We start from the raw sequence: 144,179 nt of genomic DNA, 5'->3' as shown, positions 1-144,179 counted from the left end.
GATCTAGGTATTGCAATACTTACTGCTGCAGTCAGTACCTAAGCCTCATTGGATTCATCCCCTTATTTCTGTTGTAATAACATAATGTTTGAAGGAGAACAATTTCTTTCTCCCACAAAAAAAAAAAAAAAAAAAAAAAAAAAAAAAAAAAAAATATATATATATATATATATATATATATATATATATATAAATTTTACTAGAATCAAGGTTACAATTAATTTTGTTCAAATCTGACAAAGACTCCCTTTGACTGCTTCACAGAAACAATACCCTGTATGTAGAAACAATTGGGAAATTTCTTGGTTGTCTGAAATTTCCCTGCACTGGATTGCTGCTCTTTTTAGAACTGCAGATGGTTATTGGAGTGGATTGCACTTTATAGCTCAAAATTAGGAAAACCAAAATAATTGTGTGCATTAGGCCATTACATCCCTCTCTTTTCAGTTCCCAGGCTGTGATGGCCCCTGTATAAGGAAATTAATCAAATTTTCAGTGCTGCAGAGAATGCCAATGCAAAGCATAAGCGGGGAAATGACCTGTGAGATTACCTAGTCTGCCTCCCTGCCTCTGCAACATCATTACTGTGAACATGTTTTATTCATACTGTCTCCAAACTCAGACAATATCCTATATCCTGATTTCCTAGTATTTTAAACAATGGGAGTTTTGCCCCTCTGGGGAATAATTGAGCTTAAGTGGCCTTCATTACAATTTTTTTAACTATTAAATTAAATTTTATTTTACCCACACTACTATTAAATTGAAAAAGGCCATTTTGTATGAGAAATAATACCTTAAATGAATAAAGTTACTTGGGTTTTATTTCTGAAAATTGGGGAAAATCTCTGAAGAGAAAAAACTGAATAATTCAACATGAATAAAAGCTCAGGCTGGATTTTATAATCAGTCTGGCTCAGCAGAAATTCAATATGTGACCACAGTGTACCATTTCTCAGATATGTTTTTTGAGAACTTTTAATAAACTTTTAATTCAATGTTCAGAAACTGCAGCATGTTTTGGTGCTCTGAGAAATCTGTACATTTCCAGAGGTATCTGTGAGATAAAGCTGAGTCTGGATAAACTTTACTCTTGAAATGCATTAGAAGAAAACAAAAATTGAGTTTAAATGTTTACATAGAGTTTGCTAACATGTCTATTAGAAAAAAATGTTTTTTACTTGTAAGCTTAGCAAATGTAACATGGTATCACTGAAATGCAATAAAAAACCACAATGCATTTTATAGTCACATTTCAGAGCAGAACCACATGTTAAGTATTTACGTGAGAGTCTGCGACAGTTCCTGGGCTGGAAGTGTTTATTAGGTACCACTGGCTTGATTCTGCTTTCCTTGCATCTTGTGCAGTCATTTACACCTGTGCAATGATGCATTCCACTTCACATTATGTGCTTTTTTATGAGGTTTTGTCAGCACCAAGGGGTCATAAAGTCAGTCAATATAATCACTGAAGAGTAGTTTCAGACTCTGCATGGTGTGCAATCAACTTAAAGGTCTTTTATCACTCCTCTTCATAAGCCTGTAAATACAAACCATAAACCTACAATTACAGAGAAGGATGGTTGACTACAATATCGAAATATATGAGGCAAGTGAAAACTAGACCCACTGAATGGAACCAAGTCTGGTACAGATCTTCTGATTGCACTTTCCTGCTGCTTCCATGTCCTGAAAGACATCAAGATTCTGTTTGGTTTGGAAAAGATAAAGTGGTAGGAGAGGCTGCAGATAGTCTTTACTCCTAAAGACTAGCTGAGCCAAATCATTCCCAAATGGAAGAATTTAAAACATAACCTCCATATTAATCCAGTAATGTCTTATCCCTTTAAATACTCTGGCTCAGTTTTACTTCAAACTCATTCCAGTGTTTTTGTCTGTTTGGCTTTCTTGCCATCTTTAGAAAGTCCATGTATTTTTTAAATGATGCCTTAAGGTAATTTGCAGTCCCAGAGCAATAAATTTATGCCTTACCTTCAAAACTTTTTATGCCATCAACACTCCTGGGAAAAAAAAAATTAATTTTCATGTTTATATAGAAGAGACCAACAAAGGTACCTGGAAGACAACGACAGGGACAACAGAGACAAGAAGGGTGAACTTGTCTGCAAGGAACAGATGATGGGTCTGGCTTTCATGACTGCACCTTGCTTCTGACCTGCTTAATGCTTCACAAATGACTGATGTAAATTCAAGAATTTCTATTATAGCTGGACTGAGCATCTCATTTGACTTTGCTAAATGAAACTTTAACATAAAAACATACCAAGGGAGTATGCTTGGACTCAAGTGAGTGAGACAGCCATTTTTAGGCCCCTATTCCTTCTATAAGCCAGCTGTTGCTGGAAAAGACTGCACACAGCTGCTCCTGAATTTTTTTCCTTTTGCATATAGACCAGAAGACTCATACTTTGTAACAGTGGAAAGAAGGAACAAACCCAAAATTTTTGCAGCAGTAAGTTCTGCAAGCAGGAGTTACTAATTTGAACTAGATGGTAAAACATTTTCTTTTCTGGTGAAAGCTTTGAGGAGCTAAAAATATCCTCATTGTTGACATTTCAATGAGCCCAAGGATCTGTGAGATTTTTCCTTGAAAACCCTTTGAAGTCCTTCTCAGAACAGCAAATAGCTCAGGGGAAGAGATAACCATCTGAAATGTAGGAGGTCCACTTGCTGATTTTTGCATTCAAAGCAGAGACAGAAGCATCAGTTGTGTGTATGTCACAGGGTATCTTGACTACCACATTTTAGTTATTTGGGTTCATTACCTCCTCACCAGAGACCAGAATATCATTCTACCAGTGGGAAGATTGAGCATTATAAGAAATATTGAAAAGCATGATAAGAAAGAGAAAGAATATGGCAATTATGTTAAATAAAAAAACATATGGGAGGTCCATACTGATCTAATTTCTGCTTTATAACCAAAGCAAATGGAAAAGGAATATCAATATGACAAATGAGTGAAAGCTGTTGGTATAATGTCAAATTTCTAAGAAATGTAAACAAAAGTTAGCCTGTGGTCACAGAAGAATGTGAAACATCATACATCATAGAAATCCATCATGATTGCTCTCAGCCCTGTCTGTGTAGCTTTCCCATCAATGCTGCAAAAAAAGTGAGACAAATCAGGCTCCTATTTAAGGGCTTAGAGACAAGGAAAAGGAGCTCCAGCTTTAGAAGAAAACAAAAGCAGTAGATCCTCCCCAGTGCTGATATCTAATATGCAATCTGCTCTGGAGACTCACATGGTGGCCAGTGATGGTTCTGGAAAGATTTTGGCAAAACTGCCTTCAGTATAGCAGCTCAAGGGTGGGCAATCTCCACTCCTCTCACAGGATCCACTCTGTTGACAAGCAGTAGATCAAGGAGAGGATCTTTCCAAGTCTGCTCCCTTAGATCTGTTCCATAAAGTTGTCATTGAGATTTTGAGGGATCTTCTGGCCTGGGCTGTGTTGTAGACCTTTACAAAGACTAAATTCTCTCAGCTGCTTTATTTCCAACCTTATTTTAACAGTTTTCTTGCGTTAATCACCTTCTTACTGCTTAAACACAATTTCATTAAATTTTTTGGCTTTTTGGAGTCTGTGAGATTTTTGTATCAAAGTAATTGCAACACTCTTCAGCTGCAGAATTGGTCCTGAAGATGTAGAATCCCAGGTGCTCCTAAAAACCAGTCAAATGTTTGCATCTTTTGCAATGTGATACAGGCCAATTAGGATTTAAAACAGTCCCTGATGATATCCAGGAGTTTGCTCTTTATACTGCAGCCACATGTGATATTTTCCCAGTCCACATGGGTTTCCATAGTGTTTTTGTTTTCCCAGTCCACATGGGTTTCCATAGTGTTTTCTGGTTTCAGTGCTTTTCCTTGCTCTCTATAGAAGTAATTTTTGTCATTTGTACATGTAGCTAATAAATAGAAACTTAAATTATACTTTTCCTGTCATGTTAACTACTGAGGTGATTAGGGTTTTTTTTCTTTTTTTTTTTTTAATTTGGTTTCATTCTAGGTGCTTTGTAACAGATAAGTAATCTAACATCAGTGTGGCCCATGTTTTTTCCTTTCTATTTTATCTAGATGATACAGCATGGTTTACCAATAATGAAATTTCCAAATTATGTGCTGTTCTGCATCTGCCATTTCATTTCTTCTTCTCACTTCAAAGCACACTGATGATCCCCTTGGTTTTAAGTGTTCATAGTGTGGCTCACATACAATCTCTTCTTTCTCTGCAGACAGAAGTTTAATCCAGAAATTTTCCTAACACCTTAAGTATTTATTTAAAGTAGCTGAATTGAACCAACTAATGGACTGACAAATTCAAAGAATAAACAATAATAAAGAAAAAAGGATTGTGCATTGACACATCCACATACTGATCATACAAGATTTACTGCCATACAGAAAATTACTCAAATAAAAAAAATTTAAATTCCGACTCTGATAGATGGTTCAGATAGTCAAGTGTGCCTGTTTTTGATGTCTTTTCAGAGGAAGAAAGCTTCATTATTTTTAAAATATGTTTTCAGGCTGGCTGGCCAAATACTAGGCTTTCTTAAAACAAAAGATGAAACAATGTATAAAATACTATAAAATAGCCTAGTTCGGTTTTATTTTCAATTTTCTTACAGCTTCCCAGAGTCATTTGGGGAGGATTTCTATCATGCTGTGGCACAGTATTCTGTATGAAATATTCCTGTTCCAAGTAGAAAACAAAACTTTGACTGATCACAGCCACCTACCTGTCTACTCATAGCACTTGTGCACACTGGGTTCCATAGTTTCTAAATGTCTTAATGTGTCTCTCTTACAGAATTTGATGCAAAATATTTGAATTTTTCTGAATAATGAAAATCAAAATAATACATTGTGAATAATGAGGAAGAGTAATTATTAGAAAAGAACATGTATATTTTATGTTAGGAAACAATTTGTCAAATGATTTGTGACTAGTCATTGAAAATCATCTCAGGTAAAAGGTGAGGCTTTCACATAACTATTGTTATCCTGTAAGATTTATCTGCCTGAAACTGGACCACATTTACAGAAACGAGTTTTGCTTCATAGAGAACTAGCAAGAAGCCTGGTTATTCAGCAAAGGATCACCACAGCAAATGGAACTGTTTCATGATGCATGAAACATCAAAATATCCTGTCTCTGTTAACTCAAAGAAAAATAAGAAACCTGCACTGTAAATTATTTTTCTGCTGCTTTCTGATGAAGCTGACATATCATTATCAGCTCTGCAAAGTGACACTATGCCTTGAGTATTTTCTGCTGGCTTGTGCTGTGGAAAATAAACACCAGAAATGAAAAGGGACTTTGAAGCTACTAATAGCATTTCAATTTGCAGTTGCAGAACACATGGTTTTTGTTCATGTTGTGCATGCTCAATGACTGCTGACAGGTTATTCACTTCTTGACATTCTTTTGCATTTTGATGACGTGAGAGGTCTTGCAGTCTTTGAAGCTTACATACATTGAAAAAATATTACCAGCCAAATCCTTAATACACTCAGAATAGATGGAAATCCCCTCTTTTTATTTTTACAGAAATGACACAGGATGTTGTAGGCATCCCAGCTAGCATGAAAAATCAAGATGCTTAAAAGGAAACAAAGGCTTACTAAATCTGCACGGATTCCAAGTTTTCTGAGTGGAATAATTTTCACTATTCAAATAGAGATCCCTAAAAATACTTTCTGAAACTAATGAAATTTTCTTGCAAAAAGGAAAAAGTGTTTAATTTGGCAATTGAGAATTCAGACATAAAGAGAAATATTTACCACACTTTAAATAAGTTCCATAAACTGACCATGAACTGTCATCTTAGAGACAAAAGACTTAATTCTTCTGCGTGTGCAGTCTCATAATAACAGACTTGCTTACAAAAATGTATTCAAAACTTAGTACAATAGAGATTTGAATAGAAAGAATGTGAATGGTTTAAACTATCTATCTAGAGTTGAATGAAAGACATCATGGGCAGCAGCATTTTCAAGTTTTGTCCCTGCAGATGTGATAGGGACCAGTTTGTGAGGATGTGCCAGCAGAAAACAGTGAAATGTAGAATGTCACTTCTTCTTGTGCATGTAGGCATGCATGCATCATATCCTTACTGTCCCTACTCCTCCCATAATATTGAGCTTTGAAGGAAAAGTTGAAGATGTCCAGAGATGGCAAAGAGAAAGCTCTTTATATGCTTTCAAATTGCTAAGACAGTCCTTCTGGTTTGTAGGACTTTTAAAATCTCTCCACACACTGACAGTCTTGTGAATCAAGGAAGAAAACTTCACTTGAATCTGATATGTCTTACAATGACAGCAAATACTCCTAAAGGAAGCAGGAAAAAGTGGGGCAATGTTTTTTTGCATGCAGAAGAAACCTTATGGGACATAGGTGCTTTTACTGGGATTTTTTTCCTTCTGTGCTATTGCAGCTTGCAATGAGCTTGCTATTGTTCTGGAAATGAGAACTCCGAGCTGTTTTTTATTGCTGTGTTTTATTACTGGGCTATCTATGCAGATCATAGATCACATGCAGATCACATGATCTGACTATAGATTTCTAATGATGCTGATAACAGTCTTGTACACTGTTAACCAGAGGTTAGGGACAGTAGTGAACTCTGGAATTCATCTACCAGGGCTTTGAATTCAATGTGCCCAAATAGGAGACCATATTTGTGTCTGTAATTCACTGAAATTGTAGCCTTTGCAATAAGTCAGAAGCTCAAGAATTGTTTTCATATATATGTGCAAATCAGCACTAAATAAAAGGAAAAAGAAAAATTAAAACATTTCTGAAAGAACACCTATGAGGCAAATATTGAAAGTGATGATGGAAAAAATGCAGAACATGCATTTTTTAAATATAAATTAGATAGAGGAATAAAATCACACTTTGGTGAAATCTAATCATTAAGACAAGACTTGTGGTAGAAGGCAATTTAGAACAAAAAGACATGCTGGGAAAGTCATGAACTTTTCCACAAATAGATAATAAGAACAATTGATTTATTTGATGTCTCTGCTGGTGAAAGGACACACATCAGTTTAATAATGAAATCGCAACTTGGTGCAATTCCATTTTGGAATGCCATAAAAAAGTTCAAAGAATTTGACATTTAGTTATTTCCTCTGAAAATTCACATTTAAAAAAAAAGCAAACGATCACAATGGTAGCAACAACAGCAACCAACAACTATCTCATGTAAAACTGAGCTTATTGACTTAATTAATTATTTTGGAAAATAATGGTGAATTATTATAAAGTAATACAAGCTGTGGTTTTAATGAAGATATTCTGTCCACAAGCCTCCCATGAATACAACCTAACCGCCCCATGATTTCCACAAAGGTAAATTTCAACTGGCACAGAGAAAATGGAGTCATCTCATGATGCTTTCAGTGCTTATGGTGGTGCACAGTTTAGTGCTAATCTCACCCAAATCACAGGTTGACTGCTGGAGTAGAAGCCCATGAAATCTGGAGTGCCAATGGTGCTCACATCAGCTACTGGGAAGACACCTTATGTGACAATAATTCTCTATTTGTGTGTTTAAGTCTGAGCCACAGACAAAATGCTCAAAAAATCTGAGTTTATATCACTTTTTCTCAGATCTGACTAATGCTCAGCAGAATAATCATTATTCAGAGAATTCTTTTAGAAAAACTTTAAAATCTTAAAAAGTTACACATGTGCAACACATCAGTGGTTGTCAGCTTTGGTGTGCTCATAAAGATTCATGTAACCATAACAAGGCTGATCTCAAAGTTGTGGCTACAACTGCAGAAATTAGAGCAATGTTTCAGCTGTGTTTTTATGACATGTGTGTACTGCCCCATTTTTTTTTTTTTAAACCTCATATCACAATCATGGAAACACATCCATATTTGCAGAAATTATGTGGATTATGCATACATATTATATGAAGGACGCTGCAAGTTTATAAGATCAGATGAGTGAAGTTTGCTACAAACTTTTCTATTTTATATCTCCCTAAACCAGATGTTCTCTATTTGAACATTTGGAGAAAAATTAATGTCTATATGTTCCAATATTTTGGATTCTTTCTTTCCAAAGTTCATGTATGCATGTATTTAGGAAAGAAGCCACCTTTTATATGATTTACCTAAATTTCTCTGCAGACAAAATAAAATTTTTTAAAAAGGTGCATTTTGAAATACACAAAACACATTTTAGAGGAAAATGCTTAGAATACACTCTTTGTAAATTCAACATAGTGTTTTCAATAATTCAGTCAAAACAGAATTCTGAACACCCTAGCTTTAAAACAAGCTTTAAGGGTGTTTCTGAAAGTGTCTTAAGGAGAAATACTGGCAACTACAAAGCATGTCATTGAGCTTTAAAACATGGTGTCCCAGACTGAGTTTGTTGTTGCTGTGTTGAAAAATTTTAGTTTTGTTGAAATAACATTCTCAAACAAAAACTTATTTAGAGAAAAATTGTCCCCAAAAATTGAGTAATGTATATATGTGCTTTAGGGCAGCAAATACTTTAAAATATATTTGAGTTTAGGGAGAAGTGAGAATTGCTATGTGAAGATTAACTGCTCTGCATTTTAAAGATTCATGTAAAAAAGGCATTCAAACAAAAATGCTCCTTCATAGATGAAAAACAAAATAAGACTGCCTCCTAAGTACACTATTTTTCTACCCTCTCAGGGGTAATATTGGTATCCTCTCAGGCCTAATATTTCTGGTGTAAAATACATACAGACATACTGTACTGTAATGCTGCAGCTGAGATCTATCAAGAAGCTCAGAGATGATTGTATCTAGAATATCCTGCCTTATTCTCCTATTACATGTCTAGTAAACTCTCACTGATTTCTTTTGAAATCCACACTCTTTTAAATGCATTCACCATAAAAATGGAGTTACCTTATATAATTCTTGGCCTAGCCTCTAATGTACTGAAAACAAAATACTTCATCTTTTCTTGGCAGAATTAGTGATTGTCTAGGCACAGACCCAATACTGCTCTTTGCTATGGTTGGTTTTTCCTGTTTCCATTTTTAAACAATGTAAATTCAGTAGCTGGAATTATTTGGATTATTTACAGATGAACACAGAAATATTTTTTCTTTTATTAGCAATCATAGTATTAGCAACAAAAATTAATCTTAGAAAACTTAAGAGTAGCATTGTTTTCTAACAAACTCGGTAGACTAAGAGGAGATTCTTTACAGTGAGGGGGGTGAAACACTGACATGGGTTGCCTAGAGAGATGGAGATCCCATTTTTGGAAGCATTCAAGGTCAGGCTGAATTGATGCTGCTCTGAGCAACCTGATCTAGTTGAAGATGTCCCTCCTCATTGTAGAGGGCTTGGATTACAAGACCTTCAATGTTCCCTACCAGCCTGAGCTATTCCATGATTCTAAGGCTAGAAAACTAGCTAATTGCTAAATCAACAGAAGTACATCAGCTCACTCAAAAACTGAATATTAAAGCTATCTATTTCAATATTTCATATTAAAATAAGAAAAATTTCTGATATTCAGAGCAATATGTAAAGAAGTATGTTTTTTAACAAAAAAAAATTATTATTGTTTATCACCCTTTTGTGCCAGCTTGCTTTTGACTACCTAATATATCCAATAAAATTGCAGAAGAAGGATTATCTTTGAATTGTATTTGGTGAATAATTACAAATAATTAATAATGAATATGAAAATGAAGGAAACTCTTTGCCCACATTTCATCAGCAGAAAGAACTAAGTACATTTAATATATTTTAATGTATCCTTTGCATTCTAGTTACCATTAAATACATGTGGAGAGGTGAGTAGAAATATCTACATATGGCATGCAAATGAAAATGTATAAGCTGTTAATTTCAATTCAGTCTGTCATAAAATCAAGCTATTGACAGCAGTCATATGTGCAATGTTTAATATCTTAAACCAGGCAGAAACAGAATTCATGAGGTAGAATTAAAAAATAAATAAATAATTCAAATATTAATTTAGAAAAAGAAAACACACTTAAAAATTACAGCAATGACGTAGGTCAGATCTAAAAAATCAAGTTTGACTCATGGTGCTGCGCACTGAAAATGCACCTGATGATAACATGGAAATCAGAAAATTCAGTAAGCTTAAAAATTGTGTAGGAATCTGAAAATGATAAACAAATCATTGCTGCAGTATGTAGCCCAAGGCTGTTAGTCTTTTCACACACATCAGAAAGATCCTGTTCATAAATGTGTTCAACACAAATAGATAAATTAATTTTCAAATTATGTATTTTTCCTGATAATTGAAGTTATATTATTTAGTATTGAAATTATATTTTTTTCTTCAAGGGACTACACAATGTCTATGTCACAAAGGGCTGGCAGGTTCACATATCAAAAGTGCCTCATTTCAGAAATATGTGGTTTTCATGGCTCATGTCTTTTTTGAGGAGACTACCATGATTCTATTCCACAGGCTCAGTTTTTGGTTTTGCTTAAAATAGCTGCCAAATGAAAAAGTATATCTCTCCTATCCACTTTTACCCTCTTTATTTTCTCCTCTCTCAATCAAAAGAGCCAGGAGCTGAAGAATGGAATCTGTAAATGTAACCCAATTTAATACAAACCCCTTGGTCATACCAGATTCAATATCTGCAGAACTTCCACATGGCCACAAAAAACTGAACTAATCTGGATGGATTCACAGGAAGCTGTATTTTCCACTGAGTAAAAGCCTTGGTGGCTTTTACTGACATTTTCCATCTCAGACTGAAACCATTAAGGAAACATATGGATACCTGAAAAACAAAGTGATTCTGAGACTTCCAGCTGTGAGTTGCATAAGGGCTTTTTACAATTATCCATTTTCTAGTTGCCAATTTCAAATGATCTGGTTATTACATTTTTTTCTCAAAATAAGGATCAAGTTCTTTTAAGATTTAGAAAATGCTGTGGTAATGGAGAGACCACCCCGTTGGGTCTGTTCCACTGTGCTTTCTACACTGAAATTTTCATCCATTTTCATTCACACTGGAAATTTCTGTGTTGAGTCTTCACTGAATTACTACTCAGCCTCCATGAGAAGTCCATGAGCCTTATGGGGGTACATGGGAAGAGGTAAGATGAGCTGGGGAGATGGGGACTGTTGGGGGAAAAAATTAGACCAGAAGGACAGAGGGTAAAAGAGTTCCAGGATAACTTTCCTTGAGGAGAATGAACCTGGAATTAGGAGTCAAAAATGGAAAGGTGTAGAGAATACACTAAACAGAAAGGGAATTAAGGTTTCAAAACAACAGATGTTTTTCTATTTGATCACCAGTTATGAACTAAGCATAAGTAATTTTAAATGTAAAACTAGTGGGACAGTTTCATTCTGCAATTTAATTTGGAATGCTTATAAGAGACAATTATTTTTTTTTAATCTTCCTTAAAGAAAGGAAGGTCAAAAACAGGGACTAAAATAATACTCCTCATGTTTTCCTACCTGACATGAACATAAAATATATGTTAAGAACAGGAGAAAGCATGTCCAGTGTCTGCAAGTTTTTTGCAGTATGATTTTATTCTGTTACTGATTCATTGAATGTAACCAATGTCAGAATACTGAAAACTGGTGTGAGATAAACGCTGAAGACAAACTTTGCCAGAAGCTGTATTTGCTGCAAGTCTTCCAGATGAATATAAACAAAGTATTTGTTGACACATCCCACAGGGAGGTCTGCTGCCTCCCTGGGGCCCAGGTATGGGATTTTACTGAGACTCCCTGGACTGATTCAGCCCTCTGATTATTGCCCACTGCTGATACTCCAGGCTGGCAGTGATGGGATTGAAAAGAGGAGCATCAGGGCAATTGAAAGGGACTTTAGGGCACTGGGTCAAGTGGTTGGTGAGGCAGGAGCACAGGTAGTGTTCTGCTCAGTCCCCTTGGAGGCTGAGAAAAATGGTGAAAGGAGTAGGAGAGCCCACATTTCAGCAAGTGGCTCAAGGGCCAGTGTCATGAGCAGAATTTTGGGTTCTTTGATCATGGTGCAACTTTTTCGGCACCTGGCCTGCTGGAACTGGATGTGCTGCATCTCTCTGTTAAGGGCAGAGAGAGGAACTGGTGAAACTCATTGAGAGTGCTTTAAACTAGGTTTGAAGGGGGAAGGGGGTGCAGCTGGGCTGCCTGGAAGCAGGCCCAAGGGTGGTTAGCCTGAGTTAGGGCTGAGATCACCAGCCCAGCTGAGGTGCACTTATACCAATGCACGCAGCATGGACAGCAAACAAGAAGAGCTGGAGGCCACAATACAGCAGCAAAGCTGTGATGTAATTGCCATCTCAGGAATGTGCTGGGATGGCTCACATGGCTGGAGTGCTGCACTGGATGGCTACAAGCTCTTCAGAAGAGACAAGAAAGGGAGAAGAGGTGGAGGGGTGGCCCTTTGTATTGGGGAGGTTTTTGATGCCATGGGTATTGAAACTAGTGACAATGAAGTTGAATGCCTGTGGGTGAGAATTAAGGGGAAGGCCAACAAGGCTGACATTCTGCTGGGAGTCTGTCATCATCCACCCAGCCAGGAAGAAGAGGTGGACAACTTACTCTGTGAGCAGCTGGAGAATGGTTCAGGTGACCAGCCCTTGTTCTTGTAGTGACTTCAACCTACCAGACATCTGCTGGGAACTTAATACAGCAGAAAAGAGGCAGTCAAGTTCTTAGAGTGAGTGGGGGACAACTTTTTGTCACAGCTGCTGGGTGAGCCCACCAGGAGAGGAACAATGTTAGATCTGTGGTTTGCAAATAGAGATGGGCTGGTGGGAGATGTGGTTGTTGGAGGCTGCTTGGAGCAGCCTCCAACAATGATCATGAAATCATAGATTCTCAATATCTGGTGAAATGGGGAGGAATATCAATGAGAATTTTACACTGGACTTCCAGAGGGCAAACTTCAGCCTATTTAGGAGACTTATTCAGAGAGTTCCTCAGGAACCAGCCTTTAAAAACAAGGTGCCCAGGAAAGCTGGGTGTGCTTCCAAACAAAGATCTTGAGGGTAAACGAGGCAAACACCCAGCCTGAATGGTTTTGAAGGAACTTAGGAATAAAAAGAGGATGCATCATCTTTGGAAGGAGGGTCAGGTCTCTCAGGAAGTATTAAAGGGGGCTTCTATGGCATGTAGGAAAAAATTAGGGAGGCCAAAGCTCAGACTTAATTTGGCAACTTTTGTAAAGGATAATAAAAATGTTTTTACAAATATATTAATGGTAAAAGGAAGGGTAAGACCAACCTTTGTTCTCTGCTGGGAGGAGGGAACTTAGTAACTGCAGATGAGGAAAAAATGAAAGTGCTTAACACCTTCTTTGCCTCAGTGTTTAGTGAGAAGACGGCTTGTCCTCAGGATGACTGCTCCTTGGTGGGTAGATGGTGTCAGGGGGCAGAATGGTCCCCCTGTTATCCAGGAGGAGGCAGTCAGAGAACTGCTGAGACACTTGGATGTTCATAAATCCATGGGACCAGATGGGATCCATCCCAGGGTGATGAGGGAGCTGGCAGATGAGCTTGTGAAGCCACTCTCCATCATTTCCCAACAGTCCTGGCTCACTGGTGAACTTCCAGATGACTGGAAGCTGGTGAATGTGACACCCATTCACAAAAAGGGTGGGAAGGATGATCCTGGAAATTATAGGCCAGTTAGCCTGACCTCAGTACTGGGTAAGGTAATGGAGCAGTTTATGCTGAGTGCCATCACAGAGCACTTACAGGATGGCCAGGGATCAGACCCAGCCAGCAGGGGTTGGGAGGGGCAGGTCCTGCCTGACCAACCTGATCTCCTTTCATGACCAGGTGACCTGCCTGGTGGATGCAGGAAAGGCTTTGGATGTGTCCATTGGACTTTGGCACTGTCTCCCTCAGCACACCTGGAAAAGCTGGCAGCCCATGGCTTGGACAGGGCACTCTGTGCTGGGCTCAGAACTGGCTGGATGGGGGCCCAGAGAGTGGTGGTGAATGGTGCTGCACCCAGCTGGGGCCAGGCACCAGTGGTGTCCCTCAGGGCTCTCTGCTGGGGCCAGCTCTGTTCAATATTTTTATTGATGACATAGGTGAGGGGATTGAGTCTTTCATCGTAAATTTGAGATGACACTAAGCTGGGAGTGGATGTCGACCTGTTGGAAGGTAGGAGGGCTCTGCAGAGAGACCTGGAATGGTTGGATGGATGGGCAGAGCCCAATAGGATGAAGTTTAGTAAGTCCAAGTGCCGAGTCCTGCATTTTGGCCACAATAACCCCCTGCAGCGTTGCAGGCTGGGGACGGTGTGGCTGGACAGTGCCCAGGCAGAAAGGGACCTGGGGGCACTGGTGACAGCCGGCTGAGCATGAGCCAGCAGTGTGCCCTGGTGGCCAAGAAATCCAAGGGCATCCTGGCCTGTGTCAGGAACAGTGTGGCCAGCAGGAGCAGGGAGGTCACCCTTCCCCTGCACTGTCACTGGTGAGGGCACACCTTGAGTGCTGTGTCCAGTTCTGGCCCCTCAGTTTGGGAAGGACCTTGAGACGCTCGAGCACATCCAGAGGAGGAAACAAGGCTGGAGAGGGGCTTGGAACACAAACCCTGTGAGGAATGACTGAGAGGGCTGGGGGTGTTTAGCCTGGGGAAAAGGAGACTCAGGAGTTACTTTATCCCTCTCTACAACTTCCTGAAAGGTGTTTATAGTCAGCATTTTTTACAACATCCGTAATTAACCAACCTTCCTTCCTTCCTTCCTTCCTTCCTTCCTTCCTTCCTGATAATGAAAGGATTTATTCATCTCACTATGATACAAGGGGAGCACAAGTCAAAGAAAGAAGGTAACAGCAAAATCAAGTTTGAAAAACAGACTGTAAATTAAATTGAAAAAGTAAAGGAGTTTCTTTGAGTTTATTAATTTGTAAGCGACTGATAAAGGCAAACCTAAGAAAATATATACTGGATCTGAACATGTTCTGTGGAGAAGGATGGGAATATATACTTCAAAAGTGTGATCTGGGAAAGTCATTGACCCTCACATCCGCTCAGTTTTCCTAAATGTATTCTGATGAAGCTGGTGGAAGACAGTTTTGCAAGTCCTCTCTTTCTCAGGCTTACAGAGGAGTGACAGTTGGTACCACGTGCTCATGCCAAAGGGATAAGGAACTTACACAGTTCCACAATCTACTGTGTGGGATCCTTCTTTGTCTGCAAGGTGATTCTTTATGTCGAAGAGTCTCTCTATCTCAACACACTGGATGTAGTAACCTCATTGCCACTGCAGCTCTCCAGAGGCTTGGATGGAATTGTTTATGCTAAAGAGGAGCATATGGAAGAGTCTGTGTCAGAGATGAAGTAATTTCAATGGGTAAATTAACTCTCTTGCTGCTTGCTGCTCTCTCAGCATGTTTTAAGGTGCTTGTATCAAAAAGATCAAAGATCATGGGAGAAAATGGGTCTAACATCTTGTGAAAGAAAATAAAATAGAAAGATGTGAGGAAGGATTTTTTTACCCCCCAAACACACATCCATATAAAGACAGGAGGAAACACTGAAGCATTCATAAAAGCATCTCTTCTGTCCTACAATCCAAACATCTGGAACAGCTGCCTTTGGCAATTCTCGATACTGACATAGTTTCTTTGTTAAAAGTTACTCAAGATTCTCAAGTTTGTCTTGCAATACTTGAAATCATTAGGCACTGTAGATTTTAGAAGTTTGTAAAGTATGACTATATGTCTAGGCAATAATTTTTTAGTTATTTGATTAATAGATTTTGATTGCTTCTTATTTTTTATGTTTAATTATTGTAACATTCATTTTATGTTTAGTCATCACTATTCCAAACTCTGCCAGAATGAAAGAAGTTTGACTCTTGCCTAAGTTCTCTTCCTAAAGGATTGGTTTTGCTAAGAATACTGGAGGCTAAAAGAGGGACTTCAGGTACTTAAGTTAGCATGTTTCTTCTGATCCATGTACAAATGGGTCTAAGCATTTTAGCCCCCATATTCAACTTAAAACTTGACAGAATCCAGAAAATTAGTGGCTGCAGTGTGATAGAATTTGAAGCGTGACTCTTTACCTATGTTTTGTCTAGGGGGATTTTTTTCTGGGACGTGGAAAATTGAGAATGGATGAAGCAAAAACAGGAAATGATGATAACAAAGTTTCTTGCAGACTTATTTAGTGCATCCCTTTTCTACTGCAACAGTTGCATGTGGTAAGTATATCAGCCTTATTTAACAATTCCAGCATAACAGATTAAAATGTCCACTTTCAGTAGATTTTCCCAGCCTGCACCACATCAGCAGAGCTGCCTGCAATAAGAAAAGTTCAGGATTATTCAGCATTCAACAGCCTTTTCCAACCAGCCCTAAGCAGGAATGAAGCTTTTCAGTTTGCTCTAAGCACATCTCAACTTTAATTCATGGAATATAAATACTTAAATAATTTTCAGGTACGATTCCAGGACCAAGCAGTTAAAACATTAGACATGAAATTTCATAACTCTTAGGACTTAAAGCTTTTTTTCTTTGGTGCTAGTCCTTCTCTGCTGCAAGACAGGAAGATTGTATTTTCTGCATTAGATTAAAATTTGAGAAGATGCCTACTGTGTAGAAAAGGCACAGTCAGAAGTGAGAGCATCTGCAATGATGTGATAGTGTACACATGGTGGATGCGAGATGTGGCTTCTGCTGATTATAAACATCAATTCCTCAGTGGGAAATCCCACTGACAATATTAGTCATTTTTACTGAGGAACAAGTATATCCTCCAAGTTCTGTCTAGTGTGAAAAGATTTATTTAAGAGAAGGTGAAGAGCTAGCTTTATTATTGCTTTTATATGGCTCTTGCCTATATCACAGAGCTGTATGCAAAATACAGCAGGAACTCTGGAGCACCAACATGAAATTTGTACTAAACAATAGATCAAGATCACACAGATGCTTGTGTCAGAAGTACTTTATGCCCCATTCAAATAACACTTTTATTTTTATACACCAAGGACTCTTATTTAGATTTGATTATGCTGAAAATGCTGTTCTTTTTAGTTGCATTAACAGAAAGACCATTCATAAATCAGCTTCAAAATAAAGGCAAAGAAAAAGCAGAAGTAGGCAAACAACAGCTAGATAAAATAAAAAGTAAGCCAGCATTGTAGCTGATGAACTAAGTAGTTTTAGCACATGACCAAGCTGGAAAACACTGATGAAATAACTATATCCTAATTCTGTCATATGGTAGATATAAACCCAAAGTAGATCATACATTGTAATTACATTCTGATAATGACTAGACTCCTTCAGTGTAAACACATGACTTCATTTTCACTTTAAATCAGTGTCTTTTTGTTCTCATTTCTATTTATTCCTTTGGAGTTCTGAAGCATCAAATCATCTATCTGAGCAGTTTCCAATGTGAATCCCAGAGCTGGGGAATGATTTATACCAGAACCTCATGTATCAGCATTGCTGTACTTTTTCTCCAGAATTTTGTCATATCCTGTTTTGCATATCTTGAGTATAAATGTATTTTCCACAGGGGCAGGATACAGTTTGTTTTGATCCCCATCTCAAAGACACTCAAAAGCCAAATGAAGAAAAACAGACTCAAACTTCTTTCTCCGCTGAGTTTGATAAATTATTCTAATATGCAGAAATCATAAGGAAAAGGTAGGATGGTTCTGAACTGGAGCACTACCACCTCCTTCTATGTGGAAAAAATAGATCTGAACTTATAGAGTGCTTCTATTTCTGCTTAAAAGAATGATTTTAAAATGCCTACATGTGTGTGATAGATGGAATTTCTCCTTACTGCTTTGGAAGGAATTACTCAGAACATATCTCTTCCTCATGGAAAAAAAAAGAAATTCAGTATCTCCCCTCACCTATAGGACAGACTATATCTGCAATTTTAAATTCAATTTCCTTATCTCAGTAGTTCAGACACATGTGGCAAATAGCAGATTGTGCAAAGCTGCCAGAGGGTTTTCCTGCACAGCCCTGTCTTCTGCATCCATGGGCACCTGGAGCAGAGCTCTCAGGAGCACAGAGTCTTTCTGCAGGATTGGGTTCTGTGTCAGTGAACCAGGAGAACACAGAGGCAGTGCACACCACGACCACCTCCTGACACGTGGGTGTCAGCACATGGTCAGATCCAGACAGGAGCTGGGAGCACAGCTCCTCACTGCACCAGCACAGGTGAGGTCTCTGCCTCCTGTTAACCCCTCTTTCAAAAATGAGGGGAAGGGGGACAGTCTAAGTCTAATTAATCCCACGGCTCTGGGTCCAAGCTTGGCCCACCAGAACTGAGCTCAGTTCTTTTTGTACCATGACCACACCCCAGTGCAGTCTGCTCCTACAGGGACTGACAGAGGCTCTGCTAAGCTCAGCAGATTTGTTTCAGTGCTGTTGTGCTTCTGGTATCTGGAGGCAATGAAGGCACATGAAAAAGACATTAGGCCTGATATGATCAGTCTAGATAGACTGTGGTTAGGCAGCATGGACAGAAGGCACAGATTAACAGAGCCAAAATATGTTGCCCACAGACAGTGGAGGTATTCAGGCTCCATGATCTTTCATTCACTTCAGACTACTGCATAACCCCAATTAGATTTCAAGTCACTTCTGTGAATAAAGCCACAAGTACTTCTCTCTCTTTCTCGTTCTATTCTGGACATTTACTTGTCATGAGTGCCAGTGTTCCAGGGTGCAGAACAGGAAAGGCTGTTCTGCATGCTGGGACCCTGCAAAATTCAGGTACAGACTTAGAAGATCAGGATTTAGTTAGGAGCATTTACCCAGTGTAAGGGTATATGAAGATCTCAAAACCCCCCTTTGATCATGATCTGTATAAAAATTAGGGCAAAAATTTGCACAAGTTTGTTTTTAAGATTTTACCTGCATATTGGTATTCAGCCTTTAAAGAAACCTGGAAAGGGAGAAAAATGAAATCTGAATAATTTATTAAATGGTAATTTATTTTTTCCCTTACTTGTGTCAGCTGTCTACAACTAAACTGTTACTGATACAACCTGCTGTGACTGTTTCTTCTGCAGGCTTTCATAACACACTATGCAAGTTGCATGTCAGTTCCCAGTGTCCTACTTTAAATTTGAGATCCTCCTCTTAGACAGTTCAGCTGCCAGGATTAAATAAATTCTGTCAGTCCTGGCCTGGAATTGAAGCTTTTTTCTCTCCTAATTACAGTTGGCTTACAGCATCTTCTGGATTATCACTGGAACAGCTTGTCCAGAAAAGCTGTGGCTGCTCCATCCCTGGAAGAGTTCAAGGCCAGGTTGGATGGGGCTCTGAGCAACCTGGTCTGGAGGAAGGTAACCCTGCCCATGGCAGGGGAGCTGGAATTCAATGGCCCATAAAGTCCCTTCCAACCCAAACTAGTTTATGATTATATGATGTGATCCAGTGCACTTTCAACAAAGATAATTTTGTTCTTTCTTTCATAGTTTGTCACCATTAGTAGAAGATGAGGGAATTGTGAGGGAAAATGAGGGGAAAATGAGGGAAGAATGAAGAAAGAAGGGGGTTTTATTTCATTACTCCATGTCCTCAACAAAATATGGCAAGACTTACTGTTTTATGGTTCACAGGCAGTATTATATGGCCATATAAGGTTTTGGGAATTGAGACATGAGTCAATCCACAGCAACCAAATCAACATTGAAACACAGTGCCTGTAAATTGCCAAACAGTGGTGGGATTGCTTTGACACAAATCTGTGTCACAATATACACATACCAAGCTGTGTCTCAGCTGGCTATGCAGATTTCAGGGTGATGAGTTTCAGGAAAAAGCCTTAAAGATGATTTCTAAGAAGATAGATACCTAGATTAACTAAAAACTTGTTTTACAGCCTGAAGAAATGAATTATTAAAATTAAAATTTAAAAATTATTTAACTGAATATCAGTTGCCTATGAATAAGTAAATAAATAAAATCAGAAAAATCATGAATATGTATAAACTAACAATTTTTTTCTGTTCTTGTTTTATTCTCCAAAAGCAATTTAAACAAAACTATATGTTTTAATTTCTGATTTTTCTGTGAAATACTTAATATTTTCATCATTAAACATAATTCTATCTGTTATATTCATTGATTGCAAAGGAAGGTATTAATTTTATTTTCACTAATGCAGGCATCATATTTAATGAACACAAACCATGCTTTTTAGCTCTGAACCAATAGGAATAATTAAACCCTGAATTCCTTCCTCAGAAGCTGCCGTGTGCTTTTGCTCTTTATGTACTGAACATTTCACAAGATAAAAAGTTTTGTAATAGGATCTAATCCAAAATATCTTCCCATTAATAGAAATAAATTTCTTGAAAGTATTTACCCCCTTTGTGACATTTCTTCTTACACTGTGAAGGTGAAAGAATAAAAATAGAACACAAGTCAAAATGGCTGTTTTAAGTCAAAAATATCTTTGACCATATTGCAATTTATGACTTTATCTTAGAATTTTTAAAGGTCAATTTCACGATTCTTAGCTGGAGTAATGATGCATTTGATGTAACAATGTAATAATTCAAATATGTGATGTAAGAAATTTAATTTTGCAGAATACTAAATATAGTTTTACTTGACTTGTGTAAAAAACAAGTAATATTTCAATATTCCTTATGAAAGGGATGAGGAAATTTCTTTATTACTTAGCAGTGATTTAAAAGTAAGTAGAAAATAGCAGGGGGAAAAAAAGAAACAGAACACAGGCCTTTGGCTATACTTCTCAGCAATGCTAATTAAGATAAGGGCCTGAGCAATGCCATGTGACAGCTGTGATGCCCCTTTTACTGTGCAAAGTAGAATATCTGAATGGCTACTTGGGGAAGGATTAAGAGGCCAGCTTGTTGTTGGGCAGAGAGCTGCTAGAAAAACATTAAATGGCAATGAAGAATAAATAGAAAACAAATTCATTGTAATAATTTAATAAAAATTCAGGTAAATTCAGTCTTTTGACAGCTGTTGGAAGCTTGTTTTTGTGCAGTGTGCTTAATAGTCCACCTTTTTCCTTCACTTTTATTTGAAAAAAATATGTATCAAAGCATCCTATTTTTTTTCTTTGTCCCTATTTACACATTCTTACTTGTTTTCTTGCACAGTTTATATATTTATTTTATAAATTACATATATATATGTATACATATATATTACACAGTTTATATATTTTTCTTAGGCAGCTTACATAGATACAGTTTATATGTACTTCATGTCTAGGACTGGTTTTATTTGATATATATGGTCAACTTCATAGGAAGAAAAACCCCAAGCACTCAGTGTGTACTGACTGAGCCCCAGCTGCAGGTAAGCTGGTTTTTAGCAAGATTTTTTGCAAGTTCAGCTCAAGGAATATTCAGGAAAAATCAGCACTAGTGATTTTCAGTCTGAAGCTGGAATGTTCCAGTATTGACATATGAATGTTCCAGTATTGACTTTGATCTGGTACATGGGAAGACAGGGTCTGGTCAAATCCAAATACAAATATATACCAGTCACCTGTCTTAAAAATATAAGGTAGTATTAGACACAAAAAAAATTTATTATCTCTTCAGAACACACATGATTGTTTATCTGTAGCCTTCTTGAGAAGCCTGGTCAATTCTGAGCCTCCAGAAATAGTTGAGTTTAGTGAAAACCAAGAAGCTCATACAGCCGGAGCACCAATGAACTTGTACACCTGTGAAAGATGCCTGGCCTGGGAATATGGCAGATATGCCAATTTTTTAGAAATCTGGAAAGAGAATGTCAGATTCTGACTGAGAGACTGTATTTCTTTTTTGCAGGACTCTGGTTAACAAGATTGTCTCAGAAAATAAATGGTGCAGCTGTTATTAAAAGCTGTGTGTAGAAAAGGTAAAAGTCTGAGTGCCAATCACTTGTCAACATCCTTTGGGCACATGACAAATCCACTTTATCAAGAGCAAAGCTTTTGGTTTCTGTGTAGCTTTCACTGATTTAATAAAACCCAAGTGTGCAAGCTTAGTCTGAGATGTGTGAGGCCTTCCCCATATGGTTTCTGATGCTTCTGAGATAGCTGGGAGCTGTGATGCCAGAACAGCTTGGGAGAACCCTGGAGAAATGTCTTCCACTTCATTTTAAGGCTGGTGTGCCTATCCCATTTCCAATGTATCATCTGGTAACCCTATAACTGATATTAGCAGTCAATTTCAAACCACAGATGACTTGATTAAACTCTTCAGACTCCTATTTCATTGGGTCAAGGCTGCCAAAAAGAAAAAAATACACTCATATATACAAACACAGGATGATGATGAGCCACAGTGAATTGGAATGATTTGCTACTTTTATGATAGGTTTGGACTACATTGCTGCTTTGAGGAAAAGCAATAATATACATAAAATAGCATCTAGAAAGGAGAGGTGAGTGGGAATTGCCTCTTAGCCTGCTTTGAAGAAACTGTGGATGGCAAAGTCATCTCTCATTTCTATGAAAGCAAGCAAGCAAAATGTGTGCAGTCTTTAGATGAGCTCATTCTCCCCCCCATTAAAACCTTCACACTGGTATTGTAGCCTGGAACAGCATGAAACTCAGCATTATTTCACAGACATTTTTCCTTGAGGAAGTGACTACTCCTCAGCAGATTGCAAGACACTCCTGTGCCACTCTGTGGCTGAGTGGCCTGAAAAGCTTCAATAATAAATGCTTTTAATGGTTCAGAAGGATGAATTCTGAGTCCCCAGACAGCACATGTGGCATAGCTGGAGTATATAGCTATACTAGAGTTAATTAAAATATCCCAATGGACTGATGATTTCTTTAATCATGAGGATGACAAACACAAAGTATTGAAGATAAATACTAGGAATAAAATCACTCGTAACTTGTATAGTCAGTATTGTTGCCACCAGCTTAAACAGTGATAATTTGAAGTACTTGAATTGGATTCAAATACCACTAATCACATTTAACAAGAAAGACCAGATGTTTTCTGGGAGAAATTACTGCAAACAGATCTCCATTTTATTGATGCAATCTTTTACCAGCAAGTTCTACAAAGTTTCAGCTGGTTTGTTCCAGTTCCTAAGGAAATAAGGTCTCTTGTCTTCAGTTGATTTTGTAGTCTTTTTTACTCTCATCAGTTTCCCCTATTCAACAAAAATAAAGGGGGTAATTTGAAAGATAGTGGTATTTTCTGACAGAAGAGCTATTGCCATTAATTGTAACAAACTTTCGTAATGCCACACCTCTTCAAAAAGAACTGGCATGTGCCTTGAAATCCTGTAGATCCAATATAGTATTTACTTTATTTTTTTTATTTCCAGGACATGTTTTGTGACCTGGTTACTCTCCTTGGTTATTTTCTGAAAAAGACTGTCTTTTCTCTCTGTGTATTGCCCTGGAAAAGAAACACAGCAGTTACAAAACAGTGTAATTACTTAATCAGTACTTTTCTATCCCAGTGCTATGATCATACAGTACAATAATTGCCCAAGTGGATGAATATTTTCCATTTCAGGATCTAGTGTAATACCACAAATGCACAACACATTTTGGAGGCCCTGTCCCAACAAGAAAAAAAACAACTTTTTTTTCCATCACAGCTGAATGGAAGTTATAATAATCTAGATGAGTAATTTGTATGACACTCATTAATATTTAACACATGGTTGCCACTTGAATTTGTTGGTAAACATTGGATATCCAGCAAAATTAGGTATTAATGCTATCATAGACAGAAAATTAATAACCGGTTTTGTTGACCACTGTTGTGATCCTGATCTGCAGTGGTAGCCAAGACTGATAAAATAGCAACATAGTGCCAAACTAAAGTCAATAAACAGTACATTTTTCTCCTTTATATGATTTTTTATTTGGCTTGGGATTGTTTTCCAGAATATTAAGCTAATCTGGATATATAATAACAATAGAAACCGAGAGTGCTCCATACATTCCCATTGGATAGTGGTTTTCAAAGTAAAAATTAAATGGGTTTTGTCTATGTGACCTGTGTCATTTCAGAAAACCTGATTGTGCCACTGATTCTCCCATACGCTTATACAAGGATTTGTATCAGAAAGCTGTGACACCCTTGAGCAAACAGCATTTTCTCATAATCACAGCACATTTTAGGGCATCAATAATTTTAATCCATTTTGCACTCTTCATTCACTGCTAAGTTTCATCCAGTTTAACTTTCCAACATCTTTCCTGTCACTCCCTCCAGCAGACTCCACAGGATCTCCTACTGAAAAAGTATTTTAAAAATACACAATGTTATCTGTCTTTCATTTTCCAATGCTAGAGTGTCTTGAGTGTGTTTCTGTTGTTCAACCTCCAAATACATAACAGGGACCTTTTTAGACAGAACAACATTAATAATTGAACTGATCACCCAGTGTGGGCTCAACACCTCTGTATTAAAAGTTTAATTCCAGACCATTTTTATACATACAACCTATATATGTGAACTGCAACTGCTTCAAAATCTTACATGTTTCCATGTATGATTCAAAAAGTATTGGTGCCTTCATCTCTGGGAGGACACTCTGAGAACTCTACTGGCTCTATCCACTGAGCAATGGAAAGATCTCTGAGTTTTCTGTGCTTCAGCCTGCCTACCCTTCCTCTAGTAAGACATGGCAAGTAACAGGCTGCCAACTCCTTCCAAGTGAACTGCATTTTATTAGCCTAGTAGAATATCCCACTGATTTTCTTGTATTTATTTTGACTCATTTGGTGTTTTAGAAAGGAAATCACCGGAATAATACCTTGGAACTGAGCAAATATTACTTTCTTTTAAAAATAAGCAGCCTAACTTCACCTACACAGAGGCAAATCCCACCATGAATAATAGAAAACTGATGTATGTTGGTATTAAGTGGAAAGGCAGCTCATGCAATGAAATTTCACCATTTCTGTAAAATCAGTAACAGTCTTGATGGACCTAGAGCTCTACTGGCCTTTTAGCTGGCACTCTAGACTGATTTCATACTAGAACAGACAATACCCTTAACTCAGACAGACATAAGAAGCTGACAGAGTAGCACCACTAGTTTGAGTAATTCAAGCTAGATTCAGGTGCCTGTCAATTGAACATTTATGGATGTGCCAAAATAGAGAGCATTGTTCATTCATGTGAAAGGCCAATATCTCACTTGAGATACTAAAAGGAGGCAAGTTTAAGCAAGGCTTCAAGTAGGAACAGCATTTTACAGCCTTCACCTCTTGGACTGATAGTAGCTCTGTATCCAGTCACCTCAATTTATCCACCCTCTGCCTGTGGGAGTGTTAAGGTTTACGTATATCCTATAACTTCCTTCATAAATGAAAAAAACTATAATTACAAATAGCAACTGGAATAAACTCCAGGGAACCTGCCCACTGCTACTGATATCCCAAAACACTTGTAATTTTTATTTACTATTCTTCTCCATAGTCTGCAGACTGCAGCACAACCTCAGTGGACTTGAACAAAGCTCCATCTTATATTGTAGGACATTTACAGCTTGGATAACTCATAAATACTTCAAGCATGAACAAGTTTGCTGTCATATTTACTGTGTGAATCTTGTCCTTCTGGCTTGCAGTTACCTTGTTCTTTGGGCTGTAGGCATGATTAGAAAGCTCTGACCATCATTTGCATCTTCCCTCTAGACAATATATAACATATTAATGAATTTTCTTCTACTTCTCCTGAGTAGAGAGTAGCCGCTCCTGAGTTTAAATGTTGAAAACAGTAATAGTTCTCATCTCTCTCTACACTGCTTTCCCAATTCTGACATTGATAACCACAAACAAGAATTGTTCTTTATTTACCTTCTTTACTTTGTGTATGATTTTACTGTGGTTCCACAGAGCCCCGTCCCATACTTATCCATACCCTAGTCTGCAGGGTTATATTACACTCGTTTTTATGTGGACATATTTCTTACCACTGATTGCAGAGAGATTCTAGACATCTAGATAATAAAATGCAATTAACTTTTTTGACCACTGAAGAAAGATGAGATTAAAGCCACTTAAGGTTTCTATGCAGTTTTAATTTGTTGTGTTCTGCACTCACACATTCCCCTCACCACTTTACTCTGTGTTCTGCTGCTTCTGCTCCTCTTGCTCTGTCTTGTGAATTTTTCTGAAGTAGTTGGATATCTCACTGTTCTTGCAGCATTTCTAAATCTCAGACATCATTTTGTTGCCTTTTATCCAACCTGGAAATGAAACTCGAAATAATTTTAGTAAGGAGGTAATACAAAAGGGGATCTTTATTTGAAGGTGTTCAGGAGCAGTTATGGAAACATGTCCATGAAAGCCCACCCCTACAGGGATGAGTACACATGCATAGGTTTTGGGAAATTAGCATAATTGATAAAAAGCACCAATTAGGAGGACAAGTGGTGATGCAATTCCCCCCCAGGCTGAGTTCTCTGGAGCCTCCCCTTCGGCACTGGCTGTGCTCTGTCCATGGGAATGTGTCTCAAAGAGCTGTTCTTGGCCTTGGCTCCCAGGTAGAGCCAAGAGACCACTGGGACCTGGTACCTCCTGGGCATGGAGCTCTGGAATTTGTTTTGTCTTTCTGCTGAGGGAAAGGCCATGGAAAAGTACTGGGAAAACTAGCTACTAATACAATAGATGACAGAGTTACAAATAGATGTGTGAACAACACAGAGAACTTATAAAAGAAAAAAGTACCCAAATGGCATCAATTTGATTATGCATGCTCCCATCTCTTGTGCACTTGGCTTTAGGTACTTTTTGCTGTTTGATTTGAACATTTTTACTTTACAGAATCTGTTTTCCAGTGCCTGTCCCCCTCGATCTGCTGAGTGCACACACTTCTCTCTTTCCTTGTACTTCCAGCCTCTCTTGGTTATTGCTGCATATTAATGCAGACTGACATAAGCTTTACATATACTTAAGTCTGCATCTTCCAGAAGTCCTATCTGTAGTTTTCAACCTTAAATTCCAATTGTTATCTGATCTGTGATAATTAAATCTGGCAAAATGCCACAGTTAACATGGTTTCCATTAAATTAAGGTTAGACAGGAATTCCTCACTGAATTCTACCTTGCTTCTGCAATTTTAAATGAAGCCTGATCTTCCAGATACTTCATTTTTTTCCTTGGGCATACAATATACCTTAAGGCACCTCACTTTTAGAGTTCAAGCTAACATTGTAGTTCATAGTTTTATTATAATAAACATCAGTAACTTCAAGTCCAGTAAAATAAGTAATATCAAATATACTGTTTTGCTTCTGGATCTAGTTCTTTCTAATATTTCTCCTGATGTCTAGTTGATAGAAGTGAAAGACTTTTAAAATTTACAGACTTATACTCAAAGACAGTGTAAAATGACAAAAAAATACAGAAGACAGGATTAGAAATTGATTTTGACAGACTGGAAAAAGAGTCTGAAAAATGGAGCACAATAAAAACAAAGACAAGACTTTACACTCATGAAGAAATAATCAAGAGACACATTATAAAACAAAGTTAGCCTTTTTTTTTAAAGACTAAATATGAGGCTAACATGAGTTGACTGTGACTGTTGTAGGAGAGGCATAGAGCACATTGAGATATATGAACAAAAAAAGAATTATGTAGTTCTTCAGCCAGTTCATCATTGTTACAGCCTTAGTAGAATAATGTGTCCAGTTTTAGAGAGAGCACATGAGGGAAAAAAAAATAGATTAATCTGAAAGTTAAAAAAATCTGGTTTAGGGCAAGTCTTGTTTTGACTAAAGAAAATTGAGGGAGGATGTCATACAAGTCCCCAAGAAAGTAAAAACTGTTTCACATTACTCTGTGAAGAAGCAAGAAAAAAAAAAATCTATGTTCTGGGTTTGTGGAGAAAAACAGGAGAACATGAATTTCAGCTACAAAGAAATTCAGGTTAGCTGCTAGGGAAAAATCCTAGAAAAAAGAACAGATAAAACAATAAAGTGTACAAGGAAGTTATATTGCTTCAATTAATTGATATCTTGATAAGCAGAGTAGCCAGATTATTTACAGATTCTTTTGAGGCATAAGGGGGAAATATCAGAATTATCATTAAGCCTCTGCATATGTTGTAAAACCCTATTTTTCTATAATGATGGGTAAAAGTCAAGATCCAACAGCTAATTTTTATGTCTCTCTTTCAATAAACTAAATCTAACTGTTTATGTGCATCTTTTATTCCTTTCCAGTATCTTTTTTCAAGGAGAGCTTCAGTTCTCTGTACTCTCTTTTACCTGAAAGTCATTCTGTCTCTCTTCCTAACCAGATTAGGCTGACCAACTTTTTCTTACATACTTCAGACTTAAGGGCAGACTGCCTAAGATTTTCCTAGGTACTTTGGACTTAAGATCTTCCCAATCACCACCAGCCTGACACTGCCTTTTGGTTGGTTTGCTACCATTCTGAACTGGCAACCCAGAATTAAACCCTGAGGATTTATAAGTGATGAGGTTCATAGAACCAACTCCACAAAACAGAAGTGGGAAGAGAACTCTTTACATCTCTTGCACATCATTATCTTCAGGACAGCATTGATAAATGCTGTGCTGAAAATGAGACTAAAATCATATCCTTTTTCAGTGTTTGTGTGTGTGACTTGGGTACTGGGAGACGTTATACTGCCTAATCAGGATGCAATTATTTCATAGGTGTAGACACTTATAAAACACTCTTTTAAAAAGTCAGTGATCTCTTTTCTAAGATACTGATGTTAAAGCAATAGGAAATTATGCCCTTTATTCTCAAAAGCCCTTGGTGAAAGTAGTTTAGGAAGTGGAAAGCCAGAACTCAATGCCCTTTTTATCTAAATTAGTCAAAAATTTTGTTCTTCCAGGAAAGAAGACCTAACTTCTGGGATCTAAGTCTGGACAACAGAAAATAGAAAAAAAAAAAATTTTTATTCCAATATCTATTCAATTAAAAAAAAAGTGTGAATGGTTCTGGGAACAGGGACAGAATACAGACATGAATTGGAAACAGAAGAAAAGCAAATGAAATAGTTCTGGAGTCAGGGATCAGGTCCCAAAGCTTCCCTTTCTTCTCTGAGTGCTTGAACTGGCAGGGACTGCACAGGCATTGATCCCAGGATGGAATGGAGGAAAAGTAGGAACCTGTGTGCTCAGACTGGGACAGTTCTGAGTAGCTACAGCAGCAGAAGTACAGCTATAAATGAATTTTTAGGCTATGAAGAAAGATGCTTAATGATTTCAGGTGATTTCTGTGCTAGGCCGCTTTGATCATGTTTTTTGCTTGCATTACTGTCTCAGCCTTTAGTGCCTAAAATTTAATTAGCTGGGACCAAAAAAAGTCGTGTTAAGAATTTGAATCCTGAGATAAAGGCACAATCACATCACATGTTGATTAGAATCTTCATTTCATCTCATCAAATCAATAGGGCTGCATAACTGCAATGAAAACAATATTTTGCTTAGTTATGCAAACTGATTTGGCATTCAGACTTCTTTCTGTTTGTTCATTCATATGTAAAACTGGAATGATTATTCTTTTTGTAAGTAAAATTGGAGGTTTGAAGACTTTGCATTATTGTTGTTATGAGAATAATTACAGAAGCCAAACAGTAAATTAGTAAGAAGTAAGTTGCATTGATATGGAGGAGTTCACCCATAAAGACATTTATGCATCCAATGAAGAGCAGTAGCTCATGCATCCAAAGTGTAGCCTGAGAACAGGAGCTCACACAGCATTCCTTTGTTTTTTACATCACCTTATATTCCCAATGCTCTTTTTGAGCAGTGACTTCTACTGTCCCAGAACTTTTGAAAGTCAGCCAAGTTATATCAGCAACTGAAAAAAGCAATAACCCTTGAAATTTTAAATGTGAACCAAGGCTCATGATATCGATTGAAGTGTTCCTTCTGTTGCAGTAAGCATTGCTATGCATACCAAGGGATCTTGTCCTGTATGTGCCACAAATCTGCTACATGTGGAAAAAAGGTCAGGTAATTCTGGATATTCAATATTCTCTGAAATGCTTTTTGCCACCCCAAGTGCATTTATTCCCAGCTTTCAATCTTAGTAGTAGAAATTTTAACAGTTATAGGGCTGGGATTTATTTCCTCTCCCTGTTTATCCCATAGCCACAATTAGATATTTTCCAGTTGTGAAAAGTCCTCAAATGTCCTGGAAACAGATCAGGTTCTGGCAAACAAAAAGTAATCCCTAGAGACTGAATTTTCATGCTCAGTGGGCATATCCAAAAAATTTGTTCATTGTCTGTGCAAAGAAGTTTGACAATGGCAGAATAGTTTCATGAATAGCATACCACATGTTAAGCTCATAACCATGGAGTTGTCAGAACCAGGGCAACAAGAAAAGATTACTGCACTCCTTGCAGTTATACACATGTAGGATATGTTTTATGCATGGGCTGACTGAAGTGTCTCACAGTCCAGTTCTTTCCCCAGGCAATACCTGCATTTTCTTGCTGCCCACTGTTTGAGAGGGACCATGGCTGTATTTGAGTATTTGCATTCATATATGCAGTGCTTAAATCATACAACTGCCCACCCCCTGCATAATGCTAATCACTGGTACTGTTCAATACACTAACAGAAAATGTACCATAACCCAGAGAAAATAAGCACCAATTAGGTGCATCATATAATATGTGAAATTCATTAGTGAAAATTATCTCCAGATCAAAATAACATTGGGAACACCTTTTTATTTAATCTCTAACCAGTTTATCTCAACAACCAAACTTCCTTAATTGAGGAGGAGAGTTTTATGCCATGGTGCACTATTAAAACTAACCTGTATAAACAGTCTGATATAAATATATGTAATCCTTCAGCACTGATTAATGTACATAGCTTGACATAATTAATCCTGTCTGCCAGCTTAAATGCATAGGAATTACAGTTCACTCCCCAGGTGATAACAAGATCATGCCATCTTAGCAGCTTGTTATGAGCATGGTGTTCAAGAGCAGAATTTCATTAATTCAGCACTCTTCAAAGCTGCAAACTTTGTCTTCAATTCCAGGTGCCAAGAGCTAAGATGGGGTGAGCAAATTTAGTGTGCCATCTTTTTCTTTCTGCCCTTTGTGTTTTTATTTATTCAGTACTATCTGAGAATAAATTTTAGTGGCTCTTTCTGACATGAGCTAACATATCAGCATAAAGCAGATGCTGCAAGCAGCCATCACAGCCAAAATGACCATAACCTCTGCTGAACACACACACTTTGCAGATGACTTTTTCTCAAAAACAGTCTGAAATCAAGGAAAAAACTGCAGATGAGCAGATAGGGGGAAGGGAAGGGAAGGGAAGGGAAGGGAAGGGAAGGGAAGGGAAGGGAAGGGAAGGGAAGGGAAGGGAAGGGAAGGGAAGGGAAGGGAAGGGAAGGGAAGGGAAGGGAAGGGAAGGGAAGGGAAGGGAAGGGAAGGGAAGGGAAGGGAAGGGAAGGGAAGGGAAGGGAAGGGAAGGGAAGGGAAGGGAAGGGAAGGGAAGGGAAGGGAAGGGAAGGGAAGGGAAGGGAAGGGAAGGGAAGGGAAGGGAAGGGAAGGGATGTACTTTGTTACTTTCCCTCACTGTCTTACCTTCATGCTTTTTGCATTAGGATCCTTCATCTTTTTTCTTTGTCTATCTGATAGCCTCTTTCTAAGAGTGATTTGAAAGAGTGCCACAATTTATTATTTTTTTAATGCAGAAAGAGCCAAAGCAATGTTGGCCTCCTGAATCAAGTAACACCACAGCCTTTTCCCCCTGGGAGAGGTCCTGTTACTGGCTGCTCAGACCTGGCAGTGGTACCTGATGGGTCCCAGCTGCCCCCAGCAGCAGGGGCTTGGATCAGTGTGTGGGAGGTGAAGCTAACACATGCTGCTCTGACAGCAGTTGAATAAACCTGGCCCGAAGGCTGGCTGCAGTGGTACGGAACTGATAAATCAGATTTTGATCTGTGCAGAGATGAATGGAAAAAAGGAGAAAAATGTTGAACTTTTTACCTCACCAGAGGGGGGGAAGGAGCTGATCTACATCTCAGATTCATCTACTCTACGAAATGTGAAGAAAACAGTTACTTTGCAGGCCTCATCCCTGTGTAAAACTGAGAAGTGATGCTAAGAGAATATCTGAACACAGCAGAGATAAAACTGCATCTAACAGTAGGATATTTTGTTAGACCCTGCCTGTATCACACACAGCTTTGCTTTACAGCTTTCTCCTGCTGTGTCCACTCACATGGGCCTAGAAACAACCTTAGCAGCTGATTTTTGGGCCCCTGGGTTCATCAATGGAAAAATACAGACACCCTGCAGACACGTTTGAGATGTGGCCACAAGTCAAGCAGGTGACTGAACTTCAGAAAGGTCAATGTGAGTTTTTTCCAGTCCAAAGTACAAACTTAAATCCCTGAAAAAAATGTGGATTTTGATAACCAGCTTCTGAGTCCAGAGGACTAATGAGACAGATTGTCTCCCATATCTATAAATACGGAAATAAAAAATTATATTGTTTACCCTTCTCCTGTTTTGACATCTCAGAATAGCACAGCATCCTTTCCTAATAATATAGTAACCACCCTCCTTCCAACCAAAATATCCAGAGGTGGAAACAACTGGCAGCTTCTCCCTTCCCTTCATTATTGTAACTCATTCACTTCCTCTGGGAAGCACAAAAGAGGAATGTTTTGCTATGATTGTGTATAAGGGAGTTCCAGCTTGCTGCATGTGGGTCAGAGGGTCATCTCACCCTTCAGGAAGAGCAGGGAGAGGATGGGGGAAGTTGGTGTGCAGTGAAACATGGAACAAAGGGGTTCTTTAATGGGGGAAAAGAGGCGAAATCATTCACTGACCCTAACATCAAACCTATGCAAGTTGTTGGAATCAGAAGGAGAAAATCTAGTAGAAACACATAATGGTGTACACAGACAGGTAAGGCAAAAGGTCAGTCTGGAAAAAAGGAATGTAAGGGAAGTAAATGAGGTGAGCAGCTTCTGGTAAACAGGGGGTAGAAAAAGAATTAAAAGTTCTGCTAAATTGCAGAGGTTATATATTCATGTGGAGAAATAATAAAAATTCCCTGAAAAATGATATCTGGAGGAAACACCTCAAAAACAAAGGCTGCAGGAAGTTGAGAAAAAACAAGAGATAGAAGGTGTCATTGGAAAAGTTAGTGAGTAAAATTTCTGTTATTTGCTTTTCCCACAACTATTCCCTCACATATATACCCTTTCCAATATGCAGGCAACATTTGGTTCTTAGGGGAGTGCAATGTTGAAATCCTGCTGAGCACTTTAAAGAACTTGATGCTTAATATCCAGAGGATCCTTTGAAAATCCAGGACATCATTTCTGATTGATGTACTATCCCACTGAAAACCAGCGTTTACTCTACAATAAATCACAAATGCTTTTGCTACCCCCCTTATGATTAATGTCTTGAACAGTATTTTATGCCAAAATTCACCAGTCTGTAATTGTCCTGGAGTAATACACTTGGCAACAGTTTAATACTTCTTACTCTTAGGCTGTGATTTAACACTGAGATTCTGACTTTTGAGACAATAAGGAACATGCAGAAGCATTATTTGATCTCTTTCCCTCTCATGAATCACCCACTCTTCATAGAGGCAGTCTGTTTTCATTATATTTGATCCTTGAATTTTACCTGTGAGAGCACAGATCGCGAATGGGAGGATGCTACATCGTAGAGATCATCAGTGACTTAACAAAGCCTTAGTGACTAAAAGCTTCAGTACAGGTATAGAATTGTCTTTAGTCTGATACATTAAATTTTTCTTACATCAGGAGAAACACAATAAATATTAAGGAAAATTCACTGCCCTCTTTGACCATCTCACACTGTCAAAGGAGTAGCAGTTGAAAACTGATATGCTATGCAAGTAAGAATCATAGCATAACAGCACATCTAGGCCAATAAATAAATTATTCTTTGTCTCCAGGATTCTCCAGTAAAGCAAAGGCACTGAAGGTTGTTCTGTTCTGCAAAGCAATTGGTCGAACATAGAGATCAAGAAATTAATAGAAGACAGGTAGCTTACAGTTAAAGTACTATTTTTAATAGACAAGAGAAAAAAAAGGTAGAAATTAAAAAATGCAAGGTTCATCCTCATTTTTAATAGGGGTCTCATTATGACTTCAGAAAATGCCACATGAATCTACTTGAGAAGTATTAATGGACATAAATTAGTATTTTTAAAACTTCCACTGTGGCTAAGATCTTGTTCTAATTGTAAGAATTCTGAGAATGGAAAATCTGTGCAGGATATCCCAAAAGGAAAAAGAAAAAATGTTTTATCTGGTGTCTGAATTCTAGTATCTCATATTAGAAATTTGCTATAATTTCTCACATGAAACTCATAAAGAAATGTGAAGGCAATCAGAAATCTTAATTGATACAGATAGTTTTTCTGGGTCCAATGGAATCATAGTGTCAATATATATAAGGTCTGAATATCTGCCCAAGTATGCAACTGTGCTTGTATGAGTACACATAATAATGCTAAGTAGTCTACTGGTTAAAACAAATTCTTTCCACTCAGGATTTCAGGGATCTGCTGTTTCTAACACTAACAGATGCCTCAATCTTACAGGATGCTCTGTGTTGTCAATTGCTATTCAACTGGGATTATTGTGTGGGTAAAGAGAAGGGGCGGAGATGGAAATTAAGTATATGCAGCCTCTGCCAAAGAAACAAGATAATTTTTTAAATGTTATTTTTGCTGTGATTCCTGCAGAAATTGTAACTACAAATAGTTAGCAGAGTGATGGAATAGGGAGTTAGCAGAGTGATGGAACCAGACATTTTACTTGAAAATAAGTATTTACTTGATAGCAATCTCAAGCGAAGACCCAGCTTTAATGAAAGTATTTGCAATGCCTTGTAACTCCAATTACACCTTCAGCAGAAATGATTCCTTGCTGAAATCATATGGCTTTCTCTCAAAATACACCTATTTGAAAACACAAATCAGACTACTTTGCTATTTTCATAACTTTAAAAACTAATGCTGAACACAGATCATCTTATCCAGAAGTAGCTCACAGAGAAAGCACCTAACTAACCTGGAGTTAGTTCATCACTTATTGCTTCCCAGCCTTCTGTCTTTTGTCATGCAGATGTATACAGCTCTGTCAATGGAAGTGAATGAGATAGAAAGGAAAACTTAATTACCTAATTGCCTATTTAAAAACCATTTCTTTGCAAATTTTGCAAATTTGAAAAATAAATTTCATGAGAAATGTAAAGTCAGTTATGTAGAAGTGGAAGTTAAGTGTAGAAGTGTATGTTAAGATTTTCCCCTGGGAAAGAAATCCAAAATTCTTCTGAGGTGTATGGTGGCCCCTAGTGGCCCCTGTCTTCAGACCAAAATGTGACAGCTGTCATGTTTTAAAACATACTTGTTGGGATGATTTATTTCAAATTTATTATGCAAGTGCAAATGACATATTTATTAGCTTTGTTTATTTGCAACTGCATGTAAGTGCCTGATGTTGTTTATCTTCTGGAAGGAAGCATGCCATAAATAAATTAAAAAATTATATATTTATATATATGTATATTAAGATACATTCAAATCAGAGATTAGCTTGAATCCAATTCCTTAATTTAAACACCCTTGTAAAAAGATAAGAATATTAAGTTAAGTTTCAAAATGTTTTAGCTCTAAACTTCTTCCCTGCAAATAGGTTTTTAATATTTCTTCATCTGAGCTTATTGCAATGTAGAGGATAGTTGCATAGAAAAAAAAAAAAGCTGATGCTTCCAAGTCCAAAGAATAAAACCTCAAACTTTTGTTTTTGTCTCATCTCATTCTAGAGGTTCATAAATTTGGGAGAGTCTTAAATCCTTTAATATTATGCATTTTAAGGATTTTTAGAATTCTGGTTTGAGGCAGCCCCAGAGTCACCTGTGTCCTGTGGTGCTGGGAAGCAGAAGAATATCACAGACCAACCATGAGGATTTCAGCTGTGCTTTGGTCTAGAGTTAGAGCTGCTCTGCAAAGAGCCACTTCCATTTCCTCTCCTTCTCTAATGCTGGATTCTTCGTGGATCAGAGATCCTTATAAGAGCAAATTACATATCTGTAAGAACAGATCTTGCAGAGTACTTTACAGGATCCCTTCTGCCTTTGTTGGTTGTTTGTTTTACGATGACTGACAAGCAGTTTTTAGTTTAAATTTTTTTTGTTTAAAAATTCTTCCCCAAAAGATAATAAACAACATAACTGTGTTATCATTATAATACTGGGCAGTAAAACAGTGAAACAAATTGAGTTGACTGAGCTGTGGGAACATTTGTGTTCAAAATGGATCCTTTTGTCAACAGTATTATTTTCATATAACAATGTGAAAATTCTTCCTAGGCTTTAAAAGACATTCTTTATTGCTTCCTGCTGCCTGATGAAGACCAATTAATGTTTTGAAAATAATGTGATATTGTGTAACAGTCCTGAACTGACTGTTACAGTTCTTTATAAGTAGGCATTTAATATATTCAGAAAATTCATAACTTTTCTAAAATACTGGTGGCTTTGTAATTGGTTGTATCTAAAGCTGGTTTGTATATGCTGTGATATCTCTCAAAAAGCTTTCTTACTGAATATCTAGCAGGTAAAATAATCTTTGGCAATCTTGCTTGTTTGAATAGACGTTACCTCAATTTCAGAGTTGCAGCATGGAAATAACCAAAAATTTAATTTCACAGTAGAATCGTTTCCATGGCATTTAACATATAACAATAATTGTGAAACAATAAACTGGGAAATGAGATGTGTCTATGGGGGGAAACATCTACAGAGAGAATGATAGAATGTCACTCTCAGTGCATGCCAAATGGCAAATCATTTATTGCCTTTTTACTGAGCTCTGATCTGCTGGGCATTGACTGTCCCATATATTTCTGAAAGCTGTTGTTATTAGGAGACAGCTGTTAATGACAGTGGCATATAAATCCTAGAACACAAACAGAATAATCCCAGAAAGCTGCATGCTACCCCTCAGGAATTTCCCCTTCCAGTTTCCATGGCATTGTGGTCTGCAGACATCCCAGATTTGCATTCATACTCTAAACCTTTTGGGTCCTTCATACTGAGACAAGCAGAGCTTCCTCTCTTCCTCTTCTTTACTTTCAATCTTAATAATTTAGCCTTCTATTTATGGACTCCTGTCCTATTCATTTTGTGCCAAACAAATGTTTGTTCTCCAAGTTTTTCTTTTTAAAAAGGGCCCTTCTGTTATGTACTGCTACCTTCCTGTCGCTGTGGAACACGAAAGAACACAGGCGCACACCGCTGCTCTCAAGGTGAAGAGAAAAAAGGGAAGTTTATTTTCTGACTCCAACATTTATAGATTTCCAAAAGTGACAGTGGATTGGAGGGTGACAGTGCCACCTCTCCAATGACACTGGACAAACCAACAGTCCATCAAAGTTCTCCTCCTCCATAAAGGAATGCAAAACAATGTGCTATTTACAGAAAGTGTGTGAGAAAGTTCTCTACAAGAATGTCAACATCAGAAGGTTTAGAAAATCTTAAAAAATAAGGGTGACACCTTCCTTTTCTACATATCTCTCCTAAAGATTTTTTGACCCTGCTATATCCCTATATACAGAAGAAGAGGAAATCTAAAAATCTAACAATGAAGGTCAACAATTCACATACTTTCCCACTATAAATAAACCAGATGATCTGACTTTTTAATATAAAAAAGCTGGTCTTTGTGACCTCTAAAGTAAGACTTTAACTCATCAAGGTCCTCATCCTTCCAATCCCCTCTTAAGGGATTGGAAAGCTTGATTAACTTGGATTGTTCAACTGGGATCTACAGTGCTGAGAAGCTTTACCTTTAGAAACCAATAAAGTGGCAACTTGTTTGTGGCACCTTGGAACTTTATCAGCCCTTGGCAAGGTGACAAAAAATAGAAGTTTGTGGGAGCTGCATCTTTCACAATGGATTCATGCCTGTTGGAGCTTTTTACTTTGGGGCATGAGTGCCTTGACTCTGTCTCTGGAAGCCCAGGGGTGGCCATGGCCATGTCCTGCCTGGCAGCTGCTGTGTTTGCTGCTGTTTGGAGGGTTGGTCACCTGCAGAGCCCCATACAGAGGATTCCATAAGCTGCCATATCTCTCCAGACATCCCCCATGCTCCTTCCCCACCTCCCACTTGCAGCAATGGGTGAAAATTCCTTGATTTTTTTTTAAAGAACTTGAGGAGTCTGTTTATATCTGCTCAGTTGCATCACTTGCAATGAACCTTCTTCCTCCCTGAGATTTGTTCTGTGTATATATGCAATCAATTATCTTTGTAGGTCAATATTCTCCTAGAATCAGCCCTAGCATATGTCCATACTGTCTCTCAATTTCTCCATAAATACATCTTCACAAGGAAATGCACTTTCAAACTCCTAAGCCCTGCAATGCTCATCAATTCTCTGTTTCAACAGAGAAACTCTCCAGTTATTCTGAAATATAACCCTTTTCTGGAGGCTTAAACATGTTTGAAATTAATTTATATACTCACTAACCTTTGTACTAAATGAACACATTAGGAGGAAAGTCAGTAAATCATGTAACAATTTCAAAAAAGTATTGCTGCTACAGCCCGTGGTGTCACTACCCTGAGTTATTTACAGAAACAGACCCAGGGAGGGTATCCAAACTTTTTTAAGGAACACAAGAAAGCAGATTTTGGACATACCTTGAATGAAATTGTAACTGCTTATTGCATTACAACTTTGCATTTTCCAAACAAAAAATTGAAATCTGCAGTCAGGAAAAGCTCAGATTAAGAAACTTACTGGTAAACTAGGTTTCTAGTGCATGCTGAACCATATAGCTCAAAAGTGGTCTCTTAACTATTTAGGAATTGTGGAAAATGTTTCTGGCATCCTTGAATGGAAATTCAATCACTTTTAGCAAGCTTGCTCAGAAAAAATATCTTGGTCTGAAGTGTCTGGGTGTGTCTGAACTTTGTATTTGTAAATGTCCAAATTTAAGTCTCCAGTGACACAGGCACAGAAATACTAAAACACTGAAGGCATCTATGCAAATCTAGCTTCCACTCTACTATGTTTAAAAATATAAAATTTAGAAGTACTGATCTTTGAGTCTTGCCAAATTTACCCAGTTTCGGAGGGCAAATGCATGACCAGGCTTTGTAACTTCCACAACCTGCCATTTGCTACTATTTCTTGTCCAATATCTTAAAAATACAAACTCAATTATTTAAAAGCAGGGTGGGGGTAAAGATAAATATAATTTAAACAAACACATACAATAAATTTTTGATGGCTCATATCTACTCCACAGGAGAAATTTTATGGTGCGAAAATGCTCTTAAGTTTTCTATAAATAAAAGCACAAACCCTGTTTTTTTCCCTGCTTTCCATCTTATGGCACTGTGACTTAAAACTAACAAGCAGAAAGTGTCAGACACCACTGAATCATGATAGGAGCACAGTGAACTTCCTGCTGAGTGAGGCAATGGCTATTCCAGGTGGGCATAACTATGGGATCAAATGACCATCAGTCCACCATGCTTATTTGAAATACCTCTGAAGGGATTCTCTATTAACTGTTGCTCTGTCACTCCCCGCAAGTTGGAATGCAAGGAGAATCCCATGGAGCTCGTTTTTTTTGCTGGGCATATCACCTTCATAATTGCTGAAGTTAAAACATGGAACACTGTCACACATCATCAGCTTCACCAGTTCTGAAAGCCATGTGCTGGCCAAGCTCACAGCAGCTGCTGCCACAGACAAGAAACTTCAATGGCAAACAATTCTTGGGCACTGCCATACTCCTCAGCTAAAGGTCTCACTTCATAAACAGCCAGCCCTCAAAGATGACATTTTATGGAAAATGCTTCTGCAAGGTTACCAGTGTTGGCCTGGGAGGGTTGTGGAAGAACACAACCCTCCCAGTTACCAGTGTTGGCCTGGGAGGGTTGGGTGGAAGAAAATTCAAATTCAGCATCCTTAGAATGAAACTGGAATTTCAGAATTTACCATACAGAGAAATTCTGAGTCATCATTGTTTGATTTAAGTTCAGTAAAATCTAATTTGGGAAGAGGGAACTTATAGTAGTAGTATATATAATTTTTATAGTAGTAGTTATATATAATTTTTATATGCATTAAAAATTGCAATAAATTAACATCTTCCTCTGCCATAACAAATGCACGCAGTTGGGGGTTCACATATGCTGAAAGAAAAAACACATCTGTTTTACTACAGAGCTTGACTGTTTAAAATATACCTATGTTTTAACCCTGTTAAAATGTCTCCATTATTATGCAATCAAAGCAACTGAACATTTCATTTACATATTATATTTTGAGTGCTAGTATTGAGAAAACAGAAAAAAATATGTTAATTTCTTCTCAAAAAAAGTTTCTGGCCTTTAGGGGTCATTTCTCATTCTCTCCTTCAGCTCTTAGAAGTGCACAGTTTCTTAAAAACCAAAAGTGAAAACAAAATCTCTCCTGAGATATTAGAGTCTGAAAGCTGCAAATGATTTTATGAGCCTCGTACATTGATATTCTACAACTGCTGCTATACAACACCTCCACAGAGTTATAATAATTTCTTTCTGTCAGTCTGTGGGAGGATGAAAAAGAGAACAATGAAGAATGCTTTTTTCTTCTCAAAAACATCACAAAATATTTATTAAATATTTACTATCCAAAATAAATCTATTTAGCATTTTATTCTTTCAAAGGTAATCTCATAATTTCTCTTAAGTATTTTTTTTACTTTTTTCGCGCAGTCTGCTAAGGTGTAATGTGCCAAATATGTCAGATGGTCCTACAACAACACAGAAGACGTTTGAAAACAAGCCAGTTCTGAAGAAGTGACACAACTTTCCAAGCTTTCTTCTAGGTTAAATCTCACCCAAGTGCTTCCTAGGCCCAATCTAACCTAAATCCTGAGCTTGTGCAATGTGTGAGTCTGGCTTCTCCTGACACATACCTTACCTGTAGGGAACTGAAGTTAGAGGGTCTGCTTACATGGTTTTTCTTAAATTTAACCCAGGTTCATCTAGATCACCACTGAACTGACAGACTACCACAAAAATGTGCTTTGTCCCTCTTGCAGAAGCCAGTCTCCAATAAATTTAGCGTGCAGTCACACAGCCAGATGTATCAGGAAAGAATAATGGGCAGTGCTGGAGAGAGCTCTGGGTGATACTAAGATCAGTCTGCTTCCTCCAGCTGCTCCCACTTTGCCATTATCTTATGCTCATATCTAAACTGCTCAGTGTCTCTCAGGACCTGCTCCAGTGCTCCAAAACCTCACTGTTATTCATGTGACATGCAGGGACATGGGAGTGATCTGCAACAGCCATTGGCAGACAAAAAGGGAGCTCAGCAGGTATGGCCAAGCACTCAGCAGTAGCACACACCAGGCTTGCAAACAGCCTGTTCTCAGAGCTGCTGCTTCCCCTGCCCATATGGACATAGACTAAAAAGCCAGCTGGAACAGCTTGAGATTTTATGCAAAAGATCATCTTACAAAATACTGAGCAGTCATACCTCTGCCAGCAGGGCAGACCTCTACTGGGTCCTCCTGTTCCAAAACATCATTGCAGAGCAGACTTTTGAGAAAATTGTGGTTTGTAAGAAGCAAATGTACTTCACTTTGTTCCCAAAAGAACACTGAATAGAAAAGAATAAAGCAATTAATTATAATTCACTCGTAGAGTCCGAGGCAAAATCAACTTAAAGCTCCTGAAATAGAAAGTAAAAAAAAAAAAACCAAGAAGTTAATGAATAAAGCAAGACGTGTGTGTGTGTGTGTGTGTGTGTGTGTGTGTGTGTGTGTATGTGTTTTAATTGGGTCAAGTAATCTCTTTGTGGCTTTGAAACAGTTAACCCTGCACTTAGGGCTTCATCAGGGAGAGGAAAGGATAAGGGCTGATCACAAAGAAAAGGGAGGAATGAGAAAGAAAACATAATGAACAATTGCTGCTGCTTCCTCAGTCCAGACACTGAATCCAAACCTGAAACTGGATTGGAAAATAAATCAGTAAGCCAACACATTAAACCGAAGGAAGAGACTGTAAATTCATGCTGCTCATTAAAAGCTTATTCTAATTGCTTCATTCATGGTGAATACAGTGAAGGGCACCCTGTTGGGTACAGGTGGGGTTCTGTGACAATCAGCACTTCTAAAGGTATTTATTGAACAATTCAGCAAACTTGGGTGTGGTCTTGAGACTGACAGAGTACAGGAAAACAGAGTGTGACTCCTGACTTCTCATGTTTTCTTTTCCTTTTTGTCTTTTTCTTTATTTTGCAAGATCTGCAAGAATTTCTGAATTTCTATATTTCTCCTGTTTATGCCTCTGCAGTTTCTACTCATAAACATAGTAAAGAGACAGCTTTTGCCTGCAAAAAGTTCTCTGCTCTGAGACTTTTTAATATTTTTCCTTTTTTTTTTTTTTTGAAATAAATAAAAAGGTTGCCTCTGCAGTTTATGGGAGAGAAAAAAAAAACCACTTCTATTTCTCTATTCTTACCTCCTTTCCCCCCACCCCAGTAAAACCTGAAACACATCTACAGTCCTAAAAGCAAATATCTTTTATTTCTTTCTTGACTTCAGTTCACACCATCACCTTGCCTTAGTAATGGGCCTGAGTTGTAAATGTAAGCACAGATCCCAGGTATCTGGGTGTGGGGAGCTTTTTCTGATTTTTTTGGTTTATCCTTTTTTTCCCTGTAGATGTCAAATCCATGTGGAAGTCTTGCCAGATGTTCCTCTTTAAATCAAAGCTGTCTAAGTCATTCAGCTCCTTGCTGTGTTTTAGATGTTAGTGTTAGAATCTTAACCTCAAATATAAGTCAAGTAAAAAGGCAACAATATCACTTTAATATCTTCATTTCAGATCACCTTTTCACATCTCTAGATTCAGCCATGTGAATATAGGCTTTAAAAACTTGTGCCATTTATATAATTTGTCTTTTAATAAAAATGAAAAGTCTCCTTATCACAATTTATTAGAAGAAGAAAGATTTTGTAGGAAAAAAATAAAGGAAAAAAGAGTGGGAAAACTGACCCATTCTAAAAAACCATGAAACCTAGTGATAGAGAATCACTGTCTCAGTAATTTAGAGTGTGTGGAGGGAAATTGCTAGAAATATGTGGTGCATCTAATAAGACTTTGGCCACAGCACTAGTGCTGCAATAGGGCAGTCAGTTTATGTCTTGGTATCCTTATCTTACTTCCCAGACAGTTCTCTGGAACTTCAGACTCACACAAAGAGCTGTTGAAATAGGCCAGGCTCACTAAGAAAAATGATATGTGAGAATTCTCCATACTTTCATAAGAAATTTTGATGTGAGCACATGATTTTCTTATATGACCTGTATATACAAATAGGGGTTCCCATAGTTTTAAGGCTTGACCCACTTGGCAAAACCTACAGCAACTGCCTAAATGGGTGTTGCCATTTCTCCATATTTATTGAACCATTTAATATCAAAATTATCCAAAAATGTAAAAAGCAAGACCAATGGTGATATCTTTTCCAGACAGATAATACATCAGTGAGCCTAGGTCTTCCAGGAAAAATTATAGTGTCCAGTTTAAGATAAAACCAGCTGCTTCCAGTTTTTCCAGAAGTTCCAGGGTGTTTTTAAACATCTCTTCAAGATATAGTACATCCTCTACGTTCACTGCACTGACTGCATTTGTCAAGAAAAAATCTACAGTAGTCAGGCATTGGCAGGATACAGGAGAAGAGACAAAAGACAGTACACATAACAGTCAGAAGAAGAAGATGCCATATTAAAGGAAGTAATGCCAAAATTTGGTAATAAAACATTTATTTGTTCAAACACTAATACGAGGAACAAAAAAAGTTGTTTGGAAACCAAACTTTATAAATTTACAGCTGTAGAGAGTTTTCTTCCTTTTCTTCTTATTGAGAATTATATTCTTAATAAAACTTTTGTGTCCAAATATCTTTTTTAATCTAATACTGCCTTGACATTTTTTATGTGCCTTAAAGATTTTAGCTGATGTGTATGTAACTTCACACAGCTCTACCCAAAACAGATGAAAACAGATAACTTTTAGGTTGCTAAAATGTACAATAAAAGGTTATAGGAAAAAGAACAGGCTTTTTGTTTTTATATACTCAATTTTTAGGAAAGGAAGACTAAGGAAATCCAATTATATGCAGCTCAGTTCCTGGGATGAATGCCAGCCAATCGCTCTGTCTCTTATCTTCTCCTTTGACTTACAGGGCTTTGAGATTATGTCTGTGAAGAATTAGTAAGAAACTTGTATGCTTTAATTTAGCTTTCTATTTATTTTCTCTACAAAGTGCTGCCTCCAAACCATACCTGTTTTCTCACACTGCTATGGTGGTCTTGAACTGGTAGAAAAAAATTGTAAGCTCTGTTCTCATTTTATTATGGTCTACTTCCTAAATCATAGCAATACGTTACATAAAAACTCCAACATCCATATAATTTATCTTTTCTCCCACATACTTTCTGAGATATTGATCCTTTTAAAAACAATGAGGGAGAAAAGAAAACCCTCCGTTACAAATTTTCAGCATCACACAACCACTTCTGTCTCCTGTAATAATAATCTGAATTCAAAACACTTCCTTCTACTGAAGAAAGTCAGCATATGAACATTCCAAGAAACATCCTGTAAAACAAGGGATTATTTGAGTGAAATAGACAGGGCAGGAGATCTTTCTCCTTTTTAAGGCCTTTATTAAAAGTGATCAGCTCAGGTGGGGAGAACCAATGGGTCTGCACAGACGCTGCTGCTGCTCCCAGAAGTGCAGCTTTGTCTACTAGCCTGCAGATAGAGCTGGCCTTTCCATCCCCCTAGGAGGATCAGGAGATTCCCCACTTTTTGGTTTTACATTCAAGGTCCTCTGTCCAGCTGACATCTTTTGAGGTTATGGTGATGAGTAAAAAGAGTCTTAGTGGACCCTGGACTCTGTTCCTCATGTCTAGACATCACTTCAATCTGTCAATTTTGTGTTGGCTCGTTGTTTTTAGGGGTTTTTTGCTAGGTTTGGTGAGGGGCTTCTCCCTTAGCATGCTGGCTCCGAGGTCATTTGCATGCCCTCCGATGTCCCCTCCTTTCACAGTCGGGGGGTGGGGGGTGCCATCCTCCTGGCAGCAGGCAGGGTGGCACTGGACAAAAAGGGGAATTGTCAACAATAGGGAGTTAACGACCGACTCTCAGCAGGTGATTACAACATGAAACTAACAAGGAACAGTTAGAACTCCCCCCTGGCAGCAACTGCCTCAACCTGTGAAATCTGCAGCCTTTAAAAAGAATGGGTAACTTTTTTTACTCATAACATTGAGCATCACTCTCATTAAAAACAATTTTAAACAAAGTCAGTACCAAATGGCAAAACCATCATAAACTCTGTCTAGCCGCACTTTCTTAACCTGAAATACAAACCTTTGGTTTCCTCCAAAAACATCAGAACAATTTTATTTAATCCAATATCAGTAGAGGTGCTGTTGGTCCCTAACCACACACATATTAAGGATATCTGGAACTACAATGCAGCTTTTCAGAGAAAAGCACTAGTGTTTCTATGTTTATATGAATATCTACCCTCAGCCCTACCAAACTTAGTTTGAACAAGTTCAACTGGAAGCATTTCAGTGTCTTCAGTGAAGTTCAGCATATTTGCAAGAGCAGAGGACTTGGTTATTGAATGCAGATCAACAACTTATGTGACGATATTTTTAACAACTCACGAAGAATAATTTTCATATGACAACTAAGATAATTAGAAAATTGAGAGTCCTTTTCCACAAAGAGAGAATTACTGCATAATGACAGTTCAGAGATCCTGGGTGGACGCCCTTATAGAAACTACTTAGGGAATACTCCCAGAAAATCAAAAAATGCACCGATCATCAGAGGTAATTTTGCGAAAATTGCTGGAGATTTTGAAGACTGCAAATGTTCTCATTCCTTTTGTTATTCTTTTGGAGGCCTTGTTTCCTCTCTTTCCAATTTCCCAAGTTTCAATGAAGGGACATCAGAAGGTGAGGCAGTACATTCTACTAAAATACCATTTTCTGGATGGCTTCATAGAAAACAGGCAAGAACTTATTGCTAGCAACAATATCCTACCAACAGACTCTTGTACTTTCATTCCCCTAGCTTTCCTCTTGATGTAGCCACATTCATCTGCCAACCGGTCATTCAAAAGGGAAAATTCATTAGAATATGATTTATAGTGCATCCACTGAGATCACATCCATTACTATTTTTGGGAGTTATTTCAGCAGTATAAAGCAGGCATCATGCTGACTTACCCTACACCAGTATGTTTTGGGTCTATTGTATTATTAAAGCAGTGGAATGTAGTAAAACCACACCTATTTTAATGTTCATATAAAATATTCATCTCTGTTGGATAAAGGTTTTCATTTTTAATGCATTACATAACATTCCTAACTTTAGTGGCAGAGGCTATAACTCAGGTTGTTTGAATTTATTTATATTTTTTCAAATGAAAAGAGATTTTCTCTTTGGTTTCTGTAAAAACAAGCAAAACTATTGAAATGTCTACAGCTTCTGTGCTCAATAAAGAGTCAGAATGTCTGTTTAATAAAAAGGCAGTTTTGATTTAATATCTGGTATATTAAAAGTACAGTTGTCAGTTCTCAGATATAGGCAGGTGCCTTAGTTCTACTCTGGAAAATACAGATATATATCAATCCCCAAGAGCCTGACTTCTGTGGGAAGGTAAATCACCATCTCCAAGAGATCTCCAGAATCAGGGGCTCAAGCCCATACTGACTGCTAAGAGATCACAGCCTCATCCCTTCAGGGACAGAGACCAGCTTCTCTGAGCACGGGACAAGTACCTGGGTAAGAAGCCCTCCCCTCTCTCTCCCCTCTCTGCTTGAAGCTGAGCACACCTGGGCTTCTCTCACATAGCTGAAGGAGGGAATGAGTTCAATAATCCCACTCGGCAACTGGACCACAGATGCAGAGAATCTAGAGAAGAGAATTAAACAAATCCTCATACTGTGAAGTATGCACCCCTTTCAACTCATTCTCAAAATCCTGATCAGGATTTTGTAGCCTTTATGCATTACAGGCTCCCATTCAGCCAACATCAGACAAACATCAGGAATCAAACTATAATGATGCTAAAATTAATTACTTTCTTTTACCCTGTAATTGAGTCTATCAATTACAGATAATGACAAGCAAGGATTTGAAGCTAATACTTATGGAGAATTGGCCTCCTCTGTGTATTCTGTTTATTTTCTCCACTGGTATTTCCATATTTACGTGCTCACTTTATGTGGCTTTCTTATCTGTGCATGAGTGTAGGCTGTGGACTTTCTAGGGTGAGACTATTTTTACATGAAACTCAGCAGAAGAGAGTCTAGTCAGGATTTGTAGTTCTACTGTAAGGAAAATAAACATTATTAATAAAATAATTTATTGTTATTGATTTTTCTAACTTAAGAACCAAGAAATTGATTTCATAGACTATTCCATTTACCAAATGTAGTATAACCACAGATAGATTTTTTTTTCGTCTCTGACATGTATACTCCTGCATGTGCTGAGATTCCAGAAATATTACAGTAAAAGACAGGTTGCTTTTGATTTCCTCAAGTTATTTAATGTATTCAACCCAACAGGATAAAAGGAATTTTTAAATCCTGAAATGTTTGTCTGGTTCTTTTCATAAAACTCAACATCATACAACTGCATCTAAGGAATTTACAAGGTAAGAGGGAGTTTCAGAAACTTGTTCTGAGATAAAGCTGTCATGTTAGAAGAGAAAGATAGCTCAATACACACACATGTGGTGGAAATGTGGCAGTATATCTGGAATATGTCCTCATAAATACCATTGTGTACTGACTGGGTGAAAAACTCTATAACATCAAAGGATGCTTTGGGAGAACACGGTTTCTAGGAAAGAATAGTTTAATGACCTCGGAGTTTAAGTCACAGAAAAAAATGTCAAGATGAGGAAAGAAATTCTTGATACCTTGCAATGTACTCAGATCACCTAAACATTCCCTCTATTTAAAAACAATTGCTTTTGAATGGCTTTGAGTTTCCAGTATTGCAGTATTGACTTTTATACCTTTTCACTATGTATTCATTTTATTGGTCATTCTATTTAAAAAACAAATAACATGGAAGAGTCTGGTAACAATATGTCTAATTTGTATTTCTTTTTTTTTTGCAGTGTCCTTCTTGCAGAACATGATTTTGGAAAGGAGGTTGGTGGAGAGCAGGTCAAAAGCTCTGAGATGGGCCTTAGGAACTGTAGCACAATGGGGTCTCCTCGGGGGCAATGGTAATATAAATAATAATAAAATTATAACAATTCTGCCTGCCAGGCTTCCTTCTTCAGGATATTACTGCAGTGCATCTGAATGTGCTTTGACCTGCCTAATGCTTTTTGATTCCCTATTCTGGGAACTATTTGCTCCTTCATGCATATTTCTGACTTTCTTTTAGGAGAGCCATTAAATGATTGAACAGATTTAACCCAATTTTTGGTCAGCAGCAGTCAATGAATTTGCTGAATATTTGTTTTTACATCTTGGTTTCACAGAAGCTTCAAATCTGTCAAGAAAAAATCCTATACAAAACTTTCCCTCTGAAATCTTGGGAAAGTCCTACTTTTAGTCACTTACCTAAGTACGATCCAGATGCAGTTTTTGTAATACTTATAACCAGCACCTACCTTTAATTAAAACCTTATTGCAACAACAGAGAAACAGTGGACTTTTCCACCCAGTCAAGTGGAATCCGCACATTTTGTTTCATAATTCAATTTTTACAGTGCCCTTTCCAGAAGAGACTCTTCTCTTTCCTGTCTGTCTTTGATTACTGCTGGGCTGGTGCCACTATCATGGTCTGTGCACTGCAAGACCAAATCTGAGTTTTTGCAGCACAAAAGAGTGGGTCCAGCTCCTCAGTCACTCCAGACTTGTATCTGACAGCACTCTGGAAGCACAGACCTTGCACAAACTGCCAATAAAAGCCAACCTTCCCTACTACATTCCTTTAAAAGCCACTATTGTTCTCATTCATGATTGAACAGCTCAGCTTTCATTTCCAATGAAAAAAAAATAAAAGCCCAGGCGGCATTGAACAACTTCCAGACATTTCCTATACCCTCAGAGCATGTCAGTACTATTGTAAGGCTTTTGAGTGCAGCACCCCTGAAATGGTGATGGGTTCTTTTTCCAATAGGACAAAATCTCTCTGATTAATGCCAGCACAATATTTCTATGATCTTTTAAAAGAAATTTTCCGTATGTATTAACTTGCAGAATTGGAAAGGCAGAGCAGTGAATTCATGCAAGGCACAATTTTACTGGCAGACAAATAGATGATGGATTAAATCTGGTGTTACTTCAGCTTCTTCAGTAATGAGACATTTTCATTGTGATCCCAAATTGTTTTTCTAAGTCACATTCTGGGCTTCAAGACAATGCAAGCAGTTATAAATTATTTTCATTTTGCTCAGTGTTATGCTAGAAAAACAATGAGCTCTGGGAAGATGTCATGAATGGAAGTGTTTTTAACACAGACATCTTGGTAGCCTTTTTCATCTATTTCTTGATTATGTTTCTTAATTTATCCCTTTACTAGAATTACTACCTAAAAATAAACTACAAACTTCCAGTGTGTTAAACACCAAAAGAGGGTATGGTCCTTACCCAGGAGACATTAGGATGTAAAACACTAGGCAACTGGCCAGTCAAATTAGTGAGCTATTAAACAAACATCTGTATATTTTCAATATCGATATATTTTTAGAAAAGGTATAACTTGCCTCAACTCCTTTCATATTCTGACACGTATATTTTAGGGAAGGAAAAATGGGGATAGAGATTATATTACACACAGAATGGGTCTGGTTAGAAGGGATCACAGTGGTCACCTGGTCCAACCTCCCTGCTCCAGCAGGCTCATCCCAGAGCACATTGCACAGGATTGCATCCAGATAGTTCTTGAATATTTCCAGTGAGGGAGACCCCACAGCCTCTCTGAGCCCCCTGCTCCAGTGCATGGTCACCCACACAGTAGGGAAATTCTGCCCCATGTTCAGGGGGAGCTTCCAGTGCCTCAGTTTCTGCTCACTGCCTCTTGTCCCATTGCTTGGCAGCACTGAGCAGAGCCTGGCTCCATGCTCTGACACCCTCCCTCAGATACTGACAGACATTGATGAGGTCCCCTCTCAGCTGTCTCTTCTCGAGGCTGAGCAGGTCCAGCTCCCTCAGCCTGTCCTCATACAACACACTCCAGTCCCTAAATCATTTGTGTTGCTCTCTGCTGGACCAGCTCCAGGAGCTGCGTGTCTCTCTTCCCTGAGGAGGGCACACAGCACTCCAGATGTGGCTTTGGCTGGCCTGAGCAGAGGGGCAGGATCACCTCCCTTGACCAAATGCTCTTCCTGAGGCACTCCAGGGTTCTATTTGCCTTCTTGGCCACAAGGGCTCACAAGTTCATGGACACCTTGTTGCCTGATATTAATTTAAATTTTATTCATATTAAGAAAGCCCCAACTCACTGCTTTCTCTATGATGAACTAGCAGAGGTGGAAATGACCAGTATCTGTGGGCAGGTTAGACAGACTTTGGTTCTTTGCTTTCTAGAGGAACAGGGAGCAAAATGCTAATGCTTCCCTCCATTGTGCAAGGGAAAAAATAGTTAGATAGAAATAAAATTATTTTTAAAATCCAACCCAGTGAGTAAGAAAGTATTTACATGAAAATATTAAGTAGGAAGGTATCTTCAGTCCTGCTTCCTGGTGTTTAAGTGCCTTTTTTAATTAAAAAACAAACAAACAAACAACAACAACAAAAAAAACAACAACTCACCAACCAAAAAAAAAAAAAAAAACCATTAAAAACCAAAAGTCTCTGCTAAATGTGAGCCCAGGCACAGTTTTTCATTAAGAATGGTCCATGGAAGGTATAAAGAGTGCTTCTCTTGGGCACACTCCTGTACATAATTTCCCTTGGTACTGGAGCAGTGAAAATCTCTGTCCACTTAGAGGGATTCAGATACTCCAGTGAAGCTGCATATGGAAGTCACTTGAAGCTCACTCTAAGAGGAAGCAGAGAGATACAGTGAAGGTGGGGCTCTATAGCACACTGATAGGACATTCACCTGGAAGGCAGGAGTCTAGCCAATGATTTATTTTTGTCCCAGATGGCAAAGCCCAGTCCATATCCCCAGCAAAGATCATTCCTAAAAGCACAGCCACTCAAGCAGGAGATCCAAACAGCCCTGCAGTGAGCTACTTTAGTTATCCAGAAATCAGCCCCATCACTAAGGAGCTCATTGGAAGCACCTGTCCCAGCTGTCACTGGGATTTCACCACCCACCCCCCTCCTTTTTTGATCTGCTTGAAATAACACCTTGTTACACAAAATGAAAAAAATTATCATGTCTGTTATCTAATGGTTTTGTTATTCAGCATTTACACTGAAAGTCATAAAGAAGGATGTCCATGTGGACCAGCTTTCTCCCATAAAAGCAAATAAACTGGACTACATGCCCCATTTTCATGAATATGAAAGAATTTTATACCAAGTGTAAATAGCATAAATTTGTGAGCAGGAAAGGACTTTTCTTAGTGGCACATTCACTGGGAGAGGAGATACTGTTTGTTCACATTTGACAAGAAGAGAAGAAACTGAATGGATCCTGCACAAACTGGATCAATAGTCTCTCTACAGAAATACTAGGAAAGCCAGGACCTACTGTTTTGGGCACAGTCTTATTTAATCTAGATACTCAGCATACATCTGTAAAATCAGTCCCTTGGACAGCATTAGCAAAAAACATACTGATGACTGTGTCTGCTGGGGCTGTGATGGACCAAATGTACCTGCCCTGTTCTGGGAGTGGAAGTTACATGTCTGAGATAAAGTGGCAGCTGCAGGAAAGTTTCGTATAGCTCTGGAGCACGTGAAGCTGATGTAAGTTCTGTCATGGCAAGGAGGAGCAAGTTGGCTGGGGAAATCTGTATGCAATGGGATGAATAAGATCTGCTATCCTAATCTCTCCAGACAAATAATAGAGTAAAGCATTGTCTAGATCCATCTAAATTTAACATGAGGGGTCCTTATTGTTTTTACTTTGTGGATTAGCAGTGACCATATCCAAACATCCTCTTCCCTCTCACTGTTTCCTTCTCTATTGCCCATTTCTCCTCTACAGCTGGGAGGAAACACCTCTTGGTCCCTCAGGGCTGTCCACTGGGTCACACTGCACTTGTCCAGGGCCCCTTGTCCCAGCTGAAGCTGAACACACACATCTTAGAGGTGTTAGAAGACTAAAATATATGGGCAATGGTAAATAAAGATTAGGCACCAGGAAGCAGGGACAGATGGAGGAAGTGTGTAATAAAATTCCTTTCCTGCCACCCACACCCAGCTCTCCTCTAGGTGCTGGAAGGGGATGAAGTCTCTCTTTCTTGTTCTCTCTCTTTCCCCCTGCCTCCCTTCCTACCTGGACAGACATCCCCCAGCCACTCTCCCACCAGAGCAACTTTCAGCAGATCCTAGGACTCGTGCTCCCAGGTCGCTGGCACATTTTCTCTTTCAGAAAATCCTGGTGATATGTGGCCAGCCATTCTGCACATAAAACTCTGGAAGCTCCTAATGTGTTCAGCATGTGCAAACTGATTAAGTTCTGACTACAGGGAAACATAATCGTCTGCATATAGTTGGAGGTAGTAAGAGGAGAAGTTATTAAACATGGTATGAGGGAGTTTATTAGGAGCAATAGGATGGAACCGAGAAGGCAAACACTTGAACATATGGAAAAGCTGCCAGACAATGAGATCAACTCAGTATGAAAGACTAGTTCAAGGAGGTGGAGGAAACCACATTTAAAATTAGACTTTACACTAGAAAATGTGCTGCAGGGAACACGCTTGCCTGGCAGAGATGTGCAGAACCCTTTTCTCTCCACAAATAGCGCCCTTGGATCTGAAAACAGCCCCGAGCACAACAGGTCCAGACTCCAAAATCTGAGGCTTCATGCCGTCTCTGTGATGATCAGAACAAAATCTTTTTAACATATGTTATGAGCTACTGGAAATTGTATCTGAGTTGATGGTGACAAAGATGGGAAAACCAAACAAGGGGTATGAGGCCATCTTTGCACTGATAAAGGCCAAAGAAGATGTTACAGGATTGTGATATTTATTTTCAGACTTGACATCACCCATGTCTTTGCCTCAAACTTTTCTTGTGCATCCAGTATTTATTTTCTGGGCAGAAAGGGGGTGAAAGGAAAATAAGATGTGTGAGACTAAAAATGAAAGTCCTTAAAATTATGTCCAGGGTGTGGGAAGTTCAAGCAATATATTTTGCCTTTCAGTGCAAGGGAAAGACAGCTGTTGGGAAAGTCTGGCATGGTTATTTTTGCATAGTTCCATGACTATTGCTAAAGACAGCTTTGTAGACACCCCTGACTGGAAGCACCCACCCACCAACTACGTATTTATTGTGAAACCAAGGCAACAGCAGAAGGCACCAGGGCTGCTGTTATCACGTCAGCTGGGAACAACAGCAACGTCCTCTCAGCAGCCAGGAAATCCTGGAGCTCCAACTCAGCAGCAAAATCTTGCTTCTCAGCTGATACAGCACTGCATCTATGGGACTAAGAAGGCTTGAATTTCTGTCAGACATTGCCTCAGGACACAAAGATGCATAGATTTTTCCATTCTCTTTTTATTTGCAATCTCTCTGCTTAATCCCACACAGCAGTTTCAGTGAAACCCAATAGGTCACTGGTGGGCTGCTTCCCACAGCTCCTGTTTTCTTCCTCTGCAGACAGTCTCAAACGGAGCAGCTAAAACAGGTTTAAGTGTCTGACACAAAAATACCAGAAAAGACCAGAGGTTTGTGTGGATATATTAATGGGCACATTGATTTGCATGACTGAATAGTGCTTTTTAGGGGGTAAACATGGAAATGGCTACAGCTATTGTTGCAGTTTGGTATTTTTGAAGGATATTCTGGTTTTAGAACTAAAGATTTTTATTTCTGGAAAGATATCTCTGTGGCTCTATTCTATATGATATTGCAGTTTTACACCCTCATGTATGGTCCCTCAGAGGTGTCTTTCTACTCTTGCACAGTTTTAATGCACAAATCAAGAATATTTCACTGTATAAATACACACCCTAATGAGGTAAATTGAACTATTTCTGTTTCCAAACAGCTGCTCTGTCTCAGAGTCCTTACAAACCAATTATACAGTTGAATATAATGTCTTTGATGCTTTTTCATTACAAAGTCTTGGCTAAAATATTCTGAGTTTGTATTTATCTTCATTATTGTTACAGACTTTGGCAGCAATACATGAGGAAATCAAATAAGGTCATTTTCATTATTTCATCCAAATGATAAACATTTTCATCATGTGGCTTGGATAAAATGCTGTAAGTACAAAGCTGTGGGGAGCTGATGAAATACTTATTAATCACAATATTGAAAAAAAATGCCAGCTGGATACTAAAAAAACATTCAGGATTATGAAGCTGTGTAACTTCACAGTTGAAAAAAACCCCAATATTTCCATTAAACTCAAACACTTTTTTTCTCAATTATACTTCATACTCAAATGCATAGTTAAAGAAAGTCAAGGAACACTACGAGTTGGTGGGGTTTTTTCTGTAAGTGAGAAAAAAAGCCAATGTGTGTTCACTCCAATCTTTTGAGTTATGTTTTCAGACAGCTTGTACATGCAATGGATTTGTCTTCACTTAAAAGAAGTCTGAAATACCGTTACCACTGCAGAGCACCTTCTTAGAAGGCTGTTTTAGGAGAATTATCTCAGCTGTCCTGAAGCCTTTTTTAACTCAAATCCATCATATTTCTTGATTTTCATTATAACTTAGGTAGACATGAGTACAAGATACACAGTGCCTTTTTTTTTTCTGCTCCTGCATCATTTGTATTACCAAAGGATCAGTTAGAGAAAAAACAGGCTTTGGAGGTCTGGAGTCTTGGATGGCAGGCTGAATTTGACCGTTTAAGTGACCCCTAGCAAGTCATTTAATTTTGCACATCAGTTTTCTGTTGTAACTGCCATTTGTAATATCCAGGACATTGAGATTTCTGGGTAAATGACACTTTTATTAATTGTTTGCATGACTCACATCTAAGAGGCCTGGTCACACAGTAAACTCATCTGCACTGACCACAGTACAAAACTGATAAACACACATATACAGACTGTAAAATTGTGTGTTAGGGGCAGAGTAACAATAATCCAAAATGGCAAATAACAGTAAGATTAGCTGTCTTTTATGACTCTTGCCCGTGTTTCATAGAAAATCCTGATGGAAGCAGAGCTTTGAAAATTACACAAATTGATGAAACATCCACTAAAAATTACTTAGTCACAACAAGTTCCCCGTTCACCAGCAGATTGTTTTGACAAGCTGCTATCTGGGATATCTGAGGCAAGGCAGCTGTTTCTAGTCATCCCCCTCCACAGTGAACTGCATGGAAAGTGTTCAGTAAGTATATGTGGAGGCAGTGAGTACCTACATGGTATCACCCTGAAGTGATCAAACCTCTGAATTTTTTTCTATTTCATAAGCCTTTTTTCATTAACAAAGCCAAATGTCATATTCTGTTATCCTAGTCCTTCCCATAAAAGGATTATAGCTGTCTAGCTTATCAGGATTCATTTTTTTGCTAACAATGGGCAGATTTCCTTCGCTTTGCAGGATAAGACATTAATCTTCATTTTTATACTAATCAGTCCAAGGATTTTAACACTTAATACTTTATGCATGGAAAGCAAAAGAACTGTCAGCATGATATAATTAAATTCTCTCTTATTGACCTTAACATATTTAACAGCACCTCTTCCAGTGACATAATTGCAGTAAATTGGAAGGAAAAGTTCCAAATTCAGTTGGATCTCCTGAATTGTAACTGCATTCTTTATTCCTGAATCCACAGCTGTCAACACTCCTGTTGAGATGTATTTAAAGAATCTTCAAAGAGTAATCACTACATACCCATAACAATATTAGGTAGAAAATCCTACTTACATCATTGGTGATTTGTTAGATATCAAAGACCTTTCTGCAAAATGTCTGATTTTCCATTTAGAACACAGTACCCAGGACTGAATCAAAATAATTTAGTGGATGCCTCTCTGCTCTACGTTCTCAAGGACCAAAAGTACACAAACAGATATCAATTACAAACATTTCTGATTAGAGATACTTAGGGGAGTATCCATGTCCCAGGCCATGGGCTTTAGAAAAATTAATACCATCTCAGGTCATTTAGAGGTAAGATTGAGGAACAGATATAGAAAAAAAAATACTGATGCAAGTTTTAAGCCTTTCTGCCATTCTCTCACACAGAGAAAACCAGGGTACAGATTGCCTTGGTCCTGGGAGAGTCCACCCTTCAAGTTTGAGAGAGCCACCTCTCAGATACCCTAAATGAAGACTTTTCTTGATGCTATTTTCTTAATGTAACTAACTCCCAGTTTTAATCCTTACATGTACAGGATTGCACAGACAATTTCAAACTGAAAAAACCCAAGCTTTTTTGTTTAGTCAAATGTTCTCTTTCACAAGGCAAATCTTCCATGCAATGACAGCTGGAATCATTGTATACATGAAAAAAAACCCTGCCAATATTGTCACTGAAAATAACTCAGAGAAGATGCTGGTTTGCCATCTGCATCCTCTGCAAGTCGACATCCTGACTATTGATTTACCACAATTTCCTTCCCTCCATGAGCAGCACTGACCATGCACAGCTTATTCACCAAGCAAGTGAAACAGAGGACCTGCTTTTCAAGGGACAGCACAGCTGAGCAAGAGCAGCCACCCTTCTGATTCACACCAGCAAACCTCTGTTCTCCGCAGAGGACTTCCCTAGACATTTTCTGCTGATCAAAGTATTGCCCAGTGATAATGTGGAGCAGAAATTGAGGTTTCTTGGCTGCTGGAGGCAAACATGATAGCACTCAAGGTTAACATATGTTTTTGCTCTATCAGAAAATTATCTCAGTTTCCACCCCCTAAATTTCTTATGCTAGAGGAAAATCAGACAAAATCAATGCAGCAGATATTTGAGGAGCGGGAGGAGAGTTATGTTTCCTTTAACTTAGGCACCATCAAGAGCTCCATCCAGCTCTGGCACATCCATCTCCCCTTACTGCTGTGAGCTTTTTGGATGGGCAGAAGGCATTTTCCTCTCTGTCTTGCTCCACAGTGTGCTCAGGGCAGATTTCAAGGCTGTTTTATGCTTCCCCAGCCAGACCTAGGAGCTGGGCCTGGGGCCAGGAGTCCAGCTCATTGTCCAGAAATGTGATTCTGATTTGGACTTTGTGATGGGTGAGGGAGCTCTGCTGAGTTTCCTTGGGGAAGAAAGGAGTTGGTCTTTGTAACACAATACAAGTGTAAACCCCTGAGCTGGAGAATGCCTTGTGATAGAAGGGGCTTTGACCAGCCTCACTTGCAGCACTCCAGGACCTGCAGCTGTAGCAGAATTGTGTTGCATGTAAGTGCTAATCATCACTGTGCTCACAGCCATGGAAGGCACAGCAACTCTTCCACATACAACCGAGAGCAAATGATCCACACTCGCCTCACAGCTGTTTGCCCCTGTTTTGGGAGAGAATTAAAAATACATGGAGAGCAAGGAAATGGGATTTGTGCTGGTATCTTGCTTTTCCTTCCCTCTTGGAAATTGTTATGTGTGGAAGAGCAGAGAGGCAAGCAAGCCCCCTTCCCACGAGCACTGTCTCGTGTCAAACTCAGCTGGATGGAGACAGTCAAACTCACTAAGACGGAATGCCAAGGCTTGGCAACACAGCTGTAATAATTTGAGCTGTTTGCATTTTGTTTATTTATTTGATTGCTATATAATTACAAAAATAATCTGGTTTTCATTATTTATTCCTTATCCTTTCAATTTCCTTAGGAAAGAAAGGAACAAAACAAAAATTTAATAAGCCAAGACAGGGACCCACAGTATTTCCAAGGTCTTCTATCCTACAGGCTCAGGAATAGAAAGAAAGCAAACTCCTAAGTGTTCAACCAGGAATTATGACCACTGCAAAAGTAGGTAGGATGTTGAGAAAGAAGAGATGTGTGCTTCCCAGATAGACTGGTTTACCTTGCACAGCAATAATCTCTGGTTTGGGGATGGAGTGCTAGACTCCTTATCAGGCTGCAAAACCCCATCCATACTTGATCCTTGCCCCTATAGCATCACCTAGCTTCAAGAAAAAGCATGGTGAGAGATGAGAAAGTAAACAGTTGTCTTTGAACTTCTGTTTTCTTTTCATATTCTGGTTAAATAACCACTATTTTCCAAAAAATAACTTAATTGGGAGACCATGTTTTCATAGTTGCCTTGTCAATCTGTAAGAGAGGATTTGAGGCTTTCACTCAATCAGACTGAGGCATCTTGTGAGCAGGTCTGTCTGCCTACCTAAGCTCAAGAAAGGAGAGTAAGTTACTCCCAACTATTCCAGTTTAAAATCTATGGTATTTCACACAAAACTACCATAATAGATAAGTTTTTTTTAAGTAGTTCACCATATAATAGAATAGTATTCACTAAAGACAACAACAAAAAAACCCCAACCAAACAAAAAAACCAACACAAAACCCCAAACACCCCCCCCCCAAAAAAAAAAAAAAAAAAAGAAAAATAAAAAAGAAAAGACTGCAAGGAGAGGACAAAAAAAGGTGTACTTATATTTGCAGCCTCCAAAGCAAAAGCCAGGGCTTCCCAGCAGGGCAATGAGCTTTGCTGGAACAGTGGCAGCAGCCCCCAGGAGTCCTGCCTGTGCAGTGAACAGGACTGCAGCTCTGCAAAGCTGCTTGAGGTGAGCCAGGTCTGTTTTCACTCCACAGTCCTCTCAGAAGAAGGGGATTTTCTACTGACTGACCCAGGCTGTAAGAACAAGCTTATTACTAGGAAGCAACTTGCTAAAAACCCTTCAATTTTTTTACTTTTTAAGGAGGCTGCTTTTTCATCTGAGTGAAGGTGAATGCAAGGCAAATGAAATTTCTCCATTCAAGTTCTTTCAGCCTCATTCCTTTTCAAATTAATTTTGGCTGTGTGACAGCTTCCCTTTCCTGTCCCGGTTCTCTTTCAGATCTCACTTTTCCCCCCACGAGCTGTCAGAGCTCTGTTTTCACTCTCTGGCTGTCACTTCTTAGTGCAAACCCCAGATCACAGACTCTACCCCACAAGCTCTTTTTCCTTTCTTCCCCTTGGACTGTGCTTACAGACTCTCACCTTACTAAAACACAGTGGAAAAAGACCACTCCTCATTTTGACTCCTGTGTTTATGCTGCTGTTACAGAAAATCTGTTACAGAGGAGGCGTGTGGCTGTTTGGATCTGCATGTTGCACGCCAGGATGCTTTGACTCCTCCACCACACTCACAGAGATAAAAGTATCAAAGAATTTGAAGTACTCATTGTACTAATTTAAGGACTGATTTGACCCCAGAAGGTCACTTACAGTGATTGTGCTGGATAATCATCTGGAAGGTACAAAGCCTTGGCTCAGGCTGAAATAGGCGACTCAGGGTGCCAGGCTCCCTGCACTCCTGTCTGACAACAATCAAAAATCCAGCGTACTGCAGGCCTTCAGAGTTTCTCCCACTATTTGGACGTGTCTGTAGGACACTATGGAAAGATCATATTGTGACAGGTCTGCAGAAGCTCTTTACTGGATCATGGCACACTTGTTGTACATGAAGATGACACATTTCCAGCCTCTTGAATCACACCTTTTAAAGACTCTATATGGGACCTGGATCTGAAAATATTATGGTGTATTAGTAAAAGATTTTCTTGTCATGTGTTGAGGCATTCTTATGAATCAAATCACTTGAATCACTTTGTCCTTAACTTCTCTCCCAGCTACTTCTCTGTGAGAGTATTTAAAGCAAAAAAAAAAAAAAAAGAAATTTTGATTCAACTTTGTTTTGGTTTTCTTTTTCCCTTCACATTTTCTGGTGCTAGCCCCCATACCATACTTTTTTCCCTTCACTTCAAAATACCTGACTTATATATTCAATTTAATAACGACAGTTGCGGTCAATTAAAACAGAAATATTATGATGTTAACCCCCTATGATTAGCTTAAGGGAGACAGACTTGCAGACATACAAAGAAACTGCTGTTCTTTAAGTGTTTGGAAACTCCTAAACTATTATAGGAGAAAGAATCTTTCCAATCTCATGACCATGTTCAAGTATTAGCCAAAATTCTAGACATTAATGTGATGACAAAACTATTTTTCAGAGAGTAAAGGCACCTGAAAAGGATAGCAGAGCATAGCAACATCACAGCCTTCTTAAATCACAACAGAACTACTTTTATCATCTTGGCCCACCTGAATAGGGAGTCTTTAATGGCTACTCAGTTAAACAGTTGCATAGTTTTCATCTGGATAAACCTAAAAGTGTCACTCTATGCTAGAATTTCTTGGAAAACACCAGGAAAAAAAAAAAAGAAAAAAAGAAATAAAACCCCCCAAGAAAAACAAAATTACCCTTGTTTTATAAAATACTCCCATGAGATGCCTCCCAGTTAAATTCACTATGCTTTGTATTATTACCCTCACTGAGCCAGTGATGCTGTATTTGCAGACATAAATATCATAAACTCTCTATTTCAATTATGTGAAGTTTTTTAGACTCACAAGAACATTATATAAACTCTTGAAACCCCTATAGTCCAAGTCCACATTTAGTGTCCTAAGTCTGTGATCCCCAACCAAGCAGACACAGCCCCTCCAGAACTGTAGAATCTACTTTAGTCTAAGGACATTTTGAAGCTCCCTGGCCATTTACTTAAATTCTTGGGGCAGAGTTTCCATCTCCTGATCCGGTTACATCCCTCCTTTTCGAATCAGGACCATTGGGAGGAACCAGAGCACTTGGTGTGTGTCAGTTGATGCTCCTGTTATCTTACTGTGATTTTGCTGCTGTGTATTACACTTCCAGCATTGCGATCAGCAGCATTAGAGGGCAATGTATAACATATTCAACACATTGCAAGCTGAAGTGCAATCAGTTCTGTGTCCAGTAGTACAAAACTACTGAAATGTTTTTAATAATTCAGTTAAATAGGCTTATTTTTAAAGACAAAAAAAAAAAAAAAATTTACATATTGGATTACGAATTCATGCCTTGCTTGTGAGAAGAGGACATTCTGTGATCCTTGACTAGAGGGGTTCAGGGGGGAGCAATGCATGCCAAATTAACTAAAGAGCCCAAATTCCCATCAATTCAAACAGAAAATGAGAGAGGAAGAGAGTTTTGTTCTCTGCACATCTTTTTAAGATCAATTCTTTTAACTCCAAATTTAGAACTGCTTGGAACTAAGCCTAGTTGAAACAATTGAATGATTTACTATTGTTTAAAAATAAATATGACTCCAGAGTATACTTTAAAAGTAGTTCTGTGGTTATTTATTCCTTTTAAATGCTTTTTTTTTATTTAGAGAGAGAACAATTCTCCCTCGATACTTCTGTCACCAAAAGGACAAAGAACAACTCAGGCTCTGTTAATTAACAGTAGAAAAATATTTCTTGACTTTGAAATGATTTATTAAACTATTACATGGTATTTCAAAAGAGGAGGATTAAAAAATATATGGTGTTACTAATGTATGTACATAAACTGATGCTTAAGTAAATGAGGAGTGTATCACAAGAAAGGCATGACTTGGAAATGGCATCAGTTTCTCTCTGTTTTCAATTACATGTATTCCAGGCCAATTCCCATGGCACAGTTTTCAGGGGAGGAGAAAAGAAGATGTACTCTCTGCATTAGCAAAAGCCAAAATATTAAAGGGAATTCTTTTGTTGATATGAGGGCCCCTGCATGAGCAGCATGGAAGTTATACATTTGGGGTGTTTGAATAAAACCAGGTGGGAGCAGGCAAGTCTGTGTCTTCAGACCTATGGCACAACTCTTGTCACCCAGCCCCAGGAACAGCTCCAGCCTTTGTCCTGAACACCTTTCCTGACCCAGGAAATCTCTTTCCCAAGAGGTCCTGCTGTGCTTCTTTCCCATCTGCCTGGGATAAATGCTGGCTGGCAAGGCAAATGGAATCATGCTTGGGCTCTTTTTTGTGGAGACACATTCCCTTCCCACACTCCACACTCCAGCCAGCCATGTAGGATCAGCATTTACTAATCAGACAGACTATGTCTGGTGAAAATGCAAGCACAATGCCACAAGACGGGATTATTTGTCAGCTTGTCACACCACAACAGAAAGTACTGACTGCAAGTTAGTTTCTTGTGAAATTTCTCTGTCTGATAGAGGCGTGTTTTGCACAACAACCAGCACTTTTTGGATTCAGTGCACACCCAGCAACTTGTGAGCACACCAGGTTTTGTCCCTCAGTTTGCAAAAAACAAGTCCTGCGTTAATTTCTACCTGTCTCTGCAATCCACAGGAAGGCCACGCTAGCTTTCAGACTTGAGAGAACAGAGGTTGAACGGCATGGCCATTTGGAACACCTCTGAGGTAAAAAGATTTACTGACTACTGGAAACTGTGGTTCTACACATGGAAGTCACTGAGATAACAATTTTTTACCATGAACTTGCTGACCAGCAAAATAATTTTTCTTCCAAATGAAAATTCAAAACTGTCTATAGACAGCAATTCCAGCACCACCTTTAATCTGGACTTGCCTGTCATAAACAACAGCAGCAGCTGGCACCAACACATGATCCCTTCACAACTTCAGAGGTCTATTAAGTCCAGAGAGATTAAATAATCCTTCTGTAGCATTTGAGAACACAAAGAACTGAACAAAATTCATACTTTGTAATTTCAACTCCATTGAAGTTTATGTTGTGAGAACAATAAATTTTATTAGCAATAAATAATGTTATTAGTGGCTGCTTAGAAAACTTTAAAATGGAAAAAAATATTAATCTAAAAATAAAAGCTTTATTTTTCAGTGAAATACAGAAAAAAAAGAGCAGAGTATATTTTATTTTCTCAGCTTTTGAGGACGGTTCTAAGAGTGTCATTTAAGAAGAGTTCAAAATACTGTTTTGTTGCTTTGGCTCCAGATGGCTCTGCCTGAGCAGGGGTGTTGGGCCAGCTGACCTCTGGAAAGACTTTCCAACCTCAACCACCCTGTGCTTCTGTGAGATGGTCAAGTGAAAGTCAAAACTTTTCCTAAGTATTTCTTCCCCTGCTTCAAATTAATCCACCTAATTTGATCCTTGAAGTCCTGAGCTCCTCTGGTGTAACATAAGGTACTTGCACGAGATTCTGACAGAAAACTTTCAAACCCAAGGATATAACACTTCCTCTCCCATTCCCAAGACATTGCTGTTCTTTAGTTTCAAGTACTCTCTCCACCCCTAGAAACTGCATCTGCCTTAAATCAACTACTGCATGGGTGGTGGAGTTTTTTTAGTTGGTTTTGGTTTTATTCTCATAGAAAGGGATACAGTATCAAAGGAAATAAGCACTGAAGATTTCTATTTCACACAGTCCTTTTTCCAACTTGAAAACATTTAACCCCTGAGCAAAGAAAGGTACACTGCCTAAATGTGCTGTGGTGATACCAGGCAATAAGTGCAATGCAGATATTTTTTTTTCCCCGCTTCTTGCCACAGGTAAATATTTGCTCTGCAGTGTTACATTTCAATTAGAGCATTTTGTAGAAGGTAAGGTTTTCACATTACCCAGACATCCTGCTTTCCCAGACACCTACATACAGCCAGCCCTACTATTCAAAATACAGCCAGCCCAATATTCAAAACATGCAAACTGAGATAAATTGGGTAAATGGAACTATTGACATTAATAGGAGAAATCTTATTTATTCTTTTATTTATTATTCCTTAAACTTTGCATCTGTAAGGCCTTGTTTGAAAGAATTTTAATTTAATCATGCTACTGGAAATCCTTTTAAATACTCTACCATGATAGGATGTGTTCTCTCTTTTGTCTCCTCATTCATTGTCTTTCATAATTCATTGTTTGAATCTGTAATTTATTGCTGCTATTGTTCACACCTTGAGAAAAAAAGCAGGATCAGGGATTTTTTCAAAAGAATAAGCAGAAGTGAACTCCACTGAATGTCACCCTCGGGGCAACAGGGAAACAAGCTTGAACATGAAGCAAGCACTTGCAAAACATTACAGGAAAATACAGCTATTGATGCCTTTAAAAGGAACTAGCTAAGAAAAGTAAATGCAAGAACTTTATTGACAATATATGAAACTATTTTGTAACTCAAAGCTGTGTCTCAAGGTGGCTTTTGTTTTAGCTTCCATTATATCATATGCATATGGCCCTATGCAGAGAAAAGAAACCAAAACCCAGCAAAACCCTCACACTTTTGGACAACATATGTTCTAAATGTCATTGCCTGTTTCTATATTCCTCTTGCAGATTTTCTTCTTTTAGTTGCTTGAAGTTTTGCCAATCTCAGATCAACTAAAGAGATTTAGAGAGAAAACTTATGGAATTAATTATTTCAAGTAGGATGACATCTCCACTCAATGTACAGAATACACTAGAAACTTAAAGACAATACAAGGTAAATGACCCTTCATTTGCATTTTTATTGTGTTAATTACTATTCTTTTTGACAGTTTTAAAACAGAAAATGCAGCACACAGACCCCAACAAATTAAGTAATTTTCAGTACTGCTCATGATTTTTGCACTGGCATGATAAGAAAGTCGATTTAGTTTTAATTTTTAATTACATTGACAAAAATAATCACTGTTTGATCATTCAATCTTCTTATTTTATACTTGGAAATATAAAAAATATTCACCAAATCTTGTCTGTCAGCACAAGCCCAACGCAAGTTTGTTTCCTAGACTAACAAGTTATCTTAGTGAAGGCTATTTCATTCCATGAATCAAAAAAGTTTTACTCCGCAGCAAACTCAGAAGCTGAGAACTGTCTTGTATCGGCAACTTCCGTGTGTCACATAAATAGATCAAAATCAGTAAAAAGCCCCATCTTTTAAAGCTGCAAGGCCTCCTTTGCTTAAGAAATGTGACATCACATGTCAAAATTCAAACAATTTAATATTTCATGAAGATAGTGTAACCAAAAAAAAAAAAAAGAGAAAAGATAGGATTAATACTATTAACTCAGCTGCTCTTTTTCCTAAGCAGGTGCTATTTTTTCTACAACATTTAGTGATAGAACTACAACACTTAGTGATAGAAGTACAACACTTAGTGATAGATTGCATTTGCAAGTATGTACTAGTCAGGCATATCAAGTTTATTCTTTAATTAGTCCAAATCAAGTGCCTTTTTTTTTCCCCAAATATTTCTCTCCCATTAATACACCTGCTTACAGTTCTGCTGGTATTTAAGGTTGCATATCAGTTTTGGGATGTGCCTCAGTGGCCAGAGAATTCAGTGGCCTGAACTACAGCTGTGGTAAGAGATGTTAGACTCTTAACAGACCCAGCAACTCATTGGCATTGAAACAAGTGCAGTCATTAAGTCTAAGTTGGTATAAGAGTCCCCCTGACCTGCATTTTTCACAGAATAATAGTTTGAAATATGATTGCACAAAACTGGAAAGGTATTTGGATACATGGAAAACTGTACAATTCAGCTTGCTAAAATTTTACAGTATTTCTGGTTTCAAGGATAAATACAAAGCTTGACATACATTTATGTGTGATTTTTTGAAGGGTAGATTGTAAAGGGGGCATGGAAGACCAAATGGAGTTGTCTTCTACTGAGAGCAGCAGAAGAGCCTTTTACTTTCCCTGTGAAAAGCCACCTGAATATTCTGCAGCTGAGATTGAAGCAGCTAGCCCAAGTTTGCATGTGGAAGGGCTTGATTTGTGAATTATGTAAGAATTCACAAAGTACTGGGCAGGATCCAGAGGTAACAATGCCAGCTGCTTTCTACCATTCCTTATAATATCATACCTTTAGTGGTTAACAGTGGGTCACAGAACCATGGGCTACTGTCAAATGCCCTAAAAAGGCCTAATGAAGCATGAAGTGAGAGATTTGGGGGTAATGAACCAAACCTATCTGCCCTGAATGAGTGAAAAAGTGTATTTTAAATGGCTTCCATTGGAAAAGATGAGAGTTACACATGCACTCAAAAAAGATGCAGCACTCAGGACGAATGAACAAAAAACTCAGCCACATGGCTGCGGTACAAACAAGATACCAAACAAAATTTTTTTTTGTTGCCATTCAAAAATTTCCTGTGTTTTAACTGAAAATTCTTTTGATTCATGACAAAGACATGACTAAAAGCTTGCCAGGGCTCATTGCAGTGTTGCTTCACTTTCCATTAGCAGTGTCTTGAAGCACATGACATAGTAGTTTACAAGAGAAAAACATTAATGCACAGAATTTAGAATGAAGCCAGGCAGAAAAAAAATTCAGTCTTTAAAAAGTGAACCCCTAACTAGCCCAAACTGTATCCAGTAGGTTCTATGACTATGTTATTATCACTATATTATGATACCTAGGTGGTAAGAAATCAAATACATTTGACCCAAGAGAAGGAATTTAAACAGCTAAAAATTTTTTGTTTAAAATAAACTTTTCAAGTTTTGATGGAAGATGAAATCAAGGGTGAGTCAGGTAGACACTGTAAGAATATTTTTCAATGCTTAAAGAAACTGATTGAACTGAGTGTTCTGGACAGTGTTCAGGTCACTGAGTTGTGAAAATGGCAAAGCAATGAAGTTCAAATTAACACTTTTGATTATTGGTGCACTACCTGAAATGGTTTTGAAAATGTGCTTTTTGGTGCTTCTTTGACACCACCTGAAATCTGTTCCTATACTTGCATCTTGTTCTAGAAAGGCTTCAAAGGTGAAAAGAAGGAACAGTTGTTTTTCTGCTTCTCTCATCTCCCCTTCAGCACTTTCTTGGATGAAGAACCCCAACCTCCTTCCAGCATAAATGGAAGCAAACTAGGCTTAAACATTTGAAAAGATATAAAGGTTTATTAAATGAATCCAGATTTGACAGATTTTACATTAAATTAAACAGCAATAAAGTTTTACTAGGGTTTATGTACAGATCACAGTGATTTTTCATTGTGCAATGAGGGCTGACTTTGTAAATTGAACAGTACTTACACATGAGCTACAACAAGCAACCAGCAACACACAGCATTACCCCAAGTGAACCTCGCAAGTTGAGCAGTCCTGATTATGCAGCACACAAATGCCTGCTACCACTATCACTACTTACTACACAACAGAGTATTTATAAAGCAGTCAAGGTTTGCCATAGAAAAGTGCAAAACATGGAAGTCTGTACACAGTACAGTACAAAAAAGGAATCATGCTACAGTCATTGAAAGCTGAAAAATAATTCTATAGCATAGGAAGCACTGCATCACAACTCTTCTGAATGGCAAGCAGATGGGCTGAGGAACAGCCCTATCTTCATTGCTTTCAAAACTGCAAAATCCCTGTTTATCCATTTAAACATAGTTTAGTACCTATATTTGATCCATAACAATGACTTTCTACAGTGGAAGATCACATTAGTTAAAGCTCAGTAGCACATATATTCATTGATCAAGCTCATTTACAGGAAAATCTACAGCATGTTCTTCATTGAAATCATAAAGCATTTATATCATTTGGTTACAAGGCAATTGAGTTTACAATTCATGTTTATCACTTAAAACCTCAGATTGGGCAATTAAAAATATATATATAAAACTCAAAAATAAAGGTTGTTTTTTTAATGTTTAACATTCTTGTTCACTGATGTAGACTATCAAAGGCCGATGGGCTCTCTTGCGAGACAACAGTCCTTATGCAACAGTCTGTATGCAAAAGTACACATTAACAGAAAGAATCAAAATAAAATGAACTTCAGAGAACACCCTACTTGAATAGGAACGAAAAAAAATCTTCTAGTCTTCTTTAAAAAAAATCCATAAATCTAGAATTCCTAGTGCAGTGTTTACCTGCATGAGCACTCAGACAGAATTATATTAGCGGGCCATGAAGTCCCAGTAAAGACTTAAAGCAGACTCACTTGTACAAATAAATAAAACAGCCAGGTAATAACACCTCATTAAGTCCAGGACTGTAGAGAAAATAACTGATCTCTTAAAATAATGCTTCAAAATGTTTTGGCTTTATTTTTTACTTCAGTATTTTAATTAAAAAAAAAAAGAAAGTTTTGTACTAGAAAGCATGCTGACGAGGTCAGTAGTTAGCTGTATGTACACATGGCTCGGAAACAATGTAAAGCCAATGGATTATCATTATTAATAACATTGTATTCACTTCCTTAGTCTCCATCATAATGAGTGTCAGTGCATCCACTGCCAGCAATGGATAAGAGTCATAAAAAGAAAATTCACTATCTTCTGTTCGAGCATTCAAAACTTCTAACCGCCACTGTGGCAAATGTCCTCAGATCTGAAGACTCAAACACAGGGCAGCTTTGAAGAAAAATCCTATATTTAGCACACTTTCTTGCAGTATGTAAATTTTCAAATAAGAAATTGATGTATGGAGTATTCAGAGTCCATAAAATACCATACACTTACACATTAAGAAAACTCCCCAACTGCTTGCTCCCCCTTACACAAAGTAAGCTGTGCTTTATGTGTTTCAGTTTTTCCAATTGATTTAGAATAACTAATTCCACAGATAGAAATATAGTTGGCCAGGTTCATTTTTCCAAGAGAATAAGGTACTTACACTAGGTTAAAACTGTAATTTCCTATGGATTGTTCTGTATTTCATTATACTTTCCTACACAATATTCAGTGAGTGGCAGCTGGGGCCATCAGCTTGCATAACATCCAGACAGCTTTGTGATATTCCAGAATGACCATTTTGAAATATCCTGATTTTGTTATAAATGGTGAATTTTTGACAAGAGTTATACAATCTCTTTTAGTAAGACTTGCTTCATGAAGAAATAGTCTAATATCCTAGAAGTTACAGGTTCTCAACAGCACTTCTATAGTTTATTACTCTAGAGTGCTTTTTGTTTAAATAGTACTATTTAAACCAAAAAAATTGAGATTGCTTTTCCACAAGGAGACTACAGTAACAGATCTGCCATAAAATCCTAAGTATGTTAATTTCAGTAGCAGTTACAGGATTTAGTTTAGAAAAACAGATCTTGGGCCTACATTTCTTATCACTTTCAGATCAAAAATGTGGAGAGTTATTTTTTGGGAAAAACTGTCTGTATGATGTAATTAAACAGTATTATGTAGAGCTATAAGTCATAGTAGCAGAATTCCAGCGAGCTGATATGTTCTGAGGAAAAAAAAAAGGGTCTAAATATGGTAACTTCACTAGAAGTTATCTAAACCAACAACATCCTAAAAAAATGTCATTGTGTTTTTTGTAATTGAAGCACTTCAAAATCAACTCCCTTATATTAAGACAAGTATCACAATATGTAACATGAAAAAAGCCCCTAACAAAAGAGATTCTGCCTAGTATTCAATCTACCTTCATGTTTCTGTGCATTCATATATAAAGATACATACTTATGCACATAGTGATATTTAGTGCTACTTACAATTAAGCAATATTGCAAATACTTCCAAAAAAGTGTGCTCAAGCTGCTAGAAAGATGTTAACACAGGATGAAAAAAAAGACTCTGTGCATCTAAGGTTTGAACTCTGTACACATGAAATTGCTGGCAGCAGGGACTAGGACATTTTCAAAAAAGGAGGAGCAGAAAAATAAGGCTGTACTATATATTCAGTCTTCCCTCTGATATTCTGAGGGATTCAGAATTCAGCATTCAACAACAGCTATTTCACTAATGAAAAAGATCTGTTATGGCTCATGCTTTACATTTGAAGAGGACAACAAGCTTGTGAGGGAACAACTCCTGTCAGAGCCAGTTAAAGCCCTTTTATCAGGATAGACTGACTTGCATGTTTACAGTGAGTTTTCATGTGAGGAATCTCATTTCAAACAGTATATAATCACTCAAAATTTGGTTTTCAAAAAGACATAATTTTAACAGAACTTCATAAATTAGCCATTAAGATACATCTTGAACAACAATAAAACATGCCCTGGTCTTTCTGCTTTCAAGTACTGTGGTTGTAAGTGTGAGGCATTGGAAATTTTAGGTACAAATCTTTTTTAAAACGTAATTATTTCTGTTTTTTACAAAGAATTATAAAATGTATATAAGATGATGAAAAACTCATTTATCCTTTTTTAAGACTTTTATTCCTAAAGAACTTCTTGAAAAACATTATTTGAAAAATAAAAATCATAGACTCTGCAAAGTACAAAAATTTACATCTTTGCACAATTCCTGTGCTTTAGTTGTACTGTATCCATTATATACATATATACTAATTTGTGCTTTTAATTACACAACTCTAGTATAAACTTATAAAATTAAGTCTATGAGTTAACTATGCAAAAAGGATCTGGGAATTGCAGGAAACTTAATTCAACCATAAGTTAAAAAAAATAATCCCAAAATATCATTTTAGTTAGTCTACTTCAGAGCAGACTATCATTATTACAATTTAATAAACTCAAGTCAAACGTTTACAGCAAAAAATTATTCCTGCCTGCCTCCATCTTTTTTGACATTTACTAATACACATATGTGAATGCAGTATCATTCTTAGCCACAAAGAAAATCTTCCTTTATATCTGAACTCCATCATTCTTCAGACTTGCTCTTAGCACTTCAATTTCCTTCCAGTTTCTAAGACAAAAAAAAAAGAACACAAAACTCAAGGTGGACTATTTGAACTCAGTAACAAGTATTAACCTACCACATTTAGACAGACTATCCAGGATACAGAATTAATCTGACAATCTTACTCCTCTAGAGTCTGCATTCTTAGTAGTAAAACCTTACAGTTAAGAACTATCACACTTCTGTATCTGCCAAATCAATCTAGGTATTTCTTTTCTATTTCAAAAAAATTTAAGGACAAAAGGACTTAAATATGCAAATAAACCTTCATGAATGTAGGAAACCAAATCCTGTGAGGTGATTTTCATTACTTCAACCCATTATAAATCAGAAAATAAAATTTCTGCATATGGTTCTCACTCACAGGTCTGCAATGTTTTCAAGGACACTCTTGACATTTGGACATACCTTGTTGAGTGTAGATGTTACACTCAGAAGTTCTTGAAAATTTCTAGATCTTTAGGAGGTACCGGAGGTGTCTTGTTCCAGTCATCTTCAGGATAAGCTTCAAAATTGGAAGTATCCCCATCATTGGATACTTTGGGCACTATGGGAGGCTAGTCAGAAGAAGCACAACAAAAATGTCAGTAGTTTCCTCAATGAACTCCTCTCCATCATACCATTCTATAAAAGATCTATTAAACAAATGGAGTACAGATTTACAGTTCACCTCTTACCTAATAAGGAACGGCATGAGAGAGAGAAGCTTGCAGCAACACATACACATTCCTACTTTTCATCAATTTTACACTTAAATAATGTGATTAAAGACACTTAGATAATTAATACACTTTATATAGATACCTATTTTATTGAGCACTAGCTTTTCAACTAAGAATCTTCACAGCAGCATGGGAAACTGCTACCATATTGAAGGAAAAAAAAAAGCCTCCTCTTCACTGCTTTCAAATAGATTGATTGCTTTTAAAAAGGTTGAAATTACTAACTTCTGTCTACCAACTGTGATTTTTCCTAACCTAGCAATAAATTCAAGCAGGTAAAGAAATTGCTTCACCATAACTCATTTCAAAAGGATGGTTATAAAACATCTTAATTCAAACAGACTGTTTTTATGAAACTTGAAGGTGCCAAGAAAAGTATCAGTTTTTGTTTGTTTTCACAGAGGATCCTTTCAATTTCTAGTATTGCTCATCAGCTTCACAGTACCTGTAGTTTTAACTTGTCTGAAATCTAACACTGAGAATGCTCTGTGCTTCTGGCCATAAACTATGAGATAATGATCCCTTCAGGAACATTTCATTAATTGCAGGTATAAATGAAGGGGAACCCCCTTATCATCTCTTAAGGGACATTAATCTCTCTATCCTCTTCTCAGCAACTGAGAGCTTAACATGTTTAATCCAACAGAACACTTTAGAATGAGAAAACCTTATGGATGATCACTGAACTGGCTCAAAGTTATACCACAGACAAAACTATCAAAATGCTATTCTGCATATCCTCATAAAGATAAAAGTCTGGCTTCCACTAGCTCATGAGATCTTAGCTGATCTTTTGGGCTTTTCAAAATGATGTCATCATCAGTAGGTTTTCAATGGGAAGGACAGGTCCCTGTATGATAGCACTTCTAACCTTCAGTCAAAAGCAGAGTCCTAATTTTGTGTCTGGCAGTCACAGTAATACTGCCCAGATGCTGAGGAAAATGTGCAGAATTTGCTCTGCCCCTGAGAAATGTCTGCCCCACTGTGGGCAGCGCCTGGTATCCCTCCTCCCTGTAAGCATTTGGGTGGGAAAAAACCAGTTTTGTGAAGTGACACAAAAAGAAAAAAACAAGAGAGAAAGGATGATTAATGAAACAACTTTCTCCCTTTCAGCCATAGCTATTGTTTATATGACATTGATTTTAAAACCTAATTTGGATCATGAATCAATGCATAATTTATATAATAGGCAAATTCACACTTTTACCGGGAAAATGGAGCATTGTGCGCATTATTTCATATTTTCAATCTCTTCGTCAGTATGAAATCATGAAAACAAATTCTGAAGAATACAGGTGCCTCTATAAAAAACCAAGTAAAATTCTTCACATCCCTACTCTGAAGTTTAATTAAGTACCACCTCATCTTCTACCATCAAATATTAAGAAAAGTTTTGTATTCATAATAATCTGAACGCTATGGTGATTCTTTTTTGATTAATTTTTAAAATAAAAATTCCACACAAAGGATGTTTGGACCTGAGACATTTGATTGTACATCTAACAATAATTTTTAAACTATTTGTTTTTTATTGCTTTGGTCGTCATGAACATCAGAGTTTCTATATTATTAAATAGCCTATCATCTAGTTTGTGTTCTTTGTGGGTTTCAGTAAACAGAATTTATAGTAAATACCTAGAAAAATGTGACTTCCTCACAATGCATATGCATAAAAAAAAAAACAAAACTGGTTGCAGTAATGATTAAAAATAAAAAAGACCCCACACATTTAAAACCCTGTAAACTTATTTTTCTTAAAGAGAAAAGTAATCTACAGCTTTGTATTAGATATTGTTTACAAGAATACATCAAGAACATTTTAATTTATTTTTTTTCCAAGAGCTCAAGATATCTACCTGGAATTTAAGTGCAAGAAACTAATCCAAAGAAAAGAAAAACAAATGTTTAATTGGTATATGATTGACTGCATGTGATAACCTCTGCTACAGAAAACTACTGATGTAAGGATTTGTACAAGTTAGAACTCTGAGGAAGGAAAGAAAGAAGGCAGTTTTACTTCCAAAGGGCTTTAAAAAACATTTTGTAGAGTTGATAACTTTTGCAAACATCTGCCATCATACAGTACCAGAATTCAGTGCTATAAAAAGGTCTGTTGGAATTACCTTCATAAATCCTTCTCTTTCACCTTCCCTATTCCTCCTACGCCCATGTGCTTTACATTTTATTAAAACATTTACCTGAATTGAACCCTGCACAAAAATTTAAAGCCCAGAATAAAGTACTTCCATATACATAAGGACAAGGAAAAAAAAACTAAAACCAAAAACAAACCAACAAATTAGCAATCCGTCCATGTTCCCAAATAAAAAAACACAACAAGTAATCACTTACAAAACCCTGAATCCGAAAACTAAATTGTGTATTAACAAATCATCTTCAGCAAACTAAAGCAAGGATTTTTTTTAGACAGTTCGTTTATAGACAAAAATGCAAATAGACATTAATACAATTAAATCCACATTGCAAAAAGGCAAATATGCATTCAATTACTAAGTGTGCATATAGACATGTGGTTATACACACACAAACACACAGATGCAACAGCCAACAAACCTTCAACAGATCAGCTTAAATGAACAATGATTTCTCCTTGTGATGTCCTATACAGTATTTGCAGAATGTACCTTTAGTCTCCTTTGAGGTACAGCATCCCAGTCTATGGACCTGAACCATCGATGTCTCTTCACATCATCTGCTCCATTCTTTAGGGACAGAAATCAAAATTACTATTTTTCAAGCTACAAGTATGCCAAACCAGGTATTTTATTACAAGGACTGGGATATCAGGTCCATCCTTTTTCTTTCTTTCAGGTGACAATCATTAAAAGATTCTAAAGGATAAATTAATAGTGTTAATTTCCTAGTAAATCCTGAGTTCCAGCAATAAAACCCAAGTAATTTTGATTTGGGGTTTCTGTGGGCTTTTTTTATCATTCTTCTGACACAACAGAGATCAAGAACAGCTTTAAAGTACCCACAAAAGCATTCATTACAGTCCTATTTACTTTTGCTTTCACCAACATTTTAGAGAATGCCTTTTATTCAGATATACTTTCTAATTCTTGCACTATAAAAAAATAACAGAGGGCTGATGGTGCTTTAAATAAAAATAATGTCTGGGAAGTGCATAGTTTTTTAAAATATTACAGACATTTAATGCTGACAGCAAGACGTTCTCAGTACTGTTACAAAAGTAAATACATTAAAACATTTGTTTTCATTTTAGATATACAGCTAAAGGTGCATTTGCCTTGTAATGATTATTCTCTCTGGGGTGCCTGTTTTATTTATGTACATAAGAAACAAAAATGTCTCTTTTTTTTCACAATTAAGCTTGTTTCAAGCACAGACTTGTTCTCTAGGCATTTACCACTGGGGAAAAAACAGCTGGTTCTCTGTCTCAAGCCCGATCAAAGCACAGCACTCAAGACTATAGCATGTACAGCTCTACAAAACCAAGCATTATCACACATTGTTTTTTTCAGATTTATGTGGAGTGGAACTATCCATGCTCATAGCCAATGAGGCATCAAGGAGAGCAGTATCACGTAGTTCCTTCAAAAGCAGATCTGACTGAATGTTTCAACAGAAAATGTTTTGTGGGATTTACATATTTTTAAAATAATTATCACCATGGAAAAGGATCAGACACAAGTCTGACCTAGTGCTCCCACCCCAAAATCTGCTCTTAATTAGAACTGTTTTTGATTTAAGAATTTTAGTCAATTGTAGGGAAAACCCCAAAACAAACCTAAGCAACCATGGACTAAAAATATCCCCAGAAACAACACAAAACCTAGACAAACACGTATACCAAAGCCCATGTTTGAACAAATCAAGATTTGCTTTTGTTCTTGTTTTCCTTCAAAAAGATATAAAAGTTTTCACTGGTAAATGAGTTTAAAAATTTTCAGATTAAGAAATCCTCCTGAAAAAGACTACAAAGGATTCTGAAGGATAAGAAAAAACATTACTTCCTGTTTTTTCTTACCAGTCTAACTTTGTGCCATAAAAAGGCTCTAAAAGAAAACACTGGACAGCTGGTAAAAGCATTTATATTTATATTAATATGTTAAGAAAACCCTGGATGATTGCACACCTTTTACCATCTTTACCTATGTTTACCATTCAGTGTGCTTTGGGCCAAAAAAGCAAACCTCTAACATCCCTTCCCCAGAGAAATAAAAATTTTAGATGCCTCCAAAAAGAAAGATTATACAAGCTAATTTCAGTATCTACTGTCTTCATAAATCTGTTTGGATCAGGGTAAATAATTCTTCCTGGTGGAAGAGTATTTGACTGTGCTTAATCAGCCCCACCAAGACAATGACCAGGTACCACAGTACTACAACAATCCTGAGACTTTAAAAATAATTTTTAAACTTCAAGTTTGATTAGTGGTCCTTTTGGGATTAACACTGCCACAGAAGAAGACCCAAATGAGCTGGCACCCTGCACTGCATGACTTAATACCATGTTTCTGGTCCAATCTAGGTTTTCACATTAATGAACAGGGAGGTGGTGAGGGGAGAGGAAAACCACCATGAAGAGTAGCGTTAATCCAAATAGGGGAATGATTTTGGGAAACACAGAAATACACAGGCTAAACTTCGCATTTAGGATTGAATAACCTAAGTAACGTATGGGGAAATGTATGTGTTTCATGCTTATAAAACCAAAAACTCTATCAAGAGCTGGTCTGTATCTTTCTCACAGAATTCTTTCAACCTTGTGCTGTGTTACACTAAAGATTTTACACTGACCTTCATATTTCCTAGTCGTCTTGTTCTGTCAACCACAAGCAGCTTCTTAATAAGGTCTCTGAAGTAGAGAAAATATGTTCTCTGTTAAACAGAAGTAATTTATATTTGACTGTCAAGTGTTACAGAATATAGACATGCTTCCCTTTGACCATTCATTTCCTCATATTTTAGGACATTTAAGAGTAAGTAATAAAAAAGAATCTAACAGAATTCTTTCAGATTTCTTTTAGACTCTTCCAAGAAACAAAGGGAAAAAAAATCCCTCTCTCTCCTCCCCTGCCCCTTTTGTATTTTTGCATTGCCAAGTAGCGCCATTTTGTTCTTTGCTTGGCATTCCAAATCTCAAAATGGGTCTCCAATCTGTTTTTCAGAACTCAACACTAATATACAGTAAAAAAGCAGCTAAAGATGCACCCTCATGTGTATGCTAAATATCCAGGGGAACATGGAAAAGCTAGTCATCTGCTTAAAACTAGTAACATCTATAATTTAATTGAAAACAAAAAGCCTTGCTGGTTCATTGAACAGTTTCACATAAAAGTATATCAACATTTTAAGAGATTAAAAGAAGTTTAGAGACCGAAATCTCTTCCATATCAATAGCAAAGTACTTCAAATATTAAGCCCCAAACAACTATGACATAAACCAAAAGTATCATAATTTATGGAATTAGCTTGATTACTTATGAGTTGAAAGAAAAATATGGCTTCATATTTCTATAAGCAGTTACATTTTATCTCAAAGATTATTTTGCTATTTGATTTTAGAAAACTGGCATTCTGGACTAATTACATGAAGTACTAATGACAAGAAAGAACAAAAGTTTAACCATGCTTATTTCTATAATCTCAAGTATTCCTGAGAGATGACATACAGCATGAAATGATGGAGATTAAAGAGTATGGCTAGTTCAAATTTTTAACAGTATCAAAGGTTAAAAAAAGTCAACTGTTTTATTTACAGAAAAGAACACAAACATAACAATGACACCTACCTCTCTCCATCCCGACCTGTAATGTCTACTATGCCTCCCAAAAATAGCATTGTGTCACCTATCCTTGAAATCACAAGTGTGTGCAGAAAGAATATATGAATTGAATATGCTAGACTGTTTAAAAAACTTCTGCATTTGGCAGGAATACAATTCTAAAATTCAACTGGAAAAAAATTAAATTACCAGATACATGAATAAAAAAGTCCATGTAGAAAGCAGCTTTGAAAACTCTCGTGATTATTCCAGACAATCAATATTTAAATTAGATTAAATCATGTGACCAACTCCTTTCACAGTCACCTTTGCAGAAATATCCCTTTCTACTTCCCCAAAAAGACCATTCACTATGGAAGAGGCTACAAGGAGGACTATAAGCACATTTAAAATAGAAGTAGGACAGAAAAGAAATCCAGAAACCCAAAAAGAGATTCACAGAGTTTATGGCCAAAGACACTTTCCTATTCCTATAAAACCAGAAAACATTTCATGGATCATTCTTGGCTTGCTTCAAAAATTCATCATAAAACAGTTAACAGATGAGCTTACTTGCTGATATAGTGTTGTTACTAAATATGATACTTGCTGCATTGGACCAGTGAAATATCCATTGAATTAAAACAAATAATAGATAGTTTAGTAGTTCTTTGTTATATTGGCTCTAAAAAAGAATTTAAAAATTATGTTAAAATTCAATAGATATGCTGGTGTATATTTTTGAGAATCAAATTCTACATGAAGGTCTTTGCAGAGCAATAATCAGTAAAATGCTTTAACAGTGACATTTCTTTTGTAGGTTTCCAAGACTGGCTTTGCAAAGAAAAGTTTAAAAAAGCAGTAAGGAAGAGTGACATTCATGCATCAGGAGGGAAAGCAGAATTGGTACAAAGTCAGAAAGTAAAGAGTACAGGAGGGTGATAGGGGATAGGTGAGTAAAAAATGTAAATGCCTGTAAGCTCAGGCAGTACAAATCCCTAGGGAGAGAAGTGTTCTCAGAGTTCAGAAAGAGAAACAGTTCTTTGTGCCTCAGAACAGAGAGTTAAAACATTGTATACCACTAATACCTCAGACACAGTCTGGATCTCATAGCACCCAAGGCAGCCTTCTTTCTGGCTGAAATACTTATTGGAAGAAGAGAGAGCAAACAGATGGGTAAGAAGGTAAGAAGTAGACTGCCTTCACTGGACAAAATAATCTTGGCACTTGCTTTAAAAGGTAATGATGCAGAGATGTTCAGTTCTGCATATCATGGTTTAAAAGAAGGAAGAGGGGCTGACATCCAATACATTGTGTTCACAACTCACTGCAGAAAGCAAGTGAAGCCACAGAAGTAGTGTGGCCAGCAGGACAGAACAATGATTGGCCCTCTCTACCTGTAAGTGGTGAGAGCACACCTCGTGTTCCTGTGTCCTGTTCTGAGCCACTCACTTCAAGAAAGACATTGAGATGATGGAGTGAGTCCAGAGAAGGGCAATGGAGCTGGTGAAGGATCTGGAGGGTAAGTCCTACAAGGAGTGACTCAGAGAGCTGGGATTGTTTAGCCTGGATAAAAGGAGGCTCAGGGGCGACCTCATTAGTCTCTGTAACTGCTTTCACTATATTGGATGGGTTGTTAGTGATGATAATCTAATTTGAAGTGTTCTCCCTTCTGATCACAACATTATAGTTCAGTGCACAGAATACCACAAGAGATAATCAGTTTTCTGTCCAAGACCAATTGGATTATAGGAAGACCAGATAATGAGACTAAACTGTGTGGAGCTAGTAAGAGGAAACTGCTACGAAGACACAAAAATATGAGACGCTAGTCAGCTTAAGGGGAAGCAGACATGCTTCATTCAGTGCATCCAATGATTCAGTGGAGGCTTAAAAAAACCCAAAAAACAACAAGAACAAAAAACTTTCTCAAAAGATTAGTTTTGCTTGTATCTGTTTAACCAGTAGTGACAGTAAACAAGTAAAAATTATTTCAGCTATGGAATTTTCAAATAGGAAAAAAACCTTATTTTGTCTGCAGTACACTTTTAACAATTGCTAAATACTGAGCATTAAATCCACATTACATGTGTATGTAATACTCCATATTGAACTGGACCCCTGCTATCACAAATTTAAGTTGACTTTACACTAGAACTTCTGAAGTACCAGAGTTTGCACAAGTAATTATGCTGAGAGTAATTTAAGTGGTATGTATCTATAGACAGAAACAGTTTAATGCTCTCTTCCCGCTCTCCTAATATTTGCTCAGATTATCTCATATTATTCCTCTTGACCTTCTTACAGGACATGCCAACGGGGTATCCACAAGGTGGACAAGCATTTAATAACCCATAATACACAGAAAAGACATTATCTTACAACTGTATCGCCACCTTGAAGTCTACCAAATATATAAGTTTATTTGGACTGAAAGTATAAATGTAACATAAAATATTTTCCAACATGATGCTTCAGAAAATCAGAATCTGAAATCAGGTCTTCTAAAAAGATTTTTTTTAAAACAGTGCTCAGGAGGTATTTAGAATAGAAAAGACAGTGTTGGAAGTCATGGACTTACTTTACATATAAATCCAAATGCCTCGGGAAATCTATTTTGCCAGCAAGAATCTTCTGATATATACCAAATGGATTGTCATCAAAAAATGGAGGAAACCTATTTTAATACAGAAAATTTTCAGACATTAGAAAAAGAAGTTTTAAAAATTTACTAAGCAACATTATGTTATAGCAATTCCCCTCAGAAATAATTGATTATGTTTCTCTTTTTGGGAGGACACTACCAATCAATTACTATCTTGAACAATAATTTAAAGAATTTCTTTAAAACAGAAAACATTTTTGTATGCAACACTCTGAATACAGCATTAAAATTTAAATATAACAACAGAATGGAAAAATATAAAATTGCTACATAATTGCAGCAAAAATATAATTTATGAAAAAATTTTCAGTGTTAAAAGTAAAAAATGCTTTGCTTTTATCTCTAAAACCCAGGGATATGCTCTCCAAAAGAGCATTACCATTTTTGATCTTGGTCTGTAACTGCCGGCACACCCTTATTTACCAGCTTCTTTCTAAAGTGTTATCCAGTTCAGTTATTTGTTGTACATCTTGAATTCAAGTATATGTTTTGCTAGATAAGGTTTCTGAAACAGTCAGACTGCTCACAACTCTCCAAGTGCAGCTGCCTTTCTGTGTGGGACAGATAAAGTTTTCATTTCATAATCTTCCCCATGATGAATAGTAAATTAACATGTAATTAAAATTCTACATTTATGTCTTCTATGAAGTTCTTCATGAAGTTATGAGCTAACAGAGAGACTACTTCTTGTTGTACAGCTACAGTAAAAATTGAAAGTTTTCTGCTGTGCTTCCTTTACTAGTACAGTACACCCCCGATGGCTGCAAGAGGTGTATGAGTACAGCCAGTACAGGCAGCAGAGCCCAAGCACTGACAGCTTTCTGAGTGTCACTCATGCTCTCAAAAGTTACCACAGGAAACCTTCTGAGGGAATGGAGTAACTCATTCCGTAATCTCAGTCCTGTTCTGCCGTCCATAACATGACCACAACAACCTCCTGACTATGCTTCTGCTTCAAAATCCCCACAGAATGTAAAAAATCCTGCAACTTTTGAGTGTTGACCATATTGAGAACATCCAACCACTATTACAGTTTAATTAACGTATTTTCATATCTCCCTAATGTAATTACTTTCTCAGAGGACTTAACTGTGTGCATACACACACAAATACAGTGCTTGTGGCTTTGGGAATCACTGATAGCACAAAAACAAGCATGAAAACAAAATTTCTTCACTTCAGGCTCTTTTTTAAATTTTACAGTAGTCAAACTAGCATATCATTCAAGAAGTAATATACATTATTTCCATTATGTTTTCAGAAGTATTGATTTCTTCATTATTCAGCTGATGATCAAATGGATTAGCATTCCCTTTGAAATACTGTAAATTTTGGCCACAGTAATAATCATATTCCATCAGAATAATTAAAGGTGTTTGCAGGTTTACGGTAAAAACCCATAATAATTCAAAGCACTGAAAAGCATGACTAAACTACCTGGTTAGGGAAAGACTAAAGGACATTTTTGTTGGTGTTCAGAAAGTCAGGAGTACTTTCTTTATGAAAAACTATTTCCCAGCTAACTGGCAAGTGGAAGAATCTCAGGAATAATAACTTGTGCTATTAAAAATTCCTGCTTTGACATTAAAGAACAAGGTAAACATGATTGCTATTTAATATGCACAATTTTTCCCCACACAAGAAAGACTATCATATAGGTTTTTTTTAGTCAAGCAACCTAAATATTTATTATTCACATTCTCCACAGCAAATTGACAAATTTTCTATTTATTACCTATTAGAATCTATAAATGCATAAAGCAATTTAAATTATATTTTTAACTATGTATTACAAAGCTACCAGCTGCAGTAAGCAGATTACTGTACATTACCAAGGTGTGAAATCAATAATAGAAGTACATATAATTTTTTTTCCTATTTACATTGCATTGTTTTAATTTGCTTTCCCACTCTGCAAATCCAAAATTACTATGTCCAGAGTTCTTGTGAAAAATTTAAAATCACAGTTGGCTGTATAGTAATTTTATGGCAATTAAAGTGCATTTGAATTCTATGCAAAATGACAACAGCTTTGAAAGATTACAGAGTTGTCTCATGGACAAACCAAGTAACTTGATTTGGATACTTTTTGTAACTGTCAATCTTCCACACAGCACAGATTTTAGACAAAACAACACAAGTATTGTGCTGGAAGCTACCTAATAAATCAACAAAAATCCCCTTGAGCTTCAGGCTTTCTTCACACCACAACAAAAATACAAACAGCTGCCTTTTCACCAACCGAAAAGAAGCTACAAAAAATATCATCTCTGTAAATGGGAGAACAGCTGCAAACCATTCCTTTTGCTAACTGAAGCATAACAATGGCATGGACATAAGTTTCCAAGACAGTTCGAAGAACAGAAGTTGTAAAATCTCGAGGGAAAACAGGCAGGTCTGAGAATATGAAACTGCAGACAGGAACGATTAACCCACCTAAAATGCCAGACCCACACATTACATACGACAACCAAAGCAAAAAAAACCCAAAAATCCCATATTAATACACAAAATTCATATTAGCTGCATATCTGTTAACAGTATAATTACAACCTAACTTATCTGATGTTAAATAACAAGTGTATTTTTCTTTGCATTAAATTGTAACAGAACTCATTTACTCAAAATCAATAGATGCTTTTGCATTGACAGTTTGTTTAGCTTGTTTAAATTAACTCCATGAACTTGGTATTATTCATCTGTTAAATTTTCTTCTCACCCTTGCTTCTCCCTGCTCCTTCCCCTTTCTATATACAGCTACGTTAAACCTAAACAGGACCTTGTCTTAAACTTAGTTTGTGCAGAAGAAGAATTCAATGGGCCTCCGGAGATTAAGTTAGGGAAATAAGACACTCTGGAACAGGAAGGTGTGGGTTTGTTTGTTTGTTTTTAGAGAGGCCATTTCCTTACACACACACACACACCTACCAATTCTTTTCGGCTTCAGAGAGACTAACTTCAGGAAATAATCAAATGTCTTACATTAATTTACTTGCAGACAGTAACAGTCCTGAAGTCAGGTTTTGTTCACCTTCAAAATATTTTCAGATTTCTTACATCTTCTTTGGATTTCAAATTATAAAGTTAACTAGGACTGCTGCTGTAATAAAAGCCTTGATAGTAAATATCTAGCCATATCTTGAGCTGGTGAGGAAAAGTTTTTCAAAATACTATTGCCAATAACAGCAAAAAGTTGATAAAATGCTAAAAGCATACATTCATTGTGACAATCTTCCCACCTAAAGGAAATACATACAAGCCATAATCCCTGCCCTCCTTTAATCCTCTAAAAAAATCCTAAGAAAGTAGTACACTCCCATCTTAAAAAAGCCCAAATTCAACAAGAGACCCCCCAAAAAACAAGCCTCAAAACAAACACCCCAAACAAGCAAGCTTGTATGGAGTCCCTATGCCAGCTTTGAAAAGCTTTGACCGAATGCTGCTGTGTTTAATTTTTTAGTGTTGGATAGAGTCCCTATCCAAAGCAGCATTCAATCATTACGAAGAGCATGTCTATACAAGTACTGCTAAAAAAAAAACCTTAGCAAATCACACACAGAGCAGACAGCTGCTCTGTCCATCAGCCTATATAAAACCTCACTTGACTTTTAGGACAGTGTAAGCCATCTCTACTGGTTAGAAGCCTCTAAAAGCCGAAGTGTTCATATTAAGCCACCATCCTCCCATCCCCCCCCTCTGAAATCCAGGTCTCATCCCTTGAGCCAGACAACATCATGACACAGAAGATCCTACACAGAAACAAAGCAGCTGCTCCCTTTTTTAATGAACAATATTATTTATGAAAACAATAGAAAAAAAACCTAGTAGAATATACAGAAGTCATACTTCAGCACCCTGCGGTCTTGAGGTCTCAGTGACTCCAAATATCTTGCTTGATCACCGACGGTAGTCAGTATGTTACCTTTGTAAACCATATTTCTGTTAGTGGTCTAGTGGAGAGAATCCTCCCAACATTTCTGTAAGGCATGCAAATAAATAAGTCCAATATCCACTCACACTGAGACCATACAGACCTAACAGAGAGTGGTCCCACTGAAATCCATGGCAGGAAGGTAAATCACAGCTGGGTGACTGCAGCACCGGTAGTCATATTGCCCAGACACTAAGTCTTCCTGCTGTCTAAGACTAAGATTAGTGGCAACTAGCTCGCTGGGAATCTCTTTTTTCTCTCTGAGAAGGACTCTTTGGACCAACTTGGGCTGCTCACCTTACCGGAAACAATGGAAAAAAGGTGAAGCCTGGTCTCTGTACGAATCAGCCTACATAAATAACAACTTCATATCAGACCAGTCAGCCAAGCCTGCTTGGGTCAGCCAGCAACTGTTTTTATTGCTTTTCTGTCTACAAACTGCCACGAGATTCAAAGTCAATGCATATGCAAGCCTTCAGGAAGGCAAGAAAGCAAGCAGTGGGTAGCAATGCTGTGCTAGGTAAAGTTGTGCTGCTATTGAGTGAACTTCACAGCAGTACCCTGCAATGGATCAGAGCTCTGAAGTGACCACCCATTCGTCAAGGGAGCTACTTGCTCAGGCAAACTTACAAGCTTGTCCAAACACTGGAAGAGTCAGCAAAGTCACTTTGAAATGACAAATGCACAGAGAAAGGATGGCTAAGTCCAAGCAAGGACACTGTTCTGATCATTCTACAAGGCTGCAGATTTATAAGGAAAGGCCACAGAGGACACCTGATACACCCAGGGACCAAGAAGGTGTAGAGTGCACTGGGCCAGGTATCAGGCATAAGGTATGAAACTACGAAGAAGGTGGAACTATGAAATCAAACTGATGAAATATATTATGCTTCTTCAGAAGCTATGAAAGCCTTGCTTTCATCTGCATTTGTCTGATAGCACCCACCACAGAAAAGCCAACTGCTTTCAAAAATCCAAACCTTTTTTCAAGTACCCTCAAACAACACAGCCAAGACAAAAAAAAGTAAAAGGAAAACCACACAGATGCCTTGTGTAGCACACAAGCACAATTTTACATTCTACCTAAATCAGTTATTTATTTTACTAAAAAAAAGAATTATTTTTATTTTTTGAAATCAGAGCAAATTGAGACAAACTACTTTTATCTAACTAATACTAACAGGCAATGAACAGTTAATTATATTAATTAACTGTTAACAAACCATTTCTTCAGTTTGAATTTGTATCTTCTGAAAACAATGCTTTATCAAAAAAATTCCAAAACCGCAAAAGCAGCATTTGAGCAAACTGATTTCAAACAGACCTATAAGGCTTTTCACTGTTTTTCTTCCTCTGGTTTAAAGAAAACCAGTGCTCAGTTGTAATACAAATTGTATTAATAAAAGTCTTCCTACTTGCCACTGTGCATTTTTACAGACTACAGCTCCCACTGTAACTAGGATTTCCCTGTGCTGGAAATTAATTACAGAAGTAGTCCAGTTCTTTAGCCTTTAAAAGTAAAGTACCTCGTGAATAAAAATCTAAACTTCAGCAAAACCTCAATTTCCAAAACACATAAGGAAAAGAGAAGCTGTTGAAGTCTTAAGCAAAAAAAAAAACCAAAAAAAAACCCCAAAAAACCCCAAACCAAACAGAAAAAAACTCAAAACAAAACCAAAAAACTCAAAACTCTAAAACATTCCCACAACAAGTGATATATGTTGTTTTGCAAAGCTTCCTGATTACTATCTTCAAAGGCAGAAATTAAACCAGTAAATCAATAATAAATTTAGCCCAAATTTGCTAATCCAAATATTGTAAACAGAGCTAGAAAATAATTCTGTATTACATAATATTGCTGTGATATAGTAATTATCACTTACCCTGACAACATCTCAAATATAAGAATTCCTAGGGCCCACCAATCCACTGCTCTTCCATGGCCTTTACTTTGTATAACTTCTGGTGCAAGGTACTCAGGAGTGCCACAGAGAGTCCACGTTCTGGTTGTAAAAGAAGGAAAAAAAAACACAAAACAAACAACAAAAACAGATCAAAGTGAAACTGAAATAACTGTAATAGGAAAAACACACACATAAGAACTACCCAACATATACCTATGAATTTACTGTACAAAGAAACACAGAAATAAGCCCTCTACAAGATCTAAACAGACTGCTTTGATGATGTTCTCCAATTCTCCTGGAACAGAGATATATGCAAATTAAGAAACTTCCAGTCTCAGAAAATACCTGTGCACTGAGCTTCCCAGCAGGTGCTGTGGTACTCTACCCATTAGACTATACATTGTTTTGAATTATTAACAGTGTTTTTTATGGACTACTTCTGACAGGCCCAGCAGAAGACAAGCTTAATGGCCTTTTCCATCAAAACAAAGTTTCATTTAGGAAAAAAAAAAAGGGAAGGAGGGAATTTTTAAAGCAGTAGTAGTTTAAATCAGTAAATAATAGCACATGCATAAAGATTTGTTTTACAATCTAAGTAGTTTTTCAAATAGTATTGAAATCTAACCTGTCATCACTTCCACAATGTTCATTAAAAGGGAAACATTTTGCATTTTTAGTTATTTAAAATATTTAAAAGGTGTAGTTAAGCATGTGTGAGATAAGTAGGCAATACTTTTTGTGATCTATTTTAAAGTAATTTTTAGTCATAGCTTTCTATGGTAAGGTCAGAATAAAACTGTTATATTGCTAACTAATTGAAGGTCAAGTTCTATAAAGACAGGAAACAAACTGAGGCTAAGCAGTTTACAAAGACCAAATTACATTTGAAAAGAAGAATATTCTGAAATAATTTCTTCCGGAAATGTGAACTTTTCTTTGTAAAAATGCCCATGTAGAATTTGCCTGGCTTCACACCCTTGACATAGGTTCAAATATACACTTGAGAAAAAAATGTGCTCTCATTGTGAATAAATTACCCTTCCCTAGCAGCAAGTCAGAAGATGAAACTTTGAAAATGTGCTCAGCAATTCAAGAGAAATTGAAATCCCAGCACAGAATAAGAAAGAAAACTGCATCACATTTTAGAAGGAGCTCTAGTAAAATATGACAAAGAATGTAATCACAAATGGTCACTGCACATGATATCTAACTTGCACCAAAAAAGCCTGAGTGTTTGTGAGAGGAAGAATTTTCTCCAATCGAACTGGTAACCCACTCCTGAACAAATGCATTAAAGAAGAACAGCAATCGCTTTCAGACGTAATACGAATTCAGTTTCTTTTTTTCTGAGAATGCAGGGAAGATGATTGTTCCACCCTACTCTGTGCTGATGCAGCCTCACCTTGAGCCTTGTGTGCAGTTTTGGGCACCACAATGTTAAAAAGGCACTAAGCTACAAGACAATGTCCTAAGGAGGGCAATGAAGATGAAGGGTCTGGAGGAGAAGCCTTAGGAGGAGGGGCTGAGGGCACTTGGTCTGTTCAGACTAGAAGAGACGGGAGACCTCACTGTGGTCTTCAACAACCACACAGGGAAGCAGAGCAGCAGGCACTGATCTCTTCACTCTTATGACCAGTGAGCGGACTCAAACATAATGAAGGCGAGTCAGGGGAGGCTTAGGTTGGATATCAGGAAAAGGTTCTTCACCCAGAGGGTGGCTGAGCACTGGAACAGGCTCTCCAGCGAAGGGATCACAGCACCAAGCTTAAGAAAGTTCAAAAAGCGACTAGAAAATGCTCTCAGGCACATGGTGTGACTTCTGGGGATATCCTGGGCCAGGCCAGGAGTTGGATTTGAGGATTCTGATGGGTCCCTCCTAACTCAGCATATTCTGTGACTCCTTGCAATATTTTAAAGGGAGCTTTTGGGTGGTTCTTTTTTTGGTTGGTTGTTTTTTTTTTAAGCCTTGAGCATTTGATTCATAAAAATAAGATAAATGAAGGGAAGCTGTACAGTTAGTTAAAGCTTTAGATGAAGAATTATGACTTGAATTTCTTTAAGCTTCAGTTTACTATGGCAAAAGCCAAATTACTCCAGCTAAACTGTCAGAAGCATTAGGCACACTTTGCATTCAATGTGCTTCAAGGTTCTTGAAGCTACATCTGTAAGTGTAAAGAATACATTTTTATTTTTATCATGGATTTATCTAAAAAATATAAACTCTCATTTTCCAAATCAAGCATACTGAATTTTTACATACAGTGCTGCTTTACACTACTGCCATCTAGCAGCTACCTAGATCAGGACTATGGAATTAAGACTAACAGTAAAGCTCTGTCATCTTTTAAAACAAAGTACTTCTCCCTCTCCCAAATTTAAAAAGCTGTATCTGTCACGTGACCTAATCACACTGATTTAGGCAGCTATGCGAATGAAGCAGCTGACAGTTTTACTGTGTTTTTATTCAAGCAAGAGGAAAACAGTGAATGTAACTTGCCAATGCAATTTGAAGTTTCCTAGCCGCACTAGGAAATAAAATTTATTACCACCACATTAACTACTTCCTTAATTTCAATCAAGAAATGTATGTTTACTAATTACACAAAAACTTGGAACTCATATTCTTTTTTAAGATATGCATTTATGCTGTAAGATCACGACTTGGGTTTCCTCTTTTGTTGGCCATGAAACAGACTACTTAGTATTCTGGAAAACATATCAAGTAGATGCTACAAAAAGATAATATTTTAAATTATTTTTTTATCATTACTATTTTATGGTAATTCCATATTTATCTGAAATTCCAGACAACTTACTTGAAAATAAATTACAATGAAAAAAGGTAAGAATAGATGTTCCCTTCAAACTGCTACAAAATATTCACTGTTCTGAATTTTCAAGATAAAAACTGAAATACAAGAAAGTGCTAATTGATAAGCTTGAATATGTAATTTTAAAACATGAAATATAGAATCTACTCTGGTTTAAAAGGTAAGCTACAAAATAATTTTGTGAAACTATTGAAGAGTACCGTGTGAAGAAGGTCAGTCTTGATGGTTAATGTGTTTCAGCATTCTACACCATCCAGAATCCACCTCTGTGTACTTTACAAGCTTTCTGCATATGAGCCAGATTTGTTTAGATATTCCGGCAGTTTCTCCATAATTATAGTTAACAAAGATTGTTTTGCATGTAGCCAGCAAAAATTTGTTCTGCAAGACATTCTTGCTGCTTCTACAGTGACAAGAAGTACACTTTGCAAACTAGACTGTGTCTTACACAGTCTCTCTTCATTCCACTGCATAGAACAGACATGAGGCACATCCAGCCTTTGCAATAATGCAGAACTATTCCCAATATGTTTAAGATTAATCACTTCTGAAGTTTCTAGAAAGACTGACAGGTAATTCTTTTTTTAGGAATGCAAACTGAATAAACAAAAATTAACAGTGAATAACATTCCAGAAAAAAAGAAAAAAGAGATCACTCAAGTCCTAATTTTACCTATAACATTTATAACTTTCTGAGTGAAATCTGTCCATTAAAAAACCCATAAAATTCCATGCAGATCAGTTTTGTGCTTCTCTGAAAGAACATGGGAATTAAATGCCAACCCCACAAAAAAATCCCAAAAAACCCCAAACATCCAAACCAAAAAAACAACCAACCAAAAACCACAAAAAAAAAAGGAAATCAGAACAGAAAAAAAATTTTAATAAAAATACTATACCCAAAAAGTGGTATTTGCGTTTCAGAAAGAGAAAGGTCTACCAACGTAACAGTTGTAACATTCAAAGGAAATCCTTTTTACAGCCTTCAGGTAACAGTAATTTAAAAAAAAAACACCTCCCCAACTTTCTCCTTGACATTGCCCTTTTTTAGAAGTAGTGGCACATCTATTTTATATGAATGTACTTACAAGAAACTGAAAAGGTTATTAAGTCTTCAGTTAAGCAACATCAAGGTGGAAAAGAGAAGAAATAAACAGCAGCTGAGGCAAAGACACACTGTTTTGGAGAAAAATTTAGAATTTTAAAACATACACTATGAGTAAAAAGGGAGGAACAAGGAAAAACAGAAGGACATACCAACAAGGAACAGAAGGAGCAAATAAAACCTCCTCTCTTTCCTCTGTCTCTAAAAAGAAAACATGAAGAGTCGAGCCCTTCAGAAATTTTACTAACAGGAAGGTACAGGCGCAGGCTGCTTTCCAAGGTGGGAACATGAGCTATGAGCCAGACACTCTTTCTGAAGAGCAGCTTAACTGTAGAGGGACATGGTGAATATTTCATCCCTTCACACATGGCAGTGGGAAGAAAGGAAAATGTCTACAGAAAAACCTCAAATTAGGCAGCTACAGAAGCATTCCGTGAAATATTATATATCTGGAATCTGAGATCATATCAAAAGTCTTCTGCAGACAATGTTTTCATTTATGTATGTCTTATGTCTTCTTTCTAGGGATGTCTCTGCTGATTCTGAGAGCAGGTTATCTCATGATGTTTGAAGAGAATACTTCATGTCTTCTTTTTGCCATTCATGTATGCTGTGCATATACTCGCATCTCTACACTCAGATACCCATACACAGAAGATTCATGTGTACAGACATTTGCCATGCATAAAAATGACAATATTTCCGATAATTTTTATAAAATAGGCTATGCCATAAACAAAAACACCTACTGGAGCACACTAGTGAATAAAGAGCTGTGTATTTTTACAGTGACAAAACCAACATTGTGAAGATTACTTCAGCTAGTGGGGAGAATACTATGTAGTTCCAAAAAAACCCAAAAACCCAGTAACACAAAAAACTAAACCAGATTTGCATAGGTGCAACCTGTGCAATCTTTGCCACCTGTGCTCTAATTGATAATGTTTTTGCTCATTTCAATTTTGTTACCTGTTGTACATTTGAAGGAAAATCAACTGTGAATATAAAACTACTATAATCTCGTATGATTCAACACAAACTGATCAACTCCACTGCCCCCCCAGCAATATGGAAAATACAAACCAAATTAAAACCAGTAGTGATAACTAAGTTCAATATCCTAAAATATATTTGAACGAATTTGCTCTTAGAGATTCATCTACCAGGTTGAAAAATACACTCTGATATGAACTATCACCTTATTTAATGAAGGGTTACTTCTCTTGTGCTTTAAACATACAGAAACACAAAACAAGAATTACCACTAAGTGGCAGTATTTACATATAAAGAGCAAGTCATAAGTACTTGTATGAAAATGTCTTATAAAGAGACAGTACTACTTTCTTACAAGGAAGTACGTTAGCTCTTCTTGCAAAAAGTTTTTTTGCTTTAAAAACAAAGTATTAAAATGAAAGCCCAGCAGTTATAGGCCTTTTTGCTTGCCCAGTGAAAACTGAATTCATATACTCATAATACAATTCTATGGTTTTAAAACAGATTTTCAGACCTTAAAGGTGAATAGAACTTTTGATTCTACTTTGTGATTTCATTGGTCTCATCTAACTTTTATTTCATAAGGGATGCATTAAGCAGCTTCCTCAGATCCACTCATGTTATCGATAAGTAAAACCCTACAAAAGGAAGGCCTTGTAAAATCATGGCTCAGGCCTGTTACTTTGGTTAACTAGAAAAGGACTGTGGGAAAGTGACTCAGCTGAGTTAGGGGTAGAGAAACAAGTTATGTAACCATGGCATGTTCACATTGTGGCTTATGGTGGTTGAATTATGTTTGCTATGATTTAAAAGTATGTAGCTGATAATGGGCTAACTGCTCAAAAAGGCCTGGTTTTTGCAATAAAGCAGCTCTCCTTTGCACCTGCCTGGGGACTCTGCGTCACTATGAACCCTCACCCACAGACTCTCATTTCAAATTGACTTTGTAGAACTCTCCTCACACACAGACCCATTTGTTGCTAAAGCAGCATCAAACAGGTTGATGAGTGAAGAGGACAAACACCTATGCAAGACCTAACTCAGCACTGTGCTGCCTCAATCAGAACAATCAAATACAGTCTCCCTCAAGAGATGACTCAAAGGCATAACATCAAGCCTTGTCACACCACTCTTCTGATACAACAGGCTGGTTTCTACCACCCTCTTCTTGAATCCCAATGCTCTTGCTTACTCTTAAAAACATATTATGGTCTTGGAAGAGTAGTCCAAACAGAGAAATCACTGGGGGGGGAGCCTCTGCATTATCAAAACTTATATATGTAACTAAAGCTGGCAGTAATATAGAAGCTGGATCTAAATAAATCAATTCTGCTGAAGCTGGCCTTATGGTTTCTGCCAAGATTTTCGCAGTTTCATTTTCGACACAGGCTAGTGAAAACTCTGTATCCAGTTTTAAAATCACTCTTCAAAAATCTCTAAAAGGGAACTAGAAGGAAACATGAGTTATAAAACATATTCATTATGTATGGAGGATTAATTTATGTATCTTAGTATTTGTTCATATTATTTTCCTGAACTCTCTTTTTACAACATGATTGGTGAAAACTTAAACAAAACCAGCCATATAAAAATATTTTTCTGTCATTGCTTATGTGTGATATTGCTCCTGGTTATACCTAAGGGGTAATACTGGTTTCCATACAGCCACTTAAAGATTATAATTTCCTTCATATTAAAGGATTTGACATGTGGACCACATGGAGTGTTAAATCAAATGCTGAGCACCTGAAATCAAACATTTTTTCTAGCAGTTTAGCATGCAATATGTAATAACCAGAACAAAACCTGACTTACCTGTCCACCAGTTTTTTTGCAAATCCAAAGTCAGTAAGCTTGATATGTCCTTCTTTGTCTAGTAATATATTTTCAGGTTTTAAGTCTCTGTAAACTATTTCTTTGGAGTGTAGGTATTCTATTGCACAAATAATTTCCGTCGAGTAAAACAGTCCTGTGCTGTTGTTGAAACGTCCCATGTTGCGCAGGTAACTAAAAAGTTCCCCTCCTGGTACATATTCCATTAGCATATATAAAAAACGTTCATCGTGGTTGGTCCAAAATCTGTAACAAAAGTATTGTTTTACTGAATAAAGAAATTATGTCTTCGATTTGCTTTACAAGTATATGTCTGTAAAATGGCCTCTGCCACCTCAACCATGTAAATAATTAATTTCTGATTCCTTGTCTTCAAACATTAAAACCCCCAAGAATCCAGCAGGACTATGTAAGACATTTGAGTAACCACCTTAACCTACAATACAAGATCAGATAGTTGAGGCTAAGTACAGCACAGGACAAGGAAAAAAACCCTAATTGATAGATTCTATTTCATCATGCAAAACAGGTCTCTTCTAAGCACCAAATAAATGGCCTGATATCAAGACCAGACATTATTTACACACCTTGCATTTTATATTATCAAGCATTACCAAAGTGATGCGTGTGAGCAGAATATGCTTTTGTAAAGACTTTCATGACAATATGTTCAAAACCAAGACATCAAAGAGTGGTCCTCCAGTTCTATGCCTTGCTCCCCAGAGATACACAATCCCACCTAAAGCATCAGATGATAACACTTGATCTTCTATGGCGTCCTTACAAAAGCAAAAATGATAGCAGAAGAAGATACATTTCTGTACCTAAGAATTAATCCAAGGATAGCTACCTTCCATTCTCAGACTACCACCTTTAATTTAAGAGCCATTTCTGTGGTAGCCAGAGAAACATAAAGAACAGGTAAAGATGAAAGAAAATAGTTATATGCGGCTTTAAAATGCTTCATTACAGAATATAGGAATCTTCTCTTCCACATTCCCTAAATAATCTTGTATTTCATCCTACCTACTTTAAACAAGTCACCACGCCCCTAAATGTAGCTTAACAGTTAAGAAGAAAACAAGTAAGTGGTAACATCTGGAAGAACACTGCCATTTAAAACAAAGAACTATCCCTAATTCCGTAATAAAATATGGAGAACACTGTATCCTTACCTACCTTATTGATACAGTGAAACAAGAACAGAAGCTTCTTCAGCTTCTAGTCAGTGCTTCTGCAGTACCCCAAATACCTCATGGTTAACCAGGGCATAGAGCCTTAGGAAAGATAGGCAGAAACTGACCTCCACAACACCTGAATGACTTTTACTCCAGAAGATTTTAGCACTGAGGCAACCAAGGGAACAAGACAGACTAACAGACATCAGACAAACAGACAGCTCTTCGATTCCCTCAGTGGTGGAGAAAGCAGAGCCCAGGCTTGTCTTATGCTCTTATGCAACTTCTTCCCTATCACAGCCATCGATGAACATCATTAATTGGCTATTGATGATGTTCACAGTATCTTTAAGGACTACACAAAAACACTCTGAAAATGTATTTTATGTAATTAGGCAAGGCTATACCTACAAACAACAATGAAAGAAGAGCAGAAGTGGGTGAAACAAAGCAAACCACATACATATGGTAGAGGAAGAGTAAAATCTGACAATACAGAGGGGGGAAAAATGGAACTCCTACACCATTAAGCACAGCATTGTTACCAGAATTAATTTCTTAAAAAAATTACTCTTAACGGTTTGTCTATAAACAGAAAAATGGATACATTATTTAGTACACATGAAAGAGCAAAATGAAGAATTTCTGTACTTGCAATTCAGACTGCTTTAAATGGTAATGTAATACAAAAAGAAGAGAAAAAAATCACAGAAGCTGTGATGAGAATAACGTGTGTGGCGCCATTAACTCTACAATTCAGCTAGCTACATAAACTTGAGATGGCATTGTGAACTCCTACAGACAAACAATCTGTTTCAGCTTATACAACTACAAGACATAGTTGATTTATTAGTTGATTTATATTAATTCTTCCTCTCTTCAAAAACATGTCAACATTACATCTCACTACGAAGAGCTGTACCACAATAAGTATGACACATTACTCAATTGTCAGTAAAGATTGCCTAGGAACTTCCAGTGATAAGTTGCTGCAAAAGCACCTAAGAAGCGTTTAAAAAAAAATAGTTCAAAAAAGTACATAGATGAATAACTCCAGTGTCTACAGCAAAACTGTACCTCCCTATATTTAGAACAGGTATTTCTCAAAAGGAAAAGGAAAAAAATATTCAATTTTTCACATATAGGAAGACATACGGAATTTCCAAACACCAGAAAACAATTATGTGCAGCATTACTTTATAATTTTCCATCATAAAATCCTGAAATACTATGCTGCACTGACACCAAAGGTCAATGCTATCTGTGTTAAAAATGGTGAAGCTAACTGAAAACAAAAATCAGACCATGTAGATAACACACTTTTAAAGGCATTAAAACGGAACTATATAATTTTCCCCTGTTTTTGTTAAACACTTATAGTAAAACAATTAAGAGATAAACAACCAAACATATATTGGGCAGGAGGTGGCTGACAAAACCTTTTAGTCACACAAAAACCTGCAGAAAGGGTTATTTATGATACCATCTAGTGATAATCATCCACAAAGGCTTGTTTAACCTAAAGCATATAAATATCTTTGTGACCTAAATTTTAACAACTTCACTTCAGCAATGTTGCTTGGAGTCTCCTCTGACAAGGGAAAGAGGCATCATACGGGCAATTAAATGAGCACAGCTGATGCAACACACCATTGGACATTTCAACAGAAAAAGCAGACCTCTAGAAGACATGAAAAATGTTTGCTTTGCATACAAAGAGAACTATCTGAATTGTGTCCTTTGGCAACCTGAAAAAACTGATATTTTGTAAATAAGGTGTGAATGAAACCCAGGAAGACTCCCCTGGTTTGGATTTTTGATCATTTCTGTATGAACATGAATCCTCCCTGTCTCTGACATCTCACCCAAATTTCTCTACTCCCACTGTTCCTGACACACAGACCCACTGAGACGGGGTTTGTCTGGGAGCTGGCTTGTTGTTTTTGGTAGGGTTTTCTTTTCAAGAATTTCCAGATGTACATAGATACATATACAAAATCCTGTTCCGCCCATTCCATCCATACTTCAACCAGTCTAACCACACGTACTTAGCTTCTCCGTCTTGCTTTCTTCCATGAATCTCAATCTCTACATATTCTAGAACTCGTCTTACTGATACTGTGCCACACACAGGATTTCTGAACACTAGCTGGAACCTAATAGCATCATGATGCTAGAAAAAGCCAACACCACACCAGGGAAAAAGCCTCCTCTCCTGCAGGGCTCATTCCATCTTCTGAATGACTATCATGCTGTTCTCTTCTTCTTTTTGCTCAGATGCTTGCCTAATCCTGGCAGGAAGCTGCACTCCCTGCAGTCAGATTAAGTAATGCTCATTTTGTCTAATTCTATGTCAGACTGATTAAGGCAGGTAAATGGAAACAAATCTTAGTTAATAGCCAGCCGTGTATCCATGCATGAGAAAACATAAATGGAAATTAACCTGCAATTACCAGAGGTTTAGTTATGCCATTAATAGATACAGACTCAGATACACAAGAAGCACTGGGGCGCTGTGAACAGAAAAGGATGCTACCTTCTCTCTTTGACAATGGGACAATTAGGATCATCAGTTACCTCAATTCCACTAAAAAAGAAATACTCTTTGTGAACTGTGTTTAAATAATGCTTCTAAATAGGTTACATCACTCAACAACCTCAAATACAGGAATACCAAGTCCAAGAAGTGCTGAAGTTACTTAAACTCTTTTAAAATAAAGTTTGCAAAAGTTCATGTAATTATTTAAAAACTTAAGTCTAGGAATATCTTTAGCTATTTACCAATATCTACAGCACATACATGTAGAAATTCTTTCATCACAATTCTAACATCAACTATCATTCTAGAAGTCATTTTGATGAGCCAATGCTAACAATTCTTCATAAGCATTTTCCTCTCACTTCAGAAAATGTCTCTTCTGCAGTCTGAAGATAAGAGAGAAAGCACCTTATAATAAATTGTTTGAATGTTTAAATAATGCCTTTTTATTTTAAATTCTTGATTCTTCTATATATGTACTTCATTCCAAAGTCTATTTTAATCTAAATTACATATGAGAAATTAAATGCTCAATGTTAGTTATGTACATAAAAACTTGCAATGAGACTGGAGTACTTTAACTGCACTTTCTGTATGAGTGAAAAGAATTAAAAAAAATAAAACAACTCACAATCTGATCAAAAAAGGGTGGTTGACTTCTTTCAAGACAGACTTTTCATTGTGCACGTGTTGCTCTTGCTTCAGTCGAATGACATCAGGAATGCTCATTACTTTCAGTGCAAAGTAACGCTTGGCCATTTTTTCCTTCACCAGATGAACACGTCCAAAGGTACCTGTGCCTGAAAAGTTGGAAAAGAAACATCAACTTGGTGTAAAAAGGGAAAAAGAACAAAGAATCTGCTAAATTAAAACCTAGAGCAACTCCAATTATTCAGGTGAGGAGATTATAAAATTGTAAACTTAAATGTGCACAGAGAGGTGAAATGATTCAGTAGGATAAGGAAGTGATGGGAAAAAAGACATAATATTTGCTGATCCTTCTAAAAATTAATACATTTTTAAAAATCTGCTTGTAGTGCTCAGTGTTATGTAACTTGGAAACAGTAGCTGTCTGGCACCCCTTTTTTTTTCCGTTAATGTACTCCTTTTTGAACTCACTCTAAAAAATAAAGAGGGAAAATAAAAACATAGTGACTTTTAAATAAAGCATTAGGCATTTCTCTATTCAATAGTCATTAAAGTTCATTTTAAGTGCATTGCACTCAAGACAATCACATATAACTGAACTGAGTATCTCTTTTAGTTTGAAATCAAAGTTAAAACTGGCACACTTAGTCAGACTGCTATTTGTTGTGCAGAAGAGTTTTACACATTTGAAGACCAACACAAATTTCAGCTCATTGGATGATTACTCACTGTTTTTCTGCTCATTAAACTACGACACATAGGTTCCTTTACAACAGTGCACCTGGTATTTTTAATCCCATTCTCAGACAGAAATATGTACCACTATAAAGGACACCTGGCATTCAAACCAAGCACCTAACTTGCGAAAGGTCCCTCTCTCCAGAAAAGTCAAAAGCTTATACTTCAGCTCACTAACAGCCTCTTATTTGCATATCCCCTAGGAAAGTCAGCACACAGACCTATTACGGTATTATTAACCGGTTTGTTCTTGATTTCAGATTGTGTTGATCAGTTATGACCAATTTATAGCAAAGACAATTTCCTAAAATGTGCAACAGGTACAGAGAAAGGAGTACATATGTGAAAGGAAATATATTTTTGAGAGACAGGTAGGAGCAAGAAACCAACAAATGAGCTTCTAAAATTGCATTATTAGGGAGGTGAAAAAAACCTTCAATTTATGTTTGAAGTACTTGTTTTCTATATGGGGATTCTCAGCTAAAAATTTTTATGCTTTTTCACAGTTTTTCTTTTCAAACACTTAAAATGTGGTTTAAGACATCACATTTACTAAAAACCACTAAAAACTACTAAATCCAGCAATCCAGTTTTATGGAATTTGCAGCTCCACTACCAATACAGACTTCAAAGCCAGTTTTCAAGATAAAAGTTCTCACTACATAAACACATCAAGGATTACTACAGTCCAAGCAAAAAGATTCTATCAAAGAAGTTTTACATTCCCACCTGTCCTGAGTTACAGTTCTTTAACTATAAAAACTATATACAAGTCTCAGAAAAAGCCTGCTGTTATAGCAAAGTAAACCATCAGGTTACCCTGGAAATTTATCGTGCAATGAAATCCTTTAACAATGTAGTCACCTTAAGGACTATACCTGCAAACAACTTCATTTGCTCAGGGACAGGCTTCTGCAGTAAAAACAAAACCCCAAAAAAATAACATAAACCAACCAACCAACCAAACACCAAAAAAAAGCCCAAAAGTTTCCAAACAGAGACAACTGTTCAAGCTACTTTAAATACTGATTACTTACATCTACACTGCATGCACTCACAAAAAAAAAATTAACTCTTATTTCTGAATTAGCAGCTGAAGTTTAAATTCTGAGTAAAAACATTGTGAAGAATTGTGATAGTCATATGGCACACTAAAACTAGAAACCATCTTTCATTTTTGAGACTTCCAAATGTGGGCTCAGGAAAATTAACAATACTAACCCCATAAGCAAATGTGGTTTTACATGCATTTTATACTTGTACAAACAAAGTGCTTCCACAGACATATCCAACAGGAAAGTCAAAAGTGAACACATATCTAATTGCTCCTAAATCTCTAGGGATTACATGCTTCAGGACTTGTTCTACTTGTTAAAGAAATTTTTATTCTAGAATGCTTTACTTTTCCTTATGCTGTTAGCTCATCTTTACAAACCACTGGTCAGAAATAACAAAATTAATAATATAAATCAAAAGTTCCACCTAATTTCAAAGAAAAACCTGTCATGGACTTATTTAGCAACACTTCTAACTTTGGAAACACTTACTCGTAAAAACATCTCTGCCAGGAACAGCAAAGCCTGGCAGGCTATTCCAGAATAGTGGCAAGGCCCTAATCTACAAAGCCTCTGGGAAAACCAGACAACCACACAGGCGAGAACAGAGAACCTCCCAAACCAGTTTTATTGCTGAACTGATCCCAGGCAGTCTATTTTCCAACATATTTAGCACACTTCCAAGCATCTATGAAAATCAAGACCATGCAGACCGAGAAGCCATCTAACACTTGTTTTCAGACATCTCCTCTCAAAATATGCATTTTCTCCCCATCAAGTCTTAGAAAATCCATTAAGCCTGCATTAGCTTACAGTACCCACACACCCACCACTCTTCCATGGGACTAATTGCTATGCCTTTTTCTTATTTTGTTTTATGCTTAGCCAGTCTTCAAATAATCAGATAAAATTTGCATAAATTACTGCAATTAAAAATCTCACTTCAAACCTGCTCATACTTTTAGCCATTTCTACTAACATTCTTTAAGTGCTCTTCCTTGCAATTGATAGGGAAGAGGGAGAAACAGGGTATCACTCAAGGTAGGAGGCTGCAACAACATGTTATTGTGGTTGTTTAGCATAGTCAAGTAAATCTGTTTTGTAAGACTAGATTGCTGTGTTGTGACTAGATGGAAATTATGCCCCTCAGATTAATAAAAAAATCCTAAAAAGCTGAAGCAGTAAGTGGCACTGAGCAAGAAAAAGGCCCGGCACCATAAATTTGAGGGAAGATTTTTGCAGAAAAAAAAGGCAGTGTTATTAGTCTTCCATCAAAGCACCACTCCAGGTGAGGAGACACCTAACTCATGGAACAATTTCTGTTAACCCCTATGAAAAAACTTTTCAACTTTTTCCCTTGATTACTTCAAAGTTCAGCTGTGTGAACGAAATGAAGCTGACCTTTTGTGACAGATAAGTAAACATTCCTTATGATTACCTTAAAATGGAAATATTCTATACTTATCTGTAAGAAGTAAGGGAAATAGTGTTCACAGATTTGCACTTTAATCTACTCATGTTTACTTCATATTTGGTTCAAACCAAGAGAACTCAAGGGACATTATACCATTCTGGATGAACCCTGGGATCTACCAAGTACTATCCTGCAGAAGGAAGAGCAATGGCTTCATACACTCCCTACATACATATCACTATCTGCCTGTTTAATTTAGTACATTAGCAGTTTCAGAGCAAAACAAGATAAGATCATACCTCAAGATAACAGCTATTCTTACCAAGTCTGAAGGCACAGTTGCAGTTTATTTGCACAGGTCCCTTCTCCCTGCTAAGGCATATTGTAAGTGAAGGTCTCTGGCCACCAGTAACACAACAAGAAGAGCGCCTGTGCTGTTTGCAACACAATTCAGGATTTTCAGGACTAAATGGGCAAACAAAGTAAAATATGCAAATTGCTAACCACTAATCCGGTATAATCTATTTACAACAGAAACAAATTCTTGGATCCCACTGCAAATTTTATGTCGTTGCAGAGCTTGAAGGAATGCCTGCAATCTTCTCCATTAGTTACCTTCTCATCTTAAAGACAAAGAGATGTGGCCAAAATCTGCAGAGGACCAACTTGGCCTATGTATCAAAACAAGCTGGATTCCCTAACACCATTCAAAAAACACCATAGCCAGTTTCCATTTTGTTCTCTTTGAAGCCTGGCAGAAAAGAATAAAGAATGTGGGAACATTTCTGATGCAATTTCATATACTTTTGATGCTAGGTAAAACAATCCTGCAACTTTTGAGCAGCTAAAACACTTTAGTGAATAGTCATGTAGTGACTATTTTGCTATTGATGTAGATGACTAATTAAGGGCTTAGATCGCTTCTTTATTTGCTCCCATTAATCAGACCCAGCTGTTTCAGCTTCCCATCCTTTTCATCCCCAGCTCCTTCTTAAAACCAAGTTTGCCTTGCTCAGATACAGACCATCTGTTTTAATGAAGAATAAACTAGGTCATGTGAGCTGTGTGACCCTGGGGGCTGCTTTCTGAGTCCCAGAAGGGTTGTTGGCCCTGACTTCAACAGATGCCTACAAAAATCATCAGATGCATTCACTTTTATTTACAGTTAGAAGAAACATTTCCTACTATGACACATTAGTCTTTACTAATAGCCACCAAGTACAACAGACTTTTTATTCTGTTAAATATCAGAGATTAACCAAGTGGTATGTATCAGATTGCAAACTAACTACTGAATGTCAAATTTTGTCTGCCATTTAATCACTGCCTTATTTTGGGATTGAACTTCAACAGTCTAGACTAGGAAACGGGGGCAGTCAGTAGTTCTTGACAAAGAAGTAGAAAAGTGGCACAGCAAAGGAAAACCAGCCTGTCCAAACAGACTGGTAATCAGAAGATTAACACTTGGGAGAAGGATTTGGGGAAATCACAAGGCAGAAGCAACTGTGGGCTTCTACAACAAAAAATGTGGTTGGCACATGAATAGGGCAACTCAAAATGAGGATGATGATGATTTTGGACATGACAGTAGTGAAGTTTAGATTTTCATTAATGTGTCAACCCGTAAACCAATGTCACTGAAAATGCCAAATTCAGAGTCTTCACTGTTCTGCAAGCCAGTTGTGGATTGTTCATTGTAAATCTTAGATCACTGCTTTTATAGATTCTTCATTACTCTAGAGGGCTCAGATTTAACACTGAAAAACATATCAGAGAAATAACAAGTCAGAGGAGGTTTTATAGGATGCCTTTTTTTGGTCTAGAACTGCACATCTCATACTGCTGAATCAACAAAAGAAATGTCTGATCACAATTTTTGTAAGGATTTTTTGTATCCTTCAGTGATGCACACTGAAATCAGAGACACACTGAAATCTGATTAAGACCTTAACAGCATAGAAAACGGAGATGCATGTGTAGTGATCACCATGGGCAGCCCTGCCAGATGAGCTGGCTTCTATGCTTCTTACTCATCCATTGTGCTGTGATTCCATTTCCACCAAGCACCCCTTGAAGAGAGAAAATGACTTTCTATTTAGCAATAACGTGAGAGAGTACACAGCAAGAACTATGCCCATCACATTCCAGGCAAGATCATTGGATTAACTGTTCCACAAATTTTACTGTCACTGGCACACCACTGGTTTTCTCTTCTGTTTTGGAAGATAGCCACACCCCTCATCAAACTAACTGAAAGCACAGGATCATTAATTCTTTATCCCAGCTCAGTTGAACTTAAAAAGAAAATAGCAATGCATGTTCAAAGTACAGCCTACCTTCTGACTCAAAGGGGATGCTGCAAAAAATTTCTGAAGATCCCAAAGACCTGGAAATTTTTAGGTTCCTTCTTACTTGGCATTCAAGGAACCTGTAACAACACACCACTAAAACCACACTTAACCACCTGGAATTCAGTTTAGCCTCTTTTCAATTTCACACAAGATTCAGTATGCCAGAGAATACCAAGAAATTGTGTCAACAACTCTTGTTGTTGACCCACTCGTTTAAATCTTACTGAACTACAATCCTTAAGAACTAAGGACACAGGAATCACCAGCCTAATTAACACCCATCAGTCAAGTTTCCTGTTTTTCCACATAGTTCAGAGACACATTTCTGATTTCCAGAAAGTGCCAATCAACTGAACATCAATGATGCAAGTTCCTCTGTAATTTCAGGTTTTTGATTTTTTTTTTTGCTCACAAATTGTCTCTCTACAAAAATATTGTAACTATCAGGGCGCCCTTCAGCAAAACATGCAGAATTCTTGAAAGTTTCTTGTCTCTTCATTCTTTTTTAATTTATTTTGAAATACTAGGGACCAATAAATAAATGAAACCAGAAAGTAACTACACTGCCGGTTATGATAGCCATAAAGCCTCTCAATTTCTAAACAGCTATTAGAACACTGTTTCTAAGTGCATCTCCCTTCTCAAAACTTTTAATATCCACAAGCTTCAGAACAAATCTCATAAAATTAGTATTTCCCTACTTGGTTCTTCAATGGTATTTCTGCAGCTCTTTCTAAAAAGTCTTCCAAAACCTGCAATTCGTGAAATTGACGAAAAAAAAAAGAACATAAAAAGAACATTGATAAAAAGAAGATGAACAGATGAGTGGATGATAAAGCTTTTCTTCCATAGTGAAACCAGGATATTGCAAAATCATGATTTCCTCCAACTCTTACCTATTTAAATATTACACTTGAAGTACAGATAGATCACAAATTCAAAACTGGGTTTTTTAATAAAAACTGCTGAAATAGAAACCTTTGATTATGAACTCCTTTTTCACCTAGAAACTAAGTTTTATACTACTTCCTCAACTAAATTAAGGAGGTCCATTCAAACAGCTTATTTTAAGTGATACCAAACACTTGCTAGAAATGAAGCTGATCAATCTGTATAATTTTTTAAAAACTTGGCCTACCATGTTTTAAAAGACAAGTATATTTAAGCTAAAAATCATGTACCTGTCTAGCTAGTAACACTTGCCAAGCTAAACACTAGAAAGCATTAAATTCTCTCTTCCCTCCAATGAGAATTTCAGGTAAAGCATTTTCAAAAAGTGTCACATTCTAATAGGTGGAGAAGAATCTGTAAATTAGAAATCACACAAGACAGACCTTTGCTGGAATTTAAGAAGTTGTAACATTCAAATCCTATTCACAGAATTGATTCTTTCAGATAGGGGGAGGTTAAAATAAGCACATGAACTACTTCTCAGTATGTACATATTAAAGGGAAGAATTTTTAACCTATTGGTTTCTTTCCAAATGACTTCTCAAACAACAAAAGCATGCAAATCCCACACCTAGCCTTCTGTACATTAGCTGACGCTTAAAATTCCCATCAAGTTTTGAGTAGTTCAGGACTCTTTCTAAATAAATGTGTTCAAAGTGACTCTTTTCTACTGGTGTTAATTATCTTTAAGTGTTTAAACCCACTATGAAATAGCTTCCTTAAAATGAAAACTAACTCAAACAGACATTTAGCACAAAAGTTACTATATTTAATTCAAGTGTGTTACACTCCAAACAAAATGAGATAGAAAATAACCCGGATTCCAGCAAAAAGAAGGAAAACCAACAAGATGAGTAAAGTATTATGCCAGGTATCATGAAACCCCAAATTTTAGTCTACAAGATTTGTCTTGATTGTTTAAAAGAAGTAATAAAAAATGTTATGACATAAACATTTTCCAATACAATTCAAAGTAATGAATCCTGATCTTTCTTCAGACGCTCTTTGATTTTGGGTCTGTGAATAGATGTGAGTTGTGAACACACAGCTCTTGCTTCTTGAGCTGGGATTAGTAGTACACTCAGTATTTTGAACTGGATGTCCCAGAACCAGTCTAAGCCAAAAGGCTTCTAATTTTCTACAAGGATGAATAACTTGCAGTTTACCTCTGGTAGTACATAAAGAATCAATTCAAGCAAATCATTAACACACCATTTTCCATGTATTCTGTTCAGTTAACAAGATGTGTTTCTCAATAATTTTTTTCCCCTTCCAAAAAAGGTTAAGTAGGAAAAAACCCCCCAAAAACCTAAGCAGGGACATCTCATTTGGGGGGGGGGGGGAGAACTCTGCTTCTAAGTTTCATTCTCATAATCAAATTTTTACCCAGAAGGAGAGTAAACCTCTCTCTCATAATTTATCAGCAATTCTATCTTCATCTTCAATTTCCCTGGTGACAGGAAATATTTACAGAGCTGTTTTGGCTGGTTGCTTTACTCAAATTCAGCATGAAGAAATTTAGTTCATTTTCCACAAAAAAACCCGAAAAAAATCCCAACAAAAAAACCCCACAAAACCAAAACAAATCTCCAAAACAAAATAAAACAACCAAAGCTAAACAAATTGCCATGTCACAGCAATAACAAGTTTTAGCAGACTAAAATCCTTATCAGGTAACTTCAACTAAAAGAAACAGCCATTAAGGTCTTCTAAGTTTAATACAGAACCTCTATAGGAGATACACGACTGTTCAGGTACTTGAAATATTGTTCCAACATCTTCTGCCCTTTCAGTTGCCACACATGAACTTATGAGGTTGCATATATCACCACCAAACAATTATACACATCATCACTGTAAGCTTACAATTACACCCAAAAAAAGAGAAAACCTTAAAATAAAAACAGGCCAGCCAAACAACTACAAAACACGGTTCAAAACTCACGCTTTCATGCCAGAAAAATAAATAAAAATAAAATTTTGGTGACTAAGAAGCAAATGTAACAATGTAATGTTAATCTATATTAACTAATGTAATAATCCATAAAGGATTCAGAAGCACTTAGTTCCAAAGAAGTGCATGCTATATAGAGTCTAATAAAAATCAAGTCCATGCAACAGCACAGATAGAAACTTCAGCAGTAACCCCCCTCTCAACTTGGTAAGTCTAAATAGGGGTATTTGGTATCTGATCAGCAACCTTTCTTTTCAAACCAGAAATATTTCTGTCTACTTACTTGTATGATTTTACACAATCATCATCTTTTGGTTTGTCCTGAAACAGCTTTTCCTAAACAGTTACTTCCTGCAAGTCAGTCCCATGTTAATGCAAAGAAAGCATGAGCTTAATACCCTTGATAGTGTCCTTTTAAAAAGCAAACAAAGTCTTGTGAAGTACAAAGGTTTATTATTGCCGACCCAAGGTAATAAAAGCCACATTGTTTGTACTTGACCGATTTCCTCCTTCACCAGTGCTGGACAGAAGCCTTTGAGGGACTAGTTCCTCTTATAATAGATTCCTTTCAATTACATTTCACTTCCATCTTCACTAAAATCTGTGCTAAATCAGACACAAATCAAGAGGAGGTATTCCACGCAGTGCACAAAAACTGTATTTTTAAACTCTTTTCAAACCAATTGTAGTACATACTAAGTAATAAATAGACAATGATTGTAAAGTATGAAACTGAAGTTACATTGAAGAGCTTTGGTCTGAAGACAGGTAAGACTTGCATTTAAGACTTAATTTAAAGTTCTGCACTCAGGACATTTTATTTCTCTCATGTGTTTCAGGAAATGAGTAAATAGCCAACTAATAGAAAAGTGTTCCAGGATTACCTAACCCCTGCTATTTTCTGTGTTACCACACAGAAGGCCCTAGTCCAGAAACACACTTGAGCACACACATACCAGCACAACTGAGAAAGCTGGAAAGGCCAGGTTGAAAACCTGATACACTGATATTAAGAAAGCAAAGCAAAATGAAAGTTCAGCAGTGGTCAACAGCTAGTTTTCAATATTTTCTTCCAATCAAACTTTTCACTTTCATTTTTAAATTTTAAACTGACCTAGAGTTAACTGAGGATATGGAAAAATAAAACAAAACAAAACATCTGGACATTCCCACAGAAGACAAAGCCTGACCATAGTGTAGTAGTTAAAGACTTCAATTCATCAGAAAGTTCAGTCTTCACATTATATCTTAAAACCTTAGGACTGGTATTTTTGAAAACTGGAGTAAAACTTCCACTTTCAAAGATACATTACCACAAAGCACCACATAGCTCATATTCTTCATTGTTGCACATTAAAAGACACAGTAAGTGTATGCTTTGAAAGAAATACCATTATTCCTGGGCTGTTCTAGTTTATGGTAGAAACTTATAAAAACTCTTTGTACAATACAAAAAATTAAAGTAGCAAAGTTGCAGGCTTAGAGTATGCAAGCTGTTATTGCACCCCAAACACAAGGTGAGACACACAATTGCTCCCATCTTTTAGGCAAAGAATCAACAGGCTTCACAGACACCCAGAGCTGGAATGTTTCCACTAATTACACAGCTTAACTTTGGACCAGCCAAGTGGAATCCCCTGCAATTTAACAGAGGAGAAAAAAGGCATTTCGGTACTCAATAGAGTGGCTTCATACATCCAATTTATGAACGCAGAAGAACCTATTTCTCTCTGCTGACTCTACACACATAGGTTTGATAGCTGTTCATAGCATGTAGGTCTACATTCAGACGGAAGAGACTACCTCAAAGTTATATGGCCTGATAAGCGCACGACACTTATCGTGGCACAGAAACTACTGAAACAGAATACGCTAATCTGTGTAAGCAAGTATATAAATTTGCAAGGCTTGAAAAAGAATTGTTGGCAATTCACTGAATTTTTCAGGCTCCGTGTCATGAAACCTATGCCAAATGATGTCACAGCATACACCACAGCATATGTCACAGCTGAGACAGCAACAATACACTGAGTATTATGGAATTTCAGAAGGCTCCAACCCATACAGAGTAACACCACACCACTTCAGAAGGCTTCAAGTATCTGCCCTTCTTGCTCTTTAGCCCAATCTTTTATACCACTCATGTTCAGGCATTGCACCTGTGTGGCCTCTGTTCCCTTTTGTGACTGATCAGTGCACCAGGGCCCTCCATGTCTCATCGCTTTCAATGTCCCCAAAGCTCATTGCCTTCAATGCTGTCAAGCTGCTTTTCACATCTGTAGCCCCATTGGGGATGAGGCTCACCCGCAGCCCCACTCCCAATTGTCACAAACTGTGTGGCTACAAAATGATACCTACACTTCTTTATAATCTTCAGTACTGTTACCTAACTTACTGACCCAGTGTCACAAAATGTGGTATTCACAATGTCAGTTAATTAATCTGGCATTTTTTTTCAAAATATTGATATAGTTTAACATTGCACACAGGAAAGGATACTGTGTATACAAATAATCATGGTTCAAACTACATCCAATTTGCAAGCCTGAATTTATCTTTATAGTCTGTAATTTTACATATCTTATTCAAGTTTATATAGCACAATAGTCTTAGAAGGTATTTAAAACATTACTCTCACACTTGAGCTATTATACTGACAGTTATATCAGAAATATTTTTCTCTATGACCATTTCTAAAAAATCTATTTCATTAGATCTTTGTTTTGAATGGGTTGTAGTGAGTACTAGAGATTTTATTATAATATGCACCAATGACTCAACATTGTAACCACAGTGAAAGGAAAGCCTTTCCAAAAAACTCAAACTATTCCTTTGCATCTACAATTTATGAGCAGCTGCAGTGCAACTACAGCCCTGCATTCTATCTTCTGTAAATGAAACTTTACAAAAAAAAAAAAAAAAGAACTACAAGCCCACAAGAATTTTCTCCTAAAACATTATGTCAATCTGGAAGAAGCACTACAAATATATTTTTATTTGGTTGAAGGTAAATACACTGAGAACCCATGAGTGGAACAAAATATTCCTCAAGGGAAGGCTTTGTTTATATTCAGAAGGCAGTATCAACTGATATTCCTAAGAGAGTACAGAATAACAATGCCTTAGGTATCTAGAATTTACTTCATGTGTTCCATTACCTTTCCAAATTCTCACATAGTATACCTTACAAAAATTAGTGTAACTCTGTACAAGATAAGGTGATTGTTGGCACTAGAACGAGTATCACCATATTCTCCACATAAAGAGCTATTATCCAAGAAAGAGGAAGTAAGTCTAGAATATCCAAATAAAGTTGTATTTGATATGGAACTGGAACAAAAGCCCTAATACAAATATTAAGTTTCAAAATCCCAGTCTCCAAATTGCATTCTCAAATATCAATTAAACATACTGGAAAAAAACTTGATAGATTGTCCAAGAATTACATTACTAATGGAATTAAAGACTGAAAATATCACTTGTATTAATACCTAGTGTTACTGAAGACATGCCAATGCCAATTTAACATTTAAATACCCTATCAGAAAAGGACCGTGGTCTAAATTTTTCATGCTATTCAGGGTTGTATGGACCAGTCACTGTTCTTTCTTTAGAATGCAGAAAAGTAAGGCTAAACTTAAATTCTAACTTCATATCAGACAACTATGTGAGTGAAACACAGAATGGATGTAGTAGTTTTTTCTTCCTTAATAGGAAAGAAAAGCCACTCTACCAATCTCCCACAGTTTCACCTTCTCCAGAGTTTTATGCACACACTTTCCATTCCCTCCTCTATCAAAACTGGGATCCAATCTCCCTCTGTTATTATACCTCTCAATATCATGCCCAAGGAACCCATCCAAATCAACAAATAAGACTTTAAATAGAACACTGTTCATTACTGACATTATTTAAATAGACCAGGATGAGAACATTTGAGAATTTATGAAAAAGTACACTGAAACAAGCTACAGGTAAATTCCTTTCACAAAACAACCCTGATTTTCCAAACTACTCTTAAGAAAGTAACCCTACAAGAAAAAGGAAATCAAGTCAATTTTAGAGTAAGTTTCAGAGGCTATGGCATATATTGTAACAGTATCATTAATTTTGCTACAGTAAGGAAAGACATTTTGGCTGATAACCTGATGGAATTTCTGTGTTGGACATTGTTTCTGTACAATCTTTCCTTTTGTTTTTCTTTAAGCATAGCATCATCTGAGGTGCAATATTTATTTTTTGAAAATTTGTTTGCAAAATTAAAAAAAAAAGTTTGCAAATTTCATACATCTGAAGAGACAGGTGGAAAGATGTAGTATGTCACAAACAGGTGAGGACAGAAGTGAACTCCCTACACAACACATTTTTTTCCACGCAAAAGGAAGATTGACATACAAGATTATAGAATAAAGCTCATCTGCAATGACTAGCTGCCCTGAACAAATACATTTAAAGAGTAAATATATAGGATTAATGAAGAATTTATCAGATTTGAAATTATTAACAAGAAATGCATGCTTGCAACCCAGTACATCAACCACATCCTGGGCTTCACCACAAGCAGTGTGGGTGAGCAGGTCAAGGGAAAGGATTCTACTCCTCTAGTCTGCACTGATAATAGACCACTTAAGTACCCAGGTCTGGGGTTCTCAGCACGAGACAGACCTGTTAGAGCGGGTCCAAAGGAGGGACACAAAGGTCTTGAGAGGGCTGGGCCACCTCTCCTGTGAAGACAGACTGAGACAGCTGGGTTGCTCAGCCTGGAGAAAGCAAGGATCAGGAGAGACCTTATTGAGGCTTTTTGGCAGTTAAAGAGAACTTAAGAAACCAAAATAAAGTGCTAATTTTTACATGGGCAGATAGTGACAGGACAAGGGGGAATGGCTTCAAACTGAAAGAGGGTAGGTTTAGGCCAGATGTTATGTTAGATCACTCAGGCTGCCCAGAGAAGTTCTGGACACCTCATCCCTGGAAGCATTTGAGGCCAGCTTGGATGGGGTTCTCAGCAACCTAGTGGCTGAAAGCTGCTCAGAGCAGGTAAGTTGGAACTAGATGGTCTTTAAGGTCCCTTTCAACCATTTCAAAGCATTCTCTGATTTTATGACTACTCAAATCTTGAAAATAAAACCAAGTCCACTTTTTCCCTAAGAATCAACATTTCCTTTCAGATTTTCTGTTATTTTACTCTGCTATTTCACTGTTATTTCACTCTTCATCCTATGTATATCTTCATCATACATCGAATTTCTCACGTAAGTAACAGATATATACACATGCACCCATTTACCAAAACTCAGGTTAATTTATTCTGTTGTTTACTGCCATAGTTGCCTCTTACTTCTATTTTCTACAATTCTCTCACCCCATACAACCTCAGAATTACCTGCACCTCGTCTGATACTTAAAAACAAGACTACAGTCAGTAGTAAAGGAAGTAATGAATAGTAAATCCAACACCACTTTGATAGGACAGATTCAATTACAACTAATTGAATTCGTGAGCTATATTTCACACGCCAAGAGTACTCGATGTGCCCTTTGTAGACTGTGTTTCACCCAAACTGAAACATCATTGCTGAGGGTCACTCACTACTATAGCTGACATAGCACACATGGCTCAACAGAAATATATCTGCTTTCAATTTAAAGAACAAACAGTTCAATATCATTTATAATTCAGTATCTACATTTAAGGAAACAGAACACAAGCGCAAAGCTGCTAAACTTAGAAGGCAGGGACAGATTTAAGATCAGAAATAAACACACAACCAATCCATCTGGGCCTGCTCATCAGCTCATATTTAAATCAATTGTAACTGAAAGCTACTGGTAATCAGGTTATTGTATTATTATCCATTAACACTTTTTACAAAAGGTGAAGCATTATAAGTTTTCAGTAGCAAAGCTAAAAGGCATATTTCTTCCCTGAAGACAGATGAAATAGCCAAACAAGAAACATTATCAGGCATATTAGGTATTTACTGTTACAAAAGCTTGTTTCAGATGCTTGCAGATTTCCTAGGAACAAGTCTCAGGAGACAAAACAGAGACTGACGAAATTATTGTATCATATACATGAGGTCCTCATACATCACTAATGGAAGAAGAAACTTGCACTGCACTATATAAAATACACCTCCTCACAAGGTACCAGAAGAAAACTCTGACAATGACTTATAAAATTTCATACTTCTTGACATAAAAACTAAACATTATCCTTTGTAGGACATGCCAGTACACAAGCTAAGTATAATCAATGCTTAAAGAGTCCCTAAGCACCTGTTTTCACCATAGTGCCCTTTAAAGTCAAGTTTACTTTCAGTCTTTAAAATGAGGTCTGTGTACAACATGCAAAACTCCTTAGAGATGACTGTATTTTATGGCAAATTATTCAATAGTTTCCACCCTTCCCCCCCCACAAAGAAAAAAAAAATTTGTCTGTTTATAAAACTTACAAAACTATGCTGTGGAAGGCTCTCCAAAGCAAAGTGACACAGTATGGCTTTTCTACTCCTCTTTGCTCCCCTTTCCCTCAAGTGGCCTTGCATTTCTAGGTGGCTCTTTTTTCTCCCTGTCCCATTATTACAATCATTGTTTAATTCTATATCAAGATTCATATTTCAGAGGCCAAGCAACAAAGTTGTGTTTGTTCTCAAACAATGCAGCTCATAACATTTCTATCAAAAATGAAAGCAAATTGGACTAGAAATCTCAACTATCATGGGAGGACCTGGAATTCTGAATCTCTCCATAGGTATTACCCCCAACTGCCAACAAGAGACTTTTCCCCCTTGTACAAATATTTTAAATGCCAAAACATACAAAGATTAGAGAGACGCTTATTAATATATTTTATTACAGGACATAAACCATCCATATTTCACGCAGGAGTGTCCAGCTTGAGCAAATCAGATAATCCATAAAAAAAGCACCATAGCTCACTTACTTCCACATGAACAGATGACACTGCACATCCAGTATTACCTAGCAAAAACTACACATTCAAATTCACTTATCAGAGCATGAACTAGTGACATCAGTTTCTCCACTTACAATCATATACTATACCCAACTGTGCTCCAAGTTACACTTTCACTCAGTTCTACTGGTTTTGCTCTGAAAAGAAGCAATTATCCAGGAAATACAAACCCACCCAAACAAAATGGAAATGTCTCAAAACAGCATTAAGCCCCCTTATCCCTTCTTTTTCCAACACCATTTTTAGTAGGAACTCCAACATTCTGTACCAAAGGTATAGCCTCAGATACGCATTCATCTCCACTGCCTGCCAAGATTCTCTTATTATTAATTTATTTTGGTACATCCCTGTTTCACCAAGAACCCTCTTTTTTAAAACGCAAATACCAACCACCCAAAGTCAGTACAATTCTAAAAGAATATTTAATACAGAAGTGTAAACCCTTGTCTCCAAATACTATGCCAAGGCTTTTCAACTGCAATTCAAAGACAAAATTATCTATATTTCAGGCTTTTATCATTCAAGTACATTCACGGGAAACTCTTAAAGCAATGTGAAACAGGCAGACATTAAGCTATGAAATTGATAATTATGAAACCAACTCCTGCCTTATCCTTAAGTTAGCTGGGTTTACCTGCAAACCTGTCAGTAAAAAAAAAAAAAAAAAAAAGGAAAAAAAAAGACTGATTGCTGAGACACTGGTTAATTAGTCACAAAACCAGATGATTGCTGAGACACTGGTTAATTAGTCAAAATAACCAGTTGTCTTCCTCATTTATCATTTCACAGTGCTGTCTCTCTACTGATGATTACCGTGTATTGCAAGCTCTTCTTGACAGATGAAAAATTCACTGATAGGAAACATCACTAGCAGACAGCAAAATCATACATATTTCATGTTCAAAAGTATTTTTAAAAAATTATTTTCACAGAATTATGCCAAATGAAACAAATGAGGCTGTACTCTACTTAATCCTCAACCAACAGTAGTCGAGGAGCACTGAAAAATTTAGGTCTGCCTATGAACCAAGACAGCAAAAAAAATTATTACCACTGTCAAGTGTCAGGTCAAGTGTTGCAGATAGAGAGTTAAGACAAATCTAGAAACTCTAGATTCACTTATTAGTACAAAGAATGTAATTTATTTTGCTAAAATACTTAAAATGGATAGATGGCATAACCTTTACAGCATCAGGATTGGATGTGCCCCAGTTTGTATCTACTTTTCAACTGATGAATGTATAAAACCTGAATGAATGTGTAAAACTGAAATTAAAAAACTCTCTCCCCCCGCCCCCCTGCCATAAGAAATATATCTTCATGTTTTTGAAAATATTTTGCACCAACTGTTAGGGTTTTTTTTCAGATTATATCCAATTCTCTTCCCAGTTACTTTTGTTTTTCCTTCTAATGGCTCTGTCTTGTAGGACACACTCTTTCTCACAGCTTCTTCCCAGCTGGCATTTGTAGCAGAAAAAAAAACCAAAACAAAACAAACCAACTTTAATCAAGAAAAACTTTCCATAAACAAATCCAAGGAACCACAGCTATCCACTGTAAAAATACTAGAAGAGATGTAGAAAAGCTTTCAAACAAAATAATTTGAATTAAGGTGCAATACTGGGAAAATTTTAGAAATGTTTTTAAAATTTATTATAACCCAAATTCCACTATTTCCAAATATATGGAAGAATGAACAATTTCTACAAATATGGGAATTAAACTGTGTTGGTTACTAAAAATGGAGGAAGAAAAATTTTGCTGCTACACCATAAATCCTAAATTCACCACTTCTGAGTGTGACAACTGGCTGGCTTAAATAAAGACATACTGCCGAAGTTTTTAAAGGCAAAGGCCTTTGAAAGTCACAGAAGTCAGGGAGAATTTAATGGCCTCAGAACATGAACTCAACATAGTGACATGCAACCTGAAAAATTTTCATGAAAGAGGGGACAAGAATCCCAGTTTAGAATCAGACTGACCACCAATGTCCTCACTGTCTGTCCTCCAGGGACAGACAACAAGTTACCCACTAATTTTCCTGAAAACAAACAAAAATTTTCCAATGCATACTCTGAAGATACTTTTGGCAGGCCACGCAAATTAAAACTGTACAGGCTATCATCTCCTGCACCCAAGAGCTGTAGGAAGCCACTCCAAGCTGGGAGGAAAGAGCTCTGAGGCTCTGAGGCTAGAAGTCTGTCATCAGTGTTGGGGCAGGTGGCACAAGGAGTCTGCTATTATAGCACCCAGAAGTTGAATATGAACACAGTCAGCACCCAGCCCCTCTATTTTTCTATTTGCCATACATACAGCTATTACAGTGCATCCTCATTACCAGATCAGCAAAAAGTCAGTAAAAATCAGTAAAAAAAAAAAAAAAAGTAAAAAAAAGTAAAGTTTAAAAAAAAAAAATCACTAAAAATCTTATATCCAGTTTAGCCTGTTTTTGAAAGAGTCTATAGAGGAATAGTTCCCTTAACATCTACCCAAAGCATTTCAGAGCATTTAATTTACTGACTGGAGTAATATCTGAGAGGCATAAAAAGCAGTACTAACTAGACATTTTGTTTCCATCCAGAGAGCACCCTGCACCTTCAACAATGATGGCAGAGTCATTTCTATTAACATTTCAAATTGCTCTGAGTCACCATATTCCCCTAAACAAACATAACAACACTTTAACAAATACCAAGAACGCTCTGTAAGAAGCTACATTTTAGCAAATAACAATTCCAAAACTCATAAAAAACACTCAAACTGACAAATTACAGGATTTTGGTAATCAGCTCTGACCTCCCTGGAAAGATTCATGTAACGAAGAAACAAAGAAGAAATCAACCAAACAAAAACAAACAAAACAAAAAAAATCTCACACCTTGGCATCTTCAACCTGATTTCCTCATGTACTGGACAATGTCAGAGGTTCTATAATTGCATTTTCCAGGCAAAATAATTTACTGCATTGTTAGATTTAATGCTTTTAAAAATATGCCTTAGACAACATCAAGACTACATACAAAAAACAACAGGTCTAAGTCACAGGTCACAACTGCTGATAATTTTTTATAATACACAACTCTTCTGCTTTGAGTTCCTCTTCTCCAGCACTCCAATAAATACAAAATATAAATAATTACATCTGAATATACAAATTGCATATTAGAATCAAATTAACAAATAATAAGTACATGATTCTTCATGCAAAATTAGCTCAGAACCAATCCTTTAAGGAAGTAAAAAATATACCAGCTTAAAAATTAAATAAAAAACCCACTCCTATATACTGTAGGTACTGTATTAATAGTTTCTAGAAACAAAGATCTGGTGTGATAGCCATTAAGAAGCCCAAATATGCTGACAGTAAATGAACAGAAGAATTACATATTCTAATTCTTCCTCTATCAAGCTGCAGAATAGTAAAATTTAAAATTTATGAGTTTCTGTAAACTTAAATATATATACATATTTACATATATAATGTATATATGCATATATCCAATATAGAAAGGTGTAGGTGATACTCAAACCAACTATACAGGAAAGAAACAAGGGCAAAGATTTCACGTAAAAATTAGTCTCTTGATATACAGACAAGATAGCTGGTTGGCATAAGGGCTATGAAATACTCTCCCTAACAAATAAAGAATCACAAGACTGGAAAATCAGATACCTTGGGAATGGTTCCACTGACCAGATCAACCCAGCAGACAAGTCTCGCATTCCATCACCATCAGTAGCATACAGAAATAGGTTGTACCATACAGTTCAGTGGCATGAAAAGGATGCTTCCTTTATTTATATTTAATGTGCCTCAGTTACCAATAAATAAATAACACACACACGATTTGTCTGATTTGAAATGTATCAAAGCAAACCAATTGATTCCCTGAAGAAAAAAGACACAAAAGTTACAGTCAATCAATTAACAGACCAGTTAACAACTGCTCCAAGGTGAGATGTGAGTGAAGAAACTGGCCAGAGGAAAAAGGGAAGCCAAGTGGAAAGTTTTAATGACCAAATTCTACAGATCACCATCTTTGATCCACTCCAGTATTAAAATAAGGATTAAAAAAATCCTTATTTTATGCAAGAAACCGAACCAGTGCTCTAATGTGAAGTGCAAACAGTGCAGTTCACAAACTGAGTATTATTAGCAAAGAATGTTGTATCATATCTCTCCCTTCTTTATTAAAAAAAAAAAAAAGAGATTGACACTTGTTCAGTTATCTGAAAGACAGTCTACCTACGGGAAAGCAGAAATAGTCTAATTTTGAGAATTGTTCTACCTTAAGTATACCAGGTGCACACTTACACACAGTACCCAGAAAAATTTTACATACCAGTTTGAAGCTGCTAAAAAACCCTCTAAAATATTGCAGATGAAAGGATGCTTTCCCAAGTAAATATAACTTGCTAAATTACTCCTGAGTAGTACAAGCTAATACTGAAAATGTTTCACATTGTTAAGTGTCAACAGGAGGGGAATTACACTGAGCTAAATAACTTGGTTAAACACAGCTTATGCCCAGACAAGACCTTGAAAGGTAAACACAGGTTCCTATCTTTACTTTACAAAAAATCACTCTTCACTGATGTATACACCTCTATGTCTCTCATAATAAACAAAATGGTATATAAATTTCACCACACTTGTCTTTTTTTTTTTAGTTACAATGATACCACCCTTAAAAGTGGACCAAACCAGGATTAAACACACTTTGAGAAGGGATTTATTTGTTTCACTAAGTTTTCACTACATGAAAGCCAAAATATCAATGCAGTCATCTCCAAAAAGCTGCTCTCCCTGTCCTCTACAAGCAATTCACACATGCATGCTCAAGAAACTACACATAGAAAAAAATTGAGTCAAGCCCTAAAAGCCTACATGCTTTCAACCCCTAGCACTTTAAAGTTCCTGTTTCTTCCCACTGAAAAAGGAAAAAGAAAAAAAACCCAGTTAACATCTCCATTTCTCTGCAGGTTTCTTATGTTCTTTAGTTTGGGCTAAGACAACACTTAACATAGGAATTTTTCCAAAGTATTTTCACCTGGTACATCAGGGTTTTTTTAAGTGTAAACTTGGCAGGGGTAAGGTATGGTGTTAGGCGCTTTTGATTTTGTGGGTGAGTTTTGCATGCTTCATATTTCTGAAATATTAATTGGGTTCCAGATTATTTGATTATTTGCATTGCAAAACACACTTCTGGGCATCTCTGGGCTATTTATAGGACTTTACAAATTACTTAACTTTAAGAAGCATATCTGAGTGTCAAAGCCTATTCTAGAACACACTGTCAAATTCACACCATCAGAAAAAGAATACTGAATTTCTTTCTGCAATCAATTAAATATCTTAATTAGATTCAGACAAAAGAAACAGGTGACAGGCAAACACTAACAATTTACCTCAAGACTGATTTTAAACACTGAAGATAGAAAAGCAGAAATGTGAACTTTCAATTTTCACATGTTCAGACTTCTTCCATACACTCTCATCTTTCTGACCTCTCTGAAAGATAAAAGAGAATACTTGTTTCAATCCATTTTTTTCCATCCTAAAGAGAATAAGAAACTTATGGGAAAGAACCTGTTGCTGCCTAATCTACAATAAACCTTATGGTATTGAAATTCACCTCAGCAGTGGATAACAGGAAAAGCAAGGGAAGAAAGCTTAGTCACACACCTGGTCATTCCTCTCTACAACAGCAGCTATAATAATAATGATTTATTTTGGGACAAGTGTCATTTTGTGGGAGGGAAAAATGAAGTAAGAAATACAGAGAGTGAAAATAAAATCCAAGTCATTTAGCTTTATGACTAAAGCCTCAAAGATGTACAAACGTAATGGTGAATTCAGGTCACCATTACAGTCACAACATTCAGACCATGTTTTCTTTCAAAACTTGTGGTATTCAAGAACATTGCCAAGTAAAATCATGGATTATTATTTATCATCTCAGTATCAAGAAAATGTTACAAAACAGGGAAAAAATGCTTGTACATCCCTTCGAAAATTAAAAATAGGTGACAACCTTGGTAGTGAAACCAAAAATAACGCCTGGCAAAAAAGTGAACTAATTTAAGCCTCCAAGAAGAGGAAAAAAGCCACCAGCATTCTTTTCATGTAAAGAACTTAGCTACTCTGGGGCACAATTTCTTACTTAGACAATTCCCTGGCATGAGACTACAGCTACTGTCATGCTAATACAATGCCACTTGAAATATATTTGGCTAGCATATTTTGTGTGTGAATATAGAGAAATTAAGTATTTGAACATATGTAGCACCTCATTTTTCCCATGAACTTTTTTAAATTTTCCCATGTGCATAAAAATGAAAATACTGGTATGCCCAATTTTTTATTCTGCATTTGTTTAGTGTAAAGCACTTCATGGGAAAAGTAGTTTAAAATAATTTTTTTGCATAAAAATACTCTAATTAAAATATTTCAATCAATTGAACAGATTCGCAACTCCAAATTTACATAGTCTGCTATGGAATTCACTGCACTCTGAAAAATTGACAAGAAACAGATCTCAAAGGAGAGAGGGTAAGAAAAAATTTGTCGTCTTTCTCCTCCTGGTGTTCCCGTCCTCCTCCTTTTTCCATCAATATGCATTTCAACTGGGAATGTAACACTTTTCCCACCTTTATGTACCCAAAAATGAAGAAGTACCTTCTTGTTTTCCTGTATTACTTATTCTAGTTTACCTGAATTACTTTTTCATTATGGTGTAATGAAAAATTTAGTACCTCTATCTCAACATACGTGTCAGGTGTCCAACTGCAGGCACTCAGGCTTCTGGAACAGGAAGTTTGCCCATATTAAATGCCCATCACAATCAAGGATGATTCAGAAACTATGCCATTAGTGTTCAGTCTCCCCTTTTCACTGACTTACAAGAAGTTTCAAATAGGTTCAGATAAGCGCAGGCCATGAACACCTGGTGGTCATGGCATATAAATTTTTTGTTTCTGTACAGCACAGAACTAACTCAATCTTGGCACAGTTGAGCATGTAAATTCACTGAGATTCACAGAGTATTTCAGCCTGGCCTGAACAGCAGCTTCTGAGTGTGCTGAGCAAACATTTGTATTTCAACCTCCTTTGAAAGGAAAATTAATTCAAAACAAGATGAGGACAACCAGGCACCTTCAACAGCTCCAGAGCAAGAGTGTTCAACTTTCATACAAGGAGACTAGTTAGAAAACCCATACACTTCAAAGGTTCAAAGCCACAAGTTCAACCCCTCAGGAAGTACCTTCAAAGAAATATTTTTCCTGTTTAACTTCTCTTAGCGCCAGAAACCAGTATGTGCCCCAATGCTTTGGCCTGCCCAAAGCCGTAACTTCACTTTATCAACTAAATATTAAAGCACTTCCCTCCAAAGCAAACTTGTATTCCAGACTCTGCTCCAATTGCCTTTTAACAAAGAGCCCACAAACACCCAAACAAAGTTGAGTCCTGCGATGTTTGGGGGAGATAAATGTCCTCTGAATCATTACATTAAACTGTACTTCCCTTCTGCTCTTCCCACCTTTACATGAAGCTCTTTGCTAAACCAGGCACAGCATCCCAACAGAAATCACAAAAAACACATGTAACAGAAAATCCAGCCTGCATTATGGTGGTCAGGTTAACAGAGAGATTTTAATCCTCTGAGACTATGAAGGATACTTAAAACAGTAGTTGCTATATTCAAAGCAGGTATTGCATTCAACTTTTGTTTTTACATGGGTTTTATTCCATCCTCAGAGAGAAGTTGCATAAAGTCATGGATGACTACAATCCCACAGATACCAACACAATTCTGTTACCTTAAATATTAATCATAAATAGCTGCAACAGCTTGGAACTCACCTCCCTATTTTGACTTTCAACTTTCTCAAGTTGATAGTTTCCAAGGCCATAACTATTTCTAAGCCTGGGTATATCTATAAGCAAAGATTCTAGAAAGAAGTAAATACCAGAACTTCCTGTTATGTAATTTTTGGTATTTCCCCTCCCATCCCCAAACATCTCCAATTATCTCAGACAGAGCATACAGCTTTCAATAACATCAGCAGAAAGAAAATGGTTATCCTTATCAGAGCAAACTGCAGACTACCCTAAACTGCTGTAGTGAAACTGATGACATTAATGCCATCTATTTGTGCAGGGAGTCAAAATGGATGATAAGGTAATACTGACTTAAACCACTGCTAAAAAGAACTGTAGATATAGTCTTTCAGTACATGTGATATAAACCTACAGTGTACTTAATTAACTGAATTAAAAAAGGTCTAAGCTAAGCAAAAAAGTTTCTCAAGCTAAAATACAAATCTACTCTACTACCCTGCAGTATTCTGAACTGATTTAACTTGCAGCCCATTTAAATCAGGTCTCCAATGCTTCATGTTAGCAGGTGCACACAGAGCTGCCCAACCTCAGGCAGACTTAGATCTGACTCAGATCCCCGACTAATGCAGTACAGAAGCATTAGTGGGGCACTGCATCTTTTATAAATTTGGCTACTCAGAGGAGGTATTCATTCACATGTTCAGTTTCAGTATCACTTTGAGGCTGCAACATTGCTTCCTAGTCAGGAGCAAGACACACAAGCACGTCATAAATTCACTTTTTAAGCAACTTAAAATAAGCCAGCTCAGTTTCTTTGACAAGGTAAGGCCTTATGTATTTATCTGTGCAGAGTTTTATACCTTTCCAGTCTTATCTTTTTTAATCTTTATTTTCCCTATTAAATGACCAATGACACAGTTCAAAAGAGATGCAAAGAATGGTCATCTTTTGAGACAGAGCTATTTGAGGAAAAAAAAGAAGAAAAAATCAAGCTGGGGAAGACAGAGAATGAAGGGAGACTATATATTCTGTCAGTGTCTTGACAGGCAGCTATCTGCTCCTTTTACCCCTTATTTCTTTCTCTGTTTATTCATAACAGGCAGTGTCTCATTTTTTTTAAGTCTCTCTTTAAATCCTGTGGAACCACAATTTTCCATTTCCTTAGCCTCTAAAGAGCATCTTCAAGAACACTCTAATAAAGGTATACTGTTTAAGGTTGACACCAGGATTATTTCCACACTTCTTCATTGGGCGCAAGAATATTTCCATGACTACCCCCCTGCCTTCTTTAAAAATTACTATTTTTCTGCAATCTCTGTTTCACTTGAAGTATTAATCCTCAGTGATGACTACTGTATCCGCATGGTCATGATGTAATGAAGAAAAGCAACCACTTCTGGAGGGAAAAAAACATTACAAACCCTTCCAGAAGTCTCTTAATAATCTCAAATAATTTATAAGTAAAACGTCTGCCCACATTTCAAACTGGAACATTATCTCAAAACACAACGCAATTCAAGAGAAGATAATGCATTCTTCACTGACAACAACACTCCTGGGCCTTTCCAGTTCCATGTTTAAAGCTATTAACTTCACTAAGAAAGGGTTTATATCACACCTTTTTAGCTTAAGAGAGCTTAGGGGAAATTAAGATTTACGTTACACTACTTACTGGAATAAATCTATCCAAAATAATTTCACAGTCTTATAATGAAAAAGTGAATAAAACTTCCATGTAGTTTAACATACAAGCTTTCAAACCAGGTGCAAAAACATATGCAACCGTCAGTATGTATGTTCAAATACAAGGCAGAGATACAGCACACATGGACACCATGAACATCACGGATGTCTGAAATGCCTATTTATTAGGCACATACATTTACTCTGCAATGCCACCGATTACAGGCAGTTTTAGTAAGCTTGGTTGGTACTTGCGAGATGAGACCTTACCTTCTACCGAAATTCTACACACGCAAATCATCTTTGCATCAATATTCAGGGCAACAGCGTGTCGGGGGTTTGACATACACTCAGCTGCATTCGGTAAACCTGTTTGATCTCTTCCCTGGCCCGACAGCTAATTTAAATGATGAATTTTTTATCATGATGCAGGTAAATGAAGTTAAACCAGATAAACCAGGTTTTATACTAAAAGGTCTTTCAGTTTCAGCAGTGGCAGTACCCATCCCAGAGACAAGCCAAACCCAGGTCCGGGTGCAAGCTCGCTCTACTGCGGATCCCGCAGCCGGAGCCGGTGACACGGCACACCGGGGCCGTACAATGCCCACAGCCTCCCGCAGCCCGGCTCCCGAACTGCGCGGAGGCTGCGGCGCGTCCCCGTCAGCCGCCCACAGGCACCTACAGCCACCGCAGGCAGCCCAGCTGCCCTCACACCGGCCAGCGGTGGCGCGGCGGGAGAAGAGGGAGAGGAGCGGGGTGGGGGAGCGGAGCGGGGAGGGGGACGCGGAGAGAAAAAAAAAAAACAAAAAAGACGGCGCTGGGGAAGGGGGCAGCCAGCTGTTCGGGCACCTCCTCTCGCCGGGCACGGTCGCAGACAGGCACCTCGGCAGCTCCTTTGTTCCCCTCCTTCCCGCACTCACCCACGGTAGCCAGGGTCTCCAGGTCCTCCAGCTTGTAGGCAGCGGGCTCGAGCGCGGCGGGAGAACCAGGACCGGCGGGGCTGGGGGCCGGCACGGCGGGCTGAGGCGCGGCCACTCCCGCCGCCGCCACCTCGCCGCCGCTCTTCGCCCCCATCTTGGCCTTGGCAGCGCTGAAGGCGTCCATGGGGCCGAGCGGGCGCTCCGCGGCCGCTCAGAGCATGGAGGAGGGCGAGAGGAAGAGGGAGGAGAGGGAGCGGCGGAGACGCAAAGTTTCAGTCTTCAGCAGGCGGGGTGGCTGCTCCCCAGGACTGGAGCCCGCTGCCGCGTCTGAGGGGGCGCGCAGCCCTTCAGCATCGCGGCCACAAGCGCCGCGCCGCCCGCCGGTGCCCGCAGCAGGCAAGGACCGCCGCGCAGACAATGGCGAGGGTGCGCCCAGCCGCGCCACACGCGGGGCGGAGGGCGGGGTTTGCCGCTGCCGCTGCGGCACCGTCCCGCTGAGGGCTGGCGGGGAGGGGCCGGGGGAAGCGCGGCCCCGCCGCACAGCAGGAGCGCGGTCCTCGCCCCTCGCCGCGGGCACGGCCCGGAACCGTGTCACAGCCCCGGTGCTCTCTGCTTGTCCTTCCCCACCCTGCGTCCCGCCCGAGGGGCTGTGCGGCTCGGCGGCGGGGAACGGGGTGGGGGGAAGTGCCGGCGGCTGCTCCGCGCTCCCTCAGTGTTGCAGGGACACTTGGGACGGTCCCGTGCGCTCCCTGCAGAAAGTTAAAAATGAGCGGTGGGGCCCCCTCGGCTGCACTGTAACAGCCCTGGGAGGAGCTGGTCTTCCTCTACGTGTGGGAGCGCGTTCGAGTAGCTCCCCCCGCACGTCCCAAAGGGTTTGTCACGCCTTACTTTACTCCCCGTTTCCAAGCAGGTGTGAATTCCGCACCGGTCACAGCCCGTCTGCGTCCCCTGCTCCAGCCTGCAAAGTGTTGGTGTGGCTAGGGATGGCCGGGCGTAGGGCTGGGCTGCGCTCGGCCGAGGCAGCAGCAGCAGGGGAGTACCGAATATAGCTCCTTCCAGGGCAGCCAAGGAGCTGTTGACGATTATGCTGAAAGACAAGGCACATTGGTGTGTGAATCAAGTCACTGTAAAGCGTACACATCAAAACTGGGAAGGAAATCCTAATTTTTTCCATGCCTTGTTCTGGCCCAGTTTTACCCTATTCACAGTTACTACCCTATGCTCCTGTGAGTAGGGTATCTGCAAAGCTGATGTGTAAATGAAGTCACACGGGCGGCATTTGGCATTTCCTTTTTATTAAAAGGGACATCATGGGAATTTAAGGCTTATTAGTTTCTGTGTGGAGTAGGTTCAATAATATTGAGAAATAATTGTGAACATTAAAAAAATGAGTACAAATATATAAATTATTAATAAAAATTACAAATATATGTACATTTATCCTGAATTTTAAGGTATCCTTAGAGTCCAGTTTATAGTCATAATATCAGAGGATATAAGATGCATTTTTATCTTGCAGTTTGTTGACATGAAGGGCTATGACTAACTCAAAAAATCATTAGGTCATCTCTGCTTCCTGTCAGCCTTTGAAAAGTCACCAGTTAAGGAGGATGACATCACTTTTGTTCCAAAATTTCAGATTTCATCTGTTAACTCTTTGGAATGCAAGTTTTGGCCTTCTATTTTGCTTTACTACTTTACTGCTTTACTTTCCTTCCTCCTTCTTTACTGCGAGGTTGACTGAGCACTAGAACAGGTCACCCAGAGAGGTTGTGGAGTCTCCCCTCACTGGAGATATTCAGAAACCATCTGGATGCAGTGCTGTGCCATGTGCTCTGGGATGACTCTGCTTGAGGAGGGAAGTTGAACCAGGTGACCCACTGTGGTCCTTTCCCACCTTACCCAGTCTGTGACTATATTCTGTATGTTCTATACCAGATTTACCATGGTTTAGGCCTTGAATTATACATTTTGAAGATTCCTTAAACTGCAAATTGTAAATGTTCTGGCAAGCTGTAAATTTAATTTGTTTGGTCAAAAGGTAAGCAAGCCAACAAAGCTCTTTTACAGTAACTGATTTTTTTTTTTAAGACAGCAATTTGAAAAATACACATCAAAACATTTTAAAAAATCTTAGTGCGTCCAAAAATCTAATTTTGTTTTTCTAGCCAAATAATTGCAAATTAAGAAAAAATATATAAGCTGATTGTGCTAATTATTTTCAAGAGAGTGCCTTAACTTCAGTCTAGTCAAGAAAATTCTTCCTGAAACTTTTCCTTTTCAATTAAAATTAAGAAATCATTCACTTCTCAAGTGTTAAAAAGGGCATAAAGTATTTTACTTAAGTATTGATTATTTTCAACTGATATTTCCACTTATGCTACAATTTTGACCTAATGTTTAAATTACTTTCATTCAGGACCATAAAACTTTCTTTTAAAGAGCCTCCTACTGCCATGCTTCAACAGTTGATGGCCTGCATGTCAGCACCCATTCAAAAGAGCTGTGATTCAGCAAGGCTGCTAAACACAGGATTAGTTCCATTTGATGCAGTGTCTGTTCTTAAGATTTAAGTTTGCTTCCTTCCTTTGCGTGCAAGGCATTTCCTAGTTGTAGTTGTAACAACATAATTGCAATGTTTATATTTAGAACGTCAACATATTATTAGTGTGTTTTGCCACCTCTCTATAACCATCTCAGAATTTATCTTGCAGATGCTGATTATTATCCACAATACTTCAGGGAAAGAAAATTTCATTCTTTCTACATACAATAAGGTTGAGAATTAAAGCTCCTAACTTCATAAATAGCAAGTGGAAGTAGAGCTGGCCACTAGATTGCAATAATGGATATGAAACATAGTTTCTTGCCCAATTTGGGCACAATTCTTAGGCAAGCCTGCAGCCCTATATTCCTATTTTCTTTCTTCTTTGCCTTTATTTTAACTTGAAATGTTACCTTTTTGTCACAGGTACTTTTTGAATCATCTTGGCTTTTCCCTTGTTCTCGATAATTCATAGTTCTCAGTTTTTCACTTTCCCCACACATGCATTAGGTGCCTACAGGCAGGTTCCTTTACCTTAAAACAATTTACCCCCTTTATGTTTCTAGTCCTTTTCCTTACAGGTGCTTACACCAAGAGTTAGTTCTATTTTCATTGTCTCTTAAAAGTACCAGATGTTAGAGATGAATCTTTCCAAAGACAGTTAAGATCTTTTTAAAAGAGATTTTATTTAGAGAAAGCCCCCCAAAAAGCAGAGAACAGTAGTATAAATGATTTTCTCAATTCATTATTTTTGTGAGGGCTTATTCTTCTATTTCAGTTGCAAAAAGTTTTCTGTGTACTTATATTCCTTTATAAACTCAGAATTTTCAGGGACCAGAAGAGTTCCAGGTGTCAATTGGTTGTTCCCTGTGTCCTTTCATATATGTGCATTTGCCAAACTTCAGCACATAAAACCACACTGGTAGTTAAATGTTTATTTGGGTCCTAAATTACTAACTTTCCTCCCATTCCTTCCTTTTGGTTTGTAGGTTTTGGTTTTCTTCCCCAGGAAACCTTTCGTTTACAATATTAAACCAATGTAAAGGATACCAGAACTTTCTACCTATCAATGAGTTGATATAGCAGATCATTTTTCTGTCATTTTTGGGGGACATTGTGGTACACATGCCATGCAAATAAAATATGATTTAAGCACCTAACTCTCTGGGAAAGGAATCAGCCATTTAAATGTCTCCATGGCTGCAGACAAAAGTGTCTTTCCTGTAGTCTGAGGAGGTTTGTGTTTGTCTTCCTGAAAGCCTGCTTCTTTCTTCCCTGCAAATACATAATTTTCCTTACAAATCTTGTTAAGGAATATATTTACCATCATCATCACAGTGAAACTACTACAACAAGTTTGCAGGAGAACCTGTTCAAACCTGTAGGAAGGAAATGGAGAAGTCCTTCAGTGGTGGTTATTACTAATAAATAGCTCCATATCATCTCCTTTAGTCACATTACATATGGTGCCTAAAAACGTGGGACTGCTCTGAGGAGGAAGAATAACTAGTAAAGATAATTAGTACTGGTATGTGTTTTTCATTTGTTTTGTTTTGCTAAAGAAGTTCATGATCAGGCAAGTCCTATGATGTAAACCAGCACCCTTTCGTGCAAAAACTCCCAGCCTGTGACAAAGGAAGGGGGAAATTATTCCACCCATCTGAAGCAGTTCCTTCATAGTATGGAAATAAGTCTATCTGTATAATGAGCTATCACACAGCATGTGAATATATCTACACCTTCATAAAGCAACTATCAAACTTTTATTTGAATATGATTATGTTTAACATTTTTTTAAAAGCATTTAAATTATGATGAGTATAATGGCAGTATCCAAATGAGAATTTAAACACAGAGAATTTAAACACAAAGAATTTAACATCGTTGCCTACATCCAAAACCGTGTTTCTGATGAATCTTGCTGAGTTGATTCCTTGCTTCGGAAATGCATTGGTGTAGCCAGTTCAAACATGGAAATGCTGTTACTGCGGTGTCTAGACTTTCTGCCAAGTCTGAGCAAGTTTGTGTCTAGCTTCTGCCAAAACTAGATTGAGATCTGGAAACAAGATGTTGCTTTGCCTACGTTTGCTGAGGAACTTGTTCTGTTAAACATTCTGAAGGTATATCTCACATACATGCAAAACTGCTACCCTCACAAAAGTAAGTTGTGGCCAATTTTTATACCAAAAAAAAAATGTTTTAAGAACATAAGAACATTGTCTTAGCTGATAGAAGACCCTGAAGCGCCAGCATGCTGGACAAGCTCTTTGAAGTCAGGTGGTGATATTTGCTTCAGTTCAAAGATGGAATAAAGTACCAGTGCACTAGGACATCTTTTTGTTCATTCTTTTCCCCAGACAACTAGTTATGTCCATTGACAGTGGCATATCTCATTTTGAATACTCAGGATAGTATGCTGCTTAAAGCGGTCACCCAGAAAATGGGATATCCAGAATTTTCTATCTTAATTGTGTGAGAAGACCTCGTATTCTAGCCTCCCTTCTTTAAGCTACTGAATACCACTGTAGGACCTATTGTCCCATACTGTGTATTCCTACTTCAAAAATACTCCATATTTACTGTGTCAGTGAAAGGATGTGTTTGCTGCATTGCTGTGTGGAATTCTGCAAAAGTTGTATAAATCAAATATTATTCTATGCACATTTATTTATACAATTTATAGTATGTAGCTGTAGTGTATTTTTACAGATTTGGCCACATTTCTGCAAAAATTAGTAAAATAATAAATTCTACAAGCAAGTAAATTGGTTTGAGCTTTTGAGCTTTTTTTTTTTCCCTAGCAAAACATGTAATGTGAATTTTATCACTTTCGGGGTAGTCAGAATAATAAACTCTATCTGTTGCTACCAGCTTCAGGGAATTAAGCTAGCTCAACAAGGAGTTCTCATTTAGATAAATGTAAAATTTCTGTGACAAAATGTTTTTCCTCTGTACTTAGAATAATTAAAAGCCTTTTAAAGGGAAATTGCAAATGTCTTTTTTAAGGCAGGTTTATCTAATGCATGAACAGAATAAATTTTTTAATTCAACATTTTTTTAAATTTTATTTGGTTTCATATTGGTATCTTCATGTGCAAGACTAAGGATTTGGTGAGAAAAAAAGAAACAACTAAAATCTTCCTGTCATGGGCATCAAGGTGAGAATGTTGTCAGGCCTCAGAGTGCATCGTATCTGCATTGGTTTAGCATCAAATTTTCCCCGTGTCACAATTTATGTGGGCTTCAGGTGTGGTTCATTTTAACCTGATCCAAATCCAGGCACCACCACTCTGTTCTCCTCCCTCTCTCGCATCAGCACCCACGCCCTTGCTTTTGCTTTTGACACTCAGGTAGCTTCCTGGTGAGCCAGTTCAGGAGTTAGTTCAGGGAATCATTTATTAAATAAAGTTATTGGGGTTTCTAGCCAAATCATTTCCCCAAACCCTTGCCATGCACAAGGTTTTAGGGCATTTACAACTGTGGGGAATTCTGAGCCAGACTGCATTTCTATTGAGCTTGTTCAGCTTTATACAACACTTTCTTTTGCTTATGCCTTTACTGTTTTGCACACTGACCCTTGAAAAAAAATCAGCACTTTGAACATTTCATAGATATACCTGGCTGCAGCTGAGGTTCCCATTAATAGTTTTGAAAGATACCTTCATTAATAAATCTTTTGCAACCTAAATGATTTTATGCTCTGCATGACTAAATCACTTCACAGTGGTCTTGAAACTGGCCCTAAAATCAGAGGAAAGAGATGGGCAACTCATTTAGATTGTCAGATGGTATGTGGTATTCTGGACTCCTTTCTTTGAGTAGCTCTATCAGAAAAAAAGCAGTTAGATTTAACTCACATGGCTTCCAGATGAGACTGTCATTCTCCTCTGCATCTGTAGCACTTAAAATCAGTTAAGCAAAATCTATTTACTTCCAAAATTTATTTACTTCCAGCTTAGACAAATCTTTTCAGATCTTTGCAGTTTTTCTCAAAAACAAAGATGAAATCAGAGCCCCAAAATTTTTACAAATTGTATACAAAAATGTTATTTAAATATTTATATTCATGGGAAAATGTAAGCAATTCTTGTTATTTTTTTTTTCATTAAAAGGAAAATGCTTGAATGCTTGATAGCTACATCTTTAAAATTGGAATTTAGTTACAAAAAGGAAGAGCATTATCTTTTAAACACAACAATATGAATTGTATGTTTATTATCTCTAACTGGTATCTTCTGCTGTGAAGTTATATATTCTTAATCTGCTCTTAATGTACTTAAAATACTATAAAGGATAAATTCATTCTGTATTTTCATGCTTACCACTTTAACACTTCAAGCTTGCCTAATTTATACTTTTATTGTCAATTAACATCCTCACAGAAATATGGGCTTAAGCACATAGAAAAGCCTTCCAAGTATTTCTACCAATACTCTTACAATCTGATTACTACCATAGCTGAAGAAATAGATTTTAGATTTCTTAGAATTCATTTTTGTACACTTAGATATGAAATAAAATTTATGCATTATATTCAAACTCTTTTTCTGCTAAGCAAGTATGCTTTACTGAACAAAGTGATATTAACTGCGATTTATTCATCTGTTTACAGTTCAGTTCATGAACTGTTCAGTGCACGAGAGTCATTGCAGACTTGTTAAGCAAAGTATTTAAGCACCTACTTAATTTCTGTTAGTTTTATGCAAGTGCCTAGACTCTGTTAAAGCCAATAGAATTAGTCATAAGGTGCAGTGATTCAATAACTGCTGTTGAATTACATGCATGGTTAAAGTCATGCATACACTTATGTGCTCTATGAACAGGAGCATAAACCAAAAACATGAAACTGCTCAAGCACTGAAGCTGAGAAGGAATCATATTTCAAATATAAAATGAAAATAGAATAAAATGAAATTTCTTAGGCATCATGCTGATTTAAGTATGAATTTCCACCAAAAAAAAATAAAAGCATTGTGGCATTTAGGAAGAGTCAAAGGTCGATTTAATATAGAATCATTATAAATCTGTGCAAACCCTAGGTTATGCCCAGGCAAATATACTACATAACTGGTCACAATAACTCCTGAAGAAGGAAGGCAATTTATCATCAATTTACATGTGAATTCATTTAATAGTCTCACTTTTTTTCCTTCTTGATGGTACATTTTATTTTTTTTTCCATTGTGTATTACTTTGATGTAGTATAAAATCTGCAAAGTAGTCAACATAAATACTAAATATTATGAATATTGGGCAATACAGAATATGAATGTAAATGAGTTCAGCAGCAAATCATGAGCAATCCAATTGTTCATTGATCTTGCAAAACAACTAATTACATAACTTTCCTACTATACTTAGCAGCTGATCTCTGGCCTTTGAGTCAACTTTGTGTGTGTTGGAAGGAAATAGATAATTTCTTTAGATTGCTGGAATAGATGACTCATTCATAATTTTATTAAGGATGAAAACTTTTATAAAGCCATGATTTGGCACACAGGCATTCTTCTTTTTAGGTTTCAGACTTAAGTAATTTTACAAGTTTTATACAGATGACATTAGGATTATTTAATTAAATGTAAAATCCAAGAATTCAAATTCAAACCAATAGCATTTCAGGGGATAGGTTACTACATCAATTGATACAGTGTCAGTGCAGTACCCTCCAAGTCTGAGGGGAATGAGGAAGACAGTGTCTTGAATCAGAGGAAATAATGATTCAGGAAGAAAAGATGATTTAAGTAATCTTAAAATAATTGTAAGCATTCTTTTCCAGCTTTGTTTTTAGTATATCTAGAAATCATGTCTCATCATTAATAAATTCACTTTATTGAAGTTTATACCCAGTGTTTTGCAAAATTTCTGAATGTGTTTATCTGTTTTTGCAATGATTATTTTTCATCATCCATTCATCTACTTCTCATAGTCACAGGAATGTTTCTGTGATGACAGAGGCTTTGCATCAGGTATAATCTACATACACTTGGATTGGTTTGTTTGTCTGTTTGTTGGCTGTGATTAGTTAACAGTGACATAGAAATGGGAAAATGTAGAAGTAGGAAAATGGTTGCTTAGATACTGATTCCAGCCTAGTGGAAATTAACAGGAATCATGCACTTACTGATGTCTGAGATTAGTGGCTAATATATCAAAAAATATGTATTAATTTTGTAGAAGAATATATAATTTTGGGGAATATATAATCCCTCTAGTTCTAGTTTTTCTTTCTCCGTATATGAAAGAGAGTCAGATTTATACAATTTCTTTTACTGAAATATCTTTGACTATATATATTTTATTAAAAAGAAAAATAACTCAGTTTTTGACTTGGGCTGCATTTAACTACTTGGTAGGTCCTGTAATAGGGGGGTAGGGTTTTGATCTTTAGTTTAGTACTCCTTTTTTGTGACTGTTGTTATTCAGATACTTTACTTCCTTAAATATTTTATCAGTGGTGCTGCTTTCATGAGTATAAGAGTCATGCTTATATATTGTGGGTTTCTTGCCTGTTTCTAGTTTTAGAATTGTTTTCATCAGGCAGCCAAGCAGTCTCATTGCTTTCAACAAGGTTCCTATCTCCCAATGACACCGGTACAGTTGCAAAGCTTACTACTCAAAAATTAATAGCAAACTCTGCCAGATGTCTTCACCTTTCTCATATTCTCAATTACAAATGGTTCCCAAATTCATTATAAGTACATACAATATGTGAAAAATTAAATATGTAAATAATAAGTAATAGCAGACATATAGGCCAAGAAGAAAGAATGTTTTCTGTTGGAAAAGCAAGTGCCATGTGGGGTGGGCAGGATAGTGGGGGTCGGGGCAAGACTTCCAGGTGTCATGGCTAAGGAGTAAGTCTGCTGAGGGTTTCTGAGCCTTGGGGAAAGCCTCTTGAAGGAGAGTGTTCATAGAGTTTCCTTTTTCAGCTTCTGTCTGAACTTCTAGTTGGGGAAACAGCAGATTTACATTTCACTGGGGACTGAGAAACCAGTCTATAGAAACCACTGAAGACAGAAATTGTATTTGATCATAGCATGGCTCGTGCCATGACTTTCCTGGATAGCTCTGCCCTTTTCCAGTCCTGTAGGAGAAATGGGTAATAAATGCACATGTGGTAATGCATGACTCTACAAATCTGTTTCTAAATCTAATGGGAAAAATTTAAAGTTCTTTAGCAATGATTTAGCTAGCTTCATCAGTTGTTTTTAGTATCTGCATTTGAACAGCTGGAACTTGGGGAATATTGAAAGGAAGAAAATAACTGTAATTCAGAAAGAAATGTGGGTAAGGTGATACAGGGATTTCACAAAGAAATAATGAAGAGATTAAAGTGCTTCCCTAAAAATTCCAAGGTACAAGTTTTAGGGTACAGATGACTGTAGCGCTGGTGAGGTGTTTCTGAATGAGCATATGCTCTTTAGTCTGCATAGCTGATCACCTCATTTTTTTATCACTAGTAGTATTTACTGCCCCAACCTGTGCCCCCAGGGACTGTTATGTAGGAAGAGTGAGGAATTTAATGAAGGGGCGTGCATGAGGTTTTCAGAAGTTAGGAATTTAAAAGCTGAAAATGTGAGAATCATATTGTGACAGTGTAAGAGATAGTGGAGTAACAAGGCTAAGTTGGATGATGGAGACATCAAATGTTTCTGTAGGTTTACTCAGTACTCTTCTACTCTGTTATTTGGGATGGAGTGAAAGTTACATTACTGCTGGTATCTTTTTCATTCATTATCTTTCATTCAAGATGTTTACTAGTGTAGTGGGCTGTTCTATTAAAATTGTTTCGGTTTTAGTGTTTGATTGTGAAAAAAAAGCCCAAAGATGACTTGCACATTTGAGAAGAAATGTGAAAATACTTGATGATATTATTTTCAAGATTCAATGAGAAGTGGTTTTCACTAGATGATTTGAAGAGCACAGATAGCATTTATTTATTAAATATTTTATTTATATATATAATATATTTAATATTTTTATATATAATATTTATTATAATATTACAAATAGTTATTTGCTGAACGTAACATGAAAGCTTTGATACTTGTTCAAAGTTTTTTGAGAGAAAGGTTTTAACTTTAGATCACGTTGAAAGGTTGAAAATTTAATCTCCCCAGCTGTACCCAGGGACTTTAAGAATGAAAAATCTTTAATGAATTGTAATGGAGTCACATCACAGCTTTTCTTGGATAAGTCCATTAAAATGTGTTTCACAGTTTTGTCTTGTTTTATAAATCAATTATATGCATTTTCTGTTTAAGCTCGTGTATGATTTAGAGTCAACAGGAACAAAAGAGTAAGTGCTTTACTAAATTGAAACTCTGTAGGAGTGGTTCAGGCAGAAGTCACCAGTGAATTAGCCCTGGCTGACCATGCAGAGGGTATCAACTTAAGGCCTTAAGAAGCAGAATGCTAAGAAAGAAAACATCTAGATATGTTATGCTGAGAAGCACAGGATTATGGGTTACATTAATATAGGTTAAGTCATAGTCTCTATATAAGGTTACGTGTTAATGATTGGCTAGTTGGTTTTCCGTTTATAGGCACGTTGTTGTTTGTGGTTCTTCTTCCGTTACCAAAGTTGTATAATGTTCTGTTCCCTGTAATACTGGTCTTCTGTTGGCTACCCCCCACAAGGTGTTACCTCCTAGGGCTACTGTGTTCGGCTTCTGTCTTTTGTTATCCGCCTTAATAAATTACCTTTTAGGCAACCACAGTTGTACCCCCTCCTTTTACTTCACCGGTAGCCACAGCAGACCCCCGGCCACGCTCCTCTTGGTCAAGGCGGTGATCCAGGGTTATCGCCAGACTGCGGTGAAGCCGCCAACCCTGAATCAGGGTAAACCCTGCTCCTCAAATCGGGTCAACCAGACCGCGACAAAACTCCTCTAATGTTTTTTCCAGTTGTGATGAGAGAAGAGTGAAAGAAGAAAAAAAGATTACTTTTGATCTCACTGGACCATTAAAAGAAGAAGTATGGCTCTCTAGGAACCTATTGTACCAAATCAGGCCAATTCAGCAGAATGAAGCTTCAAACCGCAGATTCTTGTTACATGTAACACTAATTTCACTGGGTGTGAAATTGTTTTTTGCTAATTCAAAAAGCATGAAATAAGCACTGAGCAAGGAATATCTCATAGAAATAAAGTGCCACATTGATGGTTTCTGACAGTAAGTAATGATTAAGGAGAGGGAAAAGGTGTTCTCATGACGCAGGATTGCTGCAAACTAAAAAATTCCCTTTGCACATCCCCAATTTATTATTTTCTAAATCTTGATTTTACAAAGCAGTAAAAAAAAGTCAAACTATTGATGCAAAGCAAAAAAGATATTAGAAATTCATATTTTTGTGGGTTTATAGATTTGCTGAAAATAGGAATAAATGTCTTGCCAAATGAACCGTACCGTGCAGTACAGAAATAAAATGCTGGCAAATGATGCATCACTGGCACATGTAGATCTCTGTGTTAAGGCCTCCCAAATATTTTCTATTAGTTCACACATCAATGTAATCTAAAAGAACCGGGTTCCCTCTTATTACATAATAATAATGTAATTTGTCACTAGAAGTGACTATGCATCAGGTATCTCAAAATAAAACAGCAGTGATAAAAATATCCTGAAAAAATTCTTTGCATGAGATGAAGGTCTGCCTCAATTCTGAGAATTCTGTGTTTCTGCTGAAGCTGTGACAATCTGTCAAGGCCATGAGAATATCTACTCTGTGGTAAAGCCTCATAAAGCCTTAGTAGGGAATTATTTTAAGATGGGGAAAACGATGACCTCTGGAGCCCTTCAAAACCTCTTACTATATACCACAGAAAGATTCTGCTAATTTCTGTTTGTCTTTATTTAGCAAAACTTTTTATCATTACGGTAAAAAAGTGTTCATATCATAGTTTTTATGAGAATCTTATACGTTCCTCCAAAAAATAACTCAAATTATTAACTCATTATTTTATTCTTAGATTTTTGCTTTTGTAAAATGTAAACACAAACATAAAATAGTATTACAATTATTTCATTCTAATTCAGTTTTCCTGGTTTTATCTAGGTGTGAGCTAGTGAAAAAAAGACATTTTCTTAGTAGTTAATTTACCCAACCAAGGCAACTTTAAAACTAGATTAGAATCACAATTTATATTGTCATATTGCAGTTTGAAACAAAATGTTTCAAATTTAAATCAAACATTTATTAAGGTTCTAAAATTTTCCTTCTGAAGACATATTAATTACTTGAGTGTCTCTTTGAGTTGTGCTTTCCCCTTATAAAAAGTATATAATTATGATCTAAAATGCCATGATGTATTTTTGTTTATCTTTCAGAAATCTCATAGAAAATTGAACTTTTTCACTGGGTTTTGAAAACAGGCACATTTATTTAATATAGAAACCGTTTTTCTGAAAAAAACCCAACTTTGTGAGTGCAAGTGAATTACCTGTTTTCTTGTTTTCCTCTGTAAAATTCTCCACAGAAATAACATGATTATTTCTGTGGCATAAAAAGAAGAAAGAGTTAGCACTACTAACTACACTAACATAATGCTGAAAGCAGAGTTGCAGACCCCTGTGCGCTGAGCAAGGAACTAGTAGTCATCTATGAGGGAGTGCAGGTCAGAGGAGGCAAGGGCAAGTGTGGTGTGAAGGCTAAGAATTTACATTTGGTTGGTGAATTATTAGTATACAAAGTCAAGATGGAAATGCAGGTGCCTCGTCATCTCAGCCATTGGGGTAAAATGAGGCCAAGTTAAGCAGTCATCAGCTAATTGTTTCTTTTTCCTTCAGCCCCTTCCACTTGTCCCCTCAGCTGTGCAACCACACAGGAGTAGAGAGCAGGGAAGAGTCCTGGCAAAGCCATCAGACTGAAAAGTGATGCCATAGAAAGAGAAAGCTGTTTTCAGCCTCTCCAGTTCTGTGGTTTGGGACACCACACTTTTACAATAATAGCTCTCCCAGAAAGATGGAAAAGGTGATCAGGAAAAGTGGAGGTAGGTGAACCACATGTGATGGTGCTGCAGCTGAAGAAACCCACATAAAATAATGGCCTCACAGACCATTTTTGTCAAAATATGTCTTGCTGTTGACTCGCTACAGGATATAGTGGAGTCAGAACACTTGTATTCTAAGTCTAGATGTAATTAGTCCAAAGCTGATTTTAAGGTCCAGTGTTCTTAAAAACAGAACACCTTATGTTTGCTTATCAACAGTGGTTACAAAATTGGTTGTTGAACCAATTCATCGAAATTAATAAGAATAGTCAGAAAAGACACAAAGGTGGTGAAACTTGTTTTTAGTGATTTCTAGCATTCCTAGGACTGCATTCACAGTTGAATTGTAAACTGTAGTCTTTGACAATAAACTCCATGGTTTCATTCCAAGTGCTTTCACTTGTATTGTATTTTCTTTTGCATTACTCTGGTACATTATCCACCTTTTGCAACATAGACATGGTGTTTTTTTTTTTTTTTCTTCTTATTTTAGCCTTATTGTTGAAAGTATTTGCAAAGAGCCTCTCTTCATGGCATTGAAAAAGAGAGCTCACATTTTTACATTTATTTATTTTGTTGGAGTCCTATTACAGGAATATTTCAAATTTAACTCAAGATCTTGCTAATATTGACTACTTTTTATTATTTATAGTTCTTTACTAACTTCCTTTGAAACACATATTTGTTACAAATATTGGACAGATATCATATGAATTTCTAAGTAGTCATTATCAAGGTGCTATTTTACTTCCTGTGGGTTTTTTGACATTTTTGAAATCTTCTTCCATTATTTAATATCTCTGTTTATTCTCTATTTAACATCCTCTTCTGCAATTGCATATCACTATTTATAACACCATAACATAACATAAAACATAACATAACATAACATAACATAACATAACATAACATAACATAACATAACATAACGTTACATTTGTTGGTTTGGTTGGTTGTTGGTTTGAAGCCTAAAGCCTGTGGTACCCATCTGAACTTAACTGTGTTAGTTTATGTTCTTCCTCAGGACATATATTTCTCTATATTTCTCCTTAATTTTCATCTATTTCATTATTCTGGAACATAAATATTTTGTTGCAGACCTGCTACTATTTGTTTTTAGTAGCCTAAAAACTTACTTATCTTGCATTCCTGCTATTTTTCAGTTCTGTAAACTCTAACAATTTCTGGTATATTTCATTCATTCCCATTCATAACTGTTTTTCCTTCTGCTGATTTATATTTATTTCACCTTCTGTAGTCCCATTTGTATCAGTTTTTGTAATCCATATGTGTATTTAAAAGGTGTTAGTACAATGATAATTCAATATTTTAGTTATTTTGCAAGAATATAAATATTTAACAGAAGTTCTATGCCCCAGTCCTCTTCTGTCCTCATCCATTTCACATATATGTATATTATCAACTGAAACCTTTTTTTTTTTTTTCAAAATGTGTTTGGCAAAGTTCTCTTTACATGATTAATGGGTTGATTAATTATTGCTATGATTGATGATAAATGAGCATACAGTACAGCTGGGTCTTCCTAGAAAGTATAAAAAATACAGGAAAAGTTTTATTTTTTTTTTCACTGTGAAGTATGAAAGAGAATCTATACTTTCCCTTAATCAAGATTATGGAAACAGTGAAGACATGCAAATACCCAACTGACAGATCTTTTTTAAGTGTGGTGCAATGATGGATAGTGCAGCAATGCTGCTTCTGTGTTTCAACAGGTGAATTTAATCATTATTTAATTAAAACTATATTAATTAAAAATTCAGCTGAAGAGTAGGAATATGCTGACAGAGTATGCTATAAGCTATGTAAGTTATTATAAAGTCAGCTGCTTTAAGTGCATCTTGCAGCCCAAGGTATCCATTTCCCCCTCTGGCCTCACTGTGTTCTTCACAAGACCGGAGTCACCTCACTACTAAGCTTTGTCTGGCAAAAGACCCTGAAGAAAAGCGCTGCACAGAAGATATGAAAAATTAAGAGAAAGAGCTTCAGGCTTCCTAATCTTCTTTTCATGTTGAGAACAGGCCTGGGTTTTGATCCCTGAATCACTAGTGCTAGAAAATGACCTACTCAATAATTATTTCTTCTTTTCTGTGGGATTCCTCTGACTATGACATTTTTGTACCAAATTAAGGAGGCTGGATGATGTCAGAGGAGCAACAAAGCCAGTCTTGTGCACTGCACAGAGGTAAAAATGTACATGCCAGGTCTCCTCCCAAGTTAACTCCCAAAAGAAATAAAGAAGTTGTAGAGTTTCAAAAATAATTCTTGCCTGGAGTAATGGAAGATTCACAGATCAAATTATATATTTCCTGGTTCCATGAGTGCTCTTCACAGTTTTTGAGAAATCCTAATTGAAAAGCAGAATTCAACTACAATTCATGCACAATTTTTTACACACCTCCCATAGGGCTTAGCAGCACTGGACAGTTTAACATTCTCTAGTAGATTCCCAGGTCCTTATTAATATAAGAATGAATCCTCTGTCAAATTGTTTGCTTGAGAACAATTCTTTTGATCTTGTTTAGCATTTATAACTAGAACTTAAAAGTGAAGCTGGTTTAGGCATCTGCAAGAGTGTTCTAGACTTTTTTCATATTATTTCTAATTAGGTGTTCTTTCCCCCAGACCTGATTTTTTTTTTTTTACTAACCTTTAACTTTTATATTCTTCTGATTAAATTATGCTGAATGAACGCTGTGTTCCATTCCCTCTTTTGCTCTGTTTTCACACTTGTTACAGAGTCTTAATTGATTTTTAAGATCATTGTTCCTGCTTTGGATTGCAGCAGGAAGCAGACATTGATAAATGGAATGGCTATGACAGTTGCTGGACAAATATTCTCCTCTAATGCCTAGAAGTTATCTACTCTTCTGGCTTTCCCAGGAAATTAGTTATCCTTGTTTTAAAATAATTGTACTAAAATAGTGCTTTAAGGTAATTTCTTATGAGGATTGATTTTAAGGCTGCTATAGTTAACTGGAAGTTCACTTTGGGCTCCTAAATTAAGGTCTGAGTTTTATTAATGCTCAGTGTCTGTCAGTTCCACCCAAAACAATTGCTGTATGTGGAGAGATGGAATGTAAGAAAATAAAGATAGTGCAGAAGGTAGTCTCACACCTGAGGAGTTGCAGCTGTACTAATCACCAAAGATTAGGAACATCCCTGCCCTTAATAGGCCACAGCTGTGTCCAGTAAGAACAGTGCTACAAAAGAGTGGGTTAGCTGCTTGGGGGGACACCTGGGGCTTGTTGGTTGTGTTGTGCTGAGAGGTGGAAGCTGTGAAGAAGAAGAAGTCAGTGCTCTGAGGAGCTGTCCATGAGAAATCACAAAGAAGGTGTGGCTCTTTTGCAATAAGATGACAACAGCTGTATACTGTACTACACTAGAAAGTCATATTAATATTGTTCCTATGTGAATGTAGGAGGCCAGTTTTAGATTTCATTGAATTAGAAAATCTCATACATTTTATTTTTGTATTTTCAGAAAGAATTCATATTTGGCTTAAATTTTTAAGGATGTGACCTCTTTTGAAAGGATGGAGATGGTTCTATGCAAGGTTCATTGGAATTTAGTGGAAGTGCCAGTTGCAACAGCACCATGTTCATCATACTGCTTAGGCTTTAAAATTCTCCCTGAATTGTTCTTTTTTTTTCAAATTGACAGAACTAAAGCAGATATTTTTATCACAGTTATTCAATAAATTATGACTAGCATTTTATGCTGAAGCTTGTGTTGATAAGTTACTATGTGTTTTTAAAAATTATTTAATTAATATGTAAATTATTTAGATGCCTTATTTTTGCCTTATTTTAGAGAAACTGATATATTGTTTTTTAATACCCTTGTCTGATCATGTATACAATTGTAGGACATGTTCCACCTTTATGTGTTTTTTGCCAGAAGAGTGTATGGTCCTTGGCATGGAAGGCCTTCACATTGCTACTGTAATTAGTCACTATGTAATCTAAAGCCTAATAATCATATATAAATTCTCTACTAATTACCCTGTAATCTACTATTTGTTGATTAGAAGAGCCTGAGATGAGTATTTCTATTATTAATTTCAATTTACATGATAATTATAGGGCTGTAACAATTTTTCTTGTTTACTCGCTTGGCTATGCTGTGCGGCCTTTTGTTGTGTTAATAAAATACCGCCTTTTTATGTTCATCCATTTTAATCCATACCCAGCCAGCTTCTCCTTGCATGCACTTCTAGCCTGCATTGTTCTTGGGCTGGTACACAGACAGGTCACTACAACAGGTCATTCTTTGTTTTCCCTGAAAAGCACCTGAGCAAGTTTATGTGAAATAGTTACAATGCTCTCGTCTAGTTTAAATATAGGGTGAAACCCTATCCGTGCTGAAGGAAAAACACAGGGAACTGTTGCTCTGTGGAGCAAGAATGTACACATACCTGCTCTGAAGTTCAGGAGGAGGCAGTGTGGTTGGATAGTTGGGTGAAGATGAAAGGGAGAAAAAACAAGGTTAATTTAATGGTAAGGATATACTATAAACTGCCAAACAGAAGGAGTAGGTGTGGACGAAGCTATTTTTGTGTAGCTATGTAATGCATCAAAATAGCAGGGTTGTGGGAGAGGGTTTTAATTAAGCTTGTATCTTTGAAAGAATAATTTTGCTTTTCACACAAGGAATAATAACTAGTCAGATGGACACAATATTTTTTTTTTAATAAATGGTTGGTACCAGCAGTTTTAGGTGTGATTCAAACTAGCCAGACAATACCACTTGAAAATCCAAAGACAGGAGACATTGTGATGTAAAGGATTATGAGGTGTTTGTGATTCTAGGAAGAGGCTGCATGTATGAAAGAGGAGAGGATAAAGATAGAAATATACTTCAGCAATGAAGACAGCAAATTTAGTGTTGTTAGGTAGGGTCTCATGGCAAGATAGAATGAAAGAACGTTAACTATCAAGGTAGAAAGCTATAACTTTTAATTAAGGAATTAATTAATTAAATTTGCTACAGCAAAATATCTCAAATGTAAAAAAAAGTGAGGAGTTAATGAATAGGATAAGTTAGAGAAATTATCTGAAGTCAGTTAGATGTAATTCAATAAAGAAAAATGCATAGTAAGACACTAGAGGATCAAAAAAAAAAAATCCAAAGCCAAAAAAAATCACAAAGACCAAATAAGGAATCACTTTTTAGGCAGAAGAATTGCAGAGAAGCATTTTGAAGAGATGCATATGCAGCATAATACATGTAAATCAATAGTTTGATGTGGCTAAAGAAAAAGCAAATTTGATTCTAGGCGGTATTAGCAGCTGTGTTGTACATAATACAGATAGCAGTTTTTCTGCTTTTTCCAGATCTGGTGATGCCTCAGCTAAAATAGCATGTCTACTTTTAGGAATTATTCTCTGTGAATGATGTAGGCAACTTAGAATAAGTTCAGAGTAGAGCTAGAAATGCCAAATGAATTGGACAGTATGATCTCAGAAGACAATTTGAAAACATTGAGTTAATTTAGGAAAATAAGACTGTTTAAGGGTAAATCCTCCAGTATATACAGGTTGTTGCATTGTGCTTTTCATCTGACTTCTATGTCTGGCATAGCACAAGGACAATATTGACTAAATTTGCAACAAAAGAGGGTTAAGTTAGATGGGAAAAGATACTATTTAAAACATGTTGATAATTAATAACATGAACAAGCCACCTACTGTATAAATAGGGTTTCTATTATTAGAGGCTTTGAAAGAGAGGGTAGAAAAGCCTCCATTAAGGGTGGTCCAGCCTTCTTCAGTGGAGGAAGATGAACTCTGTAACTTTTTTGTTCTTACACCAGTCTAATAATTCTAATATTTCCAGGTTGGTTGTGCTGGGTTGTTTGGGTTTTCTTGGTTGTTGTTGTTTTGTTTTGTTTGTTTGTTTTTGATTAATGGCAGTAACACTTTGGACTTTGTAGAGTATTTTACCTCCTTAGGAGGTTGATATGACTAAAAGTGGACCTACAAACTAGCTCAAATACATGGAAAATGTAGTGGTGGAATACATGAGTGAGTTTTATGCCTCCTTTGCTCTTACCACCTTTTATATTAAATCATGGGATAGCGTGTATAACCCCCAGAAACCACATAATCAGATGGAAAATACACTGAGTGTGTAGTGTGAAATCACATAGCTCAGTTGCATCATGGTATTTGAAAGTTTTTGTAATTATGGGAGTTAACATTGATGCTCACAATTTAAAATTAGGTAATTTCTACTTGAGTGCCTACTTTCAGATTCAAATTATGAATTAATCATTCAAATAAAATTTCTTCTTGTGAGTGATACATTATCAATCTTATTAAAACCATGGGGATCAAATGTGGAAATTATCAGAAATAAAATTTAATTTATTTAAATATAAATAAATCCATATGGCATTATTTCTTTGTTGATCGGTTAATGTTCTAAATAAAAAACCTCACACACCTTAAATATCAAAGAGAGACTGAATTTCATGAAAATTGGAAAATCTGAACTCTAGAGCCTTCTTTGTCTTAAATATTTTCAGTGTAAAAAGAAAATTTTGCTTATGTCTCCCTATCAAGGAAATAGTAGTCATGAATTATTGTGACACCACCACTCAAGAGTTAGCACTTTACAATGGAAGCCACCAGCACATAGCCAGGGTTATAATTAATACACGGATCTAATTGTTGCTTTGCTCTAAAAAAATGGAAAAATTATAGTTTTGTAGAGTGGAGGTCTTTATGAAATAAGTGATATATCAGTGTACTCTTATTGTATAAGATATGGGGAAATATCATATTAAGAGGCATATTTAGGATAATTTTACCATTAACTTCTGTCATGCAGAAGAAAACATTAGGGACATTTTCTTTTATGATAAATAACCAATGTTTTAAAAGCAATACATTCATTAGTAATAGGGTGTGAAAGTAATAAGAAGGGATTATCCTTAAAAAGCTGTAAAATGTATTTCTTACAGGCACTCCACCTATAAGTATGGCTAATTGTTTAAATACAGTAGCAGTATTCACAATGTTCTTTTTTGAACATTAGCTTGAAAAAATAGAGGTAGTGCACTGTGCTAAATTTCCCTCCTCTTTTGCTGTCCCTTTCAAAATCCAGCCATTTTAGGTTTTGAAGGACTGCCATATACAACCACTGGGTGGATTACCCAGATTTCATCAGTAAAAAGCTTAAGATTCTATCACAGGATAAAAAAGGGAACTCACATCATTGCTCTCACTGCCCAGGCTCTCTAGATGATGCGTTTACCAGCTAGAATTAGGCTTGCAAGATAAAAAGCCATTTAGTTGGAAAATTCTGTGAAGTTAATAAAGGGAAAAAGCGTCTGTATTAGGCCTCTTCTCTGAAACAGAGGCTAGTCTTGTGAAAACCTGTCTTTTACTGCTGGCCTTAGATACAGAGGTGGAAAGTTCTAGACTATCAGCTGGAAGCAAAGGAGGAGACTGTGATATTGAGCTCAGCAGACCTGGGCCAGGGAAGGGAGGAACCCAAACTTGTCAGCCAGGATCATCAGGGACAAATCAGGTAATTAGGGAAGTATTGAGACAAAATGAACAAATTAAGAGTGAGATGCTGGAAGAGGGAAATCATCATTATGGAGGCAAGAAGAATTGAAAGGGAAAACAGATAACTCATGGGGACAAGCCTGGTGTGGAAAAATTGGAGAAGGAGGAAAATAGTGGGTAAAGACTGCAAAAGGCTTTGTGACTACAGTCACATGCTCCTCTTCAGAAATCAAGGTCGAAGTAGACACTCGAATGTCTTCACCCTTCTACTGATGACCTATACAGACCATCAGCATGATACAACAGTTTGTTTTATTTGGTCTTGCTTCAGTTTGCATTTTAGGAAATACATGCCGACAATGACACATTAAGGAAATAGAAAGTTTCCAAGTACTCAAAATTAAGAGATGCCAAGCAGAGGCTTGTGTCTTATGTTAAAGTATTACCT

General features: G+C 37.1%; 1 protein-coding gene across 1 annotated transcript; it reads right to left on the bottom strand.

The window, feature by feature from the left end:
• Positions 1–70,509: 70,509 nt before the first annotated feature.
• Positions 70,510–122,844, bottom strand: PRKX (protein kinase cAMP-dependent X-linked catalytic subunit; the record flags this gene model as incomplete). Its single annotated transcript, XM_084226492.1, has 9 exons — positions 70,510–70,673; positions 71,076–71,224; positions 74,035–74,112; positions 76,174–76,231; positions 79,723–79,818; positions 85,621–85,740; positions 92,390–92,653; positions 96,756–96,924; positions 122,661–122,844. 8 exons carry the CDS (start codon positions 122,842–122,844, stop codon positions 71,099–71,101), a joined length of 1,095 nt encoding a protein of 364 aa, XP_084082618.1. The 3' UTR covers positions 70,510–70,673; positions 71,076–71,098.
• Between the last annotated feature and the right edge of the window lie 21,335 nt (positions 122,845–144,179).

Source organism: Fringilla coelebs (assembly GCF_963513975.1).
Source record: "Fringilla coelebs genome assembly, chromosome: 2".
Classification (NCBI taxonomy): domain Eukaryota; kingdom Metazoa; phylum Chordata; class Aves; order Passeriformes; family Fringillidae; genus Fringilla; species Fringilla coelebs.
The sequence above is the reverse complement of the archived record's forward strand: the minus strand, read 5'-3'. Positions and strand labels throughout refer to the sequence as shown.